The sequence below is a fragment of the Alexandromys fortis genome, unplaced genomic scaffold (genome assembly GCF_014885135.2).
Source record: "Alexandromys fortis isolate MF-2015 unplaced genomic scaffold, M_Fortis_MF-2015_v1.1 scaffold_146, whole genome shotgun sequence".
NCBI classification, from domain to species: Eukaryota; Metazoa; Chordata; class Mammalia; order Rodentia; family Cricetidae; genus Alexandromys; species Alexandromys fortis.
This window is the reverse complement of record NW_026068042.1, coordinates 3,103,161-3,231,045: the sequence shown is the minus strand read 5'-3', so window position 1 is coordinate 3,231,045 and position 127,885 is coordinate 3,103,161. Positions and strand designations below refer to the sequence as shown.

Here is a 127,885-nt window from a genome sequence, read left to right as displayed (position 1 = left end):
TAAAAATAAATATAGGAAGTAACTTTAATCTCCTTACAATTAGGCATATTGTATTACTTAAATTATTTTCTACGTAAAACAGTTATATATGTACAACTATATACTAATGAAAATATCAAATATGAGGATTAATATGGATCAAAGAAAGAAAATTTACTGAATAAAAATGTTCTAATATGCAAATAAAAAAAAGAAAACAACAGTGGACATCTTTTGAAGAACACGGAAAAGTTAATCAATATACAAAAGGTATAGGTTCAGGAATAGCTCTTTTACCTTGATATAATGTGGGGAAAATCAACCTTCCACTCCCAGAACCCAGATCTGTACTAAAACAGTACAGAACTACAGGGGAAAAAAAAAAAAAGATATCTTGTTATAAAACCTGAAATAAACCCATGGAACAGAAACAACTGAGAGACTTAGTCTTTAAATAACTTGATCAAAGGTCAAGGGATAATGGGGGAAAATGACTTACCTGAAAGGGTTGAGAAGATGGACCCACTCACTATAGAGAGGAGAAGAAACCCAAGCCATGGCTTACACTACGTATGAAGTGACCCTGGATGGATGTATAATCAGTCTGGAATGCCGAGAGGGAAGAGCGGACCTGGAGCTAAGACCTGAACCTGCTGGCCTGTGACCTAGATAAATCAGTGAGCTCCAGGATTAGAGACCCTCTGCCCCCAAATAAGGGGGGGACAATTGAAGACATTTCTCAATGCTGACCTCTGCCCTCCATGTGCAAACAGTGACTGACGGTTGTGATATACATACTACAGTGTTTGTAAAAATACAGTCTGGAGAGATAGTAAAGTGTTCACTGTACAGGTATGAGGACTTGAACTCCTGTCCCAGAGCCCACATAAAAAAACCAGGTGTGGGACAAACTTGCAATGCCAGGACTGAGGCATAAGCAGGCAGACCCCTGGGGCTTGCTGGACAGCCAGCCTACTCAATCAGGATGCTTTCGGCCAACATGCATTCACACACCGACACAAGCACACACGAACATACAAATGGCAATGAAAACAAAGTTATCACATAGCTGAGGGCCTGGGGAAGCACTTGGCAATTTCCTGGGCCAGTGTAAGATCTGGGAATAAAGCAAACCTGTCAACCCAGGGCTCAGAAAGAGGTAGGGGGACAGCGAGTAGAAACAAGTCTGGGCTGTATAGTAAGACCTGTTTCACTGAAAACAAAAACACCAACAACCAACAATCATAGTCCCAGATGAAAGCCATCAAAGAGCAAATAACTAGTATGCTAAGGATTCTGCCAGGAGTCGAGAAAAAGAAACGGCTTCTAGACAGTTACGGACAAACGCTATGGATAGCAGCTCACAGGAGAGAAATGTGAACGGCCACACACCCAATGACGAGGTTCCCAGACTCAGTAATGTTCAGACAGGGTCAAATTAAACAGGAACGAGATAAAATTCTCTACATACTTCAACTGACAAAACTATATCTAATTTCTATCCAGGAGGCCAGCAGTGTGTTTGGCTAACAGGAGCCTTTTGTACTTTGTGCTGGGAAGGAATTGATTCAGCATCAAGGGGAATAACTGGGCCATGGTTATCTAAGAACCCCGCTTGTGGACAATCTCAGAAGAGTCATTGGTCCAAAGGAGGGCACGGATGCAAATGCTTGCTGCCTACCACCTGTGCCATGAAGAAATGGAGTCATGTGTTTCCATCAGAGGACATGGTTAAATAAGCCATCGATGGAGTCGGGGAGATGGCTCAGCAAATAAGGGGGCTTGCCACCAAACTTGAGTTCGCTGCTCGGGACCCATGAGGTAGAAGGAGGAAACTGGCTCATGAAGATGAATATGAAAGAGGGGAGAATGTGGACCTATGGGTGAGGCACTTGCCGCAGGAGCATAAGGACCCGGATTTGGGCTCCCAGGATCTATTTAAAGATGGCCCTGCTGTGAGAAGGCGGCTGTAGTCAGCCTATGGCAAGATGGGAGGTGGAGGCTGGAAAACCTCCAGGAGCTCATGGGCATGCTGGCCTGGCACAGCAGCACTGAGCCAGAGGCCCTGGCTCAAATCAAACGGAAGGCGAGGACGATTCCCAAGGTTGTCCTTTGACCTCCAGATGTGGACTGTGGCACGCACATGCCTGCACATAGACATAGGCACAGAGAGATAACAAAATTAGTAAATTAAGAGAAAAAAAAATAGAGTTTCAGTTCAAGGCCACCAATGTAAATTAAGATATAAACATATCTACAAAATCATGTTTTTATGGGGATGCTTACAAATTTCAGGCTCTATTTTAAGTGTGTTAGGCCTGTGTGGCTTGTGAGGGGAAAGGAGGTCAATCAGATCGCCCACCTGAAGATGGCACTGAGCTGTGAATGAGCCCAGGAATAGGACAAACCCAACCTCCTGCGTCTGGAATCCTCAACATCAGGCAGAACAGCTTCCACAGTCTGGCCATACACATTTCAGTGTTTGCCACCAAACACGAACCACTTGCGTTTCTAAACTTTGGAGTTCCTGTTGAAACAAAGCATTCTGTTTCTGGTTGCTGCAACTCGGAGGAAGCGGGCTGTCTGTGTCCTTCACAGAAAGGAGTCCAGGCTGGTGCTCGTCACCTGCTCCGAACACCTGGCTTTGCTCGGCCCTCCCATTGTAGCCTACAGGAAAATTCCAGGGACAAGGTCTGTTTTCAGAATCAGGGCTTCCGAGCAGGCACCCCCACCCCCACCTGTGTGGTGCCTGCGCTGACTGCTAACTCTGATTGATGCTTTGCTTCCCGTTGGGCTGATCAATTATGGTAGCAACTTTATGGGCTGATATCTGACCCCCTGGCAATCCCAGCTGGCAAATATAGGTTGTCACAGGTAACCAGTTCCACAGACAATGTCCAGGGTTCACAGGTAATAACTTCTGAAGATTTATTCTTTTTCATTAAGTGTCTGTTAGATCCCTTAAATTAGATTTTATTTTTTAGCACGGTATAAAGTAGATTATATGAATTCCAGAGACTTTGTCTTCAGAAGGATAAACCTCTTCTAAATTAAAAAAAAAATTGCTTGTGCCTACGATGAGTTAGCTCATTTAATGTCTACCGCTAGTGTAGACACAGCTTCTTGGTGGATTGGCTTTGTTTTCCTATAACTCTGGGATGTAATGCCCACCCCCTCCCCACCCCGCAATGTGGTCCCTTGAGGGGGAGCTTGTACTTTACTGCAACCCTACGCTCTCCACACTGCAGAGCTCAGTTCCAGTTAAGACTTGGTCCCGTGAAGACGCTACATCTGGAAAACATCCTTTCTTCCATAAATGTTCATGAACTCAAAGCCTATTAACCGTTCCCCAAGCAGTCTTTATTTCCCTCCCTCATCAATTTCTGTTATATCAACATGTCTAACCATAACACTACTGTGGAAGGTTGTAATTCTAGGTCCTGGGCTGACTTCCTGATCGCTCACCTCACCGTTGCGGGTGCCTGTGGAACTTGTTGTCATGGGGCCGAGTGTCTCGGAAGAACCCAGCATTCTTCCTGTGGGTTTGGAGCTGCTTCCGCCTCTGTCGTGCCAAGTGTGTAGTAGATGTGGTTGCTCAGCAAGTTGCTACTTCCCAAAATAGCTGAAATAGACCATGAAGGTAAAATGCTCCCTCTAACAAGAACTTAAAACTTTGTGACGTCTCAAGGGCCAGGGAGGTCAGGGGGCATGGTAGAGCAAACCTGTGTGCTCTCTTGACCTTTGCTAGACTCCTTACAGAATCTTGAGTGTTCCTAGTCCCCTTAGCATAAGGCCATTTTTTGAGTCTAATCATATTTACAAAATGAATGTCTGTGTTGGAAGGACAACTTTTCTTCTAATTAGTTGAACGGCCTTGAAGAGATGAATCCATTTACCTAAGATAAAGTTCCTCTGCCGGAGGCTTCTTACTCACAAGTGTTGGTGAAGTAGGTTCTCAGTGTGAGGTGCCCTTTATAGGCGCTGGGAATAGTGCTCTCGATAAGAGGGACAAGGTCAAGTCCATGGTGAAACATGCAATCTCTATGCAATTTTAAAGTAAATTGAAAAGCTGAATATAAATGTGGTGCAGTAACATAGAACGCTTTGTAGAGGAGTTATAAGATTTACTCAATAAATGGTACTAGTGTGGGAAATCTAGAGTTCTGTACTTCCTGGCATATAGCATGCCCAGAGAATAAAGGGCTGTGACCTTGGAAGGGGGATACTAGCAAACCCGAAGAAGATATTAGGAGAAAAGTACATGTGGGCGTTGATATCCCAAGGAAGAGACCGGGTACTGAAAACTACATGTCTGAAGCTCAGACTTCTCGCTGGGGCCTCCCCTCTCGCCCTACACATATAACTCTATGTAGAAAGAACATGGAGTTCACTGGCCCCAACAGGGGCCTTAGCAGCTTCTCTCTGTCCGTGAGCACACTTGGACCCAGCCCGGTAGGCGAGGAGAGAACGAATATTCCGAGCCAGGTCTCTTCCTTCTGTATTTTGTCTCCCCACATTGACTTGTTTAGAATCTTGGGTAGCCCACTCCCTCTGCTCCAGCCTCTGCTTCCTGGGCCTGCTATAGTAAATACTGGTGGCTGCTCCATTGAAAGCATTTGCTTCTAAAGTCAAGGTAGTTCTCCCTTCTCCACCATCACGGTCCTCATGTTCCGGAAATGGAAGAAACCGCTCTAAGGGTGAGGAATCAACCAGGGCTGGCCTTTCTCTAAGGCTTCAGATTTGTCTGTCCAGGGCTTGGCTTCCTCCCTGCGTTATACGGAAGCTTAGCTCGGCGCTCCTGCTGCAGAAACCACACGGTATGTAGCCACTTGACGGACGGAGACTATCTCTGGTGCTAGACTTTGTGGTCTGTTTTGGAAGAGACTGTGAGCTGTGATTGAAAGGCACATAGAAGAAAGGAAAATATAAGCGGTGCGGCTGAACAAGTCAGCAGAAATCAAGCCCGAATTTGTGAACGACTTAGTAGCACGAAAGCCAAGTGATTGGAAATAAATCAAAATGACTGAACGCATTTTCACATTATCCTTGTTTAAATATTTGTTACATCCATTGCAGTACAGTGGATTATTGACCTTTTCCAGGGGACGTTGATTCTCGGGCTGCCGGCTTTTGTTTCCCTAAAGCAAGTAATCGCTTGAACTCCCTGGCACCGCCTTTGGCTAGGGAGCTTGCAGGGTAGCAATGTTGGGGAGACTAATGCGTTCCGCAGCGGCCAATGGGGCCTAAGCTGGCCAGCTAGCTCTGTGAGCCTCGAAAGCCAGGCAGGCCAATACAAACACACGGATTCTCCTGAACTCGTTAAAAAGGGTTTGGTTGGTTTAGAGTGAATTCCAGTGATTGTTCTGGAAAGCACAGCCAGGTCTTACAGCTCCGCTCGGCTCTCTCACAATATACTCGAAGCAAGCATGCCCTTTCAAAGAGAAACAAAACCTAGCATTGACTTCCTGCAGGAATTTGATAGGATATGGATTTGAAAACATTAGGGCACGAAGCTTTCAGGTTGGGGTGTGTTGACATGGACCTGGGGTATGAACAAGGTAAATTCATTAGCTAGATTGTGTTTCAAGCCGGAAGGATGGCTGCCACGCACACGGTCTAACAGCTCCATAGCCTCCAGCCACGCGGACTCCGTGTTGCAGCTGTGTCGGAATCCATGTCAAGTCGGGGCACGACTGACCCCTCCATATCTAGTAGAATGTCAGCTCCAAGTAAGTTTATCCTCGCGGGCTTCTTTCTTTTTCTTTCTTTTTTTAAACAGTGTTTGCTGACACACAGCCTTCATTAAGCCCCCACAGATGTAGATAATAGCAGGAAACTCTGCCCAGATAAACCCAATATGGGGAGAACGAGACTCAGTCAATTAAATCATTAACAGATATTTGAAATGCCTTTATAATGGGGCTCCCCTGCAGCCCGCACACAAGAATAAAAGAACACATCTTATCTCGCTCCTCGCTTCATGTTGGGGCCAAAAGATTCTCCCTTGAACTCCCTGTGTTTATAGATGGCAAGGATGAGGTTTATTTGAACTGGCTTTGTTTTGAGTTTATGTGGGTTTTTCCTCTCTAGTGCACAGCCTTTGAGTGTCTGCATCTCTGGGCCTGGTTTCTCCTTTCTGTAGCCACACCAGAGTTTATCAGCGCTCATTTCTGGATAGCGTTAATGCCGCAGTCACTTCCTGTCTGCAAAACAATCCGAACATTCACCAGAGTTCTGGGGGTTACAGGCCATGTGGGGAATTTTACCTGAAATGGCTGAAATAAAATAAAATAAAAACAACCCCACGGTGTTCATGCTGTTTGGAGAGCAATGGTCTTGTAAGTTAAACACATACCCATCCAACACATAGCAAGGAAAAAAACGACCCTGTGGTCTGAACAAGGGCAGCTAGCTGTTGAGAGGCAAGCCTGGCATCTTCTCTGCCTTTGTCTAGGGATAGTGGGGCAGTTAGCCCCACGGGAAGGGGTCAGCCAGGTCAGTGGTCCTCTCGCTTGTTTTAAGTGTCAGAACATCGAGAGGGCTCATGGTGTATACTGCTGTCCTAGCTGCAGAACTCCTGATTGGGTTGAGCATGGAGAGGGAGAGCCCTGGGAATGTATATTTAACAGATTCCTGGGTGATTCTGCTGCATGCAGGCCCCGGGAATGCATCCTCAGCACCAGTGACAGAGGATGAGAAACACTAGGGGCTTTGTCAGCTGAGGGCAAAGGGAAGAGGGACCAAAGTGGCATGCTTTATTTCTCTTGTCCCATTTAAGAGAGAAAACATCTTAAGAACAATTCAATAGTTATCCCCCCCCCCACATTTACCCATTTGTGGTTTCTGTTACTTGAGTTCATGATCTGAAAAGATGAAATGAAAGTTCTAGAAGGGCTCTGTGAGCTTGTAAATCACACGTCCTTCTGAGTCACGTGATGAAATCTCACAGTATCCCTCTCTGTGCCCAGGACACACATCCTCCCATTGTGTAGTGTGTCCATGCCTCATACACTGCTGCCCCGTGAGTCACCTAAAAGCTGCCTGGGATATCAGATCAGCAGCCACGGTGTCATAGTGCTGGGTGTTAGGGCTACTCTCATTTTTTACGAAGCACAAAGCAGTGTGGGTATGTTGGGAAAGAAGCCATAAAGGGGTTCTGTTATGAGGAAAAGGGAAAAACTATATGTAGAAGTTGCTGAGGTCTGTAGCACAATGAGAGAGGGGGGCTATATACATATAACTTCTATTATTGTTTATTGTAGTAATTGATTAATTTTGTTACTGGCTACTGTTACTAATCCCTTAGAGCACATAATTTGCAAATTAAACTATACAAAGGAAAAACAGATTATAGGTAGGATTGGCACTGTGTGCGGGTTCAGCCATTTACTGTGTATCTTAGACTGTATTCACAGGGATAGCAGAAAACTAGGTAAATTTTGTTGTCTTAAATGAGAACCCAGGCATCCCAAGACTTATAGAATAGAAAAGGAAATTACCATACAAGTGAATTCCCTTGGCTTCTTGGACCTTGTGCTGCAAGAGGAGTCTTATTCCCTGGAGCAGAATTCTCTAGAAGTAAATAGAACCTAAGTAAGGGAGAGGCCACTGTTGTGCTTGCTTGAGGCATCTTGCTCTCGGACCTGGTGTTGGCGTTGCCTCATTTTCTCTATCTCTTTTCCTTGGGGGCAGGGGGGGGGGAGGTTGGGAAATGCTGAGGACTTGAACCTTGGGCCTCTCACACAGGCAGGAAACTCCCCCTGGCTACCACTGCAGCCCTCTGCTTCATTCTCTCCCGAGTCTGTGACTTCACATCCGAGCTTCTCCTTGCTTCTTTCTCCTGCTTCATCCTGCACCTCCCTCCTCAGAAGAAATCGCTCGTTCTGTTCTCACAGCCCATTCTTACAATTTAACCTATCTTCTAGTTAGCGAGTTTTGTTTTTTATTTTTTATCTTTCTCTCATCTATTACATCCCGACCACAGTTTCTTCTCCGTCGCCTCCCCTCAGTCTCTCCCTCTGTCCCATCTCCGTTCCCTCTCTGCGTCCCCTCAGTAAAGAGCAGGCCTCCCAGGGACATCAATCAAACATGACATTTTTTTTTAATGTCTGACAGTATATAGATTTAATATCTGGCTTCATTTGTAGAAAGCCGTCACCAGGATCTTTTGCTATGCCTCAGACACACTTTAAATACAAATCTGTCCAGGTTGCACAAAACAAACCAGTGTCTTGGAGTATCAATCCTCGGTCATTAAAAACTGCTTCTGAACTGGATTTATGATCAAGGCAAAATCTTACCAGGATTTGTTTCTAAACAGGAAAACGCGAGGCAAGGCCATGCACAGTGGAGAAAGTGACAGAGTGCCTATCACTGCCCAACCATCTTTCTAAACCTGGGCTGGGGAGCAACTGGGGACCAGCAGACACAGGAGCGTGCTCAGTGGCTTCCCAAACTGGAGTCTGCACCCATGAATTATTCTTTTGGAGAAGTTTGAAAAGAATTTCTAGAATGTAAATTATTCAGCATCTCTAACAATCCGAAACACTCGAGCAAGCGTCGGGAAAGCATATTCTGAAGTTTCAGTTTAGTATTGGATCCGGCTATAGATAAAATTGCAGGTGTTCCGGCCCGAGGCTTAGAAGTTGGGAAGGGAGGGGAGAATCAGATTAGCTCGGGGGGGGGGGAGCTTTTCATGTGTGTCCTCCTTTGCTTCTCCTTTGCCGTGGTGAAACTCTCACCAAAATCAACTCGGGGAGGAAACAGCTGATTTCATTTTGCAATTCCAGGTTACAGTTCGTCACCGAGGGAAGTAGGGGCAGGAACTTTCTGTAGGAACCTGGAGGCAGGAACTGAAAGAATCCGTGGAGGAATGCTGCCTGCTGGTTCGCTTTTCAGGGCTTGCTCAGCTTGCCTGCCCTGGAGGTGGCATCTGTCACAGTGGTCTGGACCCTCTAACATCAATCATCTCTCCAAAGGATGCCCCACAGACATGCCTCCAGGCCAATCTGATGGAGGCATTTTCTCCACTGAGGGTCTCTCTTCCCAGATGACTCTAGCTTGTGTCAAGGTGATGCGAAACTAACTGGCGGGAGAACAGAGAGAGGGAGGGAGGAAGAGAGACTGAGAGGTTGGGAGGGAGGGGAAAAGGCCTCAGGGACCAACCAGTGTAAAGAAGTTAGTGACTGACATGGGCTTCCTTCTGCTGCTATTTATCTTTGAACTTCCATTTTGTTTCTGCCTTCTTTCTGCTGTCCCCTTCCAGTCAGGGCTGCCACGCTCCGGCAGGCTTCCCTTTCCTGTCTCTGCAGGAATCCACACGTGGCGAGCCTCCGCTGTGGTTCCGTCCACCTGTCTTAACCCACAATGCCACGAGTTCCCTGTGCTTTCATAAACACGCTCCAAAGGATAATTGTGGTTTCTCAGTGACAGGCGCTGTGTGAGGTCACAGTTTAGTGGTCAGCCCAGCCGCACCTGAAGCTAAAATGAGCTAGTTTGTCCGCACGTGCCCTTCCCAAACTGTTGGACTCCACCTTTTTCTGGCTGGTGTAGCTGTCTCACTGTGGGGTGCACAGCTAGCTAGACCCCATCCTGAGGCCTGCTGGGAGACAGCTCCCATTGCCTTTGGGAGTTTGTCAAGCCAAAGCTGTGATGGACACCTCTAGGGACCCGGAGTCACGTCTGTTGCTGACTTCAGGGAGCGTAGCTTGCAGTGTTGCTGAATAGCAGCCCATTTCTTCACACGGGAGGGAAGGTGTTTCTAAACTCCGTCCTCGCCTCTCTACCTGGTCCTTCTCTCTTACCTCTGCATTTTGCTGGAGGTGAATGCTCTGTCTCTGAGTGAGTCTTGTTGTGTCAACAGAAGAGAGACAGGAAGAAATGGACAGACCCTGGAGGATCTGGGAGTCATTAGGACCTATGCAGTTTCCAATGCCACCCTTCAGATTCCAAAGAAGGTCACGCAGGATCAAGGCCCTGAACTCAAAGACTATTCCAGAAGGACACGTGAGCCTGGAGTACAGATTTCCCTGTCTGTCAGCAGCGCTCAAGTGGTTGAGGATCAGCCAGATCACAGAGCCCAGAAATAAGATCACCACAGACACAGCCGTGCTCACACACCGGCTCCCGCTCTTTCCTTGTTATTTTGTCGTTCACCAAGTGTAAGGTGATAGTCATTCAAAGTGAATGTGACTTTTATCATTGATTTGTCTTTTATAAGGTAGGTGACACTCTCTGACCTGTCTCTCGGTGACAACTTACTGAGGACAGAGTTCATCGGGTAGCCTGTAACTACATGATGCTCCTGGGACTGAACTCAGTTTAGTGACAGGCTCCTTATTGACACAGAAAGCAGTGGATCTTGAGGGGATTTGAAGTTATGTAGCTATGTTTCCTGTCAAGGGGTTTCCCTTAGCCGGAGCCGACTCCAGTAGCAGGAGGCCATCAGTCTCTTCCACTTTTATACAAGCGATAGCAACCAGGCCGGCAGCCAGTTGAGCAGGGATCTGTGTTCCATAAAGTTTCCAGATTCAGGAAAACATCTGTATGCAGATGTACACCACTGTGTACGGACAGACCCGTAACTGCCTCCCGCCCCAGCGTCATCTCTTCTGAAACTAGAGCTTAAGATACAGTTTGCATGGAAATGCTTTATTTGAAAAACGTTCCCAGAAAAAGAGACCGTGATAGAAGGAGCACAGAGGAGGGAGAGGCCAGCAGAGGGATTTGTCACTGAGCTGATCACCACACAGGTGACTGTACTCCATCCCCAGAGAGCTCCCGAGGAGCCTTAGGAAGGGGACATGGGGAGGGCATCTGCTGATACAGATGACTGGACAGACCCACCAGATCCCTCCTGCACCAGCCAAAGGACCCCAACTCACACGGACATCTTGGCTATCTGTGGATCAATTGCATCCTACACCAGGGCATCAGAGACGCTCCAGGGCAGGAGGTGAGAGGTCGGGGTTAGGTCAGGCTGCCCTTGAGTGAGGCCAGACCAAGCAGGCCTGTCAAAGGGGAGTCTGGAGGAGGCACGTGACAGAAAAGATCTGAAGTTACCCCTGTACAGGAGTGTTTGACACTCCCCTCGCTCTAATGAATGCCATCAGATGTACTTACTGTCACCGAAACAGCCTGCCCTCCCCAAGACTTCAAACTGACTGAACATAAACACCCTGCCACCTCGCCTGGTCTGGAAGAGATCTTTATTTTCTCGTGTGTGTCGGGGGAGGGGGGGGTGTCTCTGCGTTCCGATGTTTCCGGTAAATTCCTACACTTCTGTCCTTAATTTAGAAGATACTTCCTCAGCACTTTCTAAAAACGGACATATACTTTACATACAGTAAAATTACAGGTTTTCAAGGGTTTTATTTCATTAGTTTTGACAAATGCATACCACTGCAGAACCCACACTCCAGCAAGGCACAGAGTAGGTTAACCACCCCAAGAGGTGTCCTGCCTGCTTCCTCTCAGGCAATCACCAATTCAGTTTCCTTCCCTCCCCCATCTCGCGTGTGCGTGCGTGCATGTGTGTGTGTGTGTGTGTGTGTGTGTGTGTGTGTGGGTATATGTGTGTGTCTATTAATAGGGACACCAGTCTGATTTCTATCACCATATATTAATTTTCTAATATGGAAGCTATGTCTAAATATACAGATGGAATGACCTAACACACACCGTTCTGTGTCTGGTTACATCCAGTTTGATATTTCCCTTCAGCACTCAGCATTATGTCTTAGAAACCCGCATTCTCTCGTGCCCCTGCAATCTGAACCTTTCTTCTGCCGTGTGGTACTCTATTGTATGACCCTAGCCCAATTTACTTCCTTATTACTGCTGACTGACACTTGGGTGGTGTCCAGCTTTTGCCGGTCTGAATAAAGCTGCTATGAGCAAATCTTTGTTTTCCTGGAGATGCCTTCCCGTTTCCCTGTACCTGGGAAAGCGCCGGTCATAGGAGGGATGGAGGCTCAGCCTATCCCTCATCTGAGAGGCTTGGGGCCAGCTGTGTTTCAGATTGGGGTGTGTGTGTGGGGGGGTTGTTTGTCTGTTTTACCATTAGCACAGACTTTGGCTGAACACATCTAATCCAAATCAATTCTGAAACCCCAACTTCCAAACTTAAGTTTAAGGAAGTTAAACCTGTCTAGTAGAAGTGACTCTAAACGCTGCCACGACACTCTCTGGCTGACAGGGTAGGAGAGTGCCGCCAGTACACCGTCCCTCCAACACCCGGTGTCACCAAGTCTTTTCATTTCAGTCATCCTGGCTGGTGTGCGGCCGTGTCCTAATGTCGTTTCTACATGTGTTCGTGTGTGGTGGGGGCAGGGGTTGTCAAGTGTCTGCTTACACTTCTCTCCACACTATTTTTTTTTGGGGGGGGGGAGGGACAAGGACCCTCCTTGAACCTGGTGTTTACTGATCCAGCTAGGCGGCTGGCTAGCGAGCCCCAGAGATCCCCTTCTCTCCCTCTTCACAGTACTGAGGTGGAGGCTTGCACCACTAATCTGAACTTTTTCATGTGGGATTTAGGGGTGTGAGCTCAGGTCCTCAATCTTGCATGTTAAACACTTTACTGACCGAGCATTCTACTCAGCCCCTTGTTTTAGTTTTAATTTCCATCTCCCCAGGGACTACTGATGACAATTGCACTTTCCTATACTTGTTGAACCTATGGAGATTTTTTTTTTTGGTAAATGTCTGTTTAAATCTTTCGCTCCCATTTTTTATTGGGTTGTTTGTTTTTCCGCCATTGGATTTGTAGGGATTCTTATGCATTCTAGAATCAAGCCTTCCCAGCTGTACGTGTGGCCAATGGTCTATTCACATCTGGGGCTTGCTTAGCTTCCTTATTCTGCAGTATCTAGCTAGCAACAAGCAAAAAGGTAAATATTTGAGTTTGCCCAACAATTATTCCCCTCTTTGATGTCCATGGCTTTCTGGGTCCTCTCTGATCTCTGCCCCCCCCCCCAGGGTCATAAGGATGCATTCGCAAGCCTTTTCCCATGAATTCTGTATTTTTATGAGACATATGCTGGATTGTTCTCTACAGCTAGTACAGTTTGAACTTCATACTGAGACAAGTTGGTAGTTGGTACTTTTATTACCCGTGAGCTCTGATGGAGGGCGGCCTCCCTGAATGATGAATTGTGAGGACCTTTAGAAGTCCCATGAAGCTTTGTTAATAGAAGATGGGTCCAGGAGTGGGAAAGGGGCCTTCAACATGCCCCTTGCGTTTATTTTGGGTGATGATGTTGTTTGGCTAATTCCAGTCCGCATTCACTTGTCACCGTATATAGGGTCCCTCTGCTGTGGAAACCTGACTTATGTTAAATGCCTGTGTTGACACTTCTCTTCTTAAATGAATTGTCTTTTCTTTAACTGGTGGCTGCTGACTTTGTGGGGGCTGCCAGGCCATTAAAATGATGTTTGTTTGAATTTGGCAGAATGAAAAGTTGGACTTGTATTTACATTTTTTTCTGGTTCCCGAGTCTGTTCTCACTGCTCACGCCTCTCACAATACTCTTTTGATTCCATGAAGCAGCCATTATAAGAAGGATACAGCTCGGTAGAGGGTCGGAGCCTGCGCTGGGCTGCAGCGCACCGCGACTCTTTGCAGAAGGCAAGCCACCGGGAGCGGTGTTTCTTCTGGTTTTGCTACAAATACGGTTACTGAAAATCAACTAGCCATGTGCACCCAGAAAACAACTCAGATTTGGGGGAAAGCACATTGGATTCAGAGAGCTTGAAGCCTGACACTTATCTCTCAGCATGGCCTTCAACCTTGAGATGGGAAGTCCTAGGTGGCGTTTTACCTGAGTAGACTGAGCTACACCGCAGAGTGGTCAGTTCTTCTAAGTCTTCTTAGTTTAGTCACCTTGCCTAATTTCCCCCTCGGGCACAATTTGTCTACTTCACTCTTGAGTCTTCCAAGCTGGTATTGTTCTCCAGAGCCCGTCTTCCAGAAAGTCGCTCTGGGTGAGCGCCCTTACTTTAATGATTGCCGTCTTCCCCGGGATCTGTAGCTATCATACAGGAACACGAGTGGAGTTGGAGGCAGCGCACCTCCTGTTGTTATCTGTCGCTCACACTACATGTCCTGCAGGGGGCGCTGGGAAATGCCAGGGAAGTTCATGGATTGCTTCCTGGTTTTGATTTCCTTCCTGGTTTTGCCTCATGGGTCTCTGTGCGAACGAACCATGATATTCAAATGAGGTTACATGTTAAAGAACATTGTGAGTTATGCTGTATGTAGCAGGATCGTATTGTTTCTGCAGTCCATCCAAGATGGGCTTATTCAGATACAGTTGCTGTTTTTATATATTTCACCATTTCTAGTGTTGTCTCTATTTGAAGTAAAAATAACATCCAAGATCCCCCATTATCCCCCCTACGTGTGTGTGTGCACACGCGTGAGCACGCATGTATGTATGCATATGTCCACATCAGAAGTCAACCTTGGAACTCATTTCAGTCACTTTGCTGCCATTATTTCTACCCACTGCTTACTCCCCATATATATATGTGTGTGTGTATACATATATATAATTTGTTTTGAAAAAATATATGTATGTATAATTTGAAAAAAGTACAATTTGTATTGTGATCAATCAATCTCTCACTTCCTTCCCTCCAACTCCTCCCAGCCCAGCCCCCAACCCCCATGGAAGTGAGAGAATTCAGTTTTCTTCGAGGAAATGGCCTCTGGTAGGTTGCCTATACTTCAGTGGTTAACCTTGCTTTTTGAAACAGGGCTTCTCAGCGAACTGGAAGTCCCCAGATAGCTGAGGCTAGTTGTTCCAGTGAGCCCCAGGGAACCTGCTGTCTCTGCCTCCCCAGTGCTGACATCGCAAGCCACCACGCCCAGTTTCTTATATGGGTTCTGGGATTTAACCAAGGTCTTCCAGCTGGCATAGCAAGCATTTTTACCAATGATGCTATCTCCCCAACCTTTCCCCTCCATCCCTTTCCCCTCCTTCCCTCCCTCCCTCCTCCCACTCCTGCTCCTCTTCCCCCTCCTTCACCTCTTTCTCTTCCAAGACCAAGAGGCAAACAAGGTTCTACCTGCTCTCTCTTTGGATTGGGCCTGGGCAAATGACTGTTCTGGACAGAGACTCTCTACATGGCATACACTTGCCATGCTTCTGAGCGGATGACTGTGTGTACAAACATGCTCAGCTCAAACCACACGGGATGGGACCAACAGGATGGAGACCCATGGCGATGGGTGGAAGTTTTTGGGTGCAGATTTTAAGAGAAATACAGGGGCCTAGAGAGATGGGGGCTGGCTGCCGCCAGGTCTTCAAGTGGAGCTTTGTTTGACCATGATCAATGAGTGATGTCGCTGGTGGTAAGCTGTGTGCGGAACTTCCCCAGGACGTTCACTTCACTTGCTCAGTCCTCCCCAGGACTCCCAGCAATCTGGTCTGTGATATTGATTTGTTTAGAAAAACCACTCCTCAGAAAGAGTACAAAGGCAGGCTTCAATGCAGCCCAGGCCAAATTATTATAATTCTGGAATGAGTGGAATCTGGTATAATGAAGCTTTATTTTGCTTTGCCTGGGAGGTTTCTGTGTAGCATTGGGAAAGGAAAAAAAAAATATTTGTTTTATTTTTAAAAAAAAACATACAGCTTTCATTGTGTTCAGAATTGGAGTCAGAAAATAAATCAATAGAAGAGGCTCGTGGCGCAATGAGGTTTCTGTTGTTAATTTGACTGTTTAATGCATTTTACTCTGAAAAACGGCCTTGCCTCCCCTGTTTGCCTCATTTGGCTTTGGACTTAGAACTGCAAAGCCACTGTCTTTGTTAAGCATTTTCTCTTTGGTTCTTCTAAGGCTGTGAGCTATGGTGGTGTGCGCTCCAGCCGGTCGAACAGCCTGATGAGCACAGCAGTGGTTACCTTCAGAGCACACCGTACTTGGAGCGCGTGCTCCTGGGCTTGGCAGACGGGGGGCTGTCAGTCAGTCATTTTCTCTCTTGGCATCTGTTTCTTTCTTTCATGTTAAGGGTCCTCTTTGCTACATTTGTGTAGTCTCCATGCGCTGTCAATCAAGATGCCCTGCTCCCTTTTGGCTCAACTGAGGCGCTCCTGACCACATGAGGCCAGTTGGAATGACCTCTCCCGGAAACCTGGCCTCAGACCTTGAGGATGGAAGCCATCTGTGTTGACTCTGCGTAGCGGTTGCCCATCAAGGAAGTTGGTCTCACTTCCTGCTTCCCAGACTCTTCCACCCTTGCGCCCACTGTGCCGCCAGCTTTTTCAGTTCTGTGGGCTTCGTTCTTCCCAGTCTTTTTACCGAGGATGGCTCTTGCTGGTTTCTGTTACCAGCAAGTATAATCCTGGCTCAACGTGTTATTAGACGTACAGAATGTCAGATGAATGGGAACTGAGAATGACTCATTGTGCCTTCAAATGGAGATATGGAAGGCTGGCCTAGCTCCACGCCGCATTATTGTCCCGTGTTTAAAGTGACCAAAGGAACCATCAACTGAGGATTGGAAATATCCCCCGACACTGTCTCCTGATCATAATATTTAAAACGTTAAGAGAACCTTCTTTATTAAAGATTTGTAAGCCCCGTCCTTCAACTGGCCTAAAATCTTCCTAGGTACTTTAGGCCCAAAGTGCTTGAGACACTTAGACACTTAGTTTCCCCCAAATTTGTCTCCTAGGGACCAGAACAAGGGAGGGTGCAATGAAATGACCTTTGTGTTTTTCTTGTTCCACTTCCCGCCTGACATTCTTATTTTAAAAGGGCCATCTACTATGACAATTTAAGGATGTGCTCTAGACATTTAAGAGTGTTTGTCATCTACCTGGCTACCTGTTACGTTTGTCATTAAAATTGCATATTTTAAATGAGACAAAACAGCGAGAAAAATCAAAGCTGATCTTGGTACAAGCTACTTACCATCCCCCCTCAAGAGTTCCCATTAACATTTCGGCTTGGTTCCTTTCCCAGTGCATCTTAGCCTGGCTTTACCAGGACTGCACATGGATTTTTAAACCTCACTCTGCACTTGAAAACATTACACAATAAGCCACGGTTATGCAATGCAGCCTCCTCGGCCATCTTCTGAAGGGCTGTCTATTATTCTCCTGAGTGGCTATTCAATGTTTTCCCGGCTGTTCTCCTGGACCTTTAGACAGGTTGAGGAAATAGAAAAATAGTCTTCTACTCCCATTTCCTCTGGAAGCAAAGGTGCAGACAGTGCTAAGGCTGCTATTTGTGGGGGAGTTAACAAAGCATTTGTCAACCCTTTGCTTCATTTGCTACCAGAGACAGGAGCACTCAAATCGGCATGCCCATCACAACATAAATATCTGGATTCCCCAAGCAGCGGGAAGCTTTCAAAGTCTAAATTTGATGCTTGCCCAGGAAAACGTGGAAGGACAATAGATTTCTTTGTGCATGTACTCTTCGCCTGGAGGCTTGGTATAATTTTTTTTTAATAATTTGTCTTTAATTTCTGCCATTGAGTTTATTGGGTTTCAGTTTTGGATCTCAGTCCCCTTGGATTTATTCCTGCTGTTGCTTCTATATTTCAGCAAAAAGTGATTGTGTTTGGGTTTCCATTCTTGGAGGGCGATCCTTGGTCTGAAATGTTTTCATTTATTTTATTTTAAAATTACAAAGCCATTTCTAGTTATAGTTGGTTTTGCAATTCATTCCTCCCTCTGTTTCACAAAAACCATAAAACCCACATTGTCTAAAAATGCTGTGTTGAGCAAAATGGATTCAGTCCTCCTTGGAGAACAGGAAAGGACGGAGCCAGCGTGTGTTATAAACAATTCCAGGGAGCTTGCTGCTTTCCCAGAACTGGCTTTAGTCAGGGGCTGCTGACCACTTGTGCGATCTCAGTGGGGTCACTGACTCTGGGCCATTCTTGACCCTGACTCTGGAGGTCATGTGGGCATCTGCCCACACCACGGCCACATCCTCTGTATTCTCGGCCTGGCGCCCTCTCCTCTGCTTCTCTAGGCCCCTGCTGTTATTTTTGAAGGATCTGAGCCATTAAAAACCAAGGCTGGATTCCTGAATGAACATTTCCAACATCCAGCTCGGAGGCTTCCTGTCACGAAAGCGCAGACTCAGTGGGTTCTGAGCCTTCTGTGATGTGAACCTTTCGTTCCCGGTTAAACACCCTGCTCCCTTGACTGTCGCGCTTGCCCTTCCATGCCTATACTCTGTAAATTCTCCCAGAGGGTTACTTTTAGCAGACTATAACAAACCTTTCATTTTACAATCTCAGAGAAACTCAAGTGGCACGTGTGGATTTTCTTTCTTTTGCTGTTTGCCTGGGTATTTCAGCCGAGGACCAGGCTGACAGCGGCTGACAGGGGCTTGTTTCACAAGGACTCCTGTTCTGATGGTGCGTGGTCTCCACATCATCAGACTGAATGTACCTCCCCTGTGTGAAAGGGAGCAGGTGTTAGTGTCCGTGTCAGTGGCAACTGTGGTCTCAACCTGACTCAGAGAGAATCTGAGAGAATCGAAGGAGCCTTCGCCTCTCACTGAGACCAATGGCACTTCCTCTTGTCCTGCCTGGGGCCAGGAGGAAAGAGAAGGGGGAAATATGTAGGATCCACACCCCTCACAACCCTGGTGCCCTTGGGTTGCAAAAATTCTCCTAGTTGTACCTCAGGTGACAAACACATGCCTTGTCTTTTTTTTGAAGGCACCCCCGGAAACAGGGACACAGTCTGTCTTCCCCATGAGTGTACTATAGAGTGCTTCTGTTTTTTTTTTCTCAATCCCGCCCTTCCCCATTAGAAGGGAGGGGGCATCGTTGCCAATGGTTGTTTGTTGAGTGAATCAATCAGCTGTTAAGTAGGCTGCCCTTGGAAAGTGTCTCTAAGTGTGAGTGACTTCCTTTTCTTGTAGCTGTGACCAAATACTCTGCAGAACATAGGGAGGGAGGGAGGGTCATGAGAACTGACCCTCGGTTTGCAGCCTAAGAGGAGATCAGGTACATCACTGAGGAGAAGGGAGGCAGGAGTGTGAGGTCACTGCTCTGTCGGTGGGAGGCTGGCTGAAGGCTGGTGCGCACCCCACTTTCTCCCCCTTATTCAGTCCAGCACTCCAGCTGGTGGCATAGTGCCACCCACATTCAGGGTAGGTTTGCAACCTTTCTGGAGACACCATATAGACATACTCAAAGCTGTGTTTCCATGGTGACTCTAAATCTAGTTCTGTTGACTATGAGGATCAGCCACTATACCTACTGACTCTGAGAGAGGGAGAGGGGCCGTGTTGGACTGGTCTGAGGATGTTTACAGGTATTCCATACTCTCTTTCCCAGAAGACCCCTGTATCTGTTTCCAGAACCACTACAAAAAATAACCACAAACAGGGGGACTTAAATAACAGAAGGTTATCCTCTCATGATATGATTTTGGGGGGTATCATTATTTTGGGGGAGATCATTATTTAGCTCCCCTACAATGAGTCAGGTAGAGCAAATGAGATTTTTGGGGTTAACAGTCTCCTGCTATTGGTTGGATTGGAGCTGAGCACTGCCAAGTACACAATCAGGGGCAAGCCGGTCTCACACTCTGTAGCACGATTAATAAAAATCCAGAGACAGATATTGGGGTTCAACCTGGAGGTCAGAAAAGCAAAATAGCCAGCCACTGGCTCTTACCTCTACCTCAGTCCAAACTGGTGATCCTGCCTCCAGGAATCTCAGAATGAGACTGTGTGTGAGTGCTGTCTCCTCCCATCTTAAATTCCTCTCCAAGGCTGGGATGAAAGGTGTGCACCACTACTGCAAGGTCTCTGTGGCAAACTAGTGTGGTTACTGGGATTAAAGGTGTGTGTCACCACAGCCTAGTGGCAAGGCTGACCAGGGCTATTTTACTCTTTGATCTTCAGGCAAGCTTTATTTATTAAAATACAAATGAAATATCACTACATTTTCCTTTTTTGTCTAAAAGAGAAGGTTCTAACTAATAAAACTGTTTGCAGTAAGTACAATAGCAATATACAATATAAACAAGAAACAAATATATCAACAAGGTCTAGCCATTTGCATTTTGGCAACTTAAGAAAAATACTCTATCTTCTATCTTTGTGAGTCTAAAGTTTTATATCTAATTTATCTTTTATCATAACTAAGGAAAACTATAATTATAACTATCTACTCTTCAATTCAAAGACCCCAGAAGGATATAATATTACATAAGAAAACAGAAAGTGTATTATAAGCAACTTCCAAAGTTCTACAAGTGACAGAGACATTTTGATGCCTGGACAATCACCCAAAGTTCTTTTGTAACATTGGGGCATCCATCTTCAGCCTAGAGACAGCTTCCTGGTTTGTGCTGGCAGCATGAACCACTGTGGCTCTTTTGGGAGGTCCTGCTTCAGAGCGCTTAAATGGGGTTTGTGTTACTCGTTGCTTAATGGCAACATAGACCCGCTGTGTCCCTGGAGCTGGGAAAGTGAGCATGGCTCGCAGAGGCAGTAAAAATACCTTGGCCATGTTGAAAGCATAGAGCCAACAGGCAAAGCTGCAGCGTTAGTCCTAGACATGCCCGCTTAGTATTTTAAAAACTGCTTAGAAAAGGATTTCAGATACACATTAAAAGACAGATTCAGATTTTTAAAAAAGGCCTCTACATGGGGCGACAGGATGTTTAATAAATGTGCATGAGCTTAAGACAGAGAGAGGATAAAAGATAGATAGAGCCATAGATAAAAGGAAATAATTTAAGGATATTAAACTGAGGTTCTTAAAATAGAGTTAAAAATAATATAATGGGCCATGAAAAATGAAAAATACACAAGGAGTCTGTATTACATTGTTGTGTTTTCTTTGAGTTTTTTAAATGCAGAGAGATATTTGATTCTGGGGGATGCTAAGCTAAAGCAACATATATATTTTAAAGGTATCTTGACTTCAAAATTTGAATCTAAGGATATGTTACTTTGGAAAGGTTCTGCTTTTGTTTCCACAGTGGATGGGTACCTGTGGATTCCTTCCAGTCTAATTTGGTTTGATGGAACAAGATTTTCCTAAAAGGTTTCCATAAACCTTATAAATACTTTGCCCAAGAAACAGCAGGAAGTAGTTTGGGGGAAAACTATGCCCAAATTCCCAAAATGGTTGTTTATAAATGTTTGTTTTTATTAAAAAGGGGTTGGGTACAAATGGTTAATGGTCAGAATCAGTCTCTCTTTAGGAAAAAACAGGGGGAATATGATATGGAAATAAATACTTTACATCGGTGTGGATTAAGGTCTATTGATACAAATTTTAGGTCAATTTTGTTTATATATATTCTTATTTGAGATATTATGTTTATGCAGCTCATTTAAGAATGTAATGTATAATTAAAATTACAGATTAATAGACAGTCATCTATAATAACCAAACTTTAATCATGTTTGTTAAGTTTTCTAGATATACAGAGATATATTTCGGTTAGATAATCGTCAACATTTCAAAAACCTACAAAATATGGCATTTAAAAAGTTTTAAGAACCTATACTATTCTCAATAGTGAGACATGTCTGTGTCTGGCAGCATCAGTTACTTCAGAGAGGTTGATGAGACTGAAGAAACTCGTTATGGAATTTGCCTTCAATGCAACAAGGTTAGCCATTTGGGCAAGAAACTGCTCTTTCCTGGACTGTTTGATGGTATGCTTTATGAACTGGACAAGCAGGACCCACAGAAAAGTGACTGTTGAACTTTCCAAAAGATGGAATTGTCCTTCAGGGTTCCTGCTTCACAGAAGAAACTGCCAGACATTCTGCAGGACATGGAAGTAAGCAACTGATGAACTTTGTCAGTAAAAGGCAGAACAGATCTTCAAATATCCTGCTTCACTGAAAAGTCTGCCAGATACTATGGACCTGTAGGCTGAAGTTGGATTGCCCCAATGTTACAAAAGAACTTTGGGTGGCTGTCCAGGCAGTGAGGTGTCTTTGTCATTTGTAGAACTTTGGAAGTTGCTTACAATGCACTTCCAGAAGACCAGAGAGTCTTCTATGAAACAGTTGTTCTGAGAAATGGCTGCAAAAACAAGACTGAATCAATATCATTGTAAACAAGGAAAGAGAAAGTTTTCTCAGGGTCCTATTCCTAGGCAAAAAGCTACAGGCAACTAAGGACTACTAGAAAAGGAAAATGAGTGCCTCCCCCTCTTTTTGATTAATCTCTCTCTCTCTCTCTCTCTCTCTCTCTCTCTCTCTCTCTCTCTCTCTCTCTGAGACAGGGTTTCTCTGTGTGTAACTCTGGCTGTCCTGAAAACTCGCTCTGTAGACCAAGCTGGCCTTGAGCTCATAGAGATCCGCCTGCCTCTGCCTTCTGAATGCTAGCATTAAAGGTGTGCACCACCACTGCCTGGCTGAATGATAATCTCTTATTGGTTTTCCAATGCAGGGAGATGAAATCACATAAACACAAATAACAAAACAGACTCAGCAGGATATATGTATATATATATATGTACATATATGTGTGTAGAGTAAAGAAAAGAGGCTCTATCAATGGGAGAAGAGTATATGAGAGGGGTTTGAGAGGGAGCACCTAGAAAGGGCTGGAGGAAGGAAAAGAAGGGGGGAGTTATGTCATTCTATTTCAACTAAAAACATATTTTTTTTTTAAAAAAAAAAGAAGTGGAGATGGACACCAGATTTTTCTGTGCCTTTTCCTGCAGTCTGTGTTGCCTGTTCTAGCACAGAGGAAGTGTTTCCTCAAGGATGTGGGATGCCTGCACTAGCCACTACTTGTGAATGTGTAAGTGAAAAATATTGCCTTCTTTGCAAGACATTATTGAGTCACATGTTAATTATTTTCATAGAGACAGCGTGAAAAGTGTCTGCTTTACCTCAGTGTTTGAACTCACCTCACCACAGATGGAATAAAAGCATTATTTTCTTTTCCTAAGATGATTCTTATTAGTTCCATGTCAAATCAAGGCCCTTTCAACTCCATAAAACTAAAAAGTTTCAGCATAGTACAAAAAAAACCCAATCACAACACTTACAGCCTATTGCTACTGCTTCTGGTTGCCCAAAGAGGTAGAAGTCCCTGTGGCTGAAGACACCAAGTGCTTCTGAAATAGGACCCAAAGACTCCTGAGCTGGGACTCACCCCAATGCCCCCTCCTTGAGGACTAGTGTTCATGGTACCAGAAGGAACCATGCAAGCTTCCAAAGGAGGGAGATAGCCAACAGTCCTACCCAGCTATGATGCCTATGAACCATATCAATGACCAGCATGGCATGATAACCCTAAGGGAGCACTAGTGGCACACAGACCTTGGCAGTAACCAATGGTTCTCCAATTAAACTTATGAGTCGCTCAACAAGAGAGAGACCAAGCTTGGTACTGGAAACCTAGATAACCGCTCAGTGCTAGAGCAGTCATGGTTTCTGGAGGAAATTCTATAACCACTAATTTATGAAACCAGCATAATTCCTATCTATCTATCACCAGACTAAATGTAGCCTTCATTCCTCATTAAGGCAACTTCTCTCTGCAACAGACAGAGACTATTACAGAAAACCACAACCAAACAAAAATGCAGAGTTGTGGTGCCCAGTCCCAATGGATACATCTGCAAAACACTTCTGCACCTAAGGCTCAGGGAACATTGTGGAAGTGGGGGCAGAAAGACTGTAAGAGCCAGAGGATCAGGGAGTTTGCTGTGAGATAGTGCCACCTAGTAATGTCAGAATCTACACCCATAAAGGCTCACCAGTATGACTGCCCAGATATTAGCTGAATACGGATGACACCATTGGACATATCAAAGAGGATGGAGAAAATCCTATGAGACCTTGACCCTACACAAAGAACTATCAGCAACCTAGGAAAGCTGAGAGTAGGAGGGGTAGCCTTCCCCAGGGAGGAGCATGCCCAATGGCTCTTCAGTACCAAACGATCAGCCCTGAAAACATACATGCGAGTAACAGTATATGGTTGAAACAGGCTATATTAAGGAATGCATACTTTTTAATATATGTATATTCATGCAACAACAATTAGTGAAAAAAGAGAGCTTGAATTTGATGGAGAATGTGGAGGGGTGTATATGAGGGTTTACAGGAAAAACAGAAGTGAGAAATGTTGTACTTATAAAAAAAATAGTAAAAAATATTGTCAAGGCCCTTTTAACAGTGAAGTTCACAATATGGTAACACTATTACCAGAGTTCAATGTTTGGTCAGAAGCATCACCTCAGTTCCCTGGCACCCCTTTATACAAAAAGTCTGGAATATTTAGCTGGGGACTTCACCCCAGCTCCTGGCATAAGCTCCATCCCCTGGGAGTTGCCTCAGTCCAAACTCTACCTCCAAGAAAGCCCGCCAAACAGTGACCCCTTCCCCGTGGTTTCACCTCTTTCCTCTCTGGTGGTCAGTTCGGTTTCTCTACCCCCTTCTGTGTTTTCCTGAGACCACCTGAAGCACTGGCACCCATTAAACCTGGGTATCTCTTAATTCAGTCTGATTTGGTCTGATTGGTATTATTTGTGTCGGTGGAGAGGTTTGTTGGTAAGAAAATACTTAACATTTGGAGGGCCCATAGTGGGGTAGGGCTGTTTTTTCCACGGGTCCAGGGCCACATGTTGGAAAACGCCCTTCTTGAGCATGCTCTTCACCAGCCTAAGCTTGACTTCGTCTTGGTGAGTTCTCCCTTTTGAATACATGCCTCTAGGGTCCGGGACCCATTTTATGTTTACGTTTGTCGATTTTGGGGATATCCCGTAAAAGTCACGGTCATGCCGGGTGCCCAACACAAGCAGTGAGACAGTTCTCGCTGAGGTGGGACTGAGTGCCACTCATTTCTCACGATCCTCCGCNCCCCCCCCCCTCCGCCCCCGTTTCTGACTCAAGAGCCTTGTCACGATGGACGCATTCTGACAGGCTTGAGTCCCAAGATTTGGCATAGACTTCTAAAATGGGCTCTTGCAGTTCAAAACCTGATCTCTGAATGCTGTTGGGCTGCCTTTTACAAGAATCCTTTTAAATTGGGGCTAACATCCAATGTAAAAGCAAACAAGGCTCCAAAAGCCACGGTTTCTGGATGCCGTGCTCCCAGCCCCACTCCCATTCCCCGCTCCCTTCCCTGCTTCTCTAGCTGTTTCCTCTCTCACTGTTCTCTACAATGGATCCAGATCTGTTTTCCCCCTGTCCTTCCACTCTAAAACTGTATAGTTCTTCCATCCTTATGTTTCTGTTTCTTCTTACAGCGGCTGCTAATCTGGTCCTTAATGGGACCACCTGTGTGCTTCCCTGGCTTCTGCCGCCTACCTACACGGGGATTTTTAAGTTGGTCAACTAACACAGGTTCCTAAAAAAAAGTTTTATTTGTCTGTTTGTTAAAATAATATGGTCACAGTATACTTATTTTACGTCTACGTGAGTGTGTGTTCGTTGCCACAGCATGCTTATGTTACGTCTATGTGAGTGTGTGTGTTCGTTGCCACAGTATGCTTCCTCCTTCCTCCCATTTTACCTCTAAGTCTATGCTTGTGGCCTAGAAGAAGCAGGGCAGGGGTGTGAACACAGGATATGGCACTGGAAATGATATGGTATCCATCAAACTGCAAAGGATGTTGGGAATGCAGTCTTCCCACGTATTAGGGAAGAAAGAACAGGCTTGGCGAGCGTATGAATTATCCGGGCCACAGTAACTGCCTCACGCTTCAGGGAAACAGAGGCAGGAGCCACACGTTTAGCCCTAGTACAGCCAAGCAGACTTCAGAATTAGAAGTTTCCATTTTGCACCCGAAGACATCGATCCTAGCTTGCCTGGTCAGTATTCCATATCACAGCAGCGTTGTTTAGCCCTGGATTGTGGTTTCATCCCTCCATGCTCAGCATGTGCTCCTGGTGCCTCATGGGAAAAAAAGATGAGAAATAACTTGGGTGACTGACAGTCTCTCCTCGCGGAGACTGATATTTACTCATGAAAGGGAAGCTAACCACATCTTAAGAACTTGGGAAACTAACCCTGATAGAAATCACCACCCGTTACATGCTTATCATACACTTAGTGCCGTGGTAAGCATGTTTGAGGCCCAGTTCGTTTCATCCACTCATTTTAGTCTTCAAGATTCCTTGTTACCAAATCCCTTGGAAACGGACTCGACTGAGTGGATTTCTAAGTGGTTATGAAGAGAAGAGCAATTACACCTCCTTTTAAGGTGATCTTACCAAGAACAGCCTTCATCTGGATGGATGAGTCCTGATGGGTTTGTAAAAATACTAGTCACGTGACCACAGCATCCCATCTCAAGTGACTTGGTAGCTGCCCCCCCCCAACCCGGCCTGTCATCGCTTCTGCTAGCAGATGGGGTTGCCCATCTGCTCTTTATTTTTATTGTCTACTCAGCTGGTTGAGCTTGCCAGCACAATACTGGGGAATCTCCTTTCCCACCTAAGTGGATAGAGCTCTCTGTGGAACACGGAGAATCTTCATGGTCTCTTGAGGTTTCTCATTTAATAAATGGTTCTTTGGGGAGGAGACAATGATGGAAAAGAGACTGCAATGTTTGGGGGTGATGCTGCGGGTGCAGGGATTTTTGGATGACTTTTGCAACTTTTAATAGCTTTCCTAGCCTTCCTTCTTCCAGGAATAATGACCAGGTCTGTTTCTTCTCCAGCTGACACATGACTCACTGTCCACTGTATTCTGACTTATCTCATGTCAAGGTCTAGAGCGTCTGAATCCTGTCCCTCCCCAGCTCTAGAGGTGGCCCTAAAGCTAAGTGTCCGGCTTTTGTGGGCTGCAGGTGAAGGTTGTTAGCTGCTAAAATGAAACACTGGTCTTTGGATGATGGTTGCTTCTAGTTCAGATAATGCCCCTATTTGGAATGGAAAGTCTAAAACTGTTTTTGACTAGATGATCACAGGACTGGTAAGCTACCAGGGCACAAAGAGAGAGGGTTTCCCATAGCTGAAGAGAACTATCAACGATAATCAACTCCTCGTATTTAAATGTGAGGTTAGGCTGGGGGCTCTTAGCTTTATAACAACATTGGTTTCAGTAAACCATTAGGACTGCAGACAGAAATACGCTAAGCAAGCAATGCTTTAAGATGCACCACCGTAGCTATCAGATCATAAAACACGGACTGAAGCTCTCTGGGCTCCATTCAGTTACCCAAGGGAAGGGTGGGGAAAGTGTTGGGATGACTGTGTTGAAGATTGTCAGTTCATTTCCTGAGGCCCGAATGAAATGCCCGAGACTGTTTAACTTTGTAAACGAGAGAGGTTTGCTTGGCTTCCAGCTCCGAAGGTACCAGGACACACCACCACCACCACCTTGTCTGTGGTAGGAACTAGTGATGGGTGATAGCGCAATGACAAGAGTGAAGGACAGAGGGAGACACTATGGCCTAGAAAGAACCTCAGGCTGGTGGCAGGCTAGGCTTGTTCTCAGGGCGGGCACTAACGCAGAGTCCCGCAGAACTACCTTAGAGCTGTGTATGGTGGTGCATGTCAGTAATCCCAGTACTCAGGAGGCAAAGGCTAGAGGGCCAAGAGTTCACGGACAACCTTTAGAAGAAAGCTTGAGTTATAACCCTAATGACCCAATTACCTCTTCATTCTCACGGCCCCACCTCTTCCAGGTCCCGCCTCCTTTCAAGGTGACAACACTCGGGAAAATCACAGCTAAGCCCTTTCTCAAGGTCACTAAACCTGAGCAGATGCGCTTGAACCTCTACACACATCTTCTCCAGAGGCTTCTCGGTCACAATGGCCCCATGACATAACCTCAGAAATGGCCACCAAAGCAGACCAGCTCTCTCTCCATACAGTCACTGGTTGCTGAGCCCCGGGGTAGGTGCTCTCATCATCCGATTGAAGACAAGTTTAAGGAGATGGCGGAAAACTGGCAGCCACTGTCTCTTAAAGAAGGGAGGCAGGGCAGCTGCGGGAGGGTCTCAGGAGTCCCTGGCCCTCCCTGACTGTCTGTGGGGAGTTAATGGTTCTTCAGAGGAAAGGCATTTTCTTTAGCCACCAGTGAGTTGCCATGTCCCTGGAAATAACCCTTCCCCGGTGCTCCCACAAGAATTCTAATGAAACTCACTGGGCAGGGCGAGGGGTGGGGTGGGGTGGGGTGGGGGAGAAGACTTGAAAGTAAACGGGGAATTAATGGGGAAGGAGATGGGGGATCAGCAGTGGAGGTGGGAGGGAAATGAGGCTGGATCTGATCAAAATACATTTTATATATATGTATGAGGAGGTCAGAATGAAACCCATTATCAGGTAGAGTTACTATACGCTAATAAATATTCTAACGAAGATGACAAGTGCAGACTTCTCTTTTCAGGACATGATCTCAGAGGGTAACTGCAGCCTTCATTCTGTCCAGGGATTACCTGTGGCCTTAGCCTGGAAGTTGCCTCCTGGAAGCTACAGGGTTAACTTCCCTACCCTAAGGCTCAGCATAAACCCTGGCCCAGTGTCTGTGGGGCAATCAAACAGAGGGCCACTCTGCAAGGATGTTTGATTAGGAAAGCTTTTGCTCAATAGCCATAATAGCCATAAACTGCTAGAGAGAGGCTAATGGTGATCATAAAATTTATTACTGGGAATATCTATTATCTTCTTCAGCAAAGCCCTCCCTTGATCATGGCCATGCTGATTGCATTTCCATGGTTCAAAACTCATTATGGTCTGTGGTTTTTCTCTGGGTCCCTATCTCATTCAGAGCTAGCTAGGGTCTGTGTACTGGGAGCTCCTTTTGGGAATTTGATTTCATTAATACTTTACGCTTAGTAGCCTTTAATTAGTGTTGAATAAAAATGGGATCCTAAAAGCATTACAGAGGGCTTTCCACTTGGGTGTCAAAATAATTTACTGTGATTAATAAGCTCTAGGTCACCATCGCGAGACTGGGAGTTTGAGTTCCATTTTGATCAGAAGGCACTGACTGGGATGTATTTATAATTTTCTTTAAAGTGTGCTCCCGGAAGAAATTTCAATCCAATCTTCCCTAGAACAAAATGCAATGTGCTCGCCACTAAACAATTGCTATGTCCTAAATGCAGACACTGTAAGGGACAGCCCTGAGAACAAGCGCTTGGGCTGTGTTTATGGCTTGTGGCTCATCACAAGATGCTAGGATCAGTTTTATTTATTCCTTTCGTTTCCTGTCTGTTCACCCAGCTCAGTGCGTACATGTGCACATCATACACATACAAACACACACACACACACATCTTTATTGTGCAAAATGGTGGACCACAGCAAATCGATGAATACTAACATTTATAGAGAACGGCTCGTGCGCCACCCTGTCACGTCCTCACGGCATCTTTCCAACATCACTTTCTCTGATTCTCCCCTTTGTAGACACGAGGATACTGAGGCTGGTAGTGATGCTGGAGTTGCCTGCAGTCTTCGTTGAGTAAGTGCTCTAGCGGAATTTAGTTAAGGGTTGGCCAGAACCCAGGGTCAGTGCTAGGCACCACTTCCTGGATAAGCAGACCCTGTTCAACAGCCTGGCATTCCTGACAGCAAGGATCACAGGAGGCTGGAGTTCAGGGCAGCTGTCCACAGCCATGAGGTTCTGAGAGCCATCAAGAGATCAGAGCAGGTGCCCATTAGACTGTTGGGCAGAGGTGACCTCAGTGGAGGCTGTTAGGGCAGCAGGCTGAAGTTGCCCTTCCCTCGTAGGGCTCATGGTCTGTGTTTTCAGGAGGGCTAGCAGAGTGCCTGTTGGCACTGAACTTTGCTCAGAAAAGTCAGGAGACTTGTGTCCACAAAGCTTATTCTTCATGTATTCTTAACGCTCTTCTTCCTATATTTCTATATATGGAACCTGCAAGGAAAGGACGTTTAAGTGGCTTCTGGATTATCCTGCTTTGACAGGTTTTCTTTCCCCATACCCTCTCCCGAGGGTGTTGGATCTCCCCCTTCCTTCAGTGTAGGACCTGTTCTCCTCACGGGACGTATAGCCGGGACATCAAAAACTATGAGAACATCAACCACTTGATGAAGCCATTCTATGAGCTAGCCATTATCTTTTATATATTTAAAACACCTTTTAGTTAATGCACAAAATAGGAAGCTTTCTATGACATTTTCATAGTTTAATATCATTGCAGCCTGCTTAGAGTCTGCTGGGGAGTGCACACACTTCCCTTTGCCCCATGTGTGTGCATCAGTGTGCATACAAGAATGTTCATGTGCCTGCCTCTATGTGAAAGTGTGTGACAGGGTGTCTATGTGTGGCTGGAAATATGTGTATTAGTGTATGCACCCATGCATATACATGTGAGTGTATATGTATCGGGTGTGAATATATGTGTTTGTGTGGGAGGTGTCTATGCATATATGAGTATGTAGGTTGGTTTTGTCAACATAACACAAACCTGGACCTATCTAGGAAGAGAGAATCTTAACTGAGGACTGGCTGTCTTCATATTGGCCTCTGGACATGTTTACCCAGCATTTTCTGGATTGATGGTTGATATGGGAGGTTCTGGATCACTGTGGGTGGGACCATCCCCAGGCAGGTGGTCCAGGGATGTGTAAGCAGGCTAAGTAAGGCACAGAGAGCCAGTTAGCAGTGTTCCTCCATGGATTCTTTCAGTGCCTGCCTCCAGGTTCCTCTCTTAAGCTCCTGCCCTGATTTCCTTTAGCAGTAGACTGTGATGTGGGATTTATAAGCCAAATAAATCCTTTCATCCCCAGGTTGTTTTTGATCATGGTGTTTATTATCGTACTACAAACAAAACCAGGAAGATGAGCGAATATATGTTTGCGCATACATTTGAGTGTGTATATAGGCTAAGAAATATACTAGTGTGTGCATAGGGGAATGTGTGTTCACGTGAGTGCTGATGTATCAACGGGTGATAATGTCAGTATGTGTCTTTCATGTGATCATGGAAATGTGTTTCTGCATGGCCTGTTTATGGGTGTGTATTTGTCCATATGCATATATGTTCACACGTGACTGTGTTTCACAGAGTGTGTGTGTCTATATGTGGACACGTTTCCCTGTGTACGAACATAGGCCTGTGCACTTCTGTGATTCCCCATCCTTATTCCATGCCAACCTGGAATGGAGATGGTGGCGGGTGGCGCTCTCCATCCCTCCACATGTTGATATTATCACTTTGGCTTCCCAAGTCTGGCAGGAGACATGGAACTAAACACAGACACTCTGGTGCCAAAACAAAATAGTGGAAACATTTGAAGCCCCAGTTCCCTAAACTTGCAGCCTATCAAACTGGGAACAAGCCCGGCTTTGTTTTCTTTCCCGCACGGCACAGAGGTAGAAAAGTCTGGAGCCTTGGTGGTTCTGATAGAAGAGCTGACTCGGAGCCAGGGAACTGAAAATTGCTGAAACCCAAAGCAGAAAGGAGACAGCAAAGATGTGAAGGGGACCATGTACGTGAGAGGGAGGCCGACCTTCTGACCTCCGTGCTAGGAGTGGGGAGAGGGTTTCAAGTAGTACAGAAGCTCAAAAAGAAAGAGAGGTAGTTCTTTCGTGGGGAGCCAGGCTCCTCACTGATCCTGCTTCATTTGGATACGGCCGGCCAGCCTAGCTGAGGGTTTGTGGCTTCAAAGACAAACAGCAGAGGAGCAAAGGGCAGTGGGCAGGCTTCTCATATGCAACCCTTAATCTCATGATGGGTGGGGAGAGGAGGACCCAGGAGGGCCTACCACCTGGTGTCACAGGAGCCTGGGGCCCTGTGACTGGTGCTTGGCTCTTGGAGTCCAGCTCTGAGGTTCCAGAGTCCCAGTGTATACAATGCTGACAGGAGGAGAGCTGCCTTCTCTTGGAGGCTCGACCTGCCACCAGCTGCTTCATCTCCCTATGTTCTTTTGAGTTGGAGCCTCTGGCCTTAGGCTGGCCTTGCCCAAGTTTTCGTGTTTAACTGCAACATTGCTGGGCATGGTGATATCACCAGGTTTAGGCTGCTGAGTCAGAGTTTAGACTCTGATTTTTGGCAATTCTGTTGTGTGTGCACAGGGGAATGTGTGTCTTTGTGAGCGCTGATGTGTCTGTGGGTCAATAATGTTAATATGTGTCTGCATGTGCCCGGACACTTACAGGAATGTATTACTTATGGTCTGTGTATGTGCATGTACTTGTCCATATACGTATATGTTCACATGTGACTGTGTGTTTCACAGAGTGTGTACATCTTTATATGAACATGTTTCACTGTGCATGAACATGTCTATTGTGGCTACACATCTGTTGTGACTCTGAAGGAGAAGGGTTTGTAGCAGAGGTGTGCCAGCTATAGCAGGGATAGATCTTAGCATGATGGGAATTGGTCCCACTGTTCAGATAGGCATTCTTTCCATGCTGTGGAGTCTGGGGGAACTTGAAAGGCTCGTGGCTAGTCCCACAGAGTATCAATGGTAACACTAATGGAGGGGCCCAGAGGCTGCGTGAATACCAGAGCCTGGCTTTACTCTTGGCGAGAACCCTCTTGCTCGGGTTCAGGTGTCAGTAGATAGGGCTCCAAGCCTGTTGTTTCTGCTCCAGCCTGTCCTCAAATGTTCAGTGACCCCTGCAGTGGCCACATCTGCTTGCCCAGAACAGAGAGACCTTTCCTGTGTCTGGAGAGTTGGGAGCTGTGGTTAATTCTGCTACTGATCGTCTCAGCCACTGATTCAGCCATGGTAGTCCAGCCCAGAGCTGTTCAAGTGTCTAATATTCAGGCCCCAGTGATGACTCCTCTTTGTTAGAGCTTTGGTCAAGTGATGCCTGAGGAGATTCTCCTATATTATGTGCATTGGGGTATCTTCATCTGTGGGAATATTTCAGTCACTAAAAAGAATGTGGCAAACTTTTATAAAGGATGTCCATGGTAACATTCTAGTCTATTTTATTAAGTGAAAAATGTTAGCTGTAGGAAAATAAATAGTTTTTTTTTTGTTTTGTTTTTTAGCTTTTCAAGACAGGGTTTCTCTGTATCTTTGGAGCCTGTCCTGGAACTAGCTAGCTCTTGCAGATCATGCTGGCCTCAAACTCACAGACATGTCTTTGCCTCCCAAGTGCTGGGATTAAAGGTGTGCCCCACCACCACCCAGCGTATTTGTTTATTTTTATGTAAGGTGCACAGTGTGTAAAAGCTGTATGTCAAAACTCATCCCAATAGTGACCTCGGGGATTAGAACATAGGAATTTGTTCTTTGCACTTTATATACCTGTCTATCCCCCATCTTCTTCTTGTCTTATTGCTTACATAAATAATTTTAAATTAATAAATCTCTTATCAGCATGGAGGTAAATGTTGGCTTAATCTATGATGGCAGGTCTTACAGCAAGGCCATTTGTGTCTGAAGAATGAGCATGAGTTCAGAGGACCTGAATTTCTCTTAGTTGGGGTCTTTAGTCTTTGCATGCGTGTTCCACGGATCCTACCTGGTGAAGCAGCACAGTCTTTGGATCCCTTCTGAGGATGATGATTTAAGCACGTAAATGAAAGATGTAGACCTACAAAGGAAATCAAATCTATTGAAATGCATTTACTAGCAAAGTACTATTTTAAATTATGACGCAGTAACATAGGTTCTTGATGCATCAAAAGACAAGACTGAGCTGCAGGCTTGGTCGCTGTTATAATTTAGAGTTAGCTTAGTGACAGTTTTGAGAGGCCTGCAAAAACAGAATGTTAACGTGGAAAGCACCATGATTTCCATGGGTGACAAAGCCAGATATAATAACACTCTGGTGCTACGCCACTTGACTTCATAAACAAAGGCCACATTATAGAACCACAGTCAAGAGCAGTTAAAATGAAGACATAGCTTCCCCTCTCACACCAGAGACCCCTGTGTGAGGTCCCATAATGATGAATGCTCTCAAGTGGGTGGGAGACACGGACACTACCGTTCCCATCCCAGATCCCGTGACTCCATGGTAAAATAAAGGGCTCAGGGGTGGCAGATGTGTGTCACCTCACACACAACTGCAGTCCATTGGGAGTGACTTGGTTGAGGCTGTTGGAAACGCTCATGCCATCACCATGATCCTACATGGAAAGGATAACATCCATGACTGTGATGTCTTCAGTGGGCGCTAGGTGGGAGGGAGGAAAGAAATTTGAGCACACATTTCCACTTCCGAACTAGACACGCCTATCACTGGTTTTGATATTTAAATGAATATGAAATTATTGTCTGACATTTAAATATAAAGCAGGTCCCCAAACAATAATAGCACAAGTGTTTTGGTCCTTCGTTAGGTACCGTGTGTGTGTGTGTGTGTGTGTGTGTGTGTGAGATGTGTGATGGGATGTATGTATGTGATATGTGTAGTATATATGATGTTGTGTAGTATATGTTGTATGTTCGTTTGTGTGTAACATATGGTGTCTTTGTGACATGTGTGATGCATACTTATGTTGGGTTTAGTATATGCATATGTGTATGGTATGTATGTGATATTTGTTTAGCATGTGTGGTATTTGTGTGTGATAGGTGTGTTATGTGTGTGCAATGTGTGTAATTGTGACATGCCTGTGAGTTATGTGTGTGATGTATAGATGATAGGTATATGTGCTTTGTGTGTACACATGTGTGTGGTAGTATGCGTGTGTGATATCCGTGTGGTGTGTATGTGTGTACTGTATGTGTGATGTATGTATCTGGTACATGCGCGCTGTCTGTGTGGCATTGGCACCACTAATGCGGTACTCAGGTTGGCCGCGTCTTCAGAAAGATGTTCCACTGAATGAACTTGGAAGCCTTACCTCCAGAGTATTCACAATAAGATGGTTACTGGGAACAGATTGTCTAGAAAGAAAACAAGAATCGGTAAACAGAGCCCTACAAATGAGCCATCTGGAGATTTATTTACATAAGAAAAGAGAAGAGCCTTGGTGTTTTCGTGCTGGAGTTTGTTTCTCCTATAAGTAGCCACAAGAGTGTGTTTGTCCTGAGCACACATTGAGCTTTTTAGTGGAGATCTCTGAAAGCATGGAAAATAAAAACAAAAACAAACATAGCTGTGCTCCTTTGGTTGGCTATTTGAGGACTGGGAAAGAGGACGGGGAGAGAGGGAAACAGTCACACCCCTTCTTTTCTTCAAAATATGAGTTCTAGCATAATATTTTATCTGTTTCAAAATAGCTGCAGTGCCCTCCCACCCGTTTTGAAATTGTTTTGTTATTCCCAAAGTGACAAATGAGAACATACTTTCCCTCAGCAAGGTCACATTTGGAGACACCCAGCCATGTACAAACGGTGAAGGATGACTCGCAGGGGCCAATACCTTGGCACAATTTGGTTAGCAGTGGGAGCAGTGACCTTGTGACCCAGAGAGGCCCCTCCTTGGGTATGGGCCCGGCTCTGCAGAACCACTTAGTCTCCTCCAGCTTACTTTTCCCTCTGCCATCCTCAGGAAGTGCACATTTTAATGGTCCCCTCTTCCCAGGACTCCTGACCCCATAACCTCTGCTGCTGGCTCGGTTACTAACCGTTCAGGATGGCTCACCCCTGTGGTATGAAGAACACGGAACAGAGAGGGGCAGTGGCCGTCGCACCAGTGTTTGCGCCCAGCCAGGCACACCTGAATGTCCTCTGCATCCTGTGCTGGATGGCGTGACCTAGACCCTGGCTGCATTGTCGGCCACACCTGCGCAATGACAGCCTCGGTAAAAAATAGTCCCGCTTTGTCCGGGCAAGTCCTGCTGGGCTGATAAAATACCAGTTACCAAGACAGTCATCGGAACAGAGAGACAGCTCTCTGCTCCTACACTGGGCTGGGCTGTAAAGCGGCTTGCATGTTTGTTCTGGAAATTGTATAGCTCAGGGCAGCATGTCTTTATAGGGGCAAGATGAGGCAGGACGGAAAGGCTGGGCAGATCTGCTGCCCCGGGGGCTCCCCGAGCCAGGAGCAGCTGCGTGAAGGACAGGAAAAGAACTCTGGAGAGCAAAGGTAGCAGGAAGATAATCACCTGGCGGCAGGACGGTGGTTGGACCTGGATGGCGGTGATGATGATGATGATGGTGTGTGTGTGTATGTGTGTATGTGTGTGTGTGTGTGTGTCTGTGTGTGTATGTGTGTGTGTATGTGTCTGTGTGTGTGTCAATGTGTGTGTGCGTGTGTGTATGTGTCTATGTGTGTATATGTGTCTGTGTGTGTGTCTGTGTGTGTGTCAGTGTGTGTGTGTGTATGTGTCTGTGTATGTCTGTGTGTGTGTCAGTGTGTGTGTGTATGTGTGTGTGTATGTGTCTGTGTGTGTGTGTGGAGGTGTTATACTTGTGTGCATGATTAAGCCCAAGTGCAGCCTAATAAGGAACTTGGGAACACATACCCCATTTTCTACCTGGGCAGGAGGAGGAAGGGCTTCTGTGTAAAGATCAGGACCCTAAGGCTGTAACTAAGCTGAAATACATAAAGGCTACCAAAAAAATAGGTTTTGTTTGTTTGTTTTTAAGGCTGGGGGACGACTCAGTTGGTCATGTGATTGCTACGTAAGCGTGAAGACCTAAGTTCAACTCCCAGAAGCCACATTAAAAAAATCCAGGCATTGTGGTACACATTTATAGTCTCTGCACTGGGGCGATGGAGACATGTGGCTCCCTGGGGCTCCCTGGGGCTCCCTGGGGCTCCCTGGGGCTCCCTGGTCAGCCAGGCCAGTCTACTCTCCAAGCTCCTGGCAATGAGAAACCTGTTCAGAGGACAAGGGGGGGGGGTGGTTCCTGAGGAGCAGCATGGAAGATTGTGGTTCTCTGGCCTCTGCATGCTTGCATGCACATATGCATATATACCTACATATGCATGAACACACACACACAAACTGAAATGTGGAAGGTTCTGGAAGCTGTGCTCTGGGTCAGTACCTGACTTGGAGCAGGTGTTTCCAAACTGGCCTGTGCTAGAATGTGCAAGGACCTGATCAGCAGAGGGGCTGGAATTTTAAGAACAGGCAATGTGATTGTCAGGCCCTGAGGCTAAGCTATCCCTGAGCCCTGGCCTCCCTGCCCATCTCACAGCAGGAATTCACTGGGGGCCTTTTTATTGTGCGAGAGTCCTCAGGCTGAGAGAGGGTTAGCTGAGGAAGACACACAGCTACGAGAGGGAGAGGTATTAATTCAAGTGGGTATAATCTGCCTTCTTAGCTCTTAATCAAAGCTGAGTTCGATCCTATCAGAACAGTGTGGATCTGGAAGGGGTGTTAGAAGGGCTGGAGACCTGAGCTCCTCAGGCGGGGATCTGCTCATCACTGGGCCAGCTGCCGCTGTTTCTAGATGCTGTCCCAGGTGTCGTTATCACTGCTGTTTTAATGGTAGAGCACTTCCAATGCATGGAATGGGAGCAATAAAGTTGCAGCATCTTGAATCTTGTTTTTCAAACTTTCACAATCATATTTAGGGGAGGATCTTGAAAGTGACTTTGATGATGTTAATGAACTCGGATAACCTCCTAGCTCAGTGATTCCAAACATGGTGGACCTACTTACTTGTAATGCCCAACAATTCTAGAGACTGTCATTGCATCTTTAGAGTCAAATGACAGCATGCGTAATGCCCAAGAAGCTGCTTTAAATTAAGACATGCTTTTACATGAATTTGTCTGGTGCTGTTAGGAACACTATCTGCCCATATTTGAAAAGCAGTCATGTCTATGAGGTGAAAGCAATATCATGTAACACAGACTACATTTACGGACAAAGTGGCCTTATAGGTCCCAGGAGATCGGGAGCTACCATCAGGTACATTGCAATGCTAAATGAGAGGGGAATGGATGCTCCCAAAGTGGCACAAACGTGCTTATCTCCCAAGAATCAAAGGGATATTTGATTTTTATGAATTCTAGCATTTGGGCATATACCCACAATGGAAGGTTCAAGAACAAGATTGAGCCCAGGGAAATGGGAGTCCACTCTGACTACTGAGGAAAGCAATGGCTATTCTTTCACTTAGGTCATTACAAAAGAGGGACATTCGGCATCGCTGAAGAGCAGGACCGTGGCTCCCGCTTCTTCCGTTTTCACTACCGAGAGCCTTCACTGGGCTTCATGACAGCAGATGGCCTGAGCTGGAAGGGAACCTCATATCCTGAAGCCAGGTAGGTGTACACACCCCACCCTTGCACTCCCCAGGCACAGTTGGCTCTGCTTGGCTCCCCTTTGCCCTTTCAGTCCTGACGCCAAGAGCAGCAAATTCCACAGACACTGGGTAGGGTTTTATCTGATTGTCGCTCTCGGGACTGACACACAGCACATCGCTGATGGATATGGAAGGTAATTTAATACTAATATTATGATGTTTTTTCCATGGGGGCCCATAAGTAAGACCCGAGACTTAAGATACATTCATTTTTTTTGTCATTTCCTAAGTTTACAAAACTTGAGTCAGTCAGAACAAATTTGGGTGCCATGTCATCATTTGAAAACCGGAGTTGAAATTTTCTAATATTGCCAATATTTTCAGTGTGAGTGCTTGCTTCTCCTTGGTAAGACAGTTTAGTGCTTCAGGGTACAGGTACCAACAGGCAGGGGTGTATCTTCCTAAAGCCCAACTATAGATCCTTCCTATGGAAGGCAAGAGAACTAGTGGTTTCTCCTCACTTCTGGGACATAGGAAATGAGATTATATTGAGGTAGTAATTCTCTCTCCCATTGTAAGAATGATACTGTTCATTTTGCTAAGCTTTCGAACACGGGTGTGCGTGGCCAAGACTCAACAACAGTGTGCGCAGAATCTAGTAGGCTTACATTTCCACCTTGTATCGGGGCTTTGCTTCTGGAAGGAAGCCTATTAAAACAGCAATTTACAGGAGGGGAAAAAAGAGTGGGTCTTGAGGCATTTGGTCAGGGCAGACATTAGTTCCATTTAGAGCTCAAACCAGCCCACAGGTAATTGTAGGTCTCTGCATTAGCTTGTCAGAGCAGAGAAAGCATGGAATTCAAGCTAATCTGATGGGCACATGAATTGGGGACTCAGTGCCAAGTGAGACCATGGAACAAAAGGACACATGTGTTTCTAGTGGGGGGAGAAACCCCAACACAAACTAGATTCAACTGTTGGACACATGAATCTCTGGGGAGCCTTAGAGGGCTTGTCGGTTTAGAAAAGTGAGCGTTCTTTGAGTGAAGCCCTGGAGCCTAGGGCCTCTCTGTTGCCTGAGGCATATGGCCTGGAAGTTTTTGAAAGGGAGCTTTCAGGGCAGAGCTACTTTCGGCTGTTTCTCAGAACTCTCTTTAGGAAGCCTGTCTGTCCCGTGAGTCTGAGCATTCGCTCTACTGGATTCAATACAAGGAGCCCAGGCTCTGCCCTGTCCATTCTGCTTTAACTGGTCCAGGGTGGGGCTTCGGCATCTGGAATGCGAGCCTTCTCCCCTGTGACTTTAACTGGACAGACTGCAGTTAGGATCAAGATCCACGAGCCTGTCAGTGTTCATGTCTGCCATCCCAGCCACTTGTGACGGTGACTCTGTCTTAAAGAAAAAATTAAAAAAGACTGAAGGCCAGGGCTCAGGGAGATGGCTCATTTGGTAAAGTACTTGTCATGAGGACATGAGACCCAAGAAGAACCAGGCACAGTGGCATAAGCTTCTTATACCAACACTTGGGAGGAGGGGACAGACCAACTCTTGGGACATGGTGATCAGCCAGTCTTGCTTACTTGACAACCTGTAAGAGACTCTGACTAAGGAATAACAGCTGAGGTTGACTTCTGGTCTATACATGAATGTGCGCGCACACACACACACATACATGCATGTACACGGCAGAGGGTATAGCTTGCTGGCAGAGTGCTTGCCCTCTATGTGTGAGGCTCTCAGCTCCAGATGAAACAAAGCAAATCCAGGAGTGGGGCACAGCTCGTTGATGTCCTGAGCGGAGTTCAGGCCTCCTGAGAAGGATGTGTTGTAAGAATAACTGGGGATGGAGGTGGGCGTTGGCTACTTTGTGCTTCGTGGTTCAGGGATTTGTCTTCCCAGTGAGTTAAAACATTAGCAGGTTCCTTATTGTTGGTCCTTGACAGACAGGCTTCCTCCAAGCACAGATGGAACACAACTGTAAATGAGACCAGCTCTCCCTTGCTCCATCCCACAGCAAGGGTCTCAGAGCCTGCTGACCCTTGACCTTGCTCCTGAAGACAGAGTCCCAGGATAGTTTTGCCGAAAAGGAAATAAAGAGAATGGGAGGGGGGAGTGTCAAAAAGCAGAGATTTTAATTTTCTGCCTGCGAAAGCAGTCACATTCTGAGCTTCAAGGGGGGCCTTAGGTCCCAGCCTGTATGGCTGCCCCCTTGGCGGCCAAAGTGTTCGTGCCTGTTACGAAGCTGGTTGGTGTTAGGACACTAAACCAATCAGGTATTTAATTGCATGAGTCAAAGATTATCCATTTCAGTAAAAACGTGTTAAAAGAGCCAACCAGTCTACGCCTAGAACATTTGTACTGATTTAAAACAGTTGTGGAAAAGGTGGTTTTAAAACCAGGCCTTTTGTGAACCCCTAAAAAGAAAACATTTAACACATTTAAAAGCACTCTTCGGACTAAATAAAGGATTCAAAGTCTTTAAACAAAAATAGGGACGAGAAAATCAAGTTAGTGGTAGGTATCTTTTCTGTTTGCTTAGGCTGGCCTTGAATTTGCCATGGTCTTCCTGCCTCAGCCCACAAAGTCCTAAGATTACAGGTGAGCATTAACCTCGCGTCTTGCTCAATACATGCCTAGAAAGGTGAGAATTCTTTAACCACGTCATCCCCAGGATAGTGGGGTCTTTGTCTGTAGCACTTTATGGTAGGATACACAAACAGTGGCACACCGGTTTCCACCCGCGAATGTTCACAGGGAAGGTGGAGGTCGGGAACAGTTCAGTCCTTTGCGAAGTGCGACTCCATGGCAAGTCCTCAAGCCATTTGCAACAGAGACCTCAGTAGTGGGCTCAGGTGTGTGCTTAGCAATTTCAGACGCAGGTGAGTGGTGTGCGAACAAAACGCCACCTGTGATCTCTTTTTTCACTTTTTTTTTTGGCCCAATTCCTTTAATTTATATTTTGGTGGTTTTTTCAGCATATATTCATTGTGTAGATTAATGGACCTTGTTATGCAATTTTTAATTTAATATACCACATATTTTCTCACATTCATTATCTCTTCCCTTCCTGGATTTTTGAGAAAAGCTCTCATGACCTCACTCTGTAGCCTAGGCTGGTCTAAAACTCACAGTGTAGCCTGGGCTGCCCTCAACTCACAGAAATCCTCCTGTTTCAGCTTTCCTAGTGCTGGGATGCAGGTATGAGCCACCAAGCCTGCCTTTTTGCTTGTCTGTGAGTTATTAATGCTGAGAATTTTGCAGATAATTTAATTTATATGGGTTTTCTGGAGGGATGAGACGAACTGTCCTGACAGAACACCATTCTAGAACCTCTCCCTTTCTCGTTTGACAGATGTCCTCTGGAAGCACCTCCTCTGTGCCTGGTGCTAGTGCACGCACATTCAGGGATGCAGGCCTTTGTCTTGATAGGGTTCTCTAGAGAAAAAGAAAGAAAATATAAGGTGTGTGTGTGTTTAAAGTATATATATGTACTGTGTAGATATGCATGTGATATGCACGTGTAATATTACAGAAAGAGACACACTCAGAAAGACAGAAAAGACAGAGAGTGAAACGATTAGTTGACTGGCCAATTAATGGATTTTAAAGGAATTGGCAGCAGGCAAGGCCAAACTGCAGAGAAACCAACAAGCTGGGATCAGACCGGAGCCAGTGCTTCAGCTCATGCACAAGGCCCTCTGTTGACAGGATTCTTCTTCTCCCAAAGGTCAGTCTTTTTACTGCTAGTGCCATTTTTGAGTGATACCCTTCACATTATGGAGAGTCATCTTTGTTAGAAGTCTGTTGATGAAAGTATTAATCTTTTTTTAAAAGGTATCTTCTTAGAAACATTTAGAATGTATGACCAAATGAACGGGTAGCACAGCCCAGCCAGGCTGACCTGTGAAATTAACCACTCTAGACTGTGGCTCACTTTGCCTGGCCAGGCTGGCTCCCTCTCAGTCATTCTCAGGGAGGGTGCAGTGAAGAACTGAGGATTGGCCATCTTAGTGACGGGTGACTTGCCAAGACAGGCTACTAGAACAGAGAGGGAACTTCCGATCTGTCTGCAACTTCTTCCCAGAAGACAGGATAGGAAATCAGCAGCAGCATCTAGGGTTTGTGCACAGGATTTAGGAGCCTCTGCTGTTATCTCTGTTGCTTAAGTATTATTTTCATGGTGAACGTCATAGAGAATCACATTCTGGCCTCAACTATAGCTTTGTCTTCCTTCCTTCTTGACCGGGCCTCTCTGATGACCATGGCTTTGCCATGAGTAGCACAAGTGTGGTTGGCAGCGACAGCACACCTTGCTTAGTGGAATTCTTTCTCATAAAATTCGTATGGTGTCTAACTTTTCCCTAGACTCCACAACGGATAATATTTCTGCATTTTACAAACATGGAAACATGAATATGCCTATGTACAGCTTGTCTTCGCTGTCAACTTGATTGCATTTGGAAACACACTTCTAGGTGTGTCTGTGAGGTTGTTCCCAATGGAAGGAAAACCTGCCCTGACTATGGGCGTCACTGTTCCAGGGGCTGGGGTCCTGGACTACATAAAGAGGAGGAAGGGGACAGAGCACCGTCCTAATGGGTGATGACACACGACATACTATCTCATGTCCCACCACTCTACTTTCTTGCCATTTCCCAAATAAACACTGCCTCTGTTGAGTGACTCTTTGTCAGGAATTTTGTCATGGCAACGAGAAGTAACTAATACAGCCCACCAAGAGTTATACTTTTACACAGTCCCTTCTAGTCCTTTCCACACAGACAAACTAGCTTGCATAAGTATAATAGTTTATATTTTAATCCTCTCCCTATTATATCATAAGCCATGACCTATTACAACACAAGTGCCTTCCATGTCTTTACGGAGATGTAACCTTCCAGCAAATGGATGTATGGCAATTTGATTAACAAAGTCTTCTTCTTCAGTGTTGAGCTCCTTCACTTTTTGTATCATGTTACTGTGGTTTGCTTTTCTTTAGGATGAGTGTCTAAAAACAGGATGAGTGAGTCAAAGAACATGAGTGCTTTTATAGTTCCTGATGCATGCTATTTTTATTGAGTTTAATTGAATTGAGTCAATTCAGTCAAAAAATTTTTGTTTTGTTTTGTTTTTGTCTTTTGATCCTTTGGTGATGACCTGGCTTTCAGTGGTGACCTCTGCAGCCAACAGAGCACATAGATGCCATCATGACTCCTTGATTTTTTTTTCAGTCACATCTTTCTGACAAAAATATTCTCTGGGGCTAAAAATGTCCTTGCTATTCCTTGCTCAAGAGAGATTTATAGCTTGGAAAATCTGAGTACAATCTCGGCAGCCATTTTTCAACCAAGAATGGAAAAAAGCACACTTCACACTTCCAGAGCAATTTGGATTTATTTTTGGTTCTTTGATGATGCTGAAAGTCTTTGGGATGCTATGTTTCTTTGGTTTGTGTGCAAGAAGAGTCCCAAGGTGAGAGTTGTCAGGGTTGGGAACAAAGGCTCAGAAGACAGTAGTTAGTGGTGCTCTTATTCTCTTGAAACATCTTCTTTTGTATTTTTGTTGCAACATTTAGAGTTTCCTATGGGGCATCCGTGCGGCATAGCTCTCTTTTGTTGCTTAGATTCTGATAAATACGCTGTGGTTCTCAAGGAAATAATGTGTGGTAAGAAGTAAGTTTAAATCACGGTCTTAGGCCTAGCACTATACTTAAATAGGAAGAAGTAGGCGAATGAACTCTATTTTAGGAAAATTGTTATCTTTTTGATTGTGGGTTTTTAAGTGATATATGTTAACTCATATTAATTGTAAAATTAGTGGTCCTTACTGTGATGTTCCCACACATGCATAGACCAACTTTGATTCTGTCTACCCAAAACTAGTCTGTCCTGCCCACCACTCTCTATTCCCCTTTCCCAACTTTGTCCCTTCTTTCTATAATAGTCCCCCTTGGGAAAACTGTTAACACTTGGGCTTTTTTCTTGGTCATCTGTGCAGTACATGGCCCTTTTACACTTGGGTTCTGCATGCTGTGCTTCACCTTCTAACGAAAGCCCTTGCCATGCCTGCCTTCAGTTAAACAGCCTTGAGTCCACAAGTGGAGAACCAGTTGTTCACTAGATGTTTGAATGCTCCCTGACTCTGTATGAAGGTTACAATAAAATGGTTTATTGTGAGCAAAAGCATTTTAATAACATGGGAGACATTGTTTTACAGGTTCCTGTGTGCATTAGTGTAGATCAGATCTTTGTTCCTGTTTATAGCTAAATAATATTTCCTTGTGTATATATGCCACATTTTATTTTTCCATTCATTAGTTGGTGGACTGTATCCTGGAACTGTAAGATGAAATAAACCCTCTCCTCCCCAAGTTGCCTTGGTCATGGTGTTTCGTCAGCAACAGAAACCCCTAACTAAGACAGATGGAGATTTGCTTTCATCTCCGGGAACACACATGTCAGGGGCGGATTATTGAGTCATATGGTTACTTTGCTTAGCTTTTAAGACACTGTCTACAAATGTTTGTGGACTGCACATTGATGGGAGCGAGGGTTCACTCAGCATGTCAGTGTGTGTGTGTGTGTGTGTGTGTGTTACATGCATTCCACAGCAAATGTAAGGGAGTCAGAGGATAACTTGCAAAATCACAGAATCACTTCCTTCCCTCCACAGTGTGGTTTCGCAGGTTTTAAACTCATGTCCTTGGGCTTGGTGGCAAGTGTATTTACCCACTGAGCCATCTTGCCAGCCCCCTTCTCTTCAGATTCTAATTATCTTTGTTTTGACACCATTTATGCACCGATCTTATTCTAGATGTACAAGTTACTTTGGGGGATTAGTTTTTGAATTGGAAAGCAATTATCCTATTCAGAAATCTTTCTCAATAAATATCTCATTCAACCTTTAACAAAAATGATTTCCATGCCTGCCTAGTTGAATACAGTACTATTGATCCCCGAGTCTTCATGAGGAGAACGAATAATTTACCAAATGTTTGATCATTCCCCGAACTTGCTGCATATACAATGGGATAAAAAGGAGTTCTTTTATTTTAAGCAAAAATCTTTTAATAACAAGAATACAGTGTTTCGAGACCATCTCTGAAATGAACATCTTCTAAGCAAGAGATGATGTCCTGTGCGCATCCTGAAACCAAAGTTTTCCCTTTTGGGCTTCTGAATACAAATATCTTAGGCATTTGATCTTAACCGAAAATGGTTAAGCTATACGAATGCTGGCCATGAGGATGTGTTTCTTTCCTTTCTAGTAGAAAGATGATATTAGCTGGTGTAATTATATCCCTAGGTGGCATTAGCCACAGAATTGAAGGTTTGGCTTCCTCCTGGCAAGCAAACCTCGAGTTTTGACTTGATGCTTCCACAGCTCGGGTGGATAATCAAGCTCCATGTGAAGGGTGGAAATTAGAGTGTACGGTTGCTGATCTGTATTCCATGAACTGAGTCTTCCCGTGCCAGCCCAGAAATATCTTACCAGTGCTGAAGTCTTCAGTTTTTCTGTGGCTTCTCCAGACCCTGTAAGTGATCCGAGAGGCAGATTCTAGTACATTCCAGCACAGGGGCTAATTATGGATGTAATGGTCGTGGAATATTTCAAGCAAAATCCCACATACCCTACCTAGACCATCTTGTTTTTACTGCAAAGGTCACCCGCCTAGTGTCAGCAGTTGTTGAAGACAGCTTGGCCGAAGTCTCTAAGAGATAATCAAAGTCATGAGGGAAACTCAACCCGGAGCAGTGTGTTGCTTCTGAGTGAAGAAATCCAGTTGTCTTGTGTGTTCTGACTGACATGATTCGACATGCTCTTTTGATTTTTTTTTTGTCTTTGGTTTGGGCTTTTGAATAGGCTTCTTGCAGAAAGCCTATATTTTCTGTACTCTGTGGTTACCAAGCTGTACTTGACTTTAAAAAGAGTAAAAAAAAAAAAAAAAAAAAAAAACAAAAAAACGTATCCTTGTGAGAAATTGCTGCTTTGTGGAGTACAAATGAGAGGTTTCATGATCTTTGAAGCCAGGAAGGCCAAATCTGGCTCAGAAATCCCACAGCCAGAATGTTTCATGCTCTTTGTCACTTTTCCGAAACTGAACTGTCCTTCTGCTGCCATAGAGAAGGAAAAGCTGGGAGAGAGAGACTCAGGCTTTGGATAATAAGTTTTGGGGTTCAGAAAGCAGAGAATTCCACACAGCTCTTCACCCCATAAATAGGAAGCACAGGCTGCTCTGGTCCTTCTTGGACCAAAGGTTCTTAACGGGGATCATTTTGTTCCCCAGGGGACACGGCAATGTCTGGAGATAATTCGGGCTGTCACAAGCAGAGACAGTAGGCTGATATTTAGTGGCAGTGGGGGTTAGGGATACTAGAGTACATCCCACAAAGCTCAGGCTAGACTCCCCTGCAAAGTACTGTGGGTCGCCACACAGATTCAGAGGACGGCACCTCCTGAGCAGGTGGAGGTTCTTGCTCTGCAGGTCACAGGGGGCCAGAGAGGTGGGAGGAGACCCAGCGTCTCAGCCAGCAAAATGTTCTCTTGTTTGGCACTCTGCTTCTTGGCACTGCTTTTACAGGGTGCAGTGCAATCAGAAACACAAAGCCAGCTTCTTTCCTCGGGGAGAGGCTTGGACCTAGCCCATTGAAACCCCACACGCCAGAGTCACCGGAGTGCAGCTGCAGCCATTCCTGTGCGCCCGCCGCCGGCAGGCAAGACACTGCAGGCCCAGGCGGATTGTGTTCCTGTCTTTGTCAAGTGTTTCATAAAGCTTGCCCCAGGATAACTTTCTTCTTAGTGGTTGAAAAAGTGTGTTTCGGGTGAGGAATTATCCTTTAAACTTTTACCTTTCTTGGAAGTGAAACACTTTTGACAAACAGATTAGAACGCTGTCCAAAGTCTCTAGAACCTATACACTGTTTAGAATTAGGTTGACATATGAGTGGGTTTGGATTTTCTTTAGTGTCTGCAAGGGTGTCCTGCCACTCAACTGAATTGTCTGAGCTGGAATTTCACCCCCACTATGCTGGGTTAGTGTTTTTGTCATCTAGGAAGAGAGGACATCAATTGAGGGATCCTCCATTGGCCATCAGATTGGCTTACGGGCAAGTCTGTGGGGGCATTTTCTTGATCAATAATTGATGTGGGAGGGCCCATCCCAATGTGGTGGTACCCCTTGGCAAGGTGGTCCTGGGTTATAGCAGAAAGCAGGCTGAGCAAGCTATGGGGAGCAAGCTGTTACGTAGCATTCCTCCGTGGCCTCTGATTCAGTTCTTGCCTCCAAGTTCCTGTCCTGATTTCTTTTAAAGATGGGCTACTCCCATTGGCTGAAATAAACCCTTTACCTTTTTAAGTTGCTTTTCACCATGGTGTCTTACACAGCAATAGAAAATAAGCTATGATACACACTTAGGGTAAACGAGCGTAATCTAGGCATTTAACGTCCATATTCAGAGATACACACTGAGCAACCTGCCCATTAAATCTCGGGGGATTCTGAGCATGTGGGGAGTGGTGGAAGCTCCGTCACTCCCCAGCAGATCCAGGGGTGTCTCTAGAAAGCATATATACATATTGCTTCATAAGCAGTTTTGATGTTTAAAGGTAATTTTCCATCTTGGACCTAAATGAGAATCATCTATTAATAATACTTCACTGTGGTGTTCATCTGAAGAAGCGGGAAGTCGCTTCAGTGCTGGGGGAAAACTGATCAAGTTTCCTTTAGTAATGGAAAGTCTTTCTGGTTGGGTCCAGGGATGGTCTGCATCTGTCCCAGCTGGCCCGTCAGCATTAAGACTGTGGCTAACATGGGTCAAAATGTGCCGTAAGTACACACTATACTCTAGATTTGGAAGAAGGTACAAGAACCATATGTTATGTCCATCACCACAAATTCCCCCCCCACACACACTCCCACACTCCCGCTTACAGCTTTGAATCTCAGAGCACTAAGAGCTTGGAGAAGCGTTAGAGTGATGCTGACCCTAACATCAACAAGAGTTCATTGTCCAACCTTCAAGCCACCCTCCTTCCATCCCAGTCCTTCCTGTTCCAGACATAAAGCAGGCCACTTGCAAAGCCACCTACAGCACCCACACAAAGCTAGATTGGTCCTGCATCACCTCTGAATGACTGCCCCACACACTGGGAAGAAGTTAGGATTTCCATTCTTAAGAGGTGTATTGGGTGGTCTAATGGGTAGCTGGACTTTGGGGTCCATTGTCGTCTATTTTTCCTAGACATGTCTTCCATCTGGCCCTTGCTGTCCCTCATGAAAGCTCTCAGAAGCTCTTCATTGCTGGTATACTAACATTCCCCTCTGTCTGTCTACACAAAGCCCCCACCGGGCAGCTTTTCCAATACCATTTCTGGATTTCACACTGAACCTTCTACATCAGCCCTTCCAAATGATGTGTCCAGGGATACAGGAGGAAACTTAGAAACAATTCAAACTGATGTTTGTCAAGCCCAGAGATTTCCAGGTAGAGACCCTGTAAGTGAGTAGTAGCATGCCTTTCTGTCTAAATAACATTTGGAACCTTTCTGTGTCCTGGGAACATGTGCGCTTGGCACAGCTTTTGGTCAATTGGTGTTTAGACATTGGTTTTTGGTGTTTATGTTGTTTTTGCTCAGGCCTCAAGTCTCTAAGTGGGAGATTTTATTTAGCTTCCCAAACCACATGATCTCCAAGGGCAGAACTCCTTTCTGAGTCCATTCACTTTCTTCATATTCCAGAACCATCTCTCTCCGGGGCCCCTGCTGCCCCTGGTGGCCCCTGCCCTCAGGGGACTGGTTCTTCCTGCTGCCTCTTCTCCTGCCTCTGTTGTCGCAAGTCTCTGTCCTCTCCTGTGTAGAATGACCCAAACTGTCACCCAGAGTCTGTGGAAAAGGCTGGGACCAACTTTTCTGTCTCCTCGCTACACACTGGACTCTCAGAGGCCAACTGAGAAGCAGCTCCATGTCTTCCTGTGCCCGTGTCTGCCTGGGTACCTGAGCACATGGGGTGTCAGGGCTTTGCATCTCCTTCACTTATTCCTTCTTTAGTTCATTCACTCAGTGCCTCAGGAGTGTCTAGGTCTCTGTGCAGCCACAACAGTGCTTGCTTTCTGCCTTAGAGATGCCTAAACAACTCCAGTAATTCCTTTGCTTGTTTAAACCCTTGCCTCCAACCCTAGGTAAAAATCTTATAGAAAAAAAAAGACACACCAACAACATGACTATTGAGACTAAAAACAAATCAGTGGTTTAGTGTTGAATATGTTCCCAGCCTCTTATGGGGAGCTCTCTGTCCCGGACACAGTCCCATTCACGTGAGAAGCTTCAGAGAGGGGCAACTTCGATTCTTTTCCTCTTCACCGGGGCATCCAGAACTAACCAAGGATCATCATGGTCAAGGCGAAGGCACATGCCCAGCACTGCCTAGCGGTTGAACAGGCACCTGCCATTTTCTGGCCTGTCTTTCCTAGTGTCTGTTTATGATCTCTGGGTCTTTACTAAACTGTAACAAGCTGTTTTCATGAGTCTGTTCCATCGGCAACTAGTTGAAAGTCTGTTTCTCTCCTCTACCTGCTTCAGCACACACATCCCCTGCCTCCCACTACCTCTCTCTCTCTCTTTCTCTCTGTCTACAAGAAGTTCTTGAACATTTTAGATTCCCAATACGTATACGATAACTAGAAAAATAAAAATTGCACTAGAGTGCCCCTAAATTCTGCCCAATAGGAACTTAGCTTCTTCCCTTTAAAACAACGAAGACCATATTAGGGATTCTAAACAACATAATCTTCCTAATGTTTTGTTTGGGACAGGGTGCACTTGCCTTTGGTGATTTAGCTTGACCCACAGTGGTCATGGGCATTTCCACTCTTGGTACTGCTATCTCATGGTTCATAGGGATGTGGCTGCCTAGAACCTCTCACACTTCTTGGAGCAAGAGTTCCCCATCTATAAAGCATGGATGCCATGGCCTTCTCTAGTCCACCCGGAGGAGAACTTCGACTGCCAAAGGAGACAGGTTGACCTTATATTCTCCATGAGGAGGCTGGCTGTGATCTTAAGTGTGACAACTTGAAAGGTATTCTATGGCTACTGTTTCCACTGCCCAGCCAAGCTCCAGGTGGTGGCTCAGGATTGAGGAAGGTGGCCGATTTTGCTGGAGCGCCAGTATCTAACTGAAGTTCTCTTCGGCTGACACTTCTTTCAGCCATAGACTATTTCTTCTCTAGCTCTATTTTTCTCTCACTGCCCAGACCTCACTGTCTTTGGAACTTCCCCCAAAGCTTCCAGCACCGAGACACTAGACTAGAGAGCGGCTGCCTGTCTTAGTGAGCGACATTAGGCTGTGGTCACTTCCTGATGCTGTATTACCTAATCTGATTTTACTGATTCTTTGGGGCAGAGGCTGTTGTGCCCATTTACCATGTATGAAACTGAGACTCATCTCTGCTTATCAGCTACATGAAGATTTGAACCCATGCCAACTTTCTCAAAAGCCGACGAAAGCTGCAAAATAAATAATGCTGCAGAGAAAATATTTAACCTACAGGGAACCCAAATGCTTCCGTAGCACACAAGCACAATTTACTGCTAGCCAATTGATATATTAGTTACACATCGGATTCCATTTTCCATAAAGCTTGTCCTAAAGGGGCTCTGTGTGGCGGTGATGTGAACAGAGGGTAAATTATAAGATGTTTGAGAGTTATTCTGCTTGTCACTTAAAAGAATGACTTCATTATAGGTTCTTCTGCTGCAGACTGACAGTTTCCCAGAGCACTAAGTTAGCCTTCTCCATCATTGGCTAGCTCATTGGGCCACACAAACAATCAGTATGACTTGCCGGTAGGTTACCTTCATTCTAGATTCATCTATCAAAGCTTATGAGGGCTTTTGCTCTCTGATGGTTTGAGTAAAATGACCCTCCCATAGTCTCATAGGGAGTGGCATTATTTGAAAGGATTGGGACTTGTGGCTTTGTTGGAGTAGGTGTGGCCTTGTTGGAGAAAGTTTTTCAATGAGGGTGGGCTTTGAGGATGTAGATGCTCAAGCCAGGCCCAGTGTGATCCTCTCTTCCTGCTGCCTGTGGATTCAGATGTAGAACTCTTAGCTACCACTCCAACACCGTGCCTACCTACATGCTGACATGTTTCCTGACATGGTGTTAATGGACCAACCTTCTAAATGTAAGGAAGCCCCAATAAATGCTTCCCCCCCCCCCCCGATACAGGGTTTCTCTGAAGGTTTGGAGCCTGTCCTACAAGATCTAGACCAGGCTGGCCTCAAACTCACAGTGATCCGCTGTTTGCCTCTGCCTCCCAAGTGCAGGGATTAAAGGTGTGCACCACCACCACCTGGCTTAAATGTTTTTTTTTTTTCTTTTATAAGAGTTGCCATAATCATAGTATCTCATCACAGCAATAGCAACCCTAACTAAGACAGAAGTTGGTGCCAGGGACTAGGGCATTTCTGTGATAGGCCTGACTATGCTTTTGTTTGGAAGAATGTAGACTTTGGGACTTCAGACACTGGACATTTTAAGATGGCCATCCTAGCAGGAGCATGGAAGACAGTGGTGCTGAGGGTAATTCGAACTGTGGGAGCCCTATTCAAGAGGTTTCAGAGAAAAAGTGTATTAAAGAGTATTCGTATGTGGCTTAGAGGCCATTCTTAGGATATTTTGGTGAAGAATGTGGTTGCTTTTTACCCTTGTTCAAAAAATCTGCTTGAGGCTAAATTGAAGAGTTTTGGATCAACAGAGCTGGTAGAGGAGATTTAAAAACTATTTAGTACTGACTGTGTTATATGGTTGTTAGTGGCCAGACTTATGCAGATCTGTAATGAAAAGGAGAAAACTAAGAGTTCTATATTCAGATCAGCAGGCAGCAGGAAGAGAAAGTGACACTGGGCCTGGCTTGAGCCACTGAGTCAAGCCCACTCCGGTGACAAGAGCTGTACTTGTCGGACTTCCTCCAACAAGGCCACACATCCCAACAGGGCCACTTACTACGAGCCTCTGGGAGCCATTTTCATTCCAACCACCACAAGCTCCCTGAATCAGTATTAATCTGCAACCCTCCTAGCTTTATCTCCTCCAAGACCTACTGAGCCATCATCAGGACGAGCCTGGCACAGGGAACATGCGCAGGGAATGTTTGCGGCATGAACAACGTCCTCACTCACAGCATTCATCAAACGTATTTAATAAGACAGAGCTGAGGCCACACAGCCCAACGTCTCTCATCTTCATCCTTACACAGACACAAGCTGTAGGGCAGGTGCCAGTGACCAGACTAACAAGTTCAAAGTCCCTGTTTGTTCTTCTTGCGGCTTTTTTTCCTTCACCTCTGTGCTTTCTCTTTGGTTCAATTCTAGAGCAAAATTGTCTTCTGTTTTTTTTTTAGTCACCTTGTCTTGTCCATCTCGGTCTCTTTTGTCTATCCCAGTCCGGGGTCTTCCCAGTTCCTCTCTTGTCTGCCTCTCTCCTCTCTAACTGGCCTCCCGCTCATACGGCGTCTGGGGCTGCATTTCAGGAGATGGCTCCTCCACCTGCCCGCCTCTCTGAACTTTAGAGACATATTTCCAGCTTCTTACTGAATGGTTTCTGGCAGGAAAGCTCTACAAAAAGTATAAATTAATGTGTGCGCGTGGGTCTGTGCGTGTGCATGTAAATATGTAGTGTACGCGTGTGTACATGTGACTATGTGGGTGCTGTATTGTGTGTGTGCCTGTGGACGTGTGCGAGAGAACAGCTTCATAACGAGGAAAATCCAACCGGCACAGCCTGGGAAAGAAACTCAGTTAAAATCAGGCCAGAGTTTAATCTGTTGTGAATCCCATGGGGAGTTTGTATACTGTGGACCAGGAGCCTCTGGCAACAATCCCTTCTCTGCTTAGGGACCTTGACTCCTTTGCTGTTATCTATAGGATTGAGTCTGACCCTTTCAGGCTCAAAGTTGTGCCCCTTATCTCCAGCCTGGTACACCCATCCCCCACAGCCACACCTGAGCCTGGGTGAGAAGTGGCTCCTAGCTCTTGCAATGTCAGTTTTGTGACATTCATTTTGCCCCGCCCGTCAAATTCTTGGGCCTCTTTTATTACCGGGTGCATGCTCTCTCCTTGCACAGTTCACAGCCCTGCGGATTTCTCTGTGTTCCTGGTCAGAGAGCGAGCAGTTAAATCTGATTTTCAGATGAACCACGTATATTCTGTGTGGCGGGTGGTGTACGCATGCATTGCTCATGTGTGTGCAGGTACTGCACCCAGAGGTTGGCACCGGGTGCCACCTTCTACTGCTTTCTACTTGATTGTTGCTTCGGGGACAGGGTCTTTCACTGTGTCTGGAGCTGCACAAGTCACTAGGCAAACTGCAGGAACCCTCTGTCATGGCTTTGCCGTGCTCAGATTACAGACCCTCCTGCATGACTCGCTTTCTATGTGATGCTAGGGATCTGATCTCAGGTCCTCACATTTAGGCAGCAAGCACTTGACCCGCTGAGCTGTCTCCCCCGCACCCACCACCTGCTTTTCTAATATATGTCCTCAGTACCACGTTCACTGTCTACCCGAAATTCAGAATTAACTGGAGTCCTGTATTTTTATGAGCTCTGCCTGGCACCCTGACCCCCTGATATTCCTTCTCCTCTGTTGTTTCCCAAACACATGGAACACGGACCTCTTACATCATGTTCATTTGCTGTTTCACCTCCTCTCCACTACCCCAGAAATGCATATCCCCGAGGCAAGAATTGTGAGCACTCCCTCGCCATTTCTCAACCAGATGCCATCTGCCAAGCACTGCGCCGAGGTGGGGCTCCCGGCACAGAAGACTAGGTCAGTACTCCAGGATAGGAGTGGCCAGACTCAGCCCGCACTCATCTTGAACTGGCAGAGGACACCCACGTGTTGGTAGTTTGTGTACTTGTCTAGTGGGGTCCACGCTACAGTGGCAAAGTATGTGGCCTCTTGGCTCACAAAGCTTCATATCTTTTCTCTCTGGATCTTTATAGAAAAAAAATTCACCAACCTCTGGCCTTACCGTCTAGAGAAGGAAGACAGACATAAACAAATAAAAGTTCATTCATCTTTCATCTCCAAAGCCTCGTAGAAATCAATGCATGGTCTGGGAGCCTGTGCACGTATGGCAGCCACCTGGAGCCTTCAGCATTTGGACTTGATTCTGAAAACTTGAGAATCTGCCTTTAATTTTCATTTTTTTTGAGGCAGGATCGCACGTAGCCTAGGCTGGCCTCGAACTTTCTGTGCCTTGGAGGCTAGCCTCAAACCCCCATCCTCCTGTCCCTGCTTCTCTAGTCCCAGTGTTACAGGTGTGCACCAGCATGCCCAGCTCGAGCGCCTACCATTCTCAGGGCTTTCAAGTGACTTCTCGCACCTCTGTGCTAGCGCGGCTCATCTCAGGACCCGCTATCCAGTTTGTGGTCAACTCTGATCTAGGCTTGAACAAATGGATGCATAGGAAGAGTCCGTCCTTGGACGGTATCTTAATTCTCTCTATAATTTTAAGACAATGGGACTGTCACATGAAGTTACGACTGGTCTTCCTGTGGAGAAAATAGACACACCATCCCCCACTGTCCCACAGAGGAGGCCTCGATCCTGAAGAAGGTAGCTGCCTCCCACCCAGGAGCTGCGTGGACCAGAGCCATCCTTCACTGTAGACAGCATCTCCTACGTCGGTCCTTCGCCGGGAGCTGTCCTGGATTGTGTCACTAACAGTCGCATAATCAAAATAAGCTAACTGGTCTCGTCAGAAAATGGTCTGTCTCCCCGCGGTGGGATGTGATGGGCCGACAGAAAATAAATAAAAGTGAATTCAACCCATTAGCGTTTGGAAAGCAAATGTTCCCTAGCAAAAATAAAGCCGGTGACTGTGTGGAGACAGATGCTGACACTCGCTACTCTTGTTAGCACACTTAAGAAAATAAATTCAAGATAAGAGGGGCCCAGGCATAGTTGGGACCTGTATGCTGCCTGCTTGTCACAAAGAGTAAAATACTGAAATCAGATCCCTGTAATTCCATTTAGACTTTCTGGGCAAAGTCAAAGAATTGGGGCAAATGGGGTTTTAGAAACTCGGATTATCTATATAATTCATTACTTTAATAGCCTTCTCTAGTTCACGAAGACCCAGGTTTCCTGTTCTCCTGATGATCTGGCAAGCATGGAGGGAGCTGGACCATTTCTTCACATGGCAGGCGGTGAGCTCACCCACTGTGGATTTGCTTCTTTTGTTCGTGTAGAGGTGCAGCTACCTGTGGGGGTTCAGATTTCCTGTGTGAGGCACTAGTTCTGCTATTCTGTTCTTCCCACTGGATGTTCAGGATGCACCGTTGGATGTATACCCACTGGATGCACTGAATGCACCACTGGATGCTCAGGACACACCATTGGATGTATACCCACTGGATGCCCTGGATGAACCATTGGATGCACACCCACTGGATGCACTGGATATACCACTGGATGCACATTCCACTGGATGCCTAGGATGTACCACTGGATGCACATCCCACCGGATGCACTGGATGTACCTTTGGATGTATACCCACTGGATGCACTGGATGTACCACTGGATGCTCAGGACACACCATTGGATGTATGCCCACTAGATGTCCTGGATGAACCGTTGGATGCACACCCACTGGATGCACTGGATGTACCAGTGGATGCACATCCCACTGGATGCACATCCCACTGGATGCACTGGATACACCATTGGATGCACATCTCACTGGATGCACCTTTGGATGCACCATTGGATGCACACCCACTGGATGCACTGGATGTACCACTGGATGCACATCCCACTGGATGCACTGGATGTACCTTTGGATGTATACCCACTGGATGCACCTTTGGATGCACATCCCACTGGATGCACTGGATGTACCTTTGGATGCACATCCCACTGGATACACTGGATGCACCATTAAATGTACATCCCAATGGATGCACTGGATATACCATTGGATGCACAATCCACTAGGCGCACTGAATGCACCATTGGATGCACATCTCACTGGATGCACTGGATGCACTTTTGGATGCACTGGATGTACCTTTGGATGCACATCCCACTGGATGCACCTTTGGATGCACTGGATGCACTGGATGTACCTGTGGATGCACATCTCACTGGATGTGCCATTGCGGGTATACATGCTTATGTGGTGCCTGTTAAGAAAGGTTTTAACTGAAGTGATAAGGTGTGGGAGTTAAGCTTTTGAGTGTTTAAATACATGAGAATTGCTTTTTCTCTGACGAGTTCTGGGAAAAATAAAACCTCAGAATAACTGAAAAAAATCACAAACACCTAGCCTAGATAGATCAGTGTCGTACCCTCTCTGTGACTCACGTTGCCCATGTTTGTTACAATTACAGTATTTCCAGCCAGGCCTAATGGGGCTGGCCTATAATTCCTAGAATGCTCAGGCAAGGAAATACCAAGATTCAAAGCCACTCTGGGCTACAGAGTAAGTTCAGGGCCAATCTAAGCAACCTAGAGAGACGCTGTCTTACAAATATAAAAGGCAAAAAGTCAAAGGTGAGAGCTGGAGATCACTTAATGGTAGAGTGCTTTGCAGGCAAGTGGGAGGTTCCAGGTTCAAGTCCCACTACAAAACTAGAAAAATCCTAAGCAATCTGTGGAACCCTACCTCTGCATGATCTTGTTTGAGATTAAAACTCATCTACCCTTGATTAATATATTTTCATATCCAGCAGCTCAGTATTTTTCTTTTAAATACATTTTTAATAACTTAATTAGTTCCATTTTCATGTTTCTGTCATTTATAGAAACACACCAGGGAAGAAACTCTGAATTAAAAATTATCTTCTCATATCTTTTTTTAGAAAGAGCCTTAGAATCAATTACTAATTGCACCAGCATGGGACTTATTAGCAGGTTAAAGCCTTGTGTAGGTAAATCGTTAAAAGGAGCCAAATGAATTTTGTGTGCAAATTTGAGGTTCACCGAAGGGTAGGGGGCGGGTGGAGATCCTTATGTAATCACGCAGGGAAGGGCCAGATGCTGTTCTCCATCTCGGACACACTCTAAATATGAAAAGCAGCCCCCGTTCCCATTCAGCTGCTCTGTGTTAATAAACTTCCATCCATCATAAATTACTGGAGAAGTCAGCCAGATGCTTGAAACCCACCCGTCTTGTGGTCCAGGTCGCTCCTACTGGAGCTGCAATTTAGCTAATTTCACTACTCCAGTAGCTTGATACAATTAAAGAGCGGGGAGGGTGTGTTTTTAACACTGGTAGGTCATTAAGGGTTTTTAGGGAACCGGGAATGTTTCTTCACTGCGGTAAAGAGGGAATAGCTTTTCTCCTCGCACAAAGAAACCAAGGCAGGGCTTTTTGAAAAGTTGAAGGGCCCTGAGATGTAATGGGACTCTCTGACAGCAATTATGGAAATCAATAAGAATGCCCCTCTGTTTGCCCTCTCCTGACAGAGGCAAAGAGCAGGCAGAGTCAACAAAGCAGCGCTTGCTAATCAAACTAATAAATTATGTCAGCATTGCGTTTTAAAAGATGTCCTGGAAAAAAATTCCTTTTTGGTGTTGAAATCTGTTTCTCAGCCCGGTTTACTTACCTCATTCCTGAGAAGAAGAAAGGCTCCATAAAGGGTCTTTACCTGCCTTACTGGTTTAAAAACAACGTGCAGATCCTGCTCTACAAATCCTTCACCAGCTCAGTCCCATGAGTAAAACAGAAGGCAAAAAGGAGAGGCAGAGGCTAAAATGGACTCTGTGCATAGCCAAATTCCTGAAAAGCATATATATATTATATATGCATACACACATACATACACATACACCAGGATGTATTGCAACAGATTGGATACATCAGAATATTCTGGAAGGACTTGCTTTCTTGACATTGGGCCACTCCCAAGGTCTGCGATGAGGATGGTTTCTGTCATGGAGAGCCAGCTTCCTACCACTTTGGGTCTTCCCTAGCATTCCCAGCAGGCCTGGGTTCTCTATACTCCTTCAACAACCCCCCTGGGTATGGGAAAGAGTATGTGTAAGATCCTCCACGTCCTGGGGTATGGTTTATTTAACTTTGGTTTTACTATTTAAGTGCTACAACCGTTAACAGTCCAACTCAGAGACAAGTTCCATAAATCAAGACAATGACCTTCAAACTCTCAACTCCCCCTGTTCCTCTAATAAGGAGAGATCAGGGTACCAAATGGAAGGTGTTGAGTTCCTCTCAGGGAGCCTTGGGGTTCACTGTCATATACTGTGAGATGGCCATAGAAGATGAACCAGAAGGGTGGTGGACAGAAAGACTTGCGTTATTTGGCATGTGGTCTCATGTCTGCTGCTGAGGTCTCTCCGTGATTTGTTTGCCCAGATCTAGGGAGGGCTGAGTGGTGGGGTCAGTGGAGAATAAACAAGAAAAGAGTGATAAGACTGCACAGTGGTGACTGAGGGTCCAGGCTGGAGAGGACTCTGCCTGGACAAAGTCAAGGATGGATAATATGAGCCTGTCTCTGGCTGATTCGAGGTTACCCTGAGCAGAGCTGTTCCAGGAAGAGTCAGGCATCCAGGTGAAGTCACTGTTGTTTCCTGGGAGCCCGGGGGAGGGGTGCCTACCATAAATCACAGCTGGTAGGCCAAGGAGTGCTCTGTTTGGCAGTTTGGACACTGATGGGGCTAAAAACTCAGCTAGGCAGTGAACCAACTTAGGTAAATGAAGGAAATTTCATCCCGGAAGTACTTGTTCTAAAGCTCCGCATACCATGAGAATACCGACTCATGTACAGGCTGTTGCAAAGCAGAGTGGCCTGATTTAACAGAAACCTTGGTTTCTGACTTGATCCAATTAGCAGGCCTGGAGGGTTGAAAGCCATTGGGGGACTAGAGGGCTCTAGTGACCAAGGGCGATGGAAAGTTCCCATTTCGAGCTGGAAGTAAACCAGATATGGAGTGTGTGACCAGCTGTCAGGGCTAATCCTGGTTTGCGTGGGAATGGCTTGGGGTAGACGTGGGAACAAATGAGGGCCAACTGGTTTTCGGGTTCTAAACAGTCCTGATCCTCTTGCCTAATGTCCACTCTCTAAAATGACTGAATCCTTAAACAGGTCTAGACACAGCCCAGCTTAGGGATGATTCATCTTTACCTACTGTGTCATTGCCAGACACGGAGGACAGACCCGAGACAGCCTCCTTACAAAGGCCTTCTGGACCATGAGTGAGATGGGTCTTCGGCCTACCTCTCTAACCAGACTGTGGGCCCAAGGGACCCTTTGGCCGCCATCACAGTGGACCCAGGCTCTTCATGTGTCTTGCTCTGTCTGGAAATGCCTTTGATTACAGCAGTTGGTCCATCTTCCAAGACACAAAGGCTATCCCTGATTAGAAGGGGATTCTCTACCCAAGGATGCAGAGGATACAGTAATAGACATGGTCTCATCTTCATTCTTGCCATTCGACTTTCTCCTTTACTTTCAGGATTTGTAGTTGATATCGGTTCACCTAGTGAGGCATGTTGGTTAAAAGCGTACTCCCTGGAGTGGGGCCACTGTGGTTCTGTTCTCTACTCCTCTCCTCTCCCTTGTGCCTTAGCTTTTTAACCATAACAGTGAATTGATAACAAGATCTGCCTTTTCACTTTTGCATGATTAATTAGGTTCCCTCTTTTAGCTCGAATCACCTGCTTACCAGAACAGTAAATATCAGTGAACAGGGCAGAGGGCAGCAGTGGGCAGAACTGGGGAATAAAGGCTATGGCGGGTAAAAGAAGTATACACGTCTGTGAAGTACAGCAATTTACAGCTACAGAGTGTGAGATGTTGCTTGCTTATAAAATACAGAAAGTGATTTCAAGAACTGGGAAAGACAGTTTCCTCTTCAGCCCGCCAAACAGGCCCTGCCGTTCACACGGTCCACGGGCACACATGTGAAAAATATTTGATTTCGGATGACTTTTCCTTAATCCCCGAAAACCTGGCCGTTTCTGGAATTTAATAATTCACTAGTTGAAGATAATGAGAGGAGACAGGGTAGTTAAGGCTTCTAAAGCCCAGCAGGTGCGAACAACGCTTAATGAACCGTATCTTATCTTACTTTTAATATTGAAAACTTGTAGTGATGAGTGGCTTAAAATAGAAGTCAGCCATTTTTTTAAAATAGGAACTACATTAAAAGAAATATATAAAGTTGTTGGCAGTAGATAATTATGGCACCTAAGAAGACATACTATGATCTCATTCATACATGAAACATGAAGACGTTGGAGTGTCTTTTGATTGGATAGAAGTGAGGAAGAGAGTAGACATGTCTCAAGGCTGAGGAGGGCAGGAGAGGGTGTGTGAGATTCGGGCCAAGAAGGTAGAGTTAGGAACAACAGGAACAGTAGACCTGGTGCTCAATTGTGTATCGGGGCTAAAAATGATTAGCAGTGGTATATGTTTTAGAAGGGTAAAGGCAGGATTTAAAAACCTGTTCTTGCTACAAAGAAATGATAAAGTTCTGGGTTGATGGATATGCTAAATACCCCAGTTTGATTTCAGATATGCAAATATCAAAAGAAGATGCATGCATCAAATTTCAGGACGCACCCTCCCCAAAGGTGTCTCATTATTGCATGTCAATGAAGAGTAAAATTTAAAAAAGAGTGAGAAGGTACAGCTTTAGACTACTTTGGAAGGCAAGTTCTGTGGTGGGAAGAGGCCACACAATTCAGAACTGATTAACTAATATGGTTAACTTATCATCCTGTAGTCACTGGGGTCCTGCGAGTGACAGATTCCTAGTACTCTAACAAGCAATCTGGAATTTCTTTGGTTATTAAATGTCAACACTTAACTAGTTAAACTAAATTTAAACTATATTTAGTGTGTGTGTGTGTGTCTCTCTGTGTGTGTGTGTGTGTTTGAAGCTCAGGGAATAATTTAGGGAACTTGATTTTCTCTTTCTACTATATGGGTCTCAGAGATCAGGTTATCAGGCTTGCTGGCAAGGACATGCCGAGCCATCTTGCCAGCCCTAATATGAACATTTTTGAATACTCTGTATTGTCATTTCTGAGTGACATATCAGAGAGTGCATTCTCTACGCCCTCTCTTTGTTGCTAATTCCCTGACGGTCAGCCCCATAATCAGTTGGTACTTTGTTGAGTTAGAGTCTGGTTAGCGAGTACCATAAGCACTGTATAGTTCAGGGTCTGCATCCAATGAACCCGATGGGAACACTAAAGCTCTGCTGAATGGAAATTCATTCTTCACTCAGGATTGTTTTAACTCAGTCTTTTCCATTCATCATTCTAAACTCGAATAATTGTTCTGATGACTTGGAAATGGCTAGGTGACATTATCAGTTGGTGCTCTGGGAAAAAAGCTATTGTTACTGACGTGATATAGATTAAATGGTGGCTGAGTAGTTAATATTTAGTAAGGAAATATTAGTATTGGTCTCATTTGACACAAAGAAACTGAAGGCCAGAAGGGTGACACAAGGCCATTCTCTAAATAAAGTGTTGGAACTGGGCTCAGGTGGCCTGACTCCCAAATGAATGCTCTTACCTACTACTGTACCCCACCGACCTTGGGTTTGGGTGGCCGTTTTGATCATGGGTGTGTCTGTGTGAGAGCTGTCTAAAAGTTGCTTCAGTGCTCTCAGGATCTGATGATGGAGTGTGTCTGTTCTCATCTGATGCATGCAGGATAACGTGCATTTGTTTCCGGGGGTCAGATTCTACCTTCTCAAAGGGCTAAGATTCTCTCTCTTTCCTTCTGCCTGGATGGACCTGATGGCTTATTGAGGACTTTGGGCTAAGTCTTTGTTGCTTCCTGATTATTTGTTAAAAATTTTAAAGCACACACACACGTGTGTGTGTGTGTGTGTGTGTGTGTGTGTTTGTGTGTATGCCTATGGAAGCCAGAAGAGGGTGCTGGAGCTGGAGTTACAGGCTGTTGTGAGGCTCCCAATGTGGGTGCTAGGAACCAAACTCTGGCTCTCTGACAGGGTAGCAGTCAGCACTCTTTACCACTGAGCCATGTCTCCTGTCCCCGTTACTTGTTTTTTGAAACAGAATCCCATGTAGCCCAGGTTATTCTGGAACTTTCCATGTAGCCAAGGATGACCCTGAGTTCTCTATTGTTTCCCTTCATCTTCTAGGCGCCAGGTTTGTAACTGTGGACTGACTCCTGATTTAGTTTTTCAAATACAGATGTTTTAAAAGAAGCAGCTTGGGCACGAAGTGTTCAAATACTCCACGTTGACTAGTTTATGAACTGGATTTCCTGTGCTAGACAACATTCCCTAAGCTCAAGGTATCTTAAGATACCCAGACAGAGTCTTCTAGATTCATCAAATTGAGCCTTTCTCTAACATTTTAAACCTTAACATAAAATGGAGTCAGATGTAAATTATTAAATTTTGTTATGGGCTAGAAAACATAATATAAAGGGATCATTATAGTTCATTTAAATAAAAAGTTGATTTGAAAATATGAGAAATTATGCCTTGAGCCGTTTGCCACAGATAGCAAGCACTGCCGTTATAGAGTGACAGACACTTAATTCCTATTTCTATGGGAGAGCTAGCGTAGGCTTTTCCTTGAGAAACTTGGTCAACTGTTACAAAGGAAAGGCACACATGTGGCCCAGCAGCTCTACCACCACCTCGTAAAGGAACATAACAGGAGCAAACAGCCAGGCTTCCTTGGGAAGACTCTTGGACTCGCTCTCCTTGCTGATATTTTAACAGATTTTTTATTTCCTTGTTATGTGAGCATGACAGAGAGGACGGAAGACAACTTTCAGAAGTCAATTCTTTCCTTCTGTCACGTGAGCGCTGGGATTGAACTTCAGTTGCCAGGGTTAAGACTGCCCTTGCTCACTGACCTATCTCTCCAGCCCGCCTGACTTGATTCCACATCAACTCCTTTTAGCTATTTTTCACACTTTTTATAATTGGAGTTATAGCAATTGGAGTTTATGATATATTGCTTCATTTGATTGTGGAATTCCTTCATGCAGCTGAGTAAAGCAGCATCTTTTAACATAATATTCCATTGAGGGGCTCCAGCCTTCTACATATGCCAATAAACATGGATGTATATCACTGGTACATTCTTACTCTTCCTTTGGAAGACAATATTGATACTATAACATGCATCTTTGACTGTTACTGTAAATCACATTTCATTTACCATGCCCAGAACACCATCACTGAAACATATAATCAACATACTATTACTAATGAGATAGTTAAAACAAGAAATAGTAATCCAGGCACCAAACTTTCATAGAAGCACCAAGATTTAAATTTCATTCACTGTGTAATTGCAAAGGTAGAGTCACATTCCTAAATGATTCCTGAGATGCTTAAAATTTTTTCAAGAATTGAACCTAATATCATTTTTTAAATTTACATTAATGAAAGCTGAAAAATCAGGTTGGATTTTTCTTATTTAAAATATTTGTGACTGGGATTGGAGAGGCAGGTCAGTGGTTAAGAGAGCTGGCTGGTTTTACAGAGGACTGGAGTTTGAGTCTGAGCACCAACTTTGGGTAGGTGGCTCACAACCACATGTACCTCCAATTTCAGAGGACCCAATGTCTTGGCCTGGTCTCTATGGGTACCCTCCTTCCTATGCAAACTCACACACATAAAATACAAAACACTGTGACCAAACATGTTTCAGATTTTGATTTCTTTTTAGATTTTTATTTTGTTTTTAATTGTTTATTTGAGACAGAATTTACTATGTATTCCAGGCTATCCTTGACTCTATGTATCCCATTCTGCCCTTGAGCTCGGCCGTGTAGCCCAGGCTGGCCTTGAACTTACTTCCTGAATATTAGAATTAAGCTATGTGCCTTCATGTTGGTCAAGAGTTTTGATATATTTACACATATGCAGTGAGATATCATTTTTTTTTTCCTTTTTGAGACAGGGTTTCTCTGTGTAGCTTTGGAACTCACGCTGTCGACCAGGCTGGCCTTGAACGCACAGAGATCTGCCTGCCTCTGCTTCCCAAGTGTTGTATTTAATGATGAGCGTGGCCACCACTGGGCATAGTGAGACATCTTACAAAGGGGACTCTCGGCCCTTCTAGGATCCAATTTAAATGAGTGCTTCCCCTTCTCTGAACAATTCTAGCTTCTTTGAACAGTTTCCACTCTGTTATGCACCCCCTCCCCTTCTTATGGGAGTCACGCACTTTGGTGGGAAATTATCCTTATTTAAAGTTTCTTCATTTCTGAGTTTTCATCTAGGATGTTCTCATCAGCCTGAGAACAGAACTGGGAACAGAATGGAGCAGAACAGAACTGATTCCCTCTAGTATTTTCCTCAGGTCTATGATTAATGTTCTTATCTTCTGTTATTCTAGAGCTGTCTTTGTTTTAACCTTCAGTTTTGATTTCAGTTTTCATATCTCTTTTATTAAGGTGTAAGTTACATCCAATAAAATGCACAAAGACGAAGTTTATTGCTTAATTCACTTTTACAAACGTACACACCTGTTTAGTCACAGTTCAGATTAAGATATAGAACATTTTTAGCATTCCAATGTTTTTTTTTTTTCTTTGCTCCAGGCCAAATTTGCTTCCCCAGAGGTAAGCATGTAGCCTGACCTCTGGACAGTTTGGCTAATAGTGCTATTGATTTTTTTTTTAAGTTCTGAAGAAAAAGAGTTCTACATAGGGATCTATTTTATTTCTCTCTTTGGGGCTAACAGTCTGTTAGCGTCCTCCAGGTTGCCGTGTAAAGCAGTAGTCTGTTTTTATTGCTTTATAGTCGTTTATGGTATGACATCACCACGATGTATCTGTTACAGCTCTGATGGTCATTTGGGCTGTCTACACTGTCAGCTTTTGTAAATAGCGCTTCTGTTGGAACCGCTTGCGCCTTTGGAGGGCAGAGTGCAAATCTTTGCTGCATATGTCTGAAAAGAAAGCTGCTGGGTCGCTGGGTGTCTGTATCTCTAACTTTACCGGCATCGTGAAATAGCATCCTTGATAGTTATCTTACACATCACCATTGGTGCTCCACACCTCCAGCAGACTTTGAAATGGCGGTTCTTTTACATCTTAGCCATTCTGGCACACGTATATGGGATTACACTGTGGTTTTAGTGTGTGTTTCTGGGATGGTCAATCATGTTAAGCAACAACCCATGTGCTTATTTGCATTTGGTGAGTGTCTGTGCTGCCCTTTGCCTAGTTGGAAAATTGGATTGTGACTCTGTTTCTTGATGCCTTGTGGGAGATTCTGAATAGAAAAGTCCTTCGCTAGCCATGGTCTCAGTTACCAAATATATAACAAAAACAAGGTTAGGAACCGCGGGGTTTATTTTGTCCTGCAATTCAGAGGTACAGCCTGTCAGAGCAAGGGAAGTCATGGCAGCTGTCACTCACATCTGAAACCAGGAGCAGGGATGGACAGACACTAGTGCTGTTCTTGGCCTTTCCCTTTTGTCCAGTGTGGGAATGGTGCTGACCATACTTAGAGTGGTCTTTCCACCTCGTTAGCCAAACCCAGAAACTCACAGACCTCCCTGGAGGGGTGTCTCCTGGGAGATTCTAGATCCTATCGGAACTGTTGACAAGCAGCATTGTTCTAGCTCATTCTGGTTTTGGTGTCTGAGACATAGATTCCTGACTGCCCAGGTCACAATCCCTTGCTGAGGGAGGTCAGAGCAGGGTATGGAAGTGAAAATCTGGAGCCCAGACTGTGGAGAAATGCTTGCTCACCATGGCTTTTCCAGCCTGCTTTTCTATACAACCCCAGGACCACCTGCTCAGGGGTGGAGCTACCCACAGTGGGGTACCTGCCTCTTCCCCCATCATCAGCTCCTAATCAAGAAACGCCTCACCAGCTTATTCACAGGCCAGTCTGATGGAGGCACCTTCTCAAATGAGGTTCCCTCTTCTCAGGTGACTCTAGAATGTGTCAATTTGACGAAAAAACTAGCCGCCAGCTTCTAAGTCATCATCAATATATACATCACAAACATCTTCATCCTGTGTTGCCTTTATTATTATTTTTTTTAGACTAGGTCTCTTGCTTTGATGGCAGATAGCTACTCGTTTTGATGTAGTCCAGTTGTCAGTCTTTTCTTTAGGAATTATATGTCCTATTTATGAAATGTTTGCTACCCCTAAGTCATAAGATATTCTGTCTCACCAGAGAAGCATTGCTCTTTTATCTTTTATGTTAGGTATGAGGCCCATCTGAAATTAATTATTTGTAAGGTACGTAGTCCATTCCCCCAGGTGTTTGTCCAGTTGATATAATTTGTTTCAAGCAGCAGCCTTTCCCATTGTACTTCAGTAGGATTTCTATCATAGATCAAAGAATTACACACGTGTGTGTCTGATAGACTGACACAGTGTCCTGTTCCTTTCTATATTGGTAGTCATCTGTCCTTTTACCCATACATTCTATATTAAATACAATAGTTTTGTAATAAGCCTTGAATGGCTAATTTGTATTGACTATTAATAAATGAGCAGTGGGATTTGTTTATGGCTACATTATGTCTATAAACTATTTTGAAATTCATGCACAGGCACACGTACATACATGGCTGTATGTTTGAGCTGACATCTGAACTCTAAAATGTCTCCATTTATTATTTTTTTGATTGATTGTGTTTTTGAAGCAGTCTTGCTGTGTAGCCCAGCATGGCATCAAATTCATTACACTCCAGTCTCAGGCCCCCAAGTTTTAGGATTTCAAGAATGTGTCATTAAATTTGACGAGGCTCCCGATTTGTGAAGATATTAATAGCTTTTATTACTAAAATCTTCTATGATTTCTCTTAAGAACAAATTTTTTGTGTAGCATCCCAGCATATCTCAAATTTTATGCTGAAGTATTTGACGGGTATCTTGCATTTTAGGATGGCTTTAAATTTACCATGTAAATGAAGATGACCTTGGACCTCTGATGGCCCTACCGTCACCTCCTAAATGCTGGCATTGTGGACATTCAACCCAGCAATCTGTTTAATAATTTCAATGTTATTTCTTAGTTAACCTTTACTTCTGTAGGATGTTTTGCTGCATACAAAATTGGAGGGCAGGAATTTCTTTCCCCATAGTGAAGATTTTATTCCATTTTCTGTTTTTCCTTATTTATCCTAGGAAGTCAGCTGCCTGTTCTTCTTGCTTTTTCTCCCACTCTCTAAAGGGTAATGCACCTTTTTTTCCTTTCTATTTTTTTTTCTTAAGATTTTTCTCTTTGACTTTGGTTATAATGATTTTACTGTCATGTGCTGCTATGGAACGAACTTTGTACACTGTACATAGGTATTACTCTCATTGGTTAATAGAAAATCTGACTGGCCAATAGCTAGACAGGTAGAGGTTAGGCAGGAGAGCCAAACTGAGGATGCTGGAAAGAAGAAGGGCAGAGGAGATGAACTTGTTGTGTTGAGAAAAGGTACTGAGCCACATGGCAGAGCATAGATAAGAAATACAGGTTAACTTAAGTGTAAGAGTTAGTTAGTAACAAGCTGAAGCTATTGGCCAAGCATTTACAATTAATAAGTCTGGGTGATGTGGGAGTGTCATATATCAATCTGTTGATTTCATTGGTTAAGCAATAAAGGAACTCCTTGGCCCTGATAGGTTAAAAGATAGATGGGAGGAGGAAACAGAATAGAATTCTGGGAGGAAGAGGAAGTGAGGTCAGACTCTGCGCTGCTTCCAGAGGGACCTGACAGCCGCCATGCTCTGCTCTCCCAGGCAGCTGCAACCTACGATGGACTTAGGCTAGAATCTTCTCAGTAAGCGCACCTTGGGGTGCTTACACACATCATTAGAAATGGGCTAGTCCAGTTGCGAGAATTAGCCTGTAAGGGCTAGAGTTCATGGGCCAAGCAGTTCTTAAATGAATACAGTTTGTGTGTTGTTATTTTGGGCGTGAGCTAGCCAAGCAGCTGGGGTGTTGGGGACGCAGCCCCGCCGTTCATATTTCAACATCTGGGTGTGGTTACTTGGGAACTGGCTGGTGGGAAAGAAAACTCTGCCCACACAGGTCCTGATGTAATTTTTCTTTGCACCTATCATCCTTTGGTTTATAACATTTCTTGAACCTTGGCTTAAATATAATTTTTTGGTTTTTGAGAATTCTTGTCTAATCATCTAAATATTGCTTCTGATTCTTATCCTTTCTCCTCCTTTTTTTTGAGATACCAGTATTTTAGACTTAAAAAGAAATCAAGTTCTATCTGCATTTCATGGTGTTTTCCGTACTTTACAATCCCCTTTTTCTGAATTACTCAGGTTGTCTCTCCTCTGTAGGACCTTCTTCTCTTCCAACTCCCTTTTCAGCTGTTCTACTCTACTGCTAAACTTATCTACTGAATTTTTATCTTTAACTTTGTTGTAATTTATATTTTTAAAAATATATCCTTCAGCTCTCTTATTTTTTGTGAATATATTGGCTATAGTTATTTTTAAGGATTTGTCTGGCATTCAGCACAGAAATAATTCTGATTTTGTTATGCATTGTTTGTCTTGGTTCTGTTTCTTGCTGTGATTAGCTTTATACAATTAGGTTTCCCTGTATGCAAAGGTAGACACATCCCATTACTGGGGAAGCAGCAGAAGGGTGGAATCTTCAGTGTGGTCAGGAGCTCACTCTCTTCTGTTATTTTCTGATCCTATGACGTCATCCCTTTGAGGGATGAGCATGATGTGTTTTCTTCGAGGGCCTATTCTCCGGTAGGATGAGAGCTCAGTTACCACCCTCTAATCATTTTGTGATCATAGAAAAATTCTCTTACCTGAGCCCCTCTCTGATGGGCTTTTCTGTAAAACTGAACCAATAAATAATTTTAAGGAAGATTGCTTAGAGATGAACCCTTTCATCTGCACCTTGCTTCTCTCTGAGATCTTGCCTTTAAAACTTTTGACACAGGATCTCACTGTGTAGCCCAGGTTGACCTTGAACTTAGCAGTCTTCTCATCTCAGCCTCCCTAGGGCTGGGATCATAGGTGTGCAATACCATACTTCCTACTGGCACTTAACATCCCTGAATCTCAAGCTCTGGTTCCCCAGCTTGGAGACTGCCCAACTCTGCTGACTTTTCTGCCCCTTGACAGTCTCTTCCTTCATCATTCCTGCACATCTTGCTCCATGTCCCCAAATGGCAAACATCCCAAAGAGAAAGAGTTGGAGATATTTCGGCTCTTTTGAGGATTTCCATTTGCTTTGTGAATGTGACTTATCATCTTGGTTGCCATGGCATTTCTCAGATGCTTTTAAATAAATAGTTTCATATGTTAACATTTCCAGCAAATGCTCCTAATTAGCTAGAAGCTTCAGCCATCTTTAAATTTAACAGGCACATGCTGCGTTCTCCAAACAAGCCAAAGTAAGGGTAACAAGTAATGAAATATAAAGTATGTTTAGTAAAAGCTAAGACAATCCAGGACTACCTTCGTATTTTTCCTGTTTGTTGTGATCCCTTCTGGTGTTTTCAAAACTACCTACAGTGCAAACATTTATCTTGTTATGGCTTAAGCTAAGAATGAAAAATAAGCCCGGCAGTGGTGATGCACGCTTTTCATCTCAGCACTCGGGAGGCGGAGGCAGATGGCTCTCTGTGAGTTCGAGGCCAGTCTGGTCTTTGGAGCTAGTTATAGGACAGCTAGTTACACAGAGAAATCCTTTAAAAAAAAAACCCACAAACAACAATCAAACAAGCAATCAAAAAAAGGAAGAAAGAATGAAAACTGATTGGGGCTGGAGAGATGGCTCAGCAGTTAAGAACACTGGCTGCTCTTCCAGAGGACTCAGGTTCAATTTCCGGCACCACATGGTAGCTCATAACCTTCTGTAAATCCAGTTCTAGGGGATCTGATACCCTCTTCTGGCCATGTACCACGGAAGAAGGAGTGAACAGACATACAGACAGGCAGAACACCCATATGTATACTTAAAAAAAAATAGAGAGAGAGAATAAAAAAAATAAAGACGAAAATGGCCATGAATGTAGTAAGGATGAAAGGCCTTCAGCATCTGGGAACGTCATTATGACAGTTTAATTGCTGGCTCCAGGAAGAATTCATCTGCATCCCGCTTTCACCATGTGCTGTAGCATTGCCTCCAGTGAAGGTACAGGCGGAAGTGAGCCGCACTGCCCGGCACGAGCATTATCTTCCTATTTGCAGCATGAATGTTTCAGTGACCCAGCAGGTTGACAGCTGTCAATCATTTCTGTGTTCATGAAACAGAGAGCCCTATTTTAAGCTGATAGTATTTAACCATTGTCAAGAAGAGACATTTGGGAGGCACGCCTATCTTGTTCCGAGGGTATTTGCCTTTAGCAGATGTTCTCTTCAGATTCATCAAAGGCAGAGAGTAGCTTCCTCCTTTGGAAAAGTACTATTCATTACCTGTACACATTTAGGTGCCCCGAGAGGTGTGTTAGGAATCTAAAACATTTCCACCGCATCTCCAGCGACTTAGCCCCCAACGGATCAGCTGAGACTTAGCTCAGCCGTCGAAGCGGTGTGCTGCTAAGAGTGACATTCTTCTAGGAAGTGAGTGTTCAGTGTGAGTTTTCCATGTGCAGCTATTTGGAGGGATCCAGGAGGGCTTCCTGGGTGAAGGCAGTTTCATTGGTACCCGTTCTCAGTAACTCAAACACAGCCGCTCTATCCATGGGGTGAGGGGATGATGTCTGTCTTGACCTCCTCATTTCCACTGGATATTTTGTTCTTGCTTTCATTTTGTGATCTGAGCAAGTTCCATGTTAGAGTTCTGTGGCTCATTCTCAGGATAGTCCATCTTTAGGACAACTGGAATTCCTTTAAGGCTCTGAGATCTTACCTGCAAGCACGGCCCTGCACCTCACCCCAGCAGCTTCCCGAGTGCTCAGCAGCCGGCAGGGGATGAGCGGAAAAATAGGCCAAGCAGAGAAAGGACCAAGGCTCTGTTGCTCAGGGCTTTGAAGGGGTTTCAGCAAATTTGTGGCGTTGAGAGAAAAATTCTTTTTAATCAGTTCCTCCCTTTTGCTTGCTGGCTCCATGAATTTTTCCAGAAGGCAGTGGCCCAGAACTTTATGGAAACCAAATGATATGTTACATGAGAGAAATGAAAGATAATTGATTCAGAAAATGAATCCCTCTCCTGTGTGGTTCAGGAGAGAGGGTTCTCCCACTGTCCCTGGAATCCGAAGTGGGGAGGGATTTACGTAAGGCTGATGCTAATCTGTCAAGTTGTGTAGCCTCAACATAGTTCTTATAATAGGTTAGGGCTCCAGCAAGGAGGCATGCTGGCTTTGAAGTGGGGAGCCATGAGAGCAGGAAGCAGAGTCTGGAGGAGGCAGAAATCAGAAGGGCTCCAACTTACAGAGCGCCCTCTCCATGGTCTCGGCAGTAGTGTCTCATCTTTTCATATTGCAATGGGACACTGTCACCAGTACATGTGTTGGGCTGTAACCATAGCTATCCTGAGATTCACAAAACCCTTGGATCTCCAGGTTGGACATGTCTGGTCTGACACACTATGGGGCTCAATGCACTATTTCCCATCATTCAGTTGAACTGACTCTTGGACTTGAATACTATGCTTGAGTGTGGTTATAGGTTTTTGCATACCTCACCTGCCTGAGAGTGAATGTCTCATGGCTTTATTTCCTACCCTGGGGACCATGGGACATACAGATTTACATACACACCCCACCACTACCCTTGGGTTTGGACAACTTCTCAAGAAGTTTTGGGAGCATGGTAAAGAAAAAGGTGCTGAGTACAGAGGGAGGTTCCTGGAGGCTGGCGGGAGTGTACCCAGAGGGCCGGTGTTAGGGAGTGGTGGCCCCGGCTGGAAGGATGTCTCTAGAACATGCATACGGTTTGACTGTGTTCTTGCTTTTGCGCCATTGAACATTTTAACTAATGTTCGGAGAACATTGGTGGCATCTGAGGACTAGGAATGTCCAGAGCTACCCTATAAAGGATCGCCTAGTGAACATGCCAACTCTGTTATCACAGTTCTGAAGTAGCCACAGACAATACTCAACACACTAGTGTGGCTGTATTTAGATAACTATGTTCGACTTTTGGAGGTGAAAATATGGATTGCCTACCAACTCGACATCTCATAAAATGTTATTCTCTATTGAATTGTTTTCCTTCAGCCTCTTAGAAATGTAAAAGCCTCTTCTAATTCTTAGGTTATACAAAAGAAGGCAGTGAGATGGGTGTGGCCCAAGGATATAGTTTGATTTCTCCAGAGTGCAGACAATGGGTGTTTGGTGGGCTTCCTGCTAAAGTTAATGATAGAATATAAGAACCTTGAGCAACTTAAGTAATGGACAAACCTAATAATACACGGTGGGATGGATTCACAGGTTCAGCTCGTGGGCGTCTACTTCTTCCCATTGCGAGCGATAAACAGTGAATTTGCATCTGAGGTTCTGCTCCTGGCAGCTTATGTTGGTTTGTGCTCTGAAGACAGCTAAGGTCCATAGCCTAGTCTAGGTCTAGGTGCTGAGTACCTCTTGCCTTTGAAGACACAGACGCAATTTTGCATTTAGGTTCAGAGAACACAATCCTCAAATGTAGGATGAGGCCCACGTTGAGTTCTGGGGTCTCTGTAGACTCAGTATGAACTGTGGTATATGGCAGCTGAGTTAAAGGTGGCACGCCAGAAGCTAAGTTAAGAGAAATAAAGGACTCAAGAAAGGTGTGCTGGTGCATGATTTAAAAAAAAAAAAAACTCAGAGAGAGATATTGGTGTTCAGTGACGATCAGAAAAGCAAAGCAGCCAGCCACTGGCTCTTACCTCAACCTCAATCCTAAATGGTGACCCTGCCTCCAGGAATCTCAGAATGAGACTGAGGCTGAGAGCTGTCTCCTCTCTACTTCTGGGTGTGTACCACTATTGCCTAGTTTCTATGGCAAACTAGTGTGACTACTAAGATTAAAGGTATATCACTGTGCCTACTGGGATTTAAGGTGTGTGTCATTGCTGCCTAGTCTGTAAGGCTGGCCAGTGTGGCTGTTTTACCTTTCTGATCTTCAGGTAAGTTTTACTTATTAAAATACAGAGGAAATGCCACTACTGTGTACGATCTTTCATTTTCTTTCCTGGGCTGGTTAGGCTCTGCCTTAGGAATGAGTCATGGACTGAGGGTTTACTTTGCATTACATGAGATGGAGTTGTGGTTTCCCAGAGATACCATAATAACTCAGGCTGGCTTCCTGTCAAAGACCGTTCCTGATCTTAGGATGCTACGATACAAGCAAAAGGACAGAGTCAATTCATGGGGGTTTGAAAGAGCATGTGGTCAGCAGAACTCGAGAAAGCTCCGAAAAGCATCAAAGCATGGCGAGATGAAAGAGGCTAATAGGAGGGCTGCGTGCCTTCACCATATATATTGACAACAGAATTCAGAGCTGGGTGGGTACTGGGATGCTGGGGGGAAATTCTTGTTTTCTAATAAGAACCCCTGAGATGCAGTGTAGCCCTCATTATCTGCTAATGGAACTATTCATTACCTGGGAATTGCTTATGCCCACTGTGTAGAGGGCAACAACGTTCACGACTGTGATTCTGAGATATCAAGTGTCCCACTGAAGAACAAACAGTGATTATTCTCGTCCTGACACGAAGCGCATGCGGCTACATTCCAATTGTTTCAAAGGAGAACCATTGACGTACATGTAACTTTTTATTGAGCGGACTGTTTTATTACGAGGCATTCATCTAGTCTGCAGCCCACTTAGGCAAATGGACGGCCATTCTCTTTTTCATGTGGCCGTGGAGTTCCTGGAGAATAAGTAAATATGGCATCTCTTGTCCTGCAACATCTGAGATCCATTTCATACCCGCATCTTCTGAAGGAAGCAGTGAAGTTGAAGTGATTAAATATCTGCCAGTCAGAAACCCAGCGCATCTGACCCGCTCGTAGACCCACAGCTCTTACCGTGTCTGTGGTTTTGAAGTCATCTTGTCATTCAACAAACTGGGTAACCGCTGGGTCTTTTGGTCTTCCTCGCTCCCTCTCTTCCATTTTTCCTCCTTTCTTTTCATATGTAAATTCAACTTCCTGTCACTAGCATTTCATGTTTTATGAGACTTAACAGTCGTATGGCACAACCCAATATTTTGGTCGATGATGGACCACACATACGACAGTGGTCTCATAAGTGTACCCTGAAGCCAGGAAATTCCTATCGCCTAGTGGCATTGCAGTCATCAGGCCATCATAACCTAACGCATGGCTCAAGGGCTTGGGGTGATGCTGGTGCCAGCAAACGCACTGTGCTGGCCCTGGTGTACGAGTATATGATAGATGGCGGGGGGCAGGGACCACTGTGGTCCTGAGCTATGCACTGAGTATGCTATGTTTTTTTTTTTTTTTTTATCACTTTAGAGTGGATTCCTACTTAGAAAAAAATCACTGTAGGGCTAAAGAGATCAGTGGTTAAGAGAACTTATACTCTTGAAGAGAACCCCGGTTTGATTCCCAGCACCCACATGGTGGTTCACAACTGCCTCTAATTCCAGTTCCAGGTAATCCCATACCTTCTTCTAGCCTCTGTAGATACTATACACAAACTCATACAGGGAAACACTGGTATAGACAAATTAAATAAATAAATCTTTAAAAATCATTTACTGTAAACTGTGTGCTGTGGTAATCTGGGAGCATCTTTTCCAAATCATTTTCTTAGACTTGATTTGATCTTATGCTGTTTGGCTCACCATAGTTCTGGGAGTAGCATAGTGTACACACACACACACAGGAAATATATGACTGTCTATGTGCAGGTGTGTAAGAGAGTTAAACAAATAGTGATACCATTCCTCAAAAGACATACCACGATTCCAAAATCTGTGAAATAGGAAAAGAGCATGGGTGTGTGCCACGTAAGTGATGCACATATACACATCAGTACGGCCTGTGTGCTCAGTAGCCAGGTCATGTAGGCTTATGTAACTCTACTATGGACATTTGTACAATGATGATATTGACTAATGATTCATTTTTTTTAAAGAATGTATTCCTGTAGCTATATTTAAGTGAACTATTTTTTTGTGTGTATGTGTCTCTGTCACTCACTGTTATCTCACTGTCTTGGTCTCTGTTTCTCTCTGCCTTTTGGTATCTCTGTATCTCTCGCTTTGCCTCTCTCTCTCTCTCTCTCTCTGATGCTGAGAATGGAGCCCCTTAGGGACCCGGTCACTGCCAGCATTGCACCTATGTGTTTCCCAAGGACAGAGATTGGGGAAGGTTTTAGTAAATGGCAGATAGTATTTCAGGCCTTTCAGACCTTGGGGTTGTTTACCTGTGGGAATAGTTGACTCAGAACTCCCATTGCAGAGCCCCAGTGTCACAGACAGTGCAGAAACCGGGAGACATAGATGATTTTCTATAAATCTTTTATTTACTGTCTAGCCTGTGGGATGCCCTGGGTTCAATAAAAAAAAAAAAACCTATTAAACCAGAACTCCAATGATAGCTTAGCTTATCAATTCCTTTTTCACTGTTTGCTACTGTGTTTCCCAGACCTTGAGACCTTTATTGGAACCAGACAGGTAATGGGCTATTATTCTCCTATGGAGCCCTTGGCCTTGCAGAGGCCCACACAGGCCTGAGGCAGCGAATGCTCTGTGCCTAGGTTCCCCCCCCCCCAGTTAGGCTCTCTCCAGCCTGTAGAGCTCCAGAAAGACTGCTCCCAACTTTAAACACCTTGCCTGCACTTTGTCCACCTGCATGTCAGCTCTGCTCACTCACTGTGTGGGGCCTTACCTGTGCCCCAGGTAGCACATAGAGTCCAGCAAAGGAAGGAGGCAGTGGGGTTTATCTAACTGTCTTCCCAGAGCCAATTCCTACAATGTTAGTGGCTGGATCTCATGTTCCAAACTCAGTCATATCAGCTGGACAAGTTCTGAGCTGGTGAGAGAATCTTAAAAAAAAAAATGACTCCTGAGGTATAAGAGCTGACACCTCTGGCCTCTGCTTGCATGCACACAGGTGTGCATGTGCACCTCCACACGTGTGCATATCACCCCCCCACACACAAACACACATACAAAGGAAGCTCAGCAATAATGGTGTCTGTACATTTTGAAGGACGTGCAAAGAGGTGGCATTAGAAAGAAAAAATAAAACCCAAGTAGACAAGGCATGATGTTTCACACCTCTAGTTCCAGGACTCAGGAGTTGATAACAAGAGAATTAGAAGTTCAAGATCAACCTTGGCCACATAGTAAGTTCAAGGCTAGTTCGAGTTTCTAGGAACCCTGTCCCCCAAAATCAAATGACGCCTTCCCCACATGCCAAAGCTCCAGGAAAACAAACCCCAACAAGTTAGCTTTCTGGGAGACAAGAGGATGGCTTTGAGTGGCCACAGAGTTTTCTAGGCTGTCAGGAAATGCTCCCTCTGGTACAGGAGTGTCTCAAAGCATGGTCTGCCCTTCAACCTGCTGTAACACTGTGGAAACTCCAGGATAGGCTCTCAGAATGTAACTGGAGATGTAGCCTTTTTTTCCCAGCCTGTATCAGGGCTGTGTCAAATTTTCTGGCTGTGAACTTCAACTTATTTATAATTTATTGCCCATGAGGAGGAGTTAACTCAGAGGTTATTATACTTGGTGTTGAAAATGATATTCAGGCAAGGAGCAGACTCCCAATCCACCCACTCTAGGCTTGCCAAGGGTAGATTTGCTTCTTTATCCTTCACGTGTGTACAAGGGTTTTAGAGGGGAAGACAACGGATTCTGGTAGAAAAATGTTAACTTAATAATGTAGATGAAGATCAGATTTCCCTCTCTGGCTGCCTCTCACTCTGAATCCTTTAGTTGACTTCTTGAGACTTCCGATGATTTATGCGACCCACTCCTGAAGGTCCAAGGCCTTTTGATTAAGAAGCAAACCTCAGATCCAAATGACAGGGCCAGCTGCTATGTGAGAGACTTGCTACCATTTTTCTTGTGCTGTGAAGATAGCATCTCTTTTTTACAAATAAAACAAAAGGTGAGCATGCTAATGTATGTGTGTGCTGTATTATATTGAACTTGGGTCCCTAAGCTTGCACAGCAAATGCTCCACCTCAAACCCAGACACGCACTCCATAGCCCCAGACAGCCCTCACCCACTCCACCCCCATTTTTTCCACATTTTGAGCCATTGGGTTCATGAGGAAGAAAGTCTTTGGGCTTCTTAAATGGATGGGAGTGTATATATTCTTCTCACCCAAAATTAAATTATTCTCTAAGATGCTGAGATCTTGTTGATCACATCTCTGCTTATTAGAACCTTGATATTTAGTCCTGGGGTCCAGAGTTCAGGTCTGTATCCCTCAAAGACCACATCAACTCTTGGGGTCCATAAGATGATTCAACAGGTAAAAGGGCTTGCTGCTAATCCTGACGACCTGAGTTCTATCCCTAGAATCCTACAAGCTGTCCTCTGATCTCCACACAAATGCCACAGAACACATCCACCCACCCACCACCCTACACACTACACATGCATAAATAAATGTAATAAACACTTTTTAAAGGACTTGGGGTTATCTGAACGGCGGCGATGAAAGTGAAACCGTCATCTGTCGGTCAGGTGCTCGATGGAGTTTTACTTTGAAAGGGCATCGAACAAAAAGATGACACTTCATCACTGAAAGGGAACAGATGAAGGACAGATGGAGAGGGGTCAAGGGAAAGATAACCAGAAGACATCCTGCAGGGAGGGGCAGTGTTCAGATGTGACTGAGGGTCTCAGTGTCAAGCCTGCCCAGGGTTACCAGTATTGGAGTCCTTCCTTAGACAGATCACACATTCAGGAGTGCCTAAGGAATGGGTCTGTAGCACCATGGAGGGAAACCACATCAAGGCCCCACCACCTAGGACTATAAGAAGGGCAACATGTAACCTCTGAGCTTAGAAGGAAGAGTTGGCAACCTGGGGCATGTGGGGTAAGCAGATTGTGCTAAAGCAGGGTTTGGAAAATGCAGGCCATGATCAGTCTGTCTGTACTACTGTCCACTGCCATTGTATGCCAGTAAGGTTTTATTGGAGCATAGCCACATCTATTTGTATATTTCCTGTGGCTGCTTGGTGTTGCGATGACAGAGCTGGTTACTGTGACCGGAGCTGGAGTTGTTTATGCTCTGGTCTTTTTGAGAAAGCCATCACCATTTCCTGCTCGAGAGAATGGATCCCTGTCAGAGGAAGATGTCCAAATGGCTTTTGAGAGGAAAAAAGTGCACATGACTAAACACATGGATGCCCCATGCTGGGGGTGAGGGCAGGGAGAGCAGAATAGTGTTGAGCATGCCCATTGCTTGCCATCCTCCTGAGTTGTGCCATTTGAGTTTCCATGGCTTTGCCATATCATGGTGTAAGTAGGTTATGGTTGTTGGCAACGTGACTGGGAACACGTTTTTCTCCTGTCTAGGTATCTGCACACTGGGTCAAGTGACCAGGGTGTCCCACCTCAAACTTGTGCAAAACCTTGTGTTTGAAATTGCCATGGTAAGGGAGACGATGCATTCCTGGGTGAGATGTTTTGAGGTCTTTGATTTTTCCGAATGCGAACAGACCAGAAGGCATCTCATAGCAGGGCTATCTCTGTAGCAGCCACCTGAAAGACTAGGCACACATGCTCACCCACTCCTCAGGGATCCCCTCAGGAGGAAGGCAGTGTCGGATAAGAGGGATGTGCTCCTCGTCAGCCCTGACCAGAGCTGTTTGGAGACAGCTCCCTTTGGGAGCTGACTGTGTTCTTGGATACCACAAGACAAGGCCACTCATGTGTACAGACCCCACATGTAGAGTCCTGGGTATTCTCTCTGGTGATGCTCACCAGTGTGTCAAGTAGGCCTACTCTTAGGTTTTTTTTTTTTTTTTTTTTTTTAAGTTCCATCTTCTGAAACCCAGCCATGCAGCATTAGCAGGAGGAATCACCATGGCAACAAGAGAGGAGGCTCTTGGTACATCTGTGCTCACTGGGACAAAAAAGAAATTTCACAACAGGCTTCTCTTCTAGATGGAATGGCTTGATTGCTCTTGCACCAGCGGGGGCCCGGAGCCTTCCTTCCTTCCTTCAGCTCTTTCCAGCTTCATTTTAGAATGTGTTGAGGTGATTCAGTCCAGGGCTCACTTTTCAACCCATCAGGACCATGTAGAGGAATTTCTAGACCTCAGCCAGTCACTGTCATATCCACCAGGGCAAGTGATGGGAGTTGGGCAGATATTCGAAAACACTTTACCAGTAACCCATTCTCTAAACTCTACGGGTTGTAGTTGTCCTTTCTTTAAAACAGAAACTGTGTGTCCATGCGCAGAAGTCAATTCTCTGAAGCCATACCAGCGAGTTTAGAAGCCTCTGTGTCATCTATGTCACTCCTACTTGTTTGCTTCCTGCCTGACAGGTTGTCTTTGGTAGTGGGGGAGGGTGGTAGTCATGAACCATATTTTTTTGGATGATCTTTGACCTTTGTGTCCAGTATACTTTGGGAATGACTACCCTCCACCTGGACATAGTGCTCAGCCTGGTCTCCTGGCCAGGTGGGGAAGTTGTCACATACTGGAGGACTTGTATCTTATTTTTCTTTCTCAATGCAGCCTTCAAGTCAGGCATATACCTGCAGTCCCCATACAGCAAGCCCCCACCCAGCATGGGTTGGATGGAACAACATGGTGAGAACTAAATGTTTCTTGGCCAACAGCCTAATCGCTGCTTCCTCCCAAGACCCATTTCTCACCTTTCAACATGTAGAGTCCGTTGTGAGTCTGTTGTCTGCAGAGTAGAGATTTAAATTTCTGTCTGCATTTTCAGGAGCAATGACGAGTGAGTGGCCCATGGGGAACCCTAGAAAGACACAGACAGCGCCCCAGCAGTGGTGAGTGAAGCTAGCCTGGGAGATACGGTACAAGCTCCATAGAGGGAGGCGCGGGGCAGAAGCCAGACGCTGCTGTGTGAGGGAGGTCGCCACTTCTCAGAAGACGTGGGCAATCTAGTCAAGCCCAGTTGGGCAGAACGGGGAGCAGGTGCTCGCTGGCACTTTTATTGTTTTGTTATGTGTGCAATACTCTTCAGCCAGAGCAAAATAAACTCATATCCTGGTTATTTAATAACAAGGCAAAGGCCACACATTAAATCAGGGTGAAGAGACAAACAGAAGGGCCCCTAATGCTGTCCTCTGGCAGGTGGTAGGTACTGAGAGGCGCTGGGTCTGGTGGGGATTAAGGTGAAGGGGTTATGGGATTAAGGTGAGGGGTTTAGCTGCAATAAGGAACTTTCTGAAGCAGAGGCGTGACGCCGAGGGTGCTGCGTGTGGAGCGGCTCCTATCTCCTCACTGGGGGTAGAGGTGAACAAGTCCACCTAAGGGGGGAAGGGATCAAAGCAATGGTAGGCCCAGCTGCCTCGTGGGACAGGTGGCATCCATCTATTGGACAGGGGGAAGTTCGAGTAAGCTGTCAATTAGGAAAGGGCTAGAGGGCCCCTCCCAGTCTCAGGGTTATGAGTTATAAAGGGGTGCTCTCAGCTGCAAGCAGTTGAGGTGAGTCAGGAGATAAGAGGTGGAGTCCCCAGGGAAGGCATCCATAAACAGGCCAGCCTGTCACCTCTAACTCCAGTCTTTTATGGGCCAACTGGCTGTGGGGTGACAATCGATACACAGAACATCAAGGGCTGGGGCCGGTGGAGCTCACATCCACGGATGTCCCAGGCTCTGCAGATCTGCCTTCGGGTTCTCAGCTGGCCTGATCTAAAGCTTTCTTGGTGGGGGGAATATCTGTTTTCCCTGATGTTTTGATTAACTGTTTTGCGATTTGGATAATTTTATTTATTATTATTTTTTATGTCAAGCATTTTCTTTTTGTTTATTGATTTTTATTGAGCTCTACATTTTTCTCTGCTCCCCTTCCTGCCTCTCCCTTCCCCCCTTCAACCCTCCCATAAGGTCTCCATGCTCCTCATTTACTCAGGAGATCTTGTCTTTTTCTACTTTCTTCTTCCCATGTAGATTACACCACCGAGAGAGCTTGGGGTATAACAAGATTTGGATAATTTTAAAGACCAACAGTCTTGTTATATTCCAAGCTCTCTCGATGGTGTATGGCTGCCCGAGACCCCATTCATATGTTCTTCCTGTGTGCTTAATGGCAGGGATGGGGCAGAGTGATTCTCATATCTAGCACGGTGTCCATCTGGCCCTTCCACTGCCCCCCATCTCCCAAACCTCCCTAGATCCCATATCCTTCCTCTGTGAGTTGTTTTAGAAGTCCCAGAAAGATATGTAAAGTGATGTCTGAAGTTTGCTAGGAAAGTTCATCTTCATGGGAACCAGAAACAACTTCAGCTAAGTGAGGATGAATGCACGGAAAGAAAGACACACTGACTGTCCCATCCATCTAGTGCACAGATACACATGCAGAATTTTATGAGGCACACCCTCAATGATGACCCACTTCTGGTTGGGTCCCACTACTTAAAGTTTCCAGAATCTCCCAAAATAGCAAAATCAACTTGAGGCCAAACATTGAACACATGAACCTGAGTGAACATTTCATATTCAAATCATAACCATAAAATAGGAAATGCCCTCTGTTTTACATATAGATGGAAAATATGTTGTGCGTGTTTTAATGTATACAGACTTTTGAGGGGAGCAGATAACCCAGGACAATGGTGCAATGTGTCAGGACATGGTCTCATCCAGAATTCCCCTGACTTGTTCACCATTGCTTAAATTGAGGTCATCCACAGTTAGAGTGTTCACAGCTTCTGAGTCTTCCAAACAGCACCCTGCATGGGTTCTTACCGATAGCTATGAAAGTTAAGTGATTCAGCATTCTCTCTCTCTCTCTCTCTCTCTCTCTCTCTCTCTCTCTCTCTCTCTCTTTCTCCCTTTTCTTCTCACATTCCCTCCTCTCCTTCACTCCTCAGGTCTTGTTTAAAATACTAGGTATAAAACAAAAGTACGCTGATATGTGAGATTCCCGTCTGTTTTCTATAAATATGTTTTATAACACAGCATCTTGATTACTATCAAGAAAATGTCCCAGAGACCTGCCCACGGGCCAAACTGATGGAGGCAACCCCTCAATTGACGTTCTCTCTTTCCAGGACTCTAGTTTATGTTGACAAAAACTAACCAATACAGCAATATATTCAAAATAACTGTATAATCACTCCTTCTTAAAAGTAGACGTAGCAAGCACTTATGCACTGAAACAAAGGTTATTGGGCCGGCAAGATGGCCTATTGGGAAAAGGCAATTGTTGCCACACCTGACACAGTCTGAATTTAATTCCTAAGACCCAAATGGGTAGAAGAGAAGCAGAACTGACTCCTGCAAGCCATCCTCTGACCTGCACCTATGCACCATGACATGTGTGTTCACTTTCACATACACACAACATAAATGAAAATGTAAAAATCTGAGCTCCAGATTATTTTGTTATAAATGACATAATTTTTCTCCTATATATATATATATATATATTCTTCTTGTATTAAAGACCTACAAAATCCATCTCACATTAATAACAGGCCATCATGAAGAAGTTATTTTAAGAAGACAGTGCTGGGCGCAGCTGGGTCAGGAGCTATCTCTTCCCTGAGCCTCACTGCTGCCTGGCTTTCCTATGTCTGGTCTGTCTGTCAGCACAACAGCCTGGACTCAGACTGTTTACCACTCCGGTGATTAATACTGAGCTAAGACCTCGTGGGGAGCTAGTGCCTTCAATGTGATTTAGAACACACACGATTCCTCCATGGCTAGAAGTCAGTCTTTTCAGAAGTCCACTTTTCCCCAAGCATCGTAACTATGAGTCCTTTGCTGAGTTCCACACTGGCTGGTGACACTGCCACCCAGGAATGAGAAGTCATCTCTGTCAGTGCAGGTTTGGGGGTGGGACAGCTCATTTGATCCCCTTTGCAGATTCTGGTCTGAGAGTTTCCTGCTCCAGCAAGGAGGTGGAATTGTTGATCCATATTGCCCCTCCCCAATTTCTGCAACTGTCCACAGGTCCACTGTTCTGTGACCTTATAGTTCTGTTTGTCCTCATTGTCCCTTTTCATCCCAATCCTGCTATGTTGTGTGGAGTTATGATTTCCAGTTGTGTGCAGGGGATGGGCTGAACCAATGAGGGTGGAGTGAGTAAGAGCTCTGCATGTCTAGAACACATCCCCATCCCCTAGCAGTTTCCTGTCCCCATGTCTGCGGTACTCACATACACTGGGAGGAATACCTGCTTCTGAGCTTTGGTCGCCGTAGCTCTGGTTTTCTATTGCAGAGGCAGAAACTCCTAATGACAGCCTTGTTATTTCCCTTGTTCCTACTTCTATTCATTACAGGCTAAGGAAGTCCCTCCTGGAGGTGCTGTGTTGTGGGTTCAGATGTTCTGTACAACTAACTGGCACCTCTTGGTGTGTGTTCAGGATGCTAATTCTCATTTTTTGCTCATTCACTCACTCAGCAAGAGCTTATGAGTGTCAGCCTGTGCTCAGTTCCTCCCTAGACTCTGGGGATACAGTGGTGAGCAAAGTCACTGACTCTTCCATAGCGTCTTTCAAGCAGGGGCAGTTGGTATGGAAACCACAGGAAGCAGTAGAAGGAAAGATGTCCCATATAGGGTGGTTCAGGTCAGTGTCTCCAAGGAGGTGACACTAGATCAGAGAGCCGGAGATTGAAAATATTCCAGGCAGGGAAAAAAACGAAGAGAGCATTGCAAACGGGGATAGCAAAGGACTCAAAGGAGCAAGTGCTTGGACCCAAGGGAACCAGTGGGATCACCATGGGGTTACCCAAGAAAAGAGAGGTATTGGTGGCTCTCAGAAAGTAGGCATGGTGCATAAAAGGGGAAACCTGTGCTGTTTTCAATCTTGATTATGACACTTTAATAATCATCTTTATATGTATGTATGTGTTTATTTGTGTTTATGTGTTTGAGCATGTGTGTGGTATATTGTGTATATGTTCATGTGCATCTGCACAGATGTGTCTGCCCACCCATGCTCATGCTCAGACTCCATAGGAAGATGACGAGTGTCCTGCTCCATCACTCTCCATCCTATTTCCGAGAGACTGGGTCTCTCCTTGAACCTGGAGGCAGGCTGGCAGCCAGCAAGCCCTGGTGATCCCTGTCCTCACCCGTCACAGCACCAGGGTTGTCTATGTGTGTGGCTATGCCTAACTATTCTACATTTTTGATACCCATTCCTTCAAAAGGCTAACTCTGATTCCCTTTCTGTAAACAGCAGCCACCTGTACTGAAAGAATAGGGTGCGACAGAAGCAGTGGTGTGTGATGTTTGAAATTAGGACAGAGATCAGATCACACAGACATACCTCCTCACTTGCCCCTGGATCTCTTGCTCGGGCAGGAGGCAGCCGCCATGTGGTAAAGAAACAGAAGCAGCCCTGTGAAAAAGACTGCATGACCAAGACCTCCTACCCACCAACATTCGAAATTCCATGTTGGAAACAGAGCTTCCTCCTCCAGTCAAGACTCAGACAACATCGTGATTTCACCCTCAAGAGTCAAAAGCCACCAGCAGAGCCGCTCCAGCATCCTTGGCTCCTGGGAACTGCTGTTTTAAGCAGCTAACTTTGGGAAACAATGTGTTACACAGTGGGGTTGCACCATGTTCAGGAGCTTTTTTTTTTTCCTAGTGGAAAAGGGAAATTGCTCAGTCATTGACAAGAGCTACACCACCATCAGCTTTTGTCTCGTGAAAGGCTCACTTTGGCTTCTACATGTATGAAAAACAGTTTGAAGACGGCCAGAAGTCGAAGTGAGAAACATTTCGGAGGCTGAGTCAGTCATGACACACTGGCTTACATGTACCTGGGATTCCCAAGCAAAGTTTAGTTAAACAGTAAGCTTTTAGTATTTCAACTTGTAAGAGGTTCTGGTGTATGTAGGCTCCAGGGCAGTTAATCCCATGCTAATATCCTGAGAACCTTACCTCCTTTTGTCCCCGCCTTGCTCGACTTGTAGTGTTGACTTTGCCCTCATTCTACATTGTTTCATGGAGACCTGATGTCTGTCACAATTGTGGGTGTGACATCCAGAAGCCACAAAGTTGGCTGAGGTAAAGCCCACCTCCTTGGGGGAGTGTGGCAGGTGGCAGTTCCCCTGAAGCTCCTAGCAAGTGCTCTCATTCTGAGATTTGTGGAGGCAGGATCGCCATTTCGGACTAGGTAGAGGTAAGAGCCAGTGGCTGGTTGTTTTGATTGTCTGACCTTCAAGTTGAGCCCCAGTATCTGTCTGAGTTTTTATTAATTATGCTACAGGTGGGGCTCATCCCAATTCAGCTCAGTTTGCTAATCGTTGTCTGTATTAGCTACTCTTTTGTTGCTGTGAGGAAACACTGACAGAAACAGGAAGGAAAAGTTTATTTGGCTCCCAGTTGGAAGGTACAGTCCATCATGGTGAGAAGTTCATGGGGTCAGGAGTTCAAGGCAGCTGGTCACGTTGCAGCCACAGCCAGGAGGTACAGTGGAAAATGCTGGCTCCTTTTATTCCCTGCAGGACCTCAGCCCATGGGGTAACACAACCCACATTTAGGGTGGATCTACCTGTCAATCAACTTATTCCAGATAATCCCTCACAGGTCATGCCCAAAGGTTGTCTCGTCTCTGCAATGGCTAAAATTCACTATCAAGATGACAATCCATATTGGCCATCACACCATCCCATCACACCATCACACTCTTAAGGATACAGCATCCAGATACCACAGAATTTCACTTGTGTTTTAATAAACAAAGCTTGCCTGAGGATCAGAAAAGTAAAACAATCACACTGGCCAGCCTTATAAACCAGGTAGCAATAACACACACCTTAAATCCCAGTAGCCACACTAGCTTGCCATAGAAACCAGACAGTAATGGTGCATGCCTTTAATCCGAGTGGTGCACGCCTTTAATCCCAGCCCTAGAGAGGATTATAAAACTGGAGGAGACAGCTCTCAGACACAGTCTCATTCTGAGATTCCTGGAGGCAGGATCGCCATCTTGGACTGAGGTTGAGGTAAGAGCCAGTGGCTGGCTGTTTTTGCGTTTTGGATCTTCAGTTGAGTCCTAATTTCTCTTTCTGGTTTTTTATTAATCGTGCTTCACCCAGACTTCGCAGATGGATCCCCTAATGATAAAAATGTAGCACCATAAGGTCTAGCTAGCAGAGCACTTTCAGTGATGGAGACTTGTCAAGGCTATGTGATTTCTTTTAAGTTAGTCTTGCTTTAATGGTCTTTGTTAAAGACAGTGATCCATAGCATAAACTGTGCCATGGATTTCAGTGGGTGTCCTAGTATCGTTTTGTAGTGGACACTCACTTGGCAGCTAGATGTATGGCCTTATTATCTCCATGAACAATAATGACACAGAATAAACTTTCTCCAGGATAAACTTTCTATTTTAAAAGCTCTTTGCCTCATTAAAAGATGAATCCATAAATGTGTAAGAGCTAAAAAGAACACACTAACCACATCTTCCCATCTCATATTATGTTAAGTGTGGTCAAGCCTAAAGCCCCATGTAATCACTTAGTTTGACAAACGTTATCGAACATCCCTAATGCATTGGGCACTGTCCTAGGTGCTGAGAATACCACAGCCATAGCTGGTGTTCAATCAAACATTGACAGCTGGGTAAGGAAGTGTGGATTTATCAAGAAGGAGACAGGGGGCCTATGATCCATGAAAAATCATGGGTTTTCCCTTTTGGCATAATTTCTTCTTTATGAAAACAATGGGAGAAAAGACACAAATCTTCTAGTTCTGAGATTTTTTAAAGAAATGAACAAAATGAAGGCCTGATGGATCTTTAAATATGTTTTAATTTTATGTATGTGAATATTTTGCTTGCACATATGCCTGTGCACCACATGCATGCCTGGTGGCTATGGAGGCCAGGAGAGGCATCAGACCTCTTGATCTAGATTTACAGATGATCACTAGCTGGCATGTGGGTGCTGGGAATTGAACCTGGGTCCTCTGGAAGAGCAGCTAGGTTCTGACCACTGAGAAACCATTTCAGCCCCCTCGACTGGACCTAGTTAGCTGCCGTCCTACTCATTTGTGGGGTTAAACCACACTTCCTCCCAAGGTGTAGAACCGTCACTGGGCTGAGATTTCAGATCTTAAGAGTTGTGCAAGCCTGACTATAAATTTGTGGTGGCCTTGAATTTGCCTGGGTGGACATGTGTGGTTAAGTTGGTAGATCAGCTAAACCCAACAGTCTACCAATTTACAGATTTTCCAATTTGATTTTTCCAAATTTGTCTCCAACTCTCCGAAATACACCTACCTGCTTATTTTTATTTTTTTTTTCTGTTTCACACAGAGTTACTTAGAGCAGCATGTGACATGAATGAACTTACAGATACTTTTTTTGGCTAAATAGATAAAAGACCTCACTTCCACCTGAATTTTTTTTCTGACTATTTTGCTCTCCCTTCCTGGATTCCAGCAACCTGAGATGTTAAATAGTAAATTTAATTTTCAGATTTAACTACTTAAAGATGATAATTCCAGCTTACACCAGACTATAAAAACCTCCCAGGTAGGGTCCAGCTCTTAAACTTCCCTTGAAGCCAACCTCTCAAGCTAGGGTGAAGGAATCCATTAGGTACTGGTTGACTGAGACAGGAATCAAGAGTTAGGGATGGTACAACCGGAAAAGTGTTTGCAAGCAGAATGGCCAGAGTTCAAGCCTCAGAAGCCGCGTGAAATGAGCCAAGTGTGGTGGCACACACGCTTGTGACCTAGTGCTGGGTGACTGGAGACAGGCCGATCTCTGGGTCTTGCTGGCTGGCCAGGTTAGCCTGACTGGTAATCTGTGTCATATAGAGACCCTATCTTTAAAAACAATGAAGCGTATGGTACCTGGGATGAAGAACAGCTGGAATTTTCCTCTGGCCTCTACACGCTTGCCCTCATGACAGCATATGCATGCACACACACGCACACACACACACACACACACACACACACACACACACACATGAACACATACACACTAGGAGGTAGGTCCAAATTCAGGAAGGACCTTCCTCCACCCATTCAGTTCTCAGCAGAAGCAGAGATGTGTGGCTCATGAAGAGAAATACGTCTCATTTTGGGAATAAAACGCAGAAACTGCAGGAAGCTGCTTAATTGCTAGGCAGTGGCACTGGCTCTGTTTCTAATGTAGCTGGGTGCGACTGTGATTAAATCATCAACTGTATAAGTGGCTCCCAGTTTATACCTTTGGGACATGCACCATGGACGCAGAGGTGTGTGTTTCTGGAAAAATCGGCAATCCCCAAACATGTAGACAATGCAAGGTGCTAACACGCACTCTCCACCTGTGAAGGATGAAAGCTCGGCATTGGAATTGCTGGGGGGACACAGTTGGAGGCAGAAACTGGACACAGAACCTGTGGCATCTGAGTGCTGCCTACTTTGCCCTTGAAGCTGTGTGAAATGAAGCAGGATCAACGCGGTCAAAATGAAGAAGATGTGTTTGTTACTGAAGATCTCTGGGACTGTTTGGCTCATGCTTTCTGCATTCAGGGTGAGACAGGGCAGACATTGTCTCCGAGGAGGCACTAAGTTCGTACGCTATTTGCAATGGATGTGCTGGCCAGAAGGCATGATGGTTTCCAATAGCTGGATTGTCAGAAAACTGGCAAGGTCAGAATGTGGTCTGGGGGTCTCCTGGATCCCACTCCCTAAAGAGACACTCTTTGGAACAAGAGCCAGCACAGAGAATTACCCTGGCTGTCTCTCCTGGCAAGTCAGCTTGGGCTTTGAGAAGCCCAGACAACTGTCACAATGGCTCCAGGGCTATTTTCATTTTTTAAAACTGAGTTTAGACTTTCTGAAAAGTTGCAAAATTGTAGAGAATTTTGACATATCCTTCATCTAGTGTCTCCTAAAGTTAGCCAATTATATAAGCATTGTATAATGATAGGGAGAAGACAGCCAGTGTTCACTAGTGAAGCTCATGCTCTTACCCAGTTTTGCTAGTTTTCCACAGGAGTCCACATCGCCTTTAGTTCCTTGCTTCAGCATTTGCCAACTGCGATAGTCCCCTGTTCTCTTCCCCTTCCTTCCCTTCCCTTCCTTTCTCCTCCCCTTCCTTTTCCTTTTCCTCCTTTTCTGCTCCTCCTTTTTTTTCCCCTCTCCTCAGCTCTCCCCTTTCTTTCCTTTCAAAGTTGGTTTCCTCCTGCCTCTGCCTCCTGAGTGCTGGGATTAGAGGCGCGCACCATCATACCTGGTGATCTTGACAGTTCTGAACACTGCAGAGCAGCTGCCTTTAGCCAATCTTTAGGTTTGTGCAATAGTTTCTCATTAAGCCGTGGGGTGATGCACGTTTACAAGAACACTACAGTAAAGGTTCCGTGTACCTCTCAGGGTTGCTGGTGATGCTCTGTTGTACATGACCTTGACCTCGATCCTATGGCTAAGGTGTCTGCCAGTTTTCTCTGCTGTACAAGCAGTATTATTTCAGTATTGAGTCAGTAGATGTTGAGGGAGATAATTTGGTACTAAGTAAATTCTGCTTCTCTTCTAGGTTTCCTCCTCTGATCTTTATCATCCCCGAGAAAAGATCTGCAAACCCTGTGACTGTGGACATCACCTATTGTTATCCTGAAGTTTCCTAGCTCCCTCTTTCTGTCTGCATTTTCCAATTTCAAATTCCCAAGAAGACCAGTCTTTCCTCCCTAATCTAACAACGACTATCCTTACAAACATCGAAAAGGCAGTATGAGCCCAAGGACCGTTGTTTTATTGGATGAGTTAGAGTCCACGATTGTCATTACTCGTTTTGTGGATCAAGTTGCTCACACATTGGCTGTTAGGAACTCCTGTGGCCTGGCTGTCCTGCTTCTTAAACAGTCTTACCATTCTTAAAAATACTCTTAAAATTTGTTAGTAAATATATTTACATGATTTCCCCTTCCCTTCCCTTCCTCCAACACCTGCCACCCCCCCAACTCCCTCTTAAGTCTATGGCCTCTTTTTCTTTAATTAATACACTCCCACCCACCCCGCACAATTATATGAGTACAACCTGCTGAGCCTGTAAGTATATGATTTCTGGGATGGCCACTTGGAACTGAATAACCACTAGAGGATTCATCCCCAGGAATGACTAATTTCTCCCACTCTCAGCAGGCCTTAGATGCCTGCAGCCCTTCATCTAGGGATGGGGCCCCTTGGGACGTCCCCTGTCTATGTTAGATTGTCTATTACTATTGTCATTGTTTGGGTCTTATTTAGGCAGCAGCGTTGCTGTGGCTATAGCCCCCCCCCCATCATTTCTAGGAGATATAATTGTACGGTAGACTTTCTGTATCTTGGCTTTTACAATTTTTCTGACCTCGCTTCTGAAATGGTCCCTAAGCCTTAGGTGCGGGAGTTGTGTTGCTGATGGATCCATGGGCAGTCACAATCAGTTACTCCCTGGATTTTGGCCAGTTATGATGTCTGTGGTTGTGTCTGTATGCGGCAAAGAGAAGTTTCTTTGATGAGGGGTGCGAGCTACCTTTATCTGTAGGTAAGGATATTATCTAAATTAGATATTAGATAATAAGGGTAAGTATTTAGAATGCAGTTAGGTGTTATATCGGTCTATTGGTAGATGTGAGTGCTCCCCCAATATCTATGTCCTCATTGGCTCTGGAGTATTTGGCTAGGTTTCTGGTACCAGGCATGATTTCCCCTCCCGTTGAGCAGACCTTAAATCCAGACAGCTGTTGGTTACTGTCAAGACACGAGTGCCATATTTTTGCCCTCGCCCCTCCCAGCTCTTGGCATGATGGTCCTTGTTGCGGTTCCCAGACATCATAGTTGTGTAGACTAGGCTACTTCCCCCTTTGGCAGCTTGCCTAGCACCTTCTGGTTCTTTGAAAGCTAGTCCTCAGAGATGAGGTTTTCAGGTCAGATCCAGCTAGAATCTTCTGAGTTCTCTGTCCCAAGTACAAGGCTTCTCTTCTCTTCAGCAAGAGGAATTTACTTTCAACCTCTGGGAGACAACAGCAGACAACAGCAATAGGTCGTATTGTTTTGGGAGTCTCTTGGACTTCTCTAAACAAAACTCAAGGAGAGGTTTCTCATGCTTGATGCTGCGTACACACGCGCGCGCACACACACATACACAAAACTTCAATGCCTGAGGTGTAATTTTAGGTAAACATAAATAATACATCTGAACACACCCTAAACGGTACCATGGAGTTCCATCATCATTTTTAAATTTCAGACCCAGTTTAGTTAGAAATCAGTGAACCCACATGAGGCTAGAAGATCTGTAGTGTGGCACCTGCACTCTGTTATGGAGTGTATCAAAAGATAACAATGTCCTTGAGACCGTGAACATACTTAATGAAGGTTGGAGATGTTTCACAATGCAATTGAAAGACAGCGTGTGTCTTGGGGAGATGGGAGTGAACATCCAAATCCAAGCATCTGATGGGAAGACTTCTCTATCGCCTACAAACTGTATCTGCACCCAGAATTCCCTGTGACTCTTTACAGTGAGCAAACTGGTCACCATCTTGACTTACAGGCTCACTGCAGGGATCCAATGAGCCTTGTTTGGAAATGCTTTCAAAACTATGCGGTGTTACACGATCTGTGAAATGCTAGCGTTATGGGTTCTGTAAACACTTGTCTGTCATCCTTAGGCTTTAGAATGGGGCTGCCGGCCCATCCCATTTAACACCCATGGTTCACAGGAAGCAAGGCAGACACATTGTAGACATATTGCCAAATGTGCCCACAGCATAGAGGTAGAACCGGCTAGAATCAAAGTCCTCTAACTCCTACTGGGGGGCTCTGTCCATTACAACATCCACTGTTTAAGCAATGTTTTCATTACCAAGCCCGGGAACAAGTACCATGATTAAAGAAAAGCAATAAACTACATAGAATTTAGGTAGATGAGAGATGGAAAATAACTTTTTCTTTCAGAAATGTTATCCTAAGCTTTGTGTGTGTGTGTGTGTGTGTGTGTGTGTGTGTGTGTGTGCCTGTGTTTGTGTATTATGTGTGTGGGGGTAGGAGTACATGTGTGTACATGTGTGGGGGTGTACAGGCTTATGTGTGTGCATTTGTGTGTATGTGTGTGTGGTGGGGCAGAGGTCAACTTCAGAAGTAATTTCTCAGGAGTCATCCACTTTTGGGGCTTGTTTTTTTTTTTCTTTAACATTTTCTAAAAGTTTATTTTTAATGTGTATAGGTGTGTTGCCTACCTGTATGTCTATGCACTCCATGCATACAGTGCCAACAGAACCCAGAAGAAGGACTCATATTCTCTTGGACTAGAGTTAGAGCCAGTTTCCAACCACTCTGTAGATGCTGAGAACAAACCTGAGTCATCTGGAAGAACAGCTAGGGCTCTTAGCCACTGGACCATCTCTCCCTGTTTTAGATACAGGGTCTTTTGCTAGCCTGGAACTCACCAAAGAAGGCTAAAGTGATGGCCAGTAAGCCCCAGGGATCCTCCCATGTCTGCCTCCCCATCACTGGATCATCACAGCTGGATTTTTTTAAGGATTTATTTATTATGTTCTGTCTGTACATATGTCTGCAGGCCAGAAGAGGGCATCAGATCTCATTACAGGTGGTTGTGAGCCACCATGTGGTTGCTGGGAACTGAACTCAGGACCACTGGAAGAGCAGTCAGTGCTCTTGACCTCTGACCCATCTCTCTAGCCCCATAGCTGGGTTTTTATGTGACGTTTTGGGGGTCCTGAACTCAGATCCCCACGTTCTTCCCATGGCAAGGACTCAGCCCACCCTGCCTTCTCCCCAGCCTCTACTCTAAGCTTTTCGCCTGTTCATTTTCACCTCTTATTCTTGGATTACTAATTAGAGCAGGGGCAATTCATTTCTGCCAAAAATGGTGCATGATAAGGTATCTCCGTTCCCAGAAAACCGTTCTCTGAGTCTGGTTCTTGGAAGCGATTCCACTTCTGTTGCCGACGGGACGCCCACACACTGCAGCAAGGACAAAGTGATGCCAAACATCTGGATATTTGGAAATGGCTGGGGCTCGCCCGCCTTCCATGCCTCCTTTTCCCCTTCCAGATGTTTGAAATCATGGATACAAAGTCTCTGGGTCCAGTATATCATGGAAGAAAGGTTTTATTTAAGAAAAAAACACTGGCATTTTCATAATCTTAAGATCTAGGCCTCGTCATCTCCTGGCTGGAATATTTATTTGTTGGAAGAGACGGGGAATTTGACAAAGGTATGGGCTGGGGAGATGGCTCAGTTGGGAAGTGCTTGCCACACAGGCATACGGGATCCGAGTTCAAACCCCAAGGCACCATGTAATAAGTCAGGTTTGGGGGGCATCTAGCTATAGCGTTTGATCTTGGGAGACAACTTTAGTCTTCCTGGTGAGCTCCAGGCCCATGAGAGAGACTGTCTCGTGGAAGAAAAGTGAGTGTTCCCCGAGGAGTGACATGTGAGGTTGACATCTTGAATCAGTGAGCACCGGGCTCAGTAAGACATCTTTTCTCAAAAAGTGAGGTGGAAAGTGATTGAGGAAGAATCTGAGGTTGAGCCCTGACATCCACAAGCACTCACACGCATCCACATACATGCACATACACTCACATGTGTATACACACACGCACACATACACATACACCACCCTTAAGGAAAAGACAGTGTGTTCTTCAAAGCGTCTTGATTCCTATGTTTTTCTGCTGAGTCAACTGAGACACCTACCATTAACCTGTGTTCAGAACTCTCCTCTTCATTGGTCAATTGGCTTCTCAGGCCCTGCAGATCTGGACACTGGGCAGCTCTGTCCTAACTGCTGTCTGCTTGCAGATATGGGTAAACGATGGCATCTTTTCGATCTTGGCATCTCATCTTTGCTCACAGTAAATATGCAGGACATGCCATGATGTCCCTGAGCTGGTCTCTAGGACTCCATAATCAAGCGACCAATATACTTTTCCTTTGTGTAGCAAAACCTTTTACTTCTTTGGATTAGAGGAGTAGACTTAGTAAGAAATAAACTTATTCCCCTTCAGTCATGAGAGCTCTGACTCAAGCCAGCTCCATGTCTCAGAGACTGTCCATTTGACCTGTCTAAAACAGCGTACTGGGTCTGTCATTACAGGTGACCAATAAATGCATAATGAATAAGCAAGATCACAGGGGGAAAATATAGTATGATTTTTTTTCCTGTCCAAGTATGAGCCTGTGAGTTTCAGCTTTTTATTTCAATGGTGATTTATCAAAGTACTGGAGACAAGTGGGGGATGGGAGATTCTATTTTTGAATTATCAAATGGGCAGGGATATTACTCAAAGGACTAGAAAGAGACAGGCCAAGTATCTGAATAATTCACCAAGAGGATAATTAGCCCGGATGGTTATCGCTACCAGAAATTCCACAGCTCAGGATCCCTTTGTTCAGCCAATAGCCACAATCTGTCTCATTTCATTACATCAGATTTTTAATGAGAAGAGAAGGCGCTCATTTGTTAAGAGCTTTACTGTGTTCCAGACACTAGACTTGGTAACGAGGCCAGCTTTGTGGGTCCTCCCAAGACCCCATGCTAAGAAGGGTCCTCTGCTGACTTTGGTCCTCTGCTGTTAGCACGTGAAATGCTTCCTAACTTCGAACAGGGGTCTTCCATTTATGCTTTTCCACTTGGCCTTGAGAGTCCTTTAACCGATACTACTTACTGGCCAATTTGTTTTTCTCTATATTAAATCCTCACATGAGTGCAAGCACGTAAGAGAGTTACCCCATCTCTTCAGGGGGGCCTGGATGACTGGTCAACTTAGGGTCACACCAGAGAGCCTGGATCTGGGCTCTTGTCTGGTTGAAAAGCCTCTGAGCTCTCCTACCCTGCCCCCAACAGGCAGAGAACGCAGGCCCAGATGAGAAACCTCTCAAGCCTTATTTATTCATTTATTGGGTCAGAAATTTTAGAGGACCTAATATTTGTCCAACACTTTGTGTGTTTGTTCATTCAACAATCACATTTATCAGGTTCCTGCTCGGTCTAAGTCCTGTTTGAGGCTGTAGAAGTGAGGCAAGGAATAAGGCTGGTAGGATTTTGGCATTTAAAGGGGTCACCATCGTGTGCGTATGTGTGTGTGTGTGTTTAGGAAACAGGGAGAGTGGATGATAAGGAAGTTATTAAACAAACTAGATGCTTTAGGAGATTATAAGGAGAACGAAAGAAATGAGTAGGATAGGATGCCTGTCTGATCCAGGCCAGCAGAGTGTTCTCTCCAAGAAGCCGATGTTGAAGCTAAGACCAAAAGAATTCAGTCACTGGGACAGCAGCGTCAGCACCCTTCAGGCAGAAGCCTGGAGGACTGCAAATGCTCCAGGGGCTGCAAATAATTGAACAGGGAGCACAGATCCTCCGTGCAGCTCTTTGAAGCTCAGGCTAATCTACTTTTTACAGATGAGAAAACCAAGGCGTGAGAAGAAAAGAAACCTGCCAGGGTGTCAGCTGGTGGGAGGCAGAGAATTCAATTCTATTTCCGGGGTGAATGCAATCAGTTATTGCTCCACCCTGGCCTCCTTGGAGCAGTGATCTGATGAAGCAATTTGTTTTAGATTTAGATTGAATCCAAATTGAGACATCCCTGACCATATAAATATTCATTGCCGGTTTGCCTTGCATTTTCCAGCTTGCTCTATCTTTTCCCTTTTTCTGTGTGCTAGGATAGTTTGTATTCTATGGACCCCATGGATCCCAGCAGAAGCTGATGGTATGCCTTGGGCATGGGAACTAGAAGGAAGTGGAGGTGTGAGCGAGAGTGGTGTTCTGCCCCCACCTGGCCAGTGGGGAGTCTCAGCATCTCAGGAGCTAAGACCTGCTTTCTCATCAGGATGGTCAAAGTCAGCCTTATTCTGCCTGCCTCAGTTGAGATGCTTATGGTACCCAGCACTGAGGGGCTTGCAAGGACACATCATGTCTAGGCCATTACCTTAGAACACCCTTTCATGGGCATAAAAAGGATAAGGACGCGGATCTAGGCCGTAGATGGGGCAACCCCACTTCCTCTTTCCATGACTTCCTAAGTCTCCCCTTGCTCTGTCGGAGTCTTGTGGGATAAGGAAGCCTTTTCAGCAGCATCCATTGTTCTGGCTGAAACTATTTGGGCTCTGTCTTAAGACTGGAAATAAAAACTGTTACATGTATGGGTATTTAAATATAAGACACACTTACTGAGCTATATATAGTCTTGGTGGCTATGTCATCAAGGCGTGCACTGCGGTTGGATACACTACAGTGGGCATTTTGTGTCTTTCTAGCTGGGGATTTCAATGCATTGGAGTTAATTCCTGAGCCAGAGCGTTGCTTTATTACTCTTGGCCATAAGATTTGTTAAGTGAAGCTTGAATAAAATGTGATTCTTTTTAAAAACATACGCTATAAAGTTCCAATTATTGTAAAACTAGACTGAGTTTCTTCACATAAAAATGCCAGGTTTGGGTAGTCTTAGCGAAGTCATTGTGTTTGAAAATTTACACTCCAAGGCTGTGTAAACGATTATAGCTCCTCCCCCCACACAAGTCATTGCCGACTTTTGATATAGCAAAAGTTGAATACTAAACTATGCCTACCAGGAAGCAGTTGGTCTTCTCTGGCTTTGTTCCTGGGTGAATATTAATTAGCATATTCTTTACAGAGCATCGAATTGTCTGCAATCTGAGGTTCAGTTGGGTTTCTAAAGACAGGGAGGGGAGAGTGGTGTTCAGAATAGCTCTGCCTTGACTCTGCATCAAAGTTCAGTTTTTGAGGCAGATGAGGGTGAGCTGGGGAACTGGGTAGGGTGTGTGTGTGTGTGTGTGTGTGTAGCTAGTAATTTTACTAGTGTGATCTTCTTTATAATTCCTCTTCTCGACATAAATATGATTATTATCAGAGGGTTTGCTTTGCATGTAGATATCTGGTCCATACTAAAAGGAAAGTATGTAAAATTTATTTCTTAGTGAAAGTACTTGGCACCAATGTCTGTGTGACTTTGGTCAATTAAAGAGTGATGCCTCCAGGCTGATCCCAATCTTTTTATTTCCCTCCCTCCCGACCTCATTTGGCTCTTCCCTAGCCCTAGCAATGTTTCTTTGATTATGTCTTGTGTACAGAGAAGGAGACCCACTCTTATTTTGTTCCACATTGGTAGTCACAGTAATCTACTTCCAAATACTTATCAACCCCTTGAACTAAGTTCAGGTAATTAGGCCCCCTTTTGGATACAACTCCAGGCTCACACCATACTTAACTCATGTACAAGAGGTCTGTCATTGTTTCTGTTTGTGAGAAATTCCTATTTGCTGGTTTTCGGTAACATTAGGCTCCTCAACCCCAGCACCAGCCCACAGCCTGGCTATTATGACAGAAGGAAATACGAGATGTGTCACTGGCTCTTCCCTGGCCCGAGGGAATGCACACAAGGCCTCTGAACTCAGCCCCCTCTCAGAACCTGGAAAACTCTGCTGAGCTGCTCCAATTAGCCACCTTATGGAACAAGGTGGCAACAACCACTGACTGGGTCAAAAATAATTTTCCTGCGTGATTCCTGAGTTGCTTCCTTTTGCTGAGGGAAGACTTGCCATGAAAAGTGGCTTGTCTTCTCACGAGCACACCTGTTTTCTAATTGCCCAGGCTGCAGAAAAGCTGTGCTCAGCAGCCTCGGTCATGATTCCAGACGCCCACGGGCTTTGGGTCCTGATGAGATGTCTCGGTTCACCCTCTTCCCAGAGATCACAAACCAGGCCTGACTTACCTCCACAGTGATACCTCCTCCCAGAGTCTGGTGTTTCTGGGAGAGGCCTGGTGCTGCCACGTGGCATCGGCAAAAGGTCATTTGCCTCTTGCTGTCTACGGGCTGATGGTACCCACATGCTTGCTGCTCCAAAGAGGACTGTTTGCTCTGATTAACTCACATTCCCTTGGCCCTACATGTCGCTGCTCAGGCAGGACACGGCGGGGAGAGCAGCGAGGGTCCATGTTTCTGGGTCAGTGGGTGGTGGCTCTCCTTTACCATGCTTGGCAGGAAGCCTTTGGTGGCTGCGTGAGCGCCGTTTGGAAATCTGCGGAAGGTCTGGAGCAATCTGTTATCAGTTCCAGTCTTGTCGAGTGAGCCATGTACTCAGAGTGGCCATCTTGAATTGATTGCTCCAGCTCGGCGAGTCAGCAGTGAGCTCGGTGCCAATCTCCTATGCCAGCAGATGGCTCCAAATGAGGTCATTGTTTTGACAGTTTCACAAAAGAACCCCAAACAGACTGAAACAACCCTCACACATGTTGGATCACCCTGAACAGTTCTGAGAGGAGAAATGAACTTGAACTGAAACTCTGGGCAATGGATAGCCCTCTGGAGGGTCCTTCATTGACTGCTCACATGTGTTGTTGCCCCCAGGGGCAAGCTGGAAAAGATTTGCCTCACCCACTCCACTTGGCTCCCGCCTCCCCTCTGCCCTGGGTGTTGGAACTGCCTGGTTGGCAGGGATGATCTGATTAGGGAGAGGACAATTATTTCAAACCTTGGTGATGGCGAGCTCCATTTAGAAGCATCTTGGCAGTCTGCAGGCTGATGCTCTTGGAATAATCTCTGCCTTTTTACCAACTCCGAAAGTACATGTGTAGCAAGGCCACATGGCCCTAAAGAAGCATTGGCAATTCATAGAATTAGCCTGTCCACTGGGACCGCTTATCAGCGGGTTGGGAAGTTGGACAGGCGTGGTGTGAATTGGCTTCTGGATTGTGGGCTGCGCATACCATGGTCCCTTGATGGAAACCCTGGGGTCTTGAACTCTAGTCTAGTTTAGCTGAGGTTCTCAAGTTCAGTCTAAAGAAAGAGATCACTTTCTGTTCCTAGTTTTGGATGTGGGCACTCATTAGTGCTGCTGTCAATGGTAGTCACATTTCCCTCCTTCTCCCCAAGGTAGCAGAGAGAGCTCTGGGTCAAAGGTGTATCCTCTGTCCTCCTGTTTTAGTTCTGATCACTCAGGAAGGCATTTTCTGGGCCTCTTGTCATGTTGGTTTCCAACAAAGAATCACAATCTGCATGCATATACACACACATACACACACACACACACACACACACACACACACACACACACACACGTGCACGCAGTTTATGGAAATGGATTCTCCCATGGCTCGGGAGGCCAGAAGTCTGAGGTCCCAGTTTGCTGGGTCTAGCTTTCCTTGAAGGTTGGTGGCATTTCTGTCCCCTGTTCGCTGTTTGCTGGTGATCATGGTGTTCCTTGTAGCATCATCTCCAGCCCCTGCTTCTGTCTTCCTGGGGGGGTCTTCCCTTTTGTATTTCTGGATCGGTTACTGGGTTAGGCCCCACCCCACTCAGTCATGACCTCATCTTACTAATTATATCTGTATATACCCTGTTCCAAGATAAAGTCCCACTCGGCACATGCCAGGACTTGAACATATCTTCTTTTTAAAATATCTTTTTCACTTTTTGCGATTATAATGTAATTACATCATTTCTTCCCCTCCCTTTTCCTCTACCCCACCATTCCTCTGTAATCCCCCCTTCTCTCTCATTCAAATTTATGGCCTCTTCTTCTTTAATTGTTGCTATACATGTACATATATATGTATATATATGAATAAATCTAAATATACAAACACAACCTGCTCAGTCTGCATAATGTTGCTTGTTGTATGTTTTCAGGGCTGATGGTTTTGCATTGGGTAACCACCCAGTGTGCTCTTCCCTGGGAAGGCTATTTCTCCGGCTCTCAGCATCCCCAGTTGCCTACTGTACTTTGTCCAGGCCCGAGGCCTTGTGAGATGTCTCCCTTCCACAGTGGCTTGTCTCAGTGTTGCCATTGCTTGGGTCTGTTTAGGCAGCCATGTTGGTGGTATTTCATGGGTGTAGCTTCTGACATTTCCGGGAGCCACAGTCTCACAGCAAACTTCTGTGGCTCTCACAAGCTTCCTGCCCCTGTCCTGTGATAAGGCCTGAGCCCTGAGTCCAGGAATCATATTGCAGATGTATCAGTTGGGAATGGACTGCTCAACTCTGAATTTTTATTGGTTGGGGTTTTCTTTAACTATCTCTGTTGCAAAGAGACGTTTTCTGGGTAAGGAGAGCACACTTTCCTAGTAGGCATGAATAAACTCCCACCAGCTGGGTACCATGTTCACCCCTCATTCTGGACATTGCTTAGCTTCTGTGGGACTCGGGCAGATCAAAGACTCACTGGGTTTGAGTTTCTTGTTTGTGGGATGAGAACACTGAGAAGAAGCTTGAGTGTGACATGGTCTCTTTGCGTGGCATTTCTGGATAGGCGTCAAGCCCTGCTGTGTGTGTGTAGGGGTAAGGGTGTTTGTGTAGAGGTCAAAAGACAACCTTGTTTGTGGACAGAATCTTCACACCTGGGCCTCACTCATCAATAGACTAAACTGGCTGGGCAGGAAGCCCCAGGGACGTGCCCATCTCTGCCTTCCCAGAGCTGGGGTCACAAACCTAGGTCATCCTGTCCAACTGTTTTTGTTTGCTTTGTTTTTATATAGGTTCTAGACATGGAATTCAGGCATTGCTTGCAAGGCGGGCACTCGCCAACCGTGACTTCAGTCTTTTAAGCATCTTTATCCAGGTGGAAATAAAGGTCAATAAGAGAGACTCAGGTATTAAGCCTAGCTCCAAGTCCTTTTAGCATTTTGTTCCCTCAGCTGGGCCATGTTGCTGAACTGACTCTTCAGTGAAAGTCACAAGTGCTGGGTCCTCCGTACCGCTCACTGCCCAACTTCTATTTTAGACATTCACAACCTGATCTTGTATGAGGCAGCACACAAACGGCTTTCATCTCACTCACCAAGAGTTTAAGGAAAAAACTCAGCAGTCTTGGCAAGGTTGGGGATGAGGTGCTAGCGTGAATACAGTTCTCACAGGCTTCTTGGGTGATGCCCAGGGAGAAAGTGGGAACTCAACACTGCTGATGGATTAAAGCCTGCTGGTCAGGAGACCTGGACTCCCTGAGCCAAAGGTCTGCTTTTTTCATTCTGTCAAGAGGAGCTTCTGGTTTGTCTTTAGCATTTCATTCTGCAGCCTGAGAATGGCAGTGACCTGCCTAATATCTCCGAAAATGATGTCATCTCGAGAGCTGGTTTCCATGCCTCCCCCACCTTGTTCTCAACAGCACATGACTCATGGTGCTTCATTAAATCTAGAAATGACTACTCAGGGTGCATGTTGGCTAAGCCAACATGTTAAATGCCAGCTACACACGAAGCAATGGCTGAACCGAGCCTCTATTAGGAGTTAAATATCTAAAGTTGACACATTATAGTACAAGACACCCAGAGCAAGGACAGACTTGTGTCTGGAAGTTAGGGGAGCCCATGCTGGGTCCCTGAAGAGCCTTAGGAGATGACAAGTGACAGAGCAAAGGAGAAATGACCTCCAGGGTTGCTAGAATGGACATAAATTCCACTCAAGGAGGAGAAATGAGCATGAAGGCCAGGAACACAACCTGAGTATTGCTGTGGTTCCATGTTGCTGGCACGCTGCTCTGTGTGGTCCAGCTGGTGGCAGGTGGCATCATGGGTGGCTGACATATGTGTCTTCTTCCCATTGTTTGCTTCTCAGAGATTGGAGTTTTCCAGAAAGCTGACTGCAGAGTAGAGGTCACGCTAGCCTCTGTCTTGGAGTTATCTGCTCTGACCAGTCCCAGCCTTGAAGAGCCTTGGTGGGCTCACTTTAGACAGGGCCAGCCTGTGGTGGATGGGCAGAGTCATGTGATGAGCCTAGCCTGCCTGGGGACAGTCAGATGTTTCCTACTTCTTGAATGTATGGCCCTGGGAACAGTTTCTTTAGAAGAAATATGCTGGGTATGCTTACCCTACCCACCCCTGCACCTTCTCCTAAGCCTTGCAACCTGTCACCAGAGAGTGTCATCTGCTTGGCAGCATGTGGACCTACAGCCTGTCCTTGACCCTACCCCATAGGCCATTACTACCACCTGTAGAAACTTCCTTACGGTAGAATAGAAGAGACCTTACCATTGGTTAAGGCTCTACTCTGCCTATGGAGCTTCCTGGTAGAAATAGCTGTGTTTAATACTCTCTTTGTTTTGCTAATAACAATGTTGGTGGTGATAACACTAACATCATCTCATGTAACTGTAGTGAGTGCACACATGTTTTGTTATAGCCTGCTTTTCCCATGATTGTCAAGTACAACTATCTATGCAGGGAGTATCATTTCTGCTATACTTTAAATCTGCCACCCCTGGGTGCTCAGCCAGCAACAAGTTTGCTGAGAAATGGGGTGGGGGACTGCTCTGCAAGCAGTATTGACGCCAGGGTGCCTAGGGCTCCCAGATGATGTCTTAGATCTGTCCAGCAGGTTGAAACTCAAAAGGCTCCCTCCATCAACACCACTTGCTCCGGTCTTCTTTCTGCACAGGGCAGATGTGCTGGGGTGGGTGTCTCTCAAAGAGCTTTCTTCTCTCTTCCCATTCTCCTCTAGGAGTTCCTGAGCATAGCTAATCCCTCATGCCTGCCTCTCACGGATCCATGAAGCTGCAATAGCATCCTCCTGCCCATTCCTCCACCTGAGGACCCTAGGGTTCTTGAGGGTGGCTCAGTTGAGGGTTTAAGCGTACCCTTTTCCCTGTCTATAGCCTTCTTCCTCCTTTGGCTTTGTTTCTTGTGACACTTTTCCTGGATTTCTCGTTCTTACAGTAGACTCGGGACCTTGCGGGATCCTTGTCACCTTCAGAAGCCATCTAAGTTACCGTTCTCATTGTTGTGGCAAAATCCCTGACCAAACAGCAGCTTACGGGAGGAGGCAGGGCCTGTTTTGCCTCACTTGTGAAGGCGCAGTCCATCCTATAAGGAGCAGCAGGACAGCAGAAGTGAAGAGATAAGTGGTCACACTGTATCTGCAGCTACAAGGCATGATGGGAGCGGGCCCGTGTTCAGTCAACTTTTCCTCCTCAGACTGGGACCATAGCCCACAGAATGATGCCGCCCACATTTAGTGGGGGAGTCTATGCACCCCTATCAACCCAATCTGGAAACTCCCTCATGGATGTGCCCAAAGTTTTCCTCCTATGTGACTCTGCATCCTGTCCTATTAACAATGCTAATGGTGTCAAAGACTTCGTGCCTAGCTCCTTACCTTCACACTGGGTATCCAAATCATTGCTTCCGAGAGGAATACCTCTTAACTCTTAGGCACCAAGCCCTTTTAGGACCTGCCTCTTCCAGGAAATCTCTGCCTGCAGTGGCCACTGTGTCTGGCCTCCCTGTTGCCCCATTGCCTTGGGGCCTTGTTGTTCCATAACCAGCTTCTATGTTCTGCTACTATGTCCCCTAGTTGCCCCTGCTGACTTTGTCCCAAAAGGCAGAAATGGATTCTATTGTCTATGACATTTCCTCATTCTCAGTACAGCTGGGGGCACCTAGCTGGCACTGGATAAGCATGCTAGGATTGGTTTACTGGATTACAGAATGCATTCCCTCCGTTCCCAGCCCTGCAATGGCCAGGACACTAGGGCTGCAAGGGCTGTCGGCCCTGGATGTCTGTCTGTGCTCTAGGACAGAAGTTCTTAAACTCTCTCTGTTTGCCACCCCTTCTCACCTGGGCAGTTTTCACACGCTTCTAGGTGGGTAGGTGTGGAAGACAGGTACAGGATTCAAACATCCCCTGGTAATGAACCATATAGAAATTCATTTAAAGACAGTTCTGAGAAGACAGCTCACTCAGTAAAGTTTTTGCTGTTCAGATATGAGGACCTAATTAAATTCCCAGAATCCACAATTTAAAAAACAACAACAACAACAACAACAACATAAAAACAAATAAAAAATCAAAATAAAAAACCAAACTGCATGTGGTTGGTGGCTTATGCTTATAATCCCAGTACTGGGCACCGAGAGACAAGGGATTCCCTAGGGCTCACTCGTCAGCCAGCCTATCTTGATTAGAGAACTCTAAGCCAATGAGAGGTCTCCAAACAAATGAACAAACGAATAAACAAACACCCAAGGTGTACTGCATCTAAAGGACAACACCTGAGGTTGACCCCTGACCTCTACAACCATGCTCACATACATGCACATGCATCCACAAACACACAACCATACACATGCCATCAACTGCTTGGTATACATATAATTGTGCCATTTGTTAAAAGCAAATTTTGATACTAATGAGATAGATGTGCCTGCTCATTTTTACGTAAAGAATTAAATCTTGGGGAATGTTCGATGGTGCAGGATGTAGAGCATCTTCATCATTTTTCAGAGTTGATGGATAGTTTGATTTTATAATCATCAGCGCTAAGTGTGCTACTCTACTTTAAATACACAGTACAAAATGGCGGATGTATATTTAGGACCATTTTAGAAATTGCTGGATATTATTTTCTAATCCTCAGTCAAAATTCTTCATTTTTTTCATATGAAATTCAAGTCCACAACTGAAAGAGTAATTTTTAAAATAAAACGTTTTGCACAAGACATTCCAAGTATATACTAATCTGATGCTTACATGCTGAAGAATGACAAGGAGAAATTATTGAAAGTTTTTGTTTCCCATAATTAAATCATTGTGTTTTTTCTTTTTTGTTAAAAGGATAAATGATGTAATTTATTTTAAATATATATTTAATTAAGATATAATTACATTATTTCCTTTTTCCATTTTCTCCCTCCTGCCCCTTCCATGTCCCTCTTTCTCAACTCCTCCCATGTTCCCCAACTCTCAATTTTAAAATCTTTTTTCCTTTGATTATTTTATATATAATATAATATGATATATGCAGAAAAATATAAATACAACCTCCAGAGTCCACTTCTACAGTTGGTGTATATATGCTTTCAGGGCTGACCATTTTGTGTTGGCTAACCCATCAGGGTGCTCATGCATGGGAGAGGCTAATTCTCCCTCCTTGGCAGCCATTAGTGGCCTGTAGCTCTTTGTGGGTGGGACTCCATGAGACTTCCCCTTTCTATGTAAGCATGTCAATTGATAGTGTCGTTGTTCAGGTCTTGTGTTTGCAGCCATTTCTGAGATAAATATCATAGTGTCAGTAATCTTTGTTAATTTATCTTTATTCAATAAGAAATCTATCAATTGCATCACATTAATATTGTGAATGACGATTTGATTGGGGGAAGTTTTAAAAAGGTTGCTCCGAAAGGTTGTGCTCCCCTCTGCAATATTGAACTTTATGGAAATGCCACACACCCCATTCCCATCCCTGACAGCTGCACTGACTTTATACAATGCCACTCTCACAAAGGCCTCCAGAATGGCTCAAACTCAAGCATCCCTTTGGGTCTTTAGAAGCATTATCTCATGGCCGTATTTTAGGAGGATCATCGGAGCGAAGTTTGGCATTTGGTAAAACAGTGTCATGAAAAGAAATGCTTACGGAGGTTGTATTAGTTTCGAACTGATTCTCTAAGAAAGTGGTGGCTGATAACAGTGGCATTGGGGGCTCCATTCTTCTAGGAAGGGCAGGGGTTTGGATTATAACACCAATGACATGCTAACTGCATACTTTGGCTTTGACTTCAATCATGCTTTGGGGTGGGAGGTTACAGCCTGTTGGCAGGACTTGGGTTTGCCACTTTCTGTCCCTGTAACAAAATAGCCTGGAAAAACAACTTAAAGAAGGAGAGATTTTTTGGATCACAGAGAGATTTCAGTCCGTGCCTGTCTGGCTCACTGCTTCTAGCCCTGTGGCCCGGGTAAGGAATTTTAAAAGGCTGTAAACGTATATAAACATACGCACAAACAAGTATTACATCCTTCCCTATTGTGAACTTTTCTGCCCACACTTAGGGTCCTGCAGGCAATCTTAGCTTGTGCGTGTGTGTGTGTGTGTGTGTGTGTGTGTGTGTGTGATTTTAATTGAATATATAAAACTCAAAAGCCCAAGCCTTTGGAGATGACTTCTTTTTTCCCAGGCATACACGTATTGGGAAATCCCACACTGTTGGTGATAGGAATGGGCCTCACTCCTACTGAGCTTGAGTGTGGCACTATCACTTGAAACTTCAAAAAGCCAACTTTCTTACACACACACACACACACACACATATACGTGTACAGTCAGGAGTCAGTGTTGAGCGTCATTCTTTATTGTCTTCCACATTAGGTTTTGAGACAGAATTTGTCACTGAGCCTGGAGCTCATCATTCCAGCGAGGCTGCCTAGCCAGCAAGCTCTCAGGATCTGCCTGTGTCAATCACCTGATATTGGAGTTACAGCTGTGTGCCATCAGGCCAGCTTCCAAAGTCAATGCAATCATGTATCAACCACATCTGCAAGTCCAGTGATGCTCGTTGGGAATATGGGGCAGGGCATGAATGGAAGTACGTTTGTTGTGTTTAATATCTAGCCAGGCAGTCACACACAGTAGCTGGGTATCTAAGTCTATACTTGAGGTCCTACCTCGGGTTGTTTGCTGGGCTTCTGGGGGTGATCTGAATTTGGTTAGGAAAACGCAGCCTTCCGGGAACAAGAAGAGGGCTTCTGTGAGGGTTACAAGAGCTTAACTCGCAGAGGTCAGCGTGTTGCTGCGGTAAACCTGGTAAGCTGCAGCCTCCAGCATGGGGAAGGAGATACAGTCCTCGTGTTCCCGAGAGCTGCCAAGGAAACTGTTGTAGTCCTCCTACGTCTCCGTCTCCGAGACAACTCCCTCCAGCTGGCTTGGTCTCCAGCAGCAAAGTGGGTGATTCATAGGCTCTGGTTGAGAAGCTACCGTGAGCCTCACATGTGCTCACAGGGGATAGCCTCTGTTACTGGCCCACCCTGAAGTTTGCACTGGCAAACTGACATGAAACTGCACAGAGCAATGGATTATGGGAACTGTAGTTTCCCAAATTCCAGAAGGTGCAGAGGCTGATACAATTAAAAAAAAGAAAGTGGTCCCTAAAAGTACTTGTAGATCACCTTCAAGTTGGCCTTTGATACTATTCATTTTCTTTATTTTTTTAATTTATTTATTTATTAAAGATTTCTGTCTCTTCCCTGCCAACGCCTCCCATTTCCATCCCCCTCCCCCAACCAAGTCCCCCTCCTCAGCCCAAAGAGCAATCAGGGTTCCCTGCCCTGTGGGAAGTCCAAGGACCACCCACTTCCATCCATGTCTACTAAGGTGAGCATCCAAACTGCCTAGGCTCCCACAAAGCCAGTACGTGCAGTAGGATCAAAAACCCATTGCCATTGTTCTTGATACTATTCATTTTCGTTGTCATTAGAGAACCCTAGACACAGAAGCCATCTGGGAAGCAGCTGTTCTGCATCTTTCTTTCCTGCCTCTTATGTTGTGGATTCTTCTGAGAACCTTTTCCTGCCTCCTCAGTCTGGCTAGCAGCAGGTACATATCTATTTGTCCTGGTTTTTGCTTTTGCCTTTGGTATGAACTGGAGTTGCTGGGTGCCTATCTGCTGGGATGGAGCCTCAGGGGCTTTCTTTTGGAGGTTGCCCACTGACTGGGGTCTCATTAGTGCCAGACACCTAGCAGGTCTTCTGCAAAAGTCAGTACTTTTCTTACCTAGGATAGAGAGTTTGCCTATCCACTGGCACTCACATTTCCCAGGTCGTCTCCATTCACCTTGGAAACCGTCCCTGTGGCAGTCTGCATCCGTGTGTCCTTTGGTCTGCATGGCACCAGGGAACTGTCCCTGCGACAGTCTGTATCTATGTGTCGTTCTGGCTGCCTGGGCTGACTCTGCCTTTTCCTTTCCTACTCATTCCTGAACCCTCAGCCCGGGTGGTCATATGATTCAGGTCTTATGTCCCTGCCCTCCTTATGTAATGACTGGCTGAGAGGAGAGCATGTAGCCAAAGCTGGATGGGGGCTGGAAGGGAAACAGGCTCACTTTTAGGCAGAGTGACTGGGGTGGTAGAATGTGAGCCTAGAGATACTGGTGGCCTCTGTGTCTCCAGCAGTGAAGATCCGACCAAGGGAGAGAGACTCGTACAGAAACAAAACAAAACAAAACAAAACAAAACAAAAAAAAACAGTTTGGAGCTAGAGATGGAATGCAACTTGATGGGTCCTCACTTTTAGTGGAATTTAAGGCCTCAGGACAGCAACATCCCACATAAAACCTTCATTCTCAATCCTCAAGCTGAAGAGACCCAGGACTCACGGAAGAACGTGCACTCTAAGAAAGGCAAAGGCAAGTTCAAAAGCAGGGAGGTGCATCGGCTTCCTGCACCAGGTGGGAGGGCAGGGATGGGGGAAGTCGATCCAGACCCAAAGGGCCAGCATCAGGGCTAGCATCCTCTTGGATCTTTTCAGAATCTTCTGAAGTCTGAACCTAAAATCTTTAACTACCTTTTATTCTTGCTTTAATAAAAATGTTTTTACTTGAAACCTTGAAATTTAAAATCAGTAAAACACTATGTTCAATGTTTTTGTTCATATAATTAACAGCATAAGAACAGGCCAGGAAATGATTCCATATCCAGGGAGACAGAGTTGAAGATTCTCTGCGCTTAAATGGCTCTTATGTGCTTAAAAATATACCTAGAAAAAGAAAGAGCTCTACTCCTTATTACCATTTTTACCCAGGCAAAACTATTTCTTTTGAAAATGTTTAAATTTATCATCACTTTGTACACTGGGGACATCACAGGTCTCACATGTACCATGGGGCATGTGTGGAGGTCAAAGGACAACTTTATGGGATTGGTTCTCTCCTTCTTCCTTCAAGTGGATCCTTGGGATTGAAGCTAGGTCGTCAGGCTTGTGTGCAAAGTACTTTACCTGCTGAACCATCCTGCGGGCCTGCAGAGTATCTTTCAACAATGGGGCAGCTGTCGGTTTGGTATTTTGACCTATGATTATAATAATTATTTATTATTATATTTATTTAAAAATTTGTTTTCAAATAACTAGCCTACAAATAAATTTTTGGAGCCAGGCTTCTGGAATCCTGAAATGACTTGCTTCTCTGGCTCATCATTCGTTGTCACAAAGGACTCTTTAATCTGTGTTCCAAAGAATTTAGCTTCAGAAGCTAAAGGGAGGGCTCAGTGGGGAAGAGTTCTTCTTGTGCAAGCATGAAGACCTGAGTTCAAATCCCCAGCACCCACACAAAAAAATCAATGGCACCCAAGTACTGTTGGGAGGTGGTATCAGGAAGGTTGCTAGAGCTTGTTGCATGCTGGCACAGCTCCAGGTTCAGCGAGAGAAGATGTCTCCTGTCCCTAGGAAGGAGGATGGTAGAGCAGGTTCAGCGAGAGAAGATGTCTCCAGTCACTAGGAAGGAGGATGGTGGAGCAGGACATTTGTCTTCTTCCTCTGCCTCCACAAAGCACTGATTAAAAGTGTCTGCAGAAGCCCAGAGTGAGCATGCGTATGAGATATTGTAATGGGGGTGCAGTGTGGGCTCAGGATGAGTGACCTGTCCACACTGACCAGGCCACACAGAGTCCCCAGGGCACAGTCTACTACTAACTACCCCATCAGGTTACCAGTCAGGGCTCTGCTATGGAGCCAAATTCTAAGGATAGTGATCAGCTGGAGGAGTCTGGTAGGATGTGGTACCATGGCGAGTCCCAGAGAGCAGTGGAGAACCCACAGGCGTTTAGTCTGGAGAATGAAGAGCAGGAGAACGTGACCACCCAGAGGGCGACGAATCGCCTTATCCTGTTATGGAGAACAAAGCCAGTGAGTGGAAGGAGAGAGAAGACAGAACGTGCCTCACCTGCTCCTGGAGGCTCAGTGGAAAAGGAGGTGTTTGACCCTGTGATGGGCCGGCCATCGCTCTTAATAGAGGACAGTAGACTTCCTTCTGCACTGAGTGGTTCTAGGGGATAGAAGAAGAGAAAGGAAAGTTCTCAAGGATAAGGCACACAGCGGGTATGGCACCCACCCCTCAGCACCTGGGACTGTGGGTGAGGCACTGAGTTGTTTGCTGTTGGCTGAATGAAAGCAGTAAGCCCCTAAGAACTCATCCATCTTCGAGTCTCGTGTCTTATTTAAAAGAGCAGGTTGCTGAAATATTTTTAAGGCTATTTATTCATTTACTACTTCGGCGCTGTGCACCCACTGAAGGTTCTTGAAGGAGAGATGGATGGGAAGACCTTCTTAGCCCCCTCTGCCAACACAGGTGATAGCCCTCGGGCTGGTAGCAGCCAAAAGACTGGAGGTGAGACAATTAAGAGTCCCCATCTTCAGCATCTTCACAGAAAGTCTCGCTGCAGATGTGTGTAATCAATAGTTGCAACGGGTCTTCTTTCACCCTTGGGTGGCAAAGCCTTTTCTAAAAAACTGTTTCTAACAATGCCTGCCTCCCCCAACCCCCACCCAGATGGCCAGGAGCTGCCAAGACACACACTGAGCTACTAAACTTGCTCCCAGACGACGCTTAATTAAATCCTTTAATTATTAGCCACTCACTGCATTTCACATCGTTCCCTGATGCTCGGAGCCAGAATCTCTTGGGGAGGAAGCCAGACGCCTATCTGCCCAAATTGCTGTCTCAGTTTTCTCAGACTCGGGCAAGTTGGAATTTTGAATCAACCAGCATTTTCCTCTGTTTCTCTCTCTTTCTCTGTCTCTGTCTCTCTCTGTCCCTTACTACTTCTGTCTCCTAGCATTCAGGTATGTGTTAGGCAAGTATGTAAGCCTTTAAAACACCCTTTGTTCAGCTTGACAAGTTAAGCCTAGATTTCAGCGCAAAGTCAAATATTGTATTCACTTGCCCCAGCCCACCAATGAGAAGAGCCCTCAAAGGTAACCAGGAAGCAGTAGTTGATACATTTCTTTGCAGATCTGAGCTCTGTGCCCTGCAGATGGCCGGCCTTTGTGTCTGCACAGTGCAGCTTGACCCTTGCTACAAAGTAGTTATGGAGGGAGAGAAGGGTCAAAAAGCAAGGACCTCAATTTTCACTTGATTGCCAAATGGCTGATAAACTTTGTTACTTCTCTTGTCTGGACCTCCAGTCCTCATCTTTAAGACAGGTCCACCTCCCTTCTGTGGTAAATCAGGCTTTAGAAGAGAAGGTGAGATTTAACGTGGGGAAATCAATGGAATTACAAAGGGCTCTTTGCAAGAAGTATGGGAGCCAGGAAGGAGAAGTCCCCACCCCACTTCTTAGGAAGCAGAGGGACTGATGCCATGTGCCTTGTTTTTGAGCGCAGGTTGAACCACGTTTTATACTTGGCAGGCACGCTCAGGAGGGAAGGAGAGCCAGGTTAAAGATGCCCATTGCATAAGTAAGGAGACGCCCAGATGCACGCAAAGGACTGTGGGCATCTTGCCACTTCCCATTGCATCACATCTGCTCCCCTTCTCCCAAGGAAATGCTCTAAAGCACAGACCAAAATGAAGCCAGCCAGTCCTATCGTTCTGCCCTCTTCCTTCTTTGAGAAATCGGAGCTGGACTACCTTAGGGCCTTCCCAGAAGTGGCCTCCTTTAAGTCTTCTGAGATGCCAACAGTGACTGTCTCGGGATAGGGAGGGCAGGTGAGATCAAAGCAATTTCCCAGAAACAGAGAAAATATTTGGCAATGCCGAGCACAGATATGGTGTTGAAGGTATTTCTTTCTCTCTCTTTTTCAATTTACTTACTTTTATTTTATGCACATTGGTGTTTTGCCTTCAAGCACATCTATGTGAGAGTCAGATCTTGGAGGTACAAACAGTTGTTAGCTGCCATATGGGTGCTGAGATTTGAACCTGGGGCCTCTGGAAGAGCAGTCAGTGCCCTTAACCACTGAGCCATCTCTCCAGGCCTGGAGATATTTGATATTCCTTAAAAAATGAATTTCATCCTTTCTTTCTTTTTTTTTTTTTTTTGCTACCATGGTGTTCTAGTCTCTGAAGACTCCTGTGACAGCCATATTGAAAATGGCAGCCTGCTACCCGTATGCATCTAGTCTCTCCACCACAGATAAGGCTTCATCTTACCGCGTGATTCCACCAAGTGACATTCCGCATCTTGGTCTGTTTCTTTGTTGTCACTTCTGCAGGCCTTGAGCTCAGCAAAGTTTGGTCTCACAACATTTTCTTCTCTGTCCTCAACTGAGTACAGTTCCTGGAGGATGGGAGAAACTCAGAATAAGTCAATGGATGTGGCTAATTTCTAGAATTTTCCAAAAGGTTGTAGTCTTAAAGACCCTTTATTTCCCCAGAACTGGGGGTGATTACTCTCTGGGTGTGACGACAAGGGAATATTTGTACAAACTTGTTCTAAACTTAGAGTAGTGGCTCGTTTATTTCAGAGATGTTTTATGAATGATATCTGTTTTGCTGAGCATCAGGATTTAAAACCAAAGTGAATAGCCCAGGTTTGTACTCCCAGACTGGTGAGCGGAATGGACAGCAAGAGGATCATTAGGATAGAATGGGGGCTGAAGAGATGGCTCAGTGGGGAAAGGTGTCTGCTGCTAAGCTTTATGGCCTGAGTTGGATTCTTAGACCCCCGGTGGTGGAAGGAGGTAGCTGACCTCTGCGAATGGTCCTCTACCTGTGTGCACACGTAAGAGGATGCGTTGCTTTTGCTGAGGACCTGAGTTAGGTTCCCAGTACCCACGCTGAGCTGCTCACAACTGATTGTAAGTCCAGCTTCAGGGTATCTAATGCCTTCTTCTGGTCCCCATGGATACCAGCACTCAGGTGCACACACCCTCCCATGCGCGTACGCGTAATTCAGAATTTTTTAATATTTTTATTTATTTATTATGTATACAATTTCTGTCTACATGTATGGCTACAGGCCAGAAGAGGGCACCAGACCTCATTACAGATGGTTGTGAGCTACCATGTGGTTGCTGGGAATTGAACTCAGGACCTTTGGAAGAGCAGACAGTGCTCTTAACCGCTGAGCCATCTCTCCAGCCCCCAATTCAGAACTTCTTAAAAGCATATTTTGTGCTTTTCACTTCACACATTTTGAGGATTTCTCCATGTTATCAGGTTGTAAAATACATTCCAGGGGCAGGATGTGTACATTAAAGCATAGGTTTGCACTTAAATATAATAAAATTATGAGTTGAAAAAAAAGTATATTTTTAAAAAGAGCAACTTAGAGTAAATAGAATGGGCAGTGGCTAGAGCTGAAAGCTGCTAAGGTCGGGGGAGAGAAGCTGATGACTTCCCGAGAGAGGCTGAGAAAGGCTAAAACTGAAGATATTCAGAAAACGGGGAAGGATGCTCAAAGGGGAAACTTGAGCAGGGCCTGTGTGATGCTCCAGATGCGGGTATGTAAGCAGGCTTTCCCACCTGTCTATGTGCAGCCTGGCTGCTCTGCCAGAGAGAAGCCAGGGCCGGAGAGCAGAGAGAAATACGCAGGCATGGGAAAGCATGGCTCCATTGTAGGAATGTCAGGGAATTGGTGCAAGCAGGTGTGAGTGGAGGGGGTGAGGTCAGATGTGAGCAATCTTGTGAGTGAGCTTAAGAGGGGAAGTTCACTCTCCTGATCACTGGAGGTTTAGGGAAACAACAGAGAGGAAGGGACTCTCTTTAGGTGGTGCTGGGGATGGAAGGGGGCAGGACCCGGTGCATTATCTGCCGGTGAGGAGCTCTGCAGAGAGGGGTGGCAGCTCTAAGCACACAGGTGGGACACCCATTGGGTAGGTGACAGCTGTGCATGAGCTAAGGCTCAAGATGCACAGTGGGAGGGAGGGAAGAGTCCCCAGGTCCCCGTTACTAGACTGTGAGCCAGGGGTCAGGAGCAATAGCCAATGCTCGTTACACTGTTGTCTCGCTTCCTTGATTTTCTATGAATGAAGAAAACCTCCTGTGTTTCTTGTCCACTCCCCCCACCACTAAAGTGTGTGTGTGTGTGTGTGTGTGTGTGTGCGTGTGCGTGCACACTTGGGGAGAGCTGGTGATCCTTGCTTACAGTTGTCTCCTGGATCTACAAAAGCGTTGCCAGCTACAAAATCCTTGGACAGGCAGAGTTACTCACCAACTCTGCACCTGATATATATATAGCCTTCCACTGTCCACGGTTGGGAAAGGGTAAGTTTTAGGAAAGAGTGACCCTAGTGCGCATGCTCCACAACCCCAAGCCGTCGATACACGGTTGCCAAGGCGTGGTTATAGAGCTGCTACAAAAGTGGGTTTAGGCAAATAATCCAAACAGTCTTCAGCCAACCACCACACCGTAGCTCTGGACCCCTAAACTGAACACCACATTTACACTCAGTCCTGGCTTGAGTTCTCCCATGTTGCTTCCCAGCCTGACTGTTTCTACTGTGGCAAATAATTCCCTTCCCAAGTTCAATGAACTTCTGTGGCCATCTGTACATTTTTTAATCAACCACAGCGAGAACCTGGACCAAAGGGGTCTGGCCTCCCCGGTGGACTTCCTCTACAGCAGAGGCCATATCAGAAGGAATTGAGGAACGATGTCCCCAAGCAGGTTGGAGAAAGTTGCAGAAAGCTGCTTAGTGGTTCCAGGGTTCCAGTGTCATGGTGCAGGGAGATGGGCTGAAATCCAACCCGGAAATGGGTTTGGGACTCTTCCTCTAGGTCACACCGGGGAGAGTCCTCAGGAGAGGCTGCAGGTGAGGATCAGACCAGAAAAGTTGAGCACTGTTCAAGGTTAAAGAAATAGAAATAGAAACAGAACACTGAACACTTAAGCCCACCTAGAAGGTCATCTTCCCAGCTGGATGCTGAGGCTCTCAGACTTTCCTCCCACATGGCCTCGAGTTTCAGTACCACTGCATGAAGACACAGGAACCATTCTTCTTGTCTCACAGATCCACTCACTCCCGAGGTTCACAGTACTTTTGTCTAAGGCAAGCTACTGGAGGACACCAGGAAACAGGACAGGTAGGCCACACATAAGTCATCTGCATATCCTCATCCAGTCACCTTTCTCCTTGGAACACGCTTTTGGAAATATCTTCTTCCCAAGTGTCACCTCCCCCCACAACACAGAATTACCCCGAAATGCCCTGGAAGGTGAGTCCTTCACCCAATCTGGCAACGCTGGGGCCTTGTTCCTACTGTAGGCTGCCAGATCATCAAAGAACATAGACTTGGCCTTGTTCTTTCCTGTAGGGCATGTTTTTGGCAGTCCGTCAGATAGACACGTCACTTTTGAAAGTCAAATCTGTAGACAGCATCAGACAGATGCTGCCCTGCTTCTGAACATCGTGGTCGTTATGGAAATTGTCAGTCATCTCCCTCTTCCCCGCCAGCACTGCCTGCATGGGAACTGATTTGATAGGATTGTGTATCCAAGATAAAATACATTTTCTGGCGTGCTTCGTTTCTTCTCAAGGTTTATGTCTGCAGTTTGAGCTCACATTATATGTGCTTAGGACAAACAGCATCGCAACAGGTAGAAGAGGAAAAGTCTCGCCAAGGTGATGACTTGGAGTTAGAATATGTCACATGCCCCCATCCTTTCTAGCATCTCTCTCCCTGCGTCCCCCCGCTGTGTGTGTGTCTATGTGTGTGTCTATGTGTGTGTGGTGTGCCTCTCACTGAACCACCAGGCTTGTGTGACACATATTTTGCTGACTGAGCAACTATTCCAGCTCCTCAGCCCTTTTTCTTTTAATACTTAATTTTTAAGAGTTAGTTTTTAAATCATGTCTATATCTGTGTGTAGGTGTATGCCCTTGGATGAAGGTGCCCACAGAGGGGACGGGGCATCAGATCCTCTGCCGTTGGAGTTGTAGGTGAGTTGAGAGCCATCTGCTGTGGCGGTAAGGAATTGAACTCTACAAGAGTACCACATGCTTTTAGCCTCTGGTCTGTCTCTCCACCCCCTCTCCCCCCACCAACCACACACCCAGTCTTTTATTCTTGAGTCACCATTTAGGGGAGATCTGTAAAATCTGCAGAACGCTTTTGAACTTGCAAAGCAAAGCGCAGAGCGAATGAGAAAAAAACATATGATGCCTGCTCCAATCCGGTTGGACTGGGAGCCTGTTTTGGGTTCCTCTCCCTGGCTTCCAGGACCCAGGAGGCCTCAGGAATCTAGTAGGTGTCCTATGCTGGGATAGGCCTCCTGTGCCTGGTCACCTCTGTACTCTGGGAGAGGACTAGCATCTAGAGCATCAGCCCCTGCCTCAGCCTGGCAGAGCTCTCTTCCCCTGTCCTCACCAGCATCACCCTTCTTATTGTGCCTGTTAAGGAGGATGGATGGACAAGCTGAGTGTTCCTGACAGTGAGGGAGGGGGGGCAGGAGCAGCTGGAAGCAGTGCTGGCAGCACAGGGCTCCTCATTCAGTACAATCAGCCTGCAGTCTGTCCAGTGACTAACCGGAGATATTCCTGAACATGCTGGAAAGTTCCAGTACTGAAGATGGCCCATTCTACCCCTCGTTTCTAGATAGACTCCCTCATTCTGAGATCCCAGAAAAGGTCACTGCTTCTCGGACTTGGCTCATAGGATCTCCAGCCCAGCAGGCTAGCACATCCTCACTTCTGGCTCTGGTGAATTCAGTCATTGTATGAGTCCTGATGGTGGCACCTAGGATCTAGTCACAGAGTGGGTGCCTTGTACTGGAAGACGCTTGTCAGAGATAGTCCCGAGCTCCTGAGTGTTCTCTCCACACACTCAGCTTTGACACTGTGGTCTTAGCTCTCTTTCCACTGGAATAATTCATTCCTGCTTAGCAAATTAATTTAAAAAAAAAAACACTATTGCATAGTAAACAGTGCGTATTTTTGATTGTTAATTTTATTTATTTATTTTCATTTGTTTGTTTGCCTATTGGATCTTTTAGGATATAATTTTTCAAAGTTATGATCCACCTGTCAGTGGGTCCCGAATATTGATATTAAAGGTATTTGCTATCACACCAGGATGGTGTTGTAATTTTATTATAAAAGATTGTCAAAAATAATTATTTGTAGACTACTTACAAGTCAAACACAGCGTTTCCTGTGATTGAATCACACAATCCAGTAACAGCTGGATTAGGGTTCCCATCTCTGTGTGTGTACCAGGCCACTGGAAAGGCTGTGTGTGTGTGTGTGTGTGTGTGTGGGTGTGTGGGTGTGTGGGTGTGCGCGCGCGCAGATGTTCATATCTGAGGACCCTTGGCTCAAGAAAGAGTAAAATCAGGACCAAATGCTCCTCACATAAAGAAAGTAGGTTTAAACTGGGACAGGCAGAACACAGATTCTGGAATGATCTTAATTTCTTAGTCTGGACCAAGTGTGTCTGAGGCATGGATTTTTTTCCCCTGGCAAGGCTGTCTGCTGGCCATGCCTTTCCCTCTGTACCTGGCTTTTATAGCATTAGAGAACAAAAAGGGACCATGAGAGGCTGCTCCCTTTCCTCCTGGGATGCTCTTCACGCTTTCTATTTATAGCTCCTGCTTCAAGCATGCTGAGAGCGCATCTGCCTCCCAGGCGATTTTCTTGTCTTTGATTGTTAAGGAGAGTCCTCCTCTGTGATTTCCTCAACTAGCAGGGAGGAGACTGGCCTGGATGGCAACTATTATGCTTCAATAATATCGATATCCCCTTGGATACGCGAGCATGCAGTGGGACATGGTGGTACACAGCTGTATTCCCAGATTGTGAGGAGCTGAGCGCAGACTGGGTTCTCTGAGGCTCTGTCTTCAAAACTAAAAGAAAAGACAAATACAGGAGGGAGGAAAAGAGTAAAAGACAGAGAAAAAAAGAGCGGGGAAAGGGAAAAGGAGGGAGGAAAAAAAATATGACAGGGTGATGATTTGCCTTTTCTAATTTCGCGCATGGTCTAATTTATCAGCTTGTTCATGATTCATAATGTGGTCTTATAACTGTGACTCACCCAAAAGCACTGCCGCAGAAACAATGCCCTATCCAGTATCTCCTCACCCTCTGGCCCAGAAAGAGTGTAAACACGGAGGAAGCCACCAGGTTTGCGTTAAGTATAGCACGGGCATTTGCGCTCTGGGTTTGTAGATGACTTCTGAACGTTCATACCCTGACAGAGGCATCAGAGCCCAGTGACATTCTCCTTCGCTCTGGCCTGAGTAATCCTAATGTCTGAGTTGGGCACACTGACAGAGCAAGTCACCTGAGATCTTTTGCCCACATCATTCCCCCAAGGACGAGTGTCATTGTCCCCAGCCTTTAACCCTATGGGCTGCGCAAACTCTGAGTGAAATGGAAAACAATCTTTTTCTCTGTAGCAACCAGCCTGCCAGATAGGATTGTGATAAGGTGCCCAGCACCCTGTGCAAGAGTGCACACACAGCAAGTGGGTTTTGCAACAAAAAACCTTCACTGGAGAAGGAAAAAAAAATAGCTTTTGAGTTGTTATTTCTCCCTGAGGTTTTAAAGGAAAGGAAGTTTACTTAAAGAGAAACACTTTTCCATAGACTTTGGTAGCTGCTAATTTGGGCCTGTAAAACTGTATTCCAATGATACTGTGCCCGAAATGTCTTGAAAATCACTTTTGACCTGGAAAACTGGCTCCAGGAAGCCACTGTTGTTGTATTTAAATGAATCCAGCTGGATTACAAGGGTGTAATGATCCAGGAGATGTGTAGGGAGCCTGGGGACAGCATCCGAGGTTGCTCCAATACCTTTTGGATCTAAGTTTATTTTATTGCTGCTTCTGGGGAAAGCTCCGGCCTGGAGCTGCTTGGAGCTAACAAACACAGGGAAGCCTGGGCCATGGGTTTCGCCCCTCCCAGACTTCCATCTGTACTGTGAAAGAAAGTCTATGCCCAGGTGCCCGCTACTCTGATGCTCTTCCTTTGGTAGCCTGGACTTGACTGCAAGTTCTGGTCATTTCCATGAAAAGCCCTGGAGTTTCTCAGTTCAGACATCTCAGCCAAAGTCCACAGTTGATCCTTTCTGTATCTCTGCAATCCAGACTGAAGGTCTTGTTCCTGGCCTAGGCTGATGTCTGCTGACAGTTTCTCTGGTAACCCTGGCAGCCTGGGTACACGTCCTTGTCCAGTCTGTGGTAGCCAGGCCTAAAGGTGGGTGGCTAGAGGCTTTCTGTAGGAGGCTTCAGCCTGGCTACCATTCCTAGCCTGCTGTTGACTACTTAAGTGGGGACCGTAGCTAAGCCCCGGCCTGTCTGTGGGCTGGACAGAGCTCTCTGATGCTCAGGCTCCTCAGGTCTGTGGCATGGCATCAGCAGCTAGCCTAGTCTGTGCTGTGGAAACAAAAAGGCACACCTTGTTTTTCTTCCTGGATTAAAGAAAGAAAACCCCAAACCAAGCCATTCTGAGCAGACCGCTGCAATGGGATGGATACGAGAGTCTGGTATTTGTGAACCAAGAGCAAGTTGAGGAAAAAGAGAGCCACAGGGGAGACAGGGACAAAAGTGGCTGGGGTGCAGGAAACCAGGCTGGGAACTGCTCCACATCCTCTCCAGCATAAGCTGTCAGCAGTGTTTTTGATCTTGGCCATTCTGACAGGTGTAAGATGGAATCTCAGAGTTGTCCATGATGCCCCTCAGCAGAAGAATGGATAAAGAAAATGTGGTACATTCTTACAATAGAGTACTCCTCATTGGGAAAAATGAATTACATCTTGAAATTTGCAGGCAAATGGATGGTTCTAGAAAAAAAAAAAAACATAGTGAGGTAACCCAGACTCAGAAAGAAAAATATAATACTCATTCATAAGTGGCATTTAGATATGAAACGAAGAAAAACCAGCCTACAATTCACAACCCCAGAGAACCCAGAAAACAAAAGACCCAAAGAGAAACATACATGGATCTAAATAGAAAGGAGAGAAAGACAAGATCTCTTGAGTAAATTGGGTACATGGGGGGGGGTCACAGGAGAGGTTAGGAGGGGAGAGGGGAAAAAAGGAGGGGAGCAGAGAAAAGTATATAGTGCAATAAAAACAATTTTAAATAAAGACAACAAAGAAAGAAAACTGAGTTTTCCACCTGTGACCCCGCCAGAAACCATCGCTTGTGGAAGCATAGTTATCACAATTGTTTTATTATTATTTAATTGAAATTTTACATACCAATCCCAGTTCCCACTCTGTCCCTTCCCCCCACTTCCTCTACTTTCTCCCTCACTGGACTCCCATCCACTTCTCAGAGAGGATAAAGCTTCCTATATGTATTTATTTGCATTCTTCTACATTTTGACATCCAGTTATGTCAACACCATTTGTTGAAAATGCTTTTCTTTTCCCATTGTATAATTTTTATCTTCTTTGTCAAAACTCAGGTGTGTGGATTAGTATCAGGGTCTTCGATTCAATTTCATCGGTCCACCTGTCTGTTTTTATGCCAATACCAAGCTGTTTTCATACTGTAACTCTATAATAGAACTTGATGTCAGGGACAGTGATGCCTCCGGAAGTTCCTTTATTGTACAGGATTGTTTTGGCTATCCTGGGTTTTTTGTTTTTCCATATGAAGTTGAGTATTGTTCTTTTGAGGTCTGTAAAGAATTGTGTTGTGATTTTTATGGGGATTAAATTGAATCTGTAGATTGTTTTCGATAGGATTGCCATTTTTATGTTGATCTTACCTATCTTAAAGCATGGGAGATCTTTTCATTTTCTGATATCTTCATCAATTTCCTTCTTCAAAGACTTAAAGCTCTTGTCATACAGGTCTTTTACTTCTTTGCTTAGTGTTACCCGAAGATATTATATGTTATTTGTGGCTACTGTATATGGTGATATTTCTCTGATTTCTTTCTAAACCCTTATATCATTATATATAGGAAAGCTACTGATTTTTTTTAGTTGATCTTGTATCCTACCACATTTCTGAAGGTGTTTATCAGCTGCAGGAAGTCCCTTGTAGATGTTTTGGGTCACTTATGTATACTATTATATCATATGTAAATAGTGAAATTTTTACTTCTTCTTTTCCAATTTGTATTCCCTTGATCTCCTTTAGTTGTCTTTAGCTAGGACTTCAAGTACTATGTTGAGTAGATATGGAGAGAGTGGACAGCCTTATTTTGTTCCTGATTTTAGTGGAATTGCTTTGAGTTTCTTTCCATTTAATTTGATATTGACTGTCGGCTTGCTGTATATTGCTTTTTTTTTATGTTTAGATACGTTCTTTGTATCCCCGATCTCTTCAAAACCTTTGTAATGAAGAGGTGTTGAATTTCAAATGCTTTTCCAGCATCTAATGAGATGATCATATGTTTTTTCCCTTTAGTTAATTTCTATGATGGATTACATTGATAGATTTTCGTATGTTGAACCATCCCTGCATCTCTGGGATGAAGCTAACTTGATCTCGGTGGATGATTTTTTTTAAAGTGTTCTTGGATTTGGTTTGCCAATATTTTATTGAGCATTTTTGCATCAATGTTCATGAGGGAGATTTGTCTGTAATTCTCTTTCTTAGTTGAGTCTTTGTGTGGTTTGGGTATCAGTGTAACTGCAGTCTCATAAAATACATTTGGCAAGCTTTCTTCTGATTGTGTTGTGTGGAACAATTTAAGGAAAAGAGGTATAAGTTCTTCTTTGAAGTTCTGATAGAATTCTGCACTGAAACCATTGGGCTGTGAGCATCTCTATTCAGTAATGACTTCTGGCTCTGTAGGCCTGGCTCTTCCACACACTCCAGCATCTCGTGTATGTTGGGGGTGGACCAATTCAAAATGCTGAATCTAGGCCTGGATGACAGCCCAGTCGGTGAAGCCCGGCCTTTCACAGGCTGGAGTCCACCATTGTGGGGGATCTTCCTGTAATATATCCGACATCCTGTAATATATCACAAACTTTGTGGTATATCTTAAGATCCCTCCAGAATTGTTCTTTTTTGCTATCTAGTGTCTTTTGTGGTTTCATATGAATTTTATGGTAGTTTTGTTTTTCTATTTATGTGATGGGGATTTTGGTTGGGATTGCATTGCATAGGTGAATAAACTTTGGTAAAATGGTCGTCTTCACACTATCACTTCCACATGAGTGTAGGATAGCTCCATTTTCTAGCGTCTTTATCTTTCTCTAGAAGTTAAAAGGTGTCATTGTAGAGATCCTTCACTTGCTTGGGTAGGTTTATCCCTAGATATTTTATCTTCTTTGAGGCTATTGTGAATGGGAGTGTGTCTATGATCTCCTCCCCTGTATGTTTGTTGTTGATGTATAGATAAGCTATTGATTTTCAAAAGCTGAAACTGATAGAATTTTTAGAATCTCTTGAGTATCATGTAATCTGTAATAGGGCTAGATTGACTTCTTTCTCAATTTATATTCCTTTAATTTTCTCCTCTTGCCTTATTGTTGCAGTGAGTACTTCTGGTATGATGTTGGAAAGGAGTGGGAATAGCAGGTATCTCTGACCCCTGTCTCATTCCCACTTCCCTGAGATTTCTTCAAGCTTTTCTTCATTTAGGTTGATGTTGGCTGTGAGTTTATCATATACTATAGGCAGCAACTGTGTGTTTGTTTCCCAGCTGCTCAGACCTGAATAATCACACAGAAGCTATATCAATTACAACACTGTTTCGTCAATAGCTTAGGTATATTCTTAGCTAGTTTTTGCATCTTAAATTAGCACATTACTATTCCTCTGTGTATCACAACAAGTCTGTGGCCTATTTGGTATGGTTCTGGCGGCAGCATCTGTCTCCTTCTCAGCTACATAGCATCCCTTTGACTCTGCCTAGTCTCTCTCTCTCTCTTCCAGCCTGGCTATCTTCTGCCCTGCCATAGGCCAAAGCAGTTTCATCCATTAACCAATAAAAGCAACACATATACAGAAGGACATCCCATAACATCATACAGCTTTTATTATATTATATTATAGTATGTTCCCTCTAATCTTACATTTTTCTGGGACTTTTATCATGAAGGCATGTCGGATTCGGTTAAAGACCGTTTTTGCATCTATTGTGTTGATCTTGTGATTTTTGTCTTTATGTTTATTTATGTGATATTTTATATTTATTGATTTGCATGTGTTGAACTCATCACTGCATTTTAGGGATGAAGTCAAATTTGTCATGGTGGATAATCTTTTTTATGTATTTCCATATTCTGTTTGCCAGTATTTTATTAAACACTTTTGAGTTTCTGTGAATCAGGGATATTAGTCTGTAATTTTCTCTTTGGTGATTTTGGTATTAGAGTGCATTGGCTTCACAGGAGTTTGGGAGTATTCCTATGTGTCTACTTTTTTGAATAGTTTAAGAATTGGCTGTAGATCTTCTTCAAAAGTGGTAGAATTCTGATACTAATCCATCTTGCCCTGGAATTTTTATTATTATTTCTATCTCATTTGTTATGAGTCTGTTTAGGTTGTTGACTTCTTGGTTTAATTTTATTGGTTCAGCTGAATATAGAAATTGATCAAAAAAAAGAAATTGATCGATTTCTTTTAGGTTTTCCACCTTAATGAAGTACAGGAGTAGAAATTTTAAAAATGTTTCCTTATAAGATGATGAATTTCTTTGGTGTCTGTTTTAATGTTATCCGGTTCATTTATGACTTCTGTTAACTTTGGTTTTCTCTTTCTCTTTCTTTTGGCCAGTTGGGTCAAATATCTATCAATCTTATTTATATTATAAAACAAAAGAAAACAAAAAGACAAAACAAAACAAAAATCCAGCTCTAATACTGTTGATTTTTTGTTTTATTTTATTTCTATTTCATTGATTTCTGTCCTATTTCTATATCATTGACTTTTATTATTTCTTGCAATCAACCTGTTTGGATTTGATTTTTTGTTTTTCTGCTTTTTAGTTGCATTATTATGTTATTTATTAGTGCTCTTTAGAGGTTTTGTTTTTGTTTTTAAAGACAGGGTTTCTTTGTGTGCTGTGGCTGTCCTAGAACTTGCTTTGTAGACCCGACTGGCATTAAACTTACAGAGTCACCTGCCTCTGCTTCCTGAGAGCTGGGACTAAAGATGTGCGCCACTATACCTCTTTCATGATTTTTTTTTGCCTCTTTCTGATTTGTTCTAAATATAGGTGCTCAGAGCTGTGAATTCCACTTATTTCCATGCTTCTCAATGTTTTCTAGAGGTTTTGTTGTGTTGTGTTTTCATTTTCTTTTAGTTCCAGGAAGATTTTACTTTCTCCACTTCTTTCAACCACTTGTCTTTCATTAATGAGTTGCTTAAACTCCATGCCTTTATATATTTGCTAGACATTTGTTTGCTGTAAATTTCAAGTTTTTAAAGATAGATTTCAATCTTTTTTAATTTGTAAAGATTTGTTTGTTTGTTTGTTTTGAGACAGGGTTTCTCTGTAGCTTTGGTGCCTGTCCCGGAACTAGTTCTTTTAGACCGGGCTGGCCTCTAACTCCCAGAGATCCACCTGCCTCTGCCTCCTGAGTGCTGGGATTAAAGGCGTGCACCACCACCACCCCGCAAGATTTGTTTTTTTTTTGTGTCCCAGGATGTAGTCTCTTTTAGAAAAACTTCTGTGTGCTATAGAACAGAATATCTGTTTAGTGATGTAAAGATATGTTGAGTTTGTTTATCCAGCATTTGTTTAACTACATGAAGATGTGTTGCTGTTTCACCTTGCCTGCTTAAGGCCCCTGATTGGTTTAACCAGAGCTGAGGAGCCAATCTCTAGGCAGCAGAGGGACAGACAGGGCTGGAAGGCCGACAGAATAAGCAGCAGGAAGACCTAGACTGAAGAGAGAACAAAGGAGAAAAAGAGGAAGATGTCTGGAGCCAGCCAGTCAGGCAGCTGCCAGCCACCCAGACTTGGAGGAAACAGGAAAGCGGGACGTGCAGAATGAAAGAACGGTACAAAGCCCTAAGGCAAAGCATGGATGAAGAGAGGTAAGTTAGATTAAGTTAGACTAAGTTATAAGAGCTATTGGGCCAAGCCTAATCTAAGGTTGAACATTCATAACTAATGATACGTCTCTGTGTCATGATTTGGGGGCTGGTGGGCCAAGAAAGTCTGCTACAGTGTGTTACTTTTATGAGGAGAGTGTTTATACTTTGGTGTTTGGGTAGAATAGTCTCTAGATATCTGTTAGGTCCAGTTTTTGCATGTTGTCAGTTACTTCTGATATTTCTTCATTTATTTTTTGTTCAGGTGACCTTTCTATTGTAGAAAGTATTGAAATCAACTACAATTAATGGATTGATGCTAATCTGTGTCTTTAAATCCAGTGGTACATTATAAAAGTAAAATTATGCTCCCCAGACTTTTCTAGGCTTGTGTATGTGTACATACATACAAGTTTGTGTGTGTGCCTGTGTGTAATGTTTTCCTATCATTAGCATGAAGTGCCCCTTTTTATCTTTTCTGATTAGTTTTAGTTTGAAGTCCATTTTGTCAGACTCATAGTTATTGCTGCCTGATTTTTGGTCCCATTGAAATACTTTTGTCCACCCTTTTACTCCAATGTGATACCTAACCTATCTTTAAAGCTAAGATGTATTTTTTTTTTGTAGACAACAAATAGATAGAATTTGTTTCTTTGTTCATTCAGTCAGCCTCTGTCTTTTTCATTAGAGAATTGAGGCCATTGTTATCTGAAGTTATCATTGAAATGTGTGTTAATTGCAGCTATTGTGCTGTTAGAGTTTGGTGGTGGTGTTTGTGTCCTCAGTGGTACTTTGTGTTTTACTAAATGTGGCTTAGTATTTCCTTCCAGTCTCTTTGCTGTGCTCATTCCTTTATTTTCTTTAGGTTTGGATATAAATTGGTTGATAATAGAATTTTTAGGCTGTTTGTGTCATGGAAGAATTTTCTTTCCCCTTCATTTATGCTTTCTTTATTTCTTTAGGTTTGGTTCCTGCATTTTCTTTAGGTTTGGCTTGTTGAATGTAAATTTTTGTGCTGTCTATGTCACTGAAATTTCATCTTTTCCTTCAATTATGATTGATAGTTTTGCTGGTTATTTTAGTCTAGCCTGGCCATCATAGTCTTTTAGGATACAGAATTCATTGCTTCAGACTCTTCTGGATTTCAAATTTCCAATGACAACTCAGTTGTTATTCTGATGGTGTTTCCTTTATATGTGACTTGTGGTTTTTCTCTTGAAGCTTTCAATGTACTGTCTTTGTTATGTATACACAGTGTTTAAACTATTACATGCCATGGGGATTTATTTTCTGGTTCGGTCTATTTAGTTGTCTTTGCACTTCTTGTGTAGTTTGGGGGAGTTTTCTTCTATGATCTTGTTAAAGATCTGCTATATGCCATTGACTTGGAATTCTCCCTTATCCATGCCTGTAATTCCAAAGATTTTTGGTTTTGTCATGATGTTCCTCATTTCCTGTGTGTTTCTTTCTGGTGTTTTAAGATTTTTTCATTTTCCTCGCGTATTTGGTGTAGATTCTTTATCTTTGAGTCCAGATAGTCTAGCTTCTGCTTGATTCATTCTACTTGCAAGGCTTCCCTTGGAGTTTTCAGTTATTGCATTTTTTTCAATTCCATCTTCATCTCTGCTTGAGTCCAATTCAATGTTTCTAGCTTCTTTGAATTCAAGTACTGGATTGCCTTTGTCATTCCATCAGCCTTATATCTGTGTTTTCTTGGGTATCACTCGGGCATTTTTTCTTCTGAAGTCCCTTCCTTTTTATCTCATTGAGCTTTTTCTTTCTGTCTTCTTTTAACCCCTTGAATCCTTTGATGGAGTTTAAGATTTTTTTTTTTTTGAATCCTGTGTTCTGGGATTCATCTAAGTCATTCTCACTGAAAAACATTTTTACAGAACTGGCAGGTTCTGGAGAGAAGAGGCTGGCTAGATCTTTCATATTGGTGGTATTTTTACAATGAGATCTGGACACAAGAACTTCTTTTGTTAGCTCTAAGTCTGTTATAGACAGAACATGTTGGGGCAGAAGAGAAAATGCATGGGTAGGTTGGAGGAGGTAGGAGGTCTAGTTGTGTGGAGAGGTTAGATGGGGCACAAAAGGGACCTATGGGTAGTGGCAGGTATGTGTGTTATGCTTAGACCCTGAAGAAGTTGTTCAAGTTATTTTGTTTGTTTTTTGCAGGTGTCTTTCTGTGGGGGAGTGTGGAGGTGTGGGTGTATACGTGTGTATGTGTGCATAAGTATATGTATATTGTGTGTTTGTATATATGTGTATGTTTGTATGTATATGTGTATGTATATATACATGTGCTTATGAGTGTATTGTGCATGTGTATATATGTGTCTATGTATGTGAATATGTGTATGTGTGTGTTCATATGCAAGTGTGCATGTAGGACAGGTGAGACTGACATCAGGAGTATTACTTGGTTGCTTTCTTCTTTATTCATTGAGGCAGGACCTCTCAATTGAACCTGCCCTTACAACTAGTCTAGCTAGCCTTGTTGCAGAGATACCCTGTCTCCACCTTCCTGGAGGCTAGAATTACAGATGATGGCTCTATTCACCCTGTATTCTTGTGGGTACTGTGGGTTCAAACTCTTGTCCTTACACCTCCAGAGTAATTATTTTTCTCCAGTGACATCTCCCCAGCCCCTTGTACAAGTTCATCAGTCAAGAAGATTGCTGCTCCACCCCTTGGAAATGCATGAGAACACAGTGCCCAGCCCAGTATCTTTGTGGATACTGACCTCATCCCTAAGTTCCTACCCATGGCCAATGGTTTAATGAATGGAAGCTGGCTCCCTGTGAGGCCAACACACAACAGCACTCTCTTCTTTCTGCTGTTGAGAATTCAGCCCAAGTGAAACCTGTTGAGAGACCAACCAACATCTTCAACTTTGGCTGTAGTAGGGAAGACTCCCATTATTCACATGTGGATCTTCTTAAGAGATGGGTCCTAGGCCAAATCTGGCTCATGCTGCCATGAATCACAACCCACCCTTACTCCAATCAATAATTGGTCAATTTCTGTATTACCTTGTTCTAGAGGACCTGGAAGGATACGGAATCAGATGCATGTAATGTATATGCAATGATGTCTATTCCTGATTATATCTTATACCTGAATAAATAATAAAGTCAATTCTGTATCATGTGGTATAAGTTCAGTGGTTTCAATATGCAAAATTGCTCTTTCTGCATATTGTGAATTGGTAATTAATGAAGTCACAGTTTTCCTTTTTTATTTTAATTTAATTTTATTTTATTATTATTATTTTTTAAATTTTCTGCCTCCTCCCCGCCTCCCTTT

The 127,885-nt window shown here is 44.8% G+C and overlaps 2 long non-coding RNA genes across 5 annotated transcripts; one reads left to right on the top strand and one right to left on the bottom strand.

Annotated features, from left to right (window-relative positions):
* Nucleotides 1–29,158: 29,158 nt before the first annotated feature.
* On the bottom strand, nucleotides 29,159–35,544 carry LOC126515972 (uncharacterized). 2 transcript variants are annotated; one of them, XR_007595965.1, is made up of 4 exons: nucleotides 35,400–35,544; nucleotides 34,674–34,716; nucleotides 33,344–33,415; nucleotides 29,159–29,773 (listed from the first exon to the last, which is right to left on the bottom strand). It is a non-coding gene; the product is annotated as an uncharacterized lncRNA (long non-coding RNA). The 2 variants fall into 2 exon arrangements; XR_007595964.1 differs by lacking the exon at nucleotides 34,674–34,716.
* Nucleotides 35,545–35,673: 129 nt separating this feature from the next.
* LOC126515951 (uncharacterized) lies at nucleotides 35,674–115,596 on the top strand. 3 transcript variants are annotated; one of them, XR_007595961.1, is made up of 3 exons: nucleotides 35,674–35,860; nucleotides 37,852–37,996; nucleotides 115,500–115,596. It is a non-coding gene; the product is annotated as an uncharacterized lncRNA (long non-coding RNA). The 3 variants fall into 3 exon arrangements; XR_007595959.1 differs by lacking the exon at nucleotides 115,500–115,596 and adding an exon at nucleotides 89,498–89,966; XR_007595960.1 differs by lacking the exons at nucleotides 35,674–35,860; nucleotides 37,852–37,996; nucleotides 115,500–115,596 and adding exons at nucleotides 85,101–85,144; nucleotides 88,295–88,495; nucleotides 89,498–89,558.
* The last annotated feature ends 12,289 nt before the right edge of the window (nucleotides 115,597–127,885 follow it).